Source organism: Vipera ursinii, assembly GCF_947247035.1.
Source record: "Vipera ursinii genome assembly, chromosome: 2".
NCBI lineage: Eukaryota > Metazoa > Chordata > Lepidosauria > Squamata > Viperidae > Vipera > Vipera ursinii.
In genome coordinates this window covers 19307144-19435161 of record NC_139513.1, presented here as the reverse complement: position 1 = coordinate 19435161, position 128018 = coordinate 19307144, and the positions used below count along the sequence as shown (strand labels likewise).

Below are 128018 nucleotides of genomic sequence, written 5' to 3'. Positions count from 1 at the left end.
AGCAGGCGTCTTTTAATTTCTTGGCTACAGTCCCCATCTGCAGTGATCTTGGAGCCCAGGAAAATAAAATCTGTCACTACCTCCATTTCTTCCCCATCTATTTGCCAGGAATTGAGAGGGCCAGATGCCATGATCTTGGTTTTCTTAATGTTAAGTTTCAACCCAAGTTTTGCACTCTCCTTCACCCGCAACAAGAGGCTCTTTAGTTCCTCTTCACTTTCTGCCATTATCACATGGTGTAGTAAAAAATAAATAAACCTTTATTGTCAAAGTACAACATGTGTGCATTGAGATTAGCTGAGCCTCCCCCCCCCCCGTGCTCTCTCCCCCCAACACACAGTGACAACAAACCCTCCATCCCACCACACCATGTGAACCAACTACACCACACACCGGCCTCCCAAGTCAATTCTGCATAAGTTCACAGAGATTATGTCCCATTTAAAAGCCTAACAGCCCACGGATAAAAGCTATTTTTCAGCCTGTTGGTACGGCTGTCTATATTCCTATAATCTCCTACCGGATGGTAGGAGAGTAAAGAGATACTGTCCAGGGTGTGAGTCATCCCTGAGAATCTTCCTCACTCTTCCAAGGCAACGAGCCCTGGCGATGTCATCCAGTGGTGTCAGGGAACAGCCCACAATGTCTTTTTTTAATTGAAAAGTTTTTCAATACATTTTATCTTTAACAAAACAAACCCCCTCCCAACCCACCCACCCCTTCCCAACCCAGCCCAACCCTCCCTCCCTCCCATTCCCCCCTCCCCAACTTCCCAGAGCTAAATACAAGGTGTAAAAGTAAAAACAATCGTAATCTACCATATGCTAACAATAATAAGTTATTAAGTCTATCGCACTTTAACTCTCGTAAAATGACTACAAGCTATATAAATATCATCAATACTTATTCAAATGCTAAATGAAACTTTTTAGTCCCATATTTATTCTGGATGTAATCAATCCATTTTTTCCACTCCACAATATATCTCTGTTGCGAATGGTCTTTCAAATACGCCGAGATCTTTGCCATTTCCGCCAGGTTGGAAACTTTTAAAGTCCATTCTTCTATAGTCGGCAGTTCTTCCTTCTTCCAGTATTGCCCTACTAAAAGTCTTGCTGCCATAATGTCTTGTGCTGTGCTCACCACCCTCTGTAATACTTTCCTATCCGCGGCTGTCAGACCAGCATACCAAACCACAATACCATACGAGAGGACGCTCTCTATAGCAGACTGGTAAAAGAGGGTCATTAGCCGTTGTTCTACCCTGTTCTTCCGCAAGACCCTAAGAAAGTGAAGCCTCTGTTGGGCCTTTCTAGCCACCTGGGTTGTGTTAACTTTCCAGGTCAGATCTTCGCAGAGGAAGAGGAAACTCTCTCTACACAGTCCTCCCCGATGTAAAGTGGGGCAGTGTGTTTGGGGGCGGGGGGGGCAGGGGAGCACAAAGGGAGGCTCTGCCAATCTCAATGTGCACGTAGTTGCACTTTGACAATAAAGGTTCATTTCAAATCATTTCAGAACACAGGGGGTCCCTCCGCTTACCACGGTTCGTTTAGTGACCGTGCAAAGTTACAAACGGCACGGAAACGTGTGACCGACGACCGCTGCTTTTCACACTTACTGCCTTTGCTGCGTCCCCGTGGTCGCGGGATCAAAGTTCAGAAGCTGCTGCTGTGCGCCGAGGTCACGTGATCCTCATTTGCAACCTTCTGACAAGCAAAGTGTGTGTGTGTGTGTGTGTGTGTGTGTGTGTGTGTGTGTGTGTGTGTGAAAAGCCAGCTGTGTTATTAGCTTATCGACCGCAGTGATTCACTTAAGAGCCATGGCAAGAAAGATCGTATGATGCAGCAAAATTCACTTAGCAAATGTCTCACTTAACAGCAGAAATTTTAGGCGCAGTTATGCTCGCAAGTTGAGGACTGCCTATATCAGAGGTGAAAGGGACCTTGGAGGTCTTCTAGCCGAACCCCCTGCTCAAGCAAGAAACCCTATACCAATTCAGACAAATGGTTGTCCAATCTCTTTAAAAACTCCAGTGTTGCAACAGTCACAACTTCTGGAAGCAAATCTTTCACTAATTAATTGTGTCAGGAAATTTCTCCTTAGTTCTAGTTTGCTTCTCTCCTTGAACAGTTGTCATCCATTGCTTCTTCTTTTACCTTCAAGTGCTCTGGAGAATAACTTGACTCCCCCATTATGACAACCTCTTAGATCAGGGCTTTTCAACCTTTTCACCCATTGTACCACTTTTAGGATATGGCAACATCCGAGTACCACCAGTCGCCTAGCAAGGTGTCAAAAATTGATGACCAAAAAAAAAGAAAAAAGTGATGAAGTACACGTAGTCCTCCATTTACAACAATTTGTTTAGTGACTGTTCGAAGTTACAATGGATGGCACTGAAAAAAATGCCCCCCAAGCCACAGCCGAGCAAGACACCTGCCTGCCCGCCCAGCAGCGCTCTTTCTCCTGTCTGAGGTTTTCATTGTTGTGAGCATTTTTGTTGAGGATTGGCAGTGGTGGGTGGGTGGGTGGAGGTTTGGTTTTTATCCCCCCCGTCTGCTGGGTGGTTGCAGCATGACCCTGGGACACTGTGACCGTCATAAATATGAATCAGTTGCCAAGCATCTGAATGTAAATCACAAGACCCTGGAGATACTGCAGCATTCCAGCTGATCGGCGCTTCTTCTGGGTTCAGAAGCGCCAGGATCAGTGCCGAGCTCCAGCTGGAGCCTGTTGCTGATCCTGGTGCTTCCGCTGAGCCCTGACAGCCCTGTAGCTCCAGCCATCTCTCGCTCAGGCTTGTGCGGTGCTGCTAGCGGTTCAGCTCATTGCCTTCCCCCTCTACCTCTTTTCTTGGATGGTCGCGTACCACCTGCCAGGTGCCAATGTACCACAGGTGGTACCCGTACCACTGGTTGAAAAGCCCTGTCTTAGATAATGGAACACTGCTATCATAAATGAATGGAGATAACTGAGTCTATAATCACCGGAAGGGCTTTGCCTCCAAAAATAGTGGGTGCTCCATCACTGGAGGTTTTTAAGAAGAGATTGGACAACCATTTGTCTAAATTGGTATGGGGTTTTACGCCTGAGCAGGGGGGTTGGACTAGAAAACCTCCAAAGTCCCTTGTTCCAAAGATGCTTTTTCATGAGGCAATTGGGCTTTTGTGTTTTTCTTTGAAGACGTTTCGCTTCTTGTCCAAGAAGCAAAACGTTTTCAAAGGACAATAACGAAGTCCAGTTGTCTCATGAAAAAGCATCTTTGGGACAAGGGACTTTGGAGGTTTTCTAGTCCAACCCCCCTAACCCTAACCCCCTAACCCTAACCCCCTAACCCTCTAACCCCCTAACCCCAACCCTAACCCTAACTGAGAATGGACTCCAAGATTCCTTCCAACTGTTATTCTGTTATAGTCATTTAAGTTTTGTCGTAGCTAAAACATGACTTTGTTTTTTGTTTTTTAATTTGTTTGTGAAATCCCAAAGGAAATTCTTGTTAGTTGTGTAGTCAGGGTGGTGGTAGTTATATTCTCAAAGATTTCAAAGAATCTTTCTTTTAGTCTTCCTGTTTGCCTCCTTGAGGATATAGCTAATAATTAATAACAGTCTGATTAGGCAACAAACATACAGTATATCTCATTTGGGATTACGCTAACAAGTACCCAATAGCATTCTTCTCTCCCAACACTTGAGTACAAGAAAATCCACAAACACACACAGATGAAAGCAAAAAAAGAGACTCATTTGTTAAGCACTATAGCAAATGTCAAATCGAGCCACAACTATTTGTTTTATTTATTTATTTTATTTATAAACTTCTATGCCACCTATCTCACCGAGGCAACTCTGGGCGCCTTACAACAAAATGCCAGGAAAACACTTAAAACAATAAATAAAAACATAAATTTAAAATGTCATTGAAATTCAGTTAAGCAAAAGGGAAGGAGGGAGCAAAGGGCATATGGGGAGGAGGTGGAATCTGTCTCTAATCCATTAACCACCTCCAAGTTGTGGCTCCCCCATTTGGACCCCAAGCCAGCTGGCAGAGTCAGCTCTTTCAAGCCCTTTTAGAAGTCCCAGAAGGATCTCACTTAGAGAGAGGCATGATGTTCCAGAGGGTGGGTGTCAAGGCAGAAAATACCTGTCCCCTGGACCGCACTAGCTGAAATTCCTTGAACAATGGGGTCTACAGCATGCCTCTTCTGGCCTGGGTGGGGCAGGCTAATCCCAGTGGGATGAGATGGTTTGTTGTGATTCAGGGTCAGCCTGTGGGTTCGGCAGTTGGGTCGGATGACTCAGAGGAGGAGGGGGGTGTTGAAGACCTTGCTGAGGGGGTTGAAGATCTTGCTGATGAGAGCCCTCAGCCAGGCCCCTCCCACTTGGTCACCACGGAGACCCAGCTGTGTGAGCCTGACAGCGTGGATGAAGATGACCCACAGCTGGCCCTGTTCAAGGACGCCCGACGCAGGAGGCAGCCAATTAGGAGTAAACAGAGGAAGGCAATGGGGCTTCTCAGAAGGAGGCAGAGAGCAGCCACGCCCTGAACTCTATATAAGGGGAATGTGTGGGGAGGGCTGGTTTGCTGAAGGCAACCGCTCGGATAGTTCATGTTTCTTAAAGCTCCTGTTTCTTGGTTTGTCTTGTTCCGTTTGTTTTTGTTGCAATAAATTTGGCAGGCGTAATTCCAGCCTCTTGCCTTTTTGAAAAAGGGGTTGTCCCTGCCTTTTCTGCAGGGCCAGTAGCAGGCTGGTACAGAACATGGTTTCTCAAATAATGCCATGCTATCAAGTGCTTCAGAATTGATCAACAAAACTGTGAATTGAACCTGGAAGCAAACTGGCAACCAGTGCAGCTCACGGAGCAGAGCAGAATAACAGAGTTGGAAAGGGACCTTGGAGGTCTTCTAGTCTAACTCTCTGCTCAGGGACCATTTCAGACAAATGGTTGTCCAATCTCTACTTAAAAACTTCCAGTGTTGGAGCATTCACAACTTCGGGAGGCAAGTTGTTCCACTGATTCATTGTTCTGTCAGGAAATTTCTCCTTAGTTCTAGGTTGCTTCTCTCCTTGATTAGTTTCCATCCATTGCATGCGGAATGGCAGTGTAACATGGGCCACCATCGGGGCCTCAGGAATTGCCCACACGGCTGTGTTCTGTACCAGCTGAAGCTTCTGGATAATTCTACAAGGGTAGCCCTGTGCAGAACACATTGCAGTAGTCCAACTGGAGATGACCAGGACTTGAATGAATGAGGTCAGGGACTCCTGATCCAGGAAAGAGCACAACGTGGCACACAACACAAAATTGCACAAAGGCTCTCCTAGCCATTCATTGAGCAGGAGTCACAGGTCCAGACACCCTATTCCACCCCAAGTTGCATACCTGATCCATCTGGGGTAGTGCACTCCCATTCATCACTAAAGATGTTAAAAGTCCTGAAACCTGGAGCTCCACATACCCAAAATATGCTCGGTGGCCCCAAAATAAAACATTAAAATATATGGCAGGAACCTCCTACTATTTAAGATTTAGAGACCTGTGTGATTTTGGTCAACTATACTGCAAAGGCGGTTTGGTGAGCTCCATTTAGGTGTTTTGAAATGTCTGTAGTCCTGCAGATTGTGCGATACTGAATCCCTATTAGTTAATATGATTAATATGATTCCCTTGGTATTGTTTGTATACCTGGAGTTAGATAATTTTCTAAGTCAATAGGCTGACCCCTGCAGCATTAAAAAGAACTTGCAAGGAAAATAATAATTAACAAAAGGACTTTTTTGGCTGTCAATACTAAAAGTTAGGGACGCGGTGGCTCAGTGGTTTAGGATGCTGAGCTTGTCGATCAGAAGGTCGGCAGTTTGGCGGGTCGAATCCTGAGTGCCGCGTAACAGAGTCAGCGCCTGTTACTCGTCCCAGCTTCTGCCAACCTAGCAGTTCGAAAGCACGTAAAAATGCAAGTGGAAAAATAGGGACCACGACGGTGGGAAGGTAACAGCATTCTGTGCGCCTTTGGCGTCCAGTCATGCCGGCCACATGACCACGGAGAGGTCCTCGGACAAGCACTGGCTCTTCGGCTTTGAAACGGAGATGAGCACCGGCCCCTAGAGTTGGAAACGGCTAGCACACACGTGCGGGGGAACCTTTACCTTTTTTACCTTACTAAAAGTTAGGTGGAGGAAGGGGTGGTTCAGCTATTTGGAGAAGGTGGCATGACGGTTATACATGGGCCGAAGGCAGATCCTCTTTTGTGATATTAATATCCTCTTTTGAGAAACACAGATATGTTTGATCAGCATGCAGATTCAAGATAAATTATCTGACTTATGTACGGGGGGATATATTATTATTATTATTATTAATTTTATTTGTATACCGCCCTTCTCCCGAAGGACTCAGGGCGGTGAACAGGGCAATACATGTTAAAAAGACAGAATACAAAAATTAAAAAGATTAAACAAGTGCCCAGAACTCTTAAATAGATTAAAACGCATTTAAAAGTAATAAAAACCCAACCCCTTCCCATCAGGCCAGGCCAGCTTATTCAAAAAGATACGTCTTTAGATCGCGCCGGAAGGAGCGAAGGTCGGGCGTCATCCGGAGCTCAACTGGAAGACGGTTCCATAAATCCGGCGCGCCCACAGAGAACGCCCTCCCCCTTTGGGCCACCAGTCGGCATTCTTTGACTGGTGGCACCCTGAGGAGACCCTCTCTGTGGGAGCGTATTGGGCGGAGGGAAGTTGATGCCGGCCGCAATAATGAAACTTAGCAGTCCAGCGTCTTTATAGACAAAGGTTCCCCCTTATAGTTCACTGAGATTAAAGAGTAAACAATAACACAGCATTAAATAGCAGCTTTTAAAGAGTCCTTCCCAAAGGTCTTTCTAAAAAGTGTCATTTTCTAACTATTTCATAAAAACACGGGCTAGGAATGAGCAAAGAGGGTTAAATTTCTAGACTGTAGTAAATCGCTGAGGGTGGGGACAGCTTAAAAACGGCAAAGATTGTTCAAAATGATCTCTCCAGATGGGAAAAGAATGAACATCAACATAATACATGTGACTCAGTGGAAGCACCCATGAAGTGATGTAACAAATGACCACCAGTAATAACGGTAATTCTTAATTTGGCGCTGATAAAAAGAGAAGAACAAGCATTTACTCTTTAGTGTCTAATATAAGGCAGTTTCCTGTATCACAAAGGGCAAATAAGTGCTTAGATCCTTTTAGAAAGGGAGAATAATCATACTAGAATGGAATGGAATGGAATAGAAGCAGGAAGGGACCTTGGAGGTCTTCTAGTCCAGCCCCCTGCTCAAGCAGGAGAACCTATACCATCTCAAACAAGTAATTGTCCAGTCTCTTCTTGAAAATCACCGGGGATGGAGCGCCCACAATTTCTGGAGGCAAGCTGTTCCACTGGTTAATTGTCCTCACTGTTAGGAAGTTATTATTTATTATTATTTATTATTTATTATTTAAATTTATATACCAACCTATTCCCGTAGGACTCAGGGCGGTTTACAGGGAGAATTAAAATACATAGCATACAAAAATTAAAACAGTTAAAAACTATGATTAAATTACAGTCCCTGAAGTTAACTAAACCCCAATTAAATTAAATTAGTTGAAACTAATTAGTTAAATTAGTTTCTCCTTAAGAAGCAGAGGGATAGAATCAAGATCACGTGAATTATTAATACCACTTTATAATGTCTTGGTAAGGCCACACTTGGAATGCTGCAACTAGTTTTGGTCACCACGATGTAAAAAAGATGTTGAGACTCTAGAAAGGGTACAGAGAAGAGCAACAAAGATGATTGGGGGACTGGAGGCTAAAACATATAGGGAACGTTTGCTGGAATTGGGTACAGTATGTGTAGTTTAATGAAGAGAAGGGTGAGGGGTGACATGATAGCAGTGTTCCAATATCTCAGGGGCTGCCACAAAGAAGAGGGAGTCAAGCTATTCTCCAAAGCACCTGAAAGCAGGACAAGAAGCAACGGATGGAAACTAGTCAAGGAGAGAAGCAACCTAGAACTAAGAAGAAACTTCCTGACAGTTAGAACAATTAACCAGTGAAACAACCTGCCTCCAGAGGTGGTGAATGCTCCAACACTGGAGGTTTTTAAGAAAAGACTGGCCAGCCATTTGTCTGAAATGGTATAAGGTTTCCTGCCTGAGCAGGGGGTTGGACTAGATGACCTCCAAGGTCCCTTCCAACTTTACTATTATGATTATGATTATTATTATGATTATAAGCTAGAACCAAAGTGCACAGGTAATGCTCGACTTACGACTACAACTGAACCCCAAATTTTTAGTGAGATAGTTGTTCAGTGAATTTTGCCCCATTTTACGACTTTCCTTGCAACAGTTGTTAAGTGAATCACTGCAGTTGTTAAGTTAGTGAATCTGGCTTCCCCATTAACTTTGCTCATCGGGAGGTCACACAAGGGGATCACATGTCCTTGGCACACGGCAATGATCATAAATACAATCTGTTTGCCAGGCATCCAAATTTTGACTACGTGACCATGGGGATGTTGCAATGGTCGTGAAGTCACTTTTTTTTCAGCGATGTTGCAACTTTGAACGGTCACGAAATGAGCAGTTGTAAGTCGACGATTACCTGTAATCTGAAATGCATCTCTGAATTGGGAAAAAACACCCCCTCCATAAAAATAATCATCCTAAAAAATGAGCGTGAAGGGAACAAAGGACAAGCACGCACTTTGGGGTTTTAATTCCATTGAAATACACTTTCCAAATTTATTTTTCTATTATTATTATTTTTTGCAACAAGTAACAAAATTCATACCTAGTGCAATTCTCAAGGTATACAGAATAAATACGTGGCACCGTACTCAAGGAATGAATCGACTAGGGCAGAGGTGGGGAACCTTGGCTCTTTTATGACTCGTGGACTTCAACTCCCAGAATTCCTGAGCTAACATGGCTCAGCTGGGAAACCTCTCCCTTTCCCCTCAGCCTGGCTGGCTCAGGAATTCTGGGAGTTGAAGTCCACAAGTCATAAAAGAGCCGAGGTTCCCCACCCCTGGAATAGGGAGCATATCTAGTTATGAGTATTTTCAGCTTTTACTTCAGCCTCTGCAATTTATGGACAAAGACTGTGTCATTTTATTTTACTCTCAGCTCAGTCCCACGCTGGGGACCATTAATTTGGGTATTCCAGATCCATCCGAGATGGTTCTCTACAAGGAGCTCCTACATTAAGTGCAATTTCTAGATCAATTAAGGTTATTTTGCTAGGCAAAAGTTTCTTCTGGTCCCATGAATGTTGGTGTCTCAGGCAGAAGACCCTCAGTCCCAAGGTGAGAAAAAAACCAAGGCAGATTTTGGTCTATTTAGTCTATTTTGGGCACAGTTCTCTTCTTGATGGTGAAATGGAACATTTTTAGTCATCTGCTAGTCGCAGGAGGATCCCGGACGTTGTTGGCACGCTAGAGAGAACAAGAAAGAGCTCATCAAAATTAAAAGCGGGGGGGAAAAAAAACATAGCCAAGCTGCATGAAACGGTATGAAAAGAAATGCTGGTAGTCCTCGACTTACGACCACAAAAATGTACGTTGCCAAGTGAGAAATTTGTTAAGTGAGTTTTGCTCTATTTTACGACCTTTTTTCCCCACAGATGGTGAGGGAATCACTGCAGTCAGTAAGTTAAGCGAATCTGGCTTCTCCATGGACTCTTGCTTGTCAGAAGGTTGCGAAAAGTGATCACGTGACCCCGGGGCACTGCAACTGTCATAAATATGAACCATTTGCCAAGCATCCGAATGTACGTCATGTGACCATGGGGATGCTGCACCGGTTGTTGTGTGTGAAAAATGGTCATTAGCCACTTTTTTTCCAGTGCCGTTGTAACTTGGAACACTCACTAAACGAACCGTTGCAAGTTAACACTTCTGCATACATATTTTCTGCTTCTCAGTATCTAACATTCACCAGGGCTAACCCACAGGCAAGACTTTGGCCTTCGATGGAACAAGGCAATTATTTAATCTTTAAAGCTCTATGGCAGGGGTAGGCAACCTTGGCTCTTTGATGACTCATGGACTTCAACTCCCAGAATTCCTGAGCCAGCATAGCTCAGCATGGAAACCTCTCCCTTTCTCCTCAGCACAGCTGACTCAGGAATTCTGGGAGTTGAAGTCCATGAGTCATAAAAGAGCCAAGGTTGCCTACCCCTGCTCTATGGTATAATAAGTAGTATAATTCCTCTTCCACTCACCCCCACCCCCCACCCCCAGTACAGTCAGGAAACTGAGGAGTGGTTTGCAACAATGCTCTTCCGTACATAGCAAAGCAACATTTGAAAAGTGAGGCTTCCTAGCTGAAATCTCCACACTTAGGTTACACTGCAACTCTCTAGAACTGAGCTAATTCAACTCTCAGAATTTCTCCATGAGATGCTATTTCAAAATTGGTGGAAGACACAGGATATTTAAAGTGAACCTGGTAGGCCAACATCTAGGAGTAATCTTAAGGGCCCAAGGACAGATTAGAAATCAGAAGCTGAGGCTTCTGAATTTCACAGCTTTATCTGTAAAGACATTCTCAAATTCTTGGAAAAGACTTTTCAAGAGGAATGTAGAGTAACAATGGTAGAGAGACACGTGAGTGGGCTTTTGAGACTCTGGAATGTTTAAGCCATTGATCCTCTTGTTAAAACGTGCAGATATCTCTAAACCAGTATTTCTCAGCCTTGGCAACTTTCAACATATAAGGCTGCTGGAATTGAGTATGCCTAGTTTAACGAAAAGAAGGACTAAGGGGGGACATGATAGCAGTGGTCCAGTATCTCACGGGCTGCCAGAAAGAAGAGGGAGTCAAGCTATTCTCCAAAGCGCTTGAGGGCAGGAGAAGAAGCAACGGATGGAAACTAATCAAGGAGAGAAGGAACCTAGAACTAAGGAGAAACTTCCTGACAGTGAGAACAATTAATCATTGGAACAACCTGCCTCCAGAAGCTGTGAATGCTCCAGCACTGGAAGTTTTTAAGAAGACACTGGACAGCCATTTGTCTGAAATGGGGGTTGGACTAGATGACCTCCAAGGTCACTTCCAACATCATCATCATTATCTAGACAGCACACTAAAAAGCAGAGACATCACCCTGTGAACAAAAGTGCGTACAGTCAAGGCTGTGGTCTTCCCAGTTGCAATGTATGGATGTGAAAGCTGGACCGTAAGAAAGGCCGAGCGCCAAAGAATTGAGGCCTTTGAACTATGGTGCTGGAGAAGACTCCTGCGAGTCCCTTGGACTGCAAGGCGATCAAACCGGTCAGTCCTAGAGGAGATCAACCCTGACTGCTCTTTAGAAGGCCAGATCCTGAAGCTGAAACTCAAAATACTTTGGCCACCTAATGAGAAGGAAGAAGTCACTGGAGAAGAGCCTAATGCTGGGAAAGGTTGAGGGCAAGAGAAGAAGGGGACGACAGAGAATGAGGTGGCTGGATGGAGTCACTGAAGCAGTAGGCTTCAATGGACTCCAGAAGATGGTAGAGGACAGGAAGGCCTGGAGGAACATTGTCCATGGGGTCGCAATGGGTCGGACACGACTTCGCAGCTAACAACAACAACATGTAGATTTCAACTCCCAGCATGCTGCCTGGGGAATTCTGGGAGCTGAAATCCACACCTCTGAACAAGACCGAGAACACCGTTATACTGGATCAGTATTCTCATTTGGGGTCTTTGGAAGGGAAAGAAGAAACCATTTTAACTGGTTTCTGGGAAGATCAAAAATCCAAAGTGTGTATGTTCCTGGAAGCAGTACAGGTAGTCAATTTACAACAGTTCATTTAGTGACTGTTCAAAGTTATGACGGCACTGGACAAAAGTGACTTCTGATTGTTTTTCACACTTACGGCTTTGCAGCATCCCCTGGCCTGGTCAATTCAGACGCTTGGCAAACTGACTCATCTTGATGACGGTGGCAGTGTCCTAGGGTCATGCGATCCCCCCTTTTGCAACCTACTGACAAGAAAAGTCAATGGGGAAGGCGGTTTCACTTAACAACCGTGCTATTAACTAAACAGCTGCACTGATTCACTTAAGCAACCGGGGCAAGAAAGGTGGTAACATGAGGCAAATGTCTTGAGACTTAACAAATGTCTCACTTTAACAATACCAATTTTGGGCTCAGTGGTGGTCGCAAGTCGAGGACCACCTGTACACATCGGGGAATGGAGACAAGAGAAGAAACAGGGATCTTACCAGTCAACCAGCTGGGCTCCGATGATATCATGAATATGGTAGGGAAGGCCCAGTTTCACAGCACTGGGGGCTTGACGGCTCTGCAAATCGGACAGTAGCACTTCCTTGTATTTGGATTTCTGGATCATACCCAAGACAGCTTTCCTTCCTGGGAAGAAAAGAAAGCTCTTTTTTAGAAACACTCCAGTGTGAAGGTTGGAATTTAGCACTGGACATTCTGCACTGCACAAGATGGTGGAGAACAAGGTTTTGGGTTTTGTTTTTCGTGGCAGAGTTCATTCCGTTTGCAAAACCTGACCCCGAAATGAAAGAGGTACTCTAAATTATAATGGTCCCAAGAGTTTAAAAGTAAACAGAAGTCTCTAGTACCCAAGAAACTGATATGTATATAATAATAATTAATAATAATAATAATAATAATAATAATAATAATAATAATAATAATAATAATAATAATAATAATAATAATGTTGGAAGGGACATTGGAGGTCATCTAGTCCAACCCCCTGCTCAGGCAGGAAACCCTATACCATTTGAGTCCTTTGGGAATAGGGCAGTATATAAACCGAATAAATAAATAAATAAATTTCAGACAAGTGGCTGGCCAGTCTCTTCTTAAAAACTTCCAGTGTTGGAGCATTCACCACTTCTGGAGGCAGGTTGTCCCACTGGTTAATTGTTCTAACTGTCAGGAAGTTTCTCCTTAGTTCTAGGTTGCTTCTCTCCTTGACTAGTTTCCATCCGTTGCTTCTTGTCCTGCCTTCAGGTGCTTTGGAGAACGGCTTGACTCCTTCTTCTCTGTGGCAGGCCCTGAGATATTGGAACACTGCTATCATGTCACCCCTCACTCTTCTCTTCGTTAAAGTAGACATACCCAATTCCAGCAACCATTCCCTATATGTTTTAGCCTCCAGTCCCCTAATCATCTTTGTTGCTCTTCTCTGTACCCTTTCTAGAGTCTCGACATCTTTTTTACATCGTGGTGACCAAAACTGGATGCAGTATTCCAGGTGTGGTATATGTATGTATGTGTGTCTTGAGTGTTTTGAGCACCTCGCCGCCGCAAATATGGGCGAAATCTTTTGCCTGTATCAGCCCAAACTAGGGCCATCCACAGGCGGCAGTTGCAACTGCGACAATTGTTTGTATTAAATAAATCTGGATTGCTGACAAAGAATTAAAGGGAGACTGATATAGCTATTTCAAGCTTCTTTGCTCTCATCAGTCAGCCACACCCTTCTGAGATTCGAACCTGGGCTGCTAGTTTGGGCTGATACAGGCAAACGATTTCGCCCATATTTGGGGCGACGAGGTGCTCAAAACACTCAAGACATATCTCCTCCCCTCGTCTCTTCCCTCCCTAATGCAGCTGACAAAGTGAGAAAGAGCCTGTGGCCTAGAGGTTAAAACAACTGGCTAACATGCAAAGCAGCCCAGGTTCGAATCTCAGAAGGGTGTGGCTGACTGATGAGAGCAAAGAAGCTTGAAATAGCTATATCAGTCTCCCTTTAATTCTTTGTCAGCAATCCAAATTTATTTAGTGTGTGTGTGTGCACGCGCACGCACACACACACACACACACACACGCATGAAAGGCTGAGCACCAAAGAATTGAAGCCTTTGAACTATGGTGCTGGAGAAGATTCCTGTGAGTCTTCTGCAAGGTGATCAAACCGGTCAGTCCTAGAGGAGATCAACCCTGACTGCTCTTTAGAAGGCCAGATCCTGAAGTTGAAACTCAAATACTTTGGCCACCTAATGAGAAGGAAGGACTCACTGGAGAAGAGCCTAATGCTGGGAAAGGTTGAGGGCAAGAGAAGAAGGGGACGACAGAGAAGGAGGTGGCTGGATGGAGACACTGAAGCAGTAGGCGTGAGCTTAAATGGACTCTGGAAGATGGTAGAGGACAGGAAGGCCTGGAGGAATGTTGTCCATGGGGTCGTGATGGGTCGGACATGACTTCGCAGCTAACAACAACAACAACAACATATATACATAATTGCTTGGGACTGGGGATGCAAATTATGGATAGCAATAGCACACAGACTTATATGCCGCCTCACAATGTTTTACAGCCCTCTCTAAGCATTTGACAGCAGGGGTCTTCAAACTTGGCCCTTTTATGACTTGTGGACTTCAACTCCCAGAATTCCTCAGCCAGCGTGCTGGGCTGAGGGATTCTGGGAGTTGAAGTCCACAAATCATAAAAGGGCCAAGTTTGAAGACCCCCTGGTTTACAGAGTCAGCATGCTGCACCCCTGACAATCTGGGTCCCAAATTAAGAATTCGCTTAATCTAGTGAAATCCTGCAGGTTTCAAGAGACACAGGCTCGGAGTGATAATGTGATTGATTCATTTGCCTCTGAGCATCACGTCGGAGTCTACCTAACACGCTACGACTATAGCTTAGCACAATCTGTGAATTGCAACGCACCTTTGATGAAACATTTGATGAAGCGGCCTGCTCCAGGCACGGCCAGCCACCAGCTCCCGGCATCACGAACAGTCAAGACTCCGGCATTCACCAGCTGCCTGGAGAAAAGGAAAAAGGAAAGGCCCATTGGGATTTAACCCATTCCATACAGCTGATTTGTGGACTTAAAAGCTTTCTGTTTTTTCCAGACAAGCAAAGTCAAGGAGGGGGGAGATGGGGGGGGGGGAGAAAGCCAGGTTCACTTAGCAACCCTGTCACTAACTTAACAATGCAGCCATCCACTTAACAACTGTAGCAAGAAAGGTTGTAAAATGGGGCAAAACTCAACAATTTAGTAACTTGTCTGCCTTAGTGTTAGAAATTCTGGCTCAGTTGTGGCCATTAAATCAAGTCGCTGTGCAGAAGATTACTGTCCTTGTTTGAGTTGTCAACGGGCATCCCAAGGTGTCTAGTGGGAAACAGGACGCTGAATGAGACAAGACTATGACCTGACGATGATGATGATAACTTTATTGTCACTTTGAATGTACACCAATCGGCATACATCAAAATGAAATTTCGTTGCATACAGCTCTCAATGGGTCACCACCTCCGATATATACTCCTTGTTCGGGGCCCGCTCAAATTTCACATTGTCCATTTTAGTCTCTAGGGAGTGAACGAAGGCAAACAGGACAGATGGAAATGGGGCTCCATGTGGATTAGCCCTCAAATTCGCTTGTATTCCGACAACCTCGCCTTCTTTCCTGACTCTTCCACCCTTTCCTTAAAGAGGCCTTGCTTCTTTTCACCCCTGGAGCACGCTGCCGCCGCCACCAACTCCTCCAAAAGCCTCTCTCTCTTCCTCTGGGCCTGCCGACACCCTCATCCAGTTCCTTCGCTCCATGATCCCGGGAGATTTACGTTCTTTCAGAGGGTGCCCGTTGTAGCACGTGCGTGCATTCTCAGAAAGCAGGGAGGCTTTACCTGTCTTTAAATCACAAGCAAAACCCAGGTATAGCCGCGTTTCTTAACCTGGGGAACTTTTAAGATGTGTGGACTTCAACTCCCAAAACTCCCCAGCCAACGAACACACAATTAATGAGTGAGCTTAATTGGGAGAGAAAGCCGGCAGAGCAGACAGTGAAAGGAGGAGGAAGGAAGGAAAAAAAAATAGTTATGGGCCAGCAGGCAAACCGGCAGCCCCGGGGACTCCTTGTCCGCTTACGTGATTTCTGTGTCACTGAAGCCAAAGTCTCTCAACATCTTCTTCTTGTCAAAACTGATGTCAGGGCAGGTGGTAAGGACCAAATCTAAAAACTTCCTCACTGTCCTGGCGAAATCCTTCCCCGTTATAAACTGCTGCACCTGAGACAACAAAAATAAATAAATAAATAAATGCTGGCCCTTCTGTTCCTTTGCTCGGTCCACACATCTCTTTGGCGGAAGCCAACCTTAGATATGTAGCTGTCCATAAACGCCACCACAAAAAAATCCGCCTCAAAGCTGTGCTGAAACATTCGGATCCGGCCTTCATTTTTCAGCTGGCTCTAGAGACAGAGAGAGAGAGAGAGAGAGAGAGAGAAGTGTTTCTTCAATTCATTTCCAGAAGCAGATACGGCGTGTAAATTTTGAGGAAGAGGCAAAACGGAACGTCAAACATGTTTTTACAAGAACCCCCTGCGTCGGCTAGCATGGCAGGGAGAAATAGCCATGATTTATATAGTCATCAAAAAGGGACGCGGTGGCTCAGTGGGTTAGGACGCTGAGCTTGTCGATCAGAAGGTCGGCGGTTTGGTGGGTCAAATCCTGAGTGCTGCGTAACAGAGCGAGCGCCTGTTACTCGTCCCAGCTTCTGCCAACCTAGCAGTTCGAAAGCACGTAAAAAATGCAAGTAGAAAAATAGGGACCACTACGGTGGGAAGGTAACAGCGTCCCGTGCGCCTTTGGCATCTAATCATGCCGGCCACATGACCATGGAGACATCCTCGGACAAGCGCTGGCTCTTCGGCTTTGAAACGGAGATGAGCACCGGCCCCTAGAGTCGGAAACGACTAGCACGCACGTGCGGGGGAACCTTTACCTTTTACCTTTATATAGTCATCAGAAACTAAATCAAACTAAACCTGTCTTCTAGGGGAGTTCACACAACAAACATGTTGGCTACCATGACAGACAGACAGACAGACAGACAGACAGACAGACAGAGAGATATACACACACACACACGCACACACACACACACACACACACGTATAAAACCTTAAGGAAAGTTAAAACTAAGCAAACCTAGAATATGCTGCAGTTGTGGTTCCTGGTTTTTTAACTGACCTGGTTTAGTGTGAAATCCACTACTGTAGACATGTCAAACACAAGGCCTGGAGGCTGGATCCGGCCCGCGAAGTGGTTTCATGTGGCCCGCGAAGCCATCCTGGAAACAGTGAGGGAACGGCCCCCACTGCCTTGGCCCTGGCCCAGAGACCCTCCTCCTGACAGAGACCCTCAGATCTGTCCCACTCCTGCCCAGGCCCTCATAGGAACCCTTTATGCCAACGATGTAGAGCTGGCCACGCCCACCCAGTAGGCCATACGCACTCTAGCCATGCCCACCCAGTAGGCCACGCCCACCCAGGCCATACCCACCCGGCCCCCTGAGGGCAACCGCAATGCTGATGCGGCCCTCAATGAAATTGAGTTTGACACCCTTGCACTACTGTGATAGAAATAGTTTGTGTATCTTTCCTTTTCCTGGAAGAAATAGGCCCCTTCTTGAAGACGAATATCTTCAAAGCTTTATTTCACTGGGATACTGAAAGTGAGTGAGGGAAAGGGCAACTGTCAATTAAAATTAATTTTCCTTCACTATACTAGAAAGCTAAGAACTGCTTATATATATTCAGCCCTGGCTACCCTTTCGATGTAAGTGACCCCCAGATCTTGCAATCAGATATAGCTGAATGAATATTATGACACTGAAACTGAATCTGGATAAGGATTTACTCATTGCAAGGGACAATGGTCAGGACTTTTTTTCCTCAAAGAACGCTCAGAACGGAGTTCCGGCACCTTTTTTGGATGGAACCTTATAGGCTAAGCAAGGCAGGTTGTATAACATGTGTGAGTTCCGGCACCTTTTTCTTTTACAAAAAAAGCACTGACAATGGTAATTCCAGAATTGCCTATCTCGAATGAGATTACACTCTTACAAACGTTTACGTGCAATTTGGATGTAAATCTCTCTGGTTTTATCAGGCTCCCAGTATCAGAACAGACATATTGAGATTTTTCCAAGAAGATCTTTTTATTGTTCCTCACCTAAAGATAAAATATTTCAAAACTAAAATGGGCTACTACCCCCATAAAGTCTGGAAACTACAGGTAGTCCCTGATTTACGACCACAACTGAGCTCCAAAAATTTCTGTGGGTAAGCAAGACAGTTGTTAAGTAAGCCGTGCTCCATTTTACGACCTTTCTTGCTGTGGTTGTCAAGTGAATCACTGCAGCTGTTAAGATGATGATGATGATACAGTTGGAAGGGACCTTGGAGGACTTCTAGTCCAACCCCCTGCTCAGGCAGGAAACCCTATACCATTTCAGACAAATGGCTGTCCAGTCTCTTCTTAAAAAGTGTTATGAGCATTCACAATTTCTGGAGGCAGGTTGCTCTACTGATTAACTGTTCTAACTGTCAGGAAGTTTCTCCTTAGTTCTAAGGTTGCTTCTCTCCTTGACTAGTTTTCATCCGTTGCTTCTTGTCCTGCTTTCAGGTGCTGTGGAGAATAGCTTGGCTCCCTCTTCCTTGAGGCAGCCCCTGAGATATTGGAACACGGCTATCATGTCCCCCCTCGTCCTTCTCTTCATTAAACTGGACATTCTCAATTCCAGCAACCGTTCCTTGTATGTTTTAACCTTTAGTCCCCCAATCAACTTTGTTGCTCTTCTCTGTGCTCTTTTCAGAGTCTCAACATATTTTTTACATCGTGGCGACCAAAACTGGATGCAGTATTCCAAGTGTGGCCTTACGAAGGCTTTGTAAAGTGGTATTAACACTTCATGTGATCTTGATTCTGTCCCTCTGTTAATGCAGCCTAGCACTGTCTTGGCTTTTTTTGGCAGCTGCAGCACACAGCTGGCTCACATTGAAGTGATTGTCCACTGGGATTCCGAGATCCCTCTCACAGTTCCTAGTTAACAGTTACATAGTAACATGGTAGTTAAGTGAAATCTGGCTTCTCCATTGACTTTGCTTATTAAAAGAGCGCAAACCTTTTGACCCCGGGAAACTCCAACTGTCCTAAATATGAACCACTTGCCAAACATTGAATTTTGATCATGGGGGGGGGGGGGGAGAAACGCAACAGTGGCAAGTGTGAAAAATGGTAAGTCACTTTTTTCAACTTGGAATGGTCATTAAAACGAATGGCTGTAAGTCGAGGACTGCCTATTAGGGAGGAGCCGTCTTCACCCTCTTTCTCTCACACCAACTATCTGAACTGTGTTGTCTCTTGCTTCTTTGGAATGCACTCCCTCCCTCCCTCCCTCCCTCCCTCTTGGGATTCCAGACCACATTCCATCACAGATTTCCCCTTACTGAGGTAACTTCTAGAAGCAGGACCACTCAATAACTTTTTAACCGTTTCTATGACTATGGAGGGTTGGAACTGCAGCTGCAGCTAGGCCGAAGTGCTTCCCGCCCCCACTTCCCTCATGCATTCATACACTCGGTCGCACCTTTACTCACAAGCGTCCAAACCGGTGTTGCAGCTGCCTTTGCTAATTGAGCCACGCCTTGGTATTTTTTTTTTTAATCCCATTTATATCCTGCCCTTCTCTGAAGACTCAGGGCGGCTTACAATCTAAGAAGCACAAATCAACGTGCTTAGCAATAGCCTTCATTCTATATATGTGCCTGCTTATTAGGGCTTCCCCCCCCCCCCAAGCGCCATCATTACAAAGTCAGCTTATTGCCCCCAACAATCTGGGTCCTCATTTTACCTACCTCGGAAGGATGGAAGGCTGAGTCAACCTTGAACCTGGTGGGATGCGAACCTGCACTAATTGCAGGCAGCTGGTGTTACTTAAGGAGGCATTAGCCCACTGCTCCACCAAGGCTCCACCAAGTTGCAGCAATGCAATCAAAATCTCATCACTTTTGTACGTGCATGTGATAGCTACCGTCTGCTGATGTTGCTGTATCCCAGAAGGGGACAAGTTTACTTACCAGATACCTGTCCACAACCGTACGATCTTTGACAAGACTGTAGATCTGATGCTTCAGAATTAAAGGCGGCAGGGAATCTTCAAATACCTTTCGAGGGAAGAGAGATGCCAAATTCTGAAGAGCGGTTTCGACTGCCGCAGGGCCCTCTGTAAGAAAAGGAACCGCAGATAAGAACGGAGAAATCCCACCGCTTAGCCCAAAGATGCTTTTTTTCCACGAGGCAACTGGACTTTCTTGTTTTTCTTTGACGAGGTTTCGCTTCTCATCCAAGAAGCTTCGTCAGCTCTGATTGGGTGGTGGGGAAGGGAAAGATTTATATTCCTGCAGACAGCTGTTTCATTTGCATTCTTTTAGCGAGCTGTTAAAGCTACCTGGAGGCTTATCTGTGTCTCCAGGGTCACCTGAGTAGTGCAAACGGATGTGGAGCCATCTTGGAACCGTTGAAATCCAGTCAGAGCTGAAGAAGCTTCTTGGATGAGAAGCGAAACCTCTTCAAAGAAAAACAAGAAAGTCCAGTGGCCTCGTGGAAAAAAAAGCATCTTTGGGATAACTATGACCTGGATGACTGAGAATCCCTACAGACGGGATCCCGCTGCTTAGCATTTCCATAAAGACTCCCTCTGACTCCATTGAGAAACTCCACCCTTTTTCATTAACCTGCCCCATCAGGTATTTTGTGCAAAGCATTTCACTCTTTCTCACCCTGTTCTGAAGACTCGGATCCGAGAGCCAGCCGTCGCTTCTTGGCCTTGAAAGTATCAGAGAGGAGCTGGTGCTTCCGCTTCATAGGGCTGGAGAGAAAGGATGGAGGCTGTATAAGGCTTAAGGTCGAGGACGTATATAACCGCTCTATTGGCTTTTGCTCATTGAGCTAAACCAGACATGTCAAACACAAGGCCCGGGGGCTGGATGCGGCCCGCGAAGTGGTTTCATGCGGCCCGCGAAGCCATCCTGGAAACAGTGAGGGAACGGCCCCCACTGCCTTGGCCCTGGCCCAGAGACCCTCCTCCTGCCAGAGACCCTCAGATCTGTCCCACTCCTGCCCAGGCCCCCATAGGCACCCTTGATGCGAAGGATGTAGAGCTGGCCACGCCCACCCGGTAGGCCATACACACTCTAGCCACGCCCACCCAGTAGGCCACGCCCACCCTGGCCATACCCACCCGGCCCCCTGAGGGCAACCGCAATGCTGATGCGGCCCTCAGTGAAATTGAGTTTGACACCCCTGAGCTAGACTTACAACAGTTTGTTTAGTGACTGTCCAAAGTTACAATGGCACTTGCAGCATCCCCATGCTCACGTGTTCAAAATCCAGATGCTTGGCAACTGACTCATATTTATGATGGTTGCAGTGCCCGGGATCATGTGATCACTCTTTGCAACCTTCTGACGAGCAAAGTTAGTGGGGAAGCCGGATTCACTTAACAACCAGGTTATTACCTTAACTGCAGCGGTTCACTTAACAAGTGTGGCAAGAAAGGGAAGTGGGGGGGGGATGGGGGGTAGTTTGGGGTGGGTGGGTTTTGGGGATATGTATTGTAAAAAATTTTTAAAAAACTCTTTAATGAAAAAAAAGTATCACAGCTGCACTTCTACTAATTCAGCAGCCTGTTTACATGTAAAGCAAAGCAAACTCTAAACTTAGAACAAAAGCAATATCCTGATGAAGGGAATGGAATTTTCCTCCACACCTTCCTTTCTGAATGTATAGAAACAAGCAAATGTATACAGGTAGTCCTCGACTTACGACCACAATTGAGCCCAAAATTTCTGTTGCTAAGTGAAACATTTTAAAGTGAATTTTGCCCCATTTTATGACCTTTCTAGCCACAGTTATTAAGTGAAACACTGCGGTTACTAAATTAGTAACATGGTTATTAAATGAATCTGGCTTCCCCATTGACTTTGTCAGGTCACAAAAAGTGATCCCATGACCCCAGGACACTGCCACTGTCACACATATGAACTAGATGCCAGACATCTGAATTTTGAACATGTGACCATGGGGATGCTGCAATGGTTGTAAATGTGAAAAACAGTCATAGGTCACTTTTTCAGTGCCGTTGTAGCTTTGGTCACTAAATAAACTCTGGTAAGTCAACAACTACCTGTAGAAGGAAATCAGGCAAGGGAAGATTTGCCCCTCTCTCCTCTTAAGATTTTACCCCACCTCCTTTGAAGCAATGCAGCAAAACATCACACCATGACTTATTCAAACTGATGATACCAACTCCTCACGAGTAAGCCGCCCTGAGTCTTCGAAGAAGGGCGGGATATAAATGGAATTAAAAAAAAATAAAATAAATAATACATTTTACTTCTTTCAGACTCTCCCCAGCTCCCTCATGTGACTCAGCTCCAAAAGGGTTTCTCCAGCAAAAGCTTTTACAGGTAAAATCAGGAATCCTCTCTCTCTCTCTTTTTCTTCCTGGCTGCTACCTGCATTTATTTATTTATTTATTTATTTATTTATTTATTTATTTATTTTTATTTTATTTATTTAATCCCATTTATATCCCGCCCTTCTCCGAAGACTCAGGGCGGCTTACAATTTAAAGCACAAATCAATGTGCTTAGCAATAGCCTTCATTCTATGTATATGCCTGCTTGTTAGGGCTTTCACACACACCCCAAGCGGCATTATTACAAAGTCAGCTTAATTGCCCCGAACAATCTGGGTCCTCATTTTATCTACCTCGGAAGGATGGAAGGCTGAGTCAACCTTATCCACCTTTCACCTCCGAGCTCCTTTCCGTCCTCTACTTACACATTTTTCCTCCCTGAATAATAACCTTCAGATACCCAGAGACGACCCCCCCCTTCCCTCCCCTCCCCCAATCGATTTCGCTTCGAATTGAGACTTCATTACGCCTTTCCTACCCCTCTCAGTCCTCACTCGCGTCGTCTCGCTTGCTGGTCGTCGGCAAAGGATGACGACACGTCGTTTGAAGTTCGTGCGGAGGGCCGCCCTTCGTCTTTAGAGTAGGCGGGAGAAAGGTAGCTTGACTGGCAGTAGGGAAGGCCAATGGCTTCCTTGTGCGGCTAAGCGGCCCTCTTTAATGGAAGACAGGTGGTCTTGGCCGTTATCTAGACCAGCGTTTCCCAACCTTAGGAACTTGAAGATGCGTGGACTTCAACTCCCAGAATTCCCCAGCCAGCTATGCTGGCTGGGGAATTCTGGGAGTTGAAGTCCACGCATCTTCAAGTTCCTAAGGTTGGGAAACGCTTATCTAGACCAGTGTTTCTTGAACGTTTGACTCTCAGAGCCCGAATTTATAATTTTTAAAAATGATGGAAGAACCCCCCCCCCCAAAGACTTTCTGATTATATGGGTTATGTTTATTGATATTTGCCGCATTAAAATCTGTATTTATTGAATCATGTAAAATAGCGTCATTAAACCTATTTGATATTAATATACCTATTTTCCATGAAAACTCCCCTATGATTTTCAGCAGATAGAAATAACGAGTGAGACTGTTTGAAATTTTTGCAAATGTCTTCCAATATCTGGCAAATATTTTGAATTTTGCAAACCCCTGAGAGACTCCTAAGGTCCTTGGAAAAGACTTTAAGAGACACCAATTTAGATCAGGGTTTTTCAACCTTGGCAACTTTAAGCTACTGGTTCAGGAATTCTGGGAGTTGAAGTCCATCCATTTTAAAGTTGTCAAGGTTGAAAAAAAAATAATTTTAGACTAGGGGAAAGACAGACTCTGCTCTGGAAAGATATGGATGGCCCCGAGGTGGGGGCCACGTTTGCTCCCTTGTGGAAGTCACGCAGATTTCTGAAGTCCAAATCTGGTATATGTAATAATTCCCTGGTGATTAGGGTTGTTTTTTTCATGACCAGAGTTGTTTGGATGATAGTAACATCTCACTGATGTTGGAACAAGTCTTAAACAGAAAATGTACACTATGTGCACATTGACCTTTTCGTTTGGTAAAAATAATTTTCTAGCTGATTTATGTTTCTGAATTGTTAGATTACACCTTCTTTCTATTTCCTTGGTCTTGAAATGTCTAGCCAGTAAAGAAGTGGTTTTGTTTTCCCCTGATACTTCACTTTTGCTTTCCACCCTAGAGAGACCTCAATGCTACGCAACGCTGCTTAAATAGGTTTCCAGTGGCAGCAGCCTAATGCTGCCTAGTATCAGCAGATGACTTCTTCTGTGCAGCCTTGACCAACAATCTTGCAGGCTGGAGGTGACAACATCTGAAATGGGAGAAAGTTGTTTTTTTCTATTCCACAAGTGCCTGACTTTGAAAAGCACAGACAGCCACCGCTTTCTTCTATTTTGATGCATATCTGTTTTTGACCAAAACATTCATGTGAAGTCTAGGTTTATTGTGTATTAAAAACCCAGCTAGTTCAGATTGATTTCTTTCAGGTAGCCTTCAATTTACAATATTTTGTTTAGCAACCATTCGAAGTTACACCACCACTGAAAAAAGTGACTTATGATCATTTTTTCCACACTTACGACCGTTGCATCATCATCATAGACATATGATCAAAATTCAGATGCTTGACAACTGGCTCATATTTATCACAGCTGTAGTGTCTTGTGGTCATGTGATCCCCTTTAGCGACCTTTTGACTGGCAAAGTCAATGGGGAAGCCAGATTCATGTTACTAACAATTACAGTGATTCATTTAACAACTGTGGCAAGAAATATAAATGGGGCAAGACTCAGTTAACAATTGTCTCACTTAGCGACAGAAATTTGAGGTTCAATTGTGACCATAAATTGAGGACTACCTGTATTGTATTCATTGCTATAATGAGAACTTGTTAAATAAATACAAGGGAAACTCATTCTGGTCCTCCTTAACACTGTAATTCTACTCAAAGTCCAGTTTTATTTAATTCAATATGTCCTATATTCAGGAACCTGGGGAATACTGGATCCCAAGCTAAATGTAATGAACAGTTTTAGAAGGGAACTTTAGAAGGGTATACACAGACAACTTTGGTTCATTCCTTTAAAATATTCTTAAATACAGACTTAGAGAAAAATATGTATATCATGTTTAGAATATACAGAAAAGACGCTTCAATTCTAATGGATTAGGCCAGTCTAGAAACCAAGAAACTAAGTTCGGGTCCTGTTTTCGGCATAAAAGCTGGCTGGATAACTTTGGGCCAGTCACTCTCTCTCAGCCTAACCCACCTCAGAATGTTGCTCTGGTGGGGAAAACAGGAGGAAAAACATTTTATTGTTCTTAACATTTGTATTTATTGTTTTTTACCTTGGACATTATGTTTAATTCCTTTTAACTTTTGTATTTTTTGTATTTTATACATTTGCCCTGTTCACCGCCCTGAGTCCTTCGGGAGAAGGGCGGTATATAAATAAAATTATTATTATTATTTATTATTATTATTATTATTATTATTATTATTATTATTATTATTATTATTATTATTATTATTATGTATATTTGACACCCTGATAAAAGAGAAATAAAGAAGAAATTTCCTAACAGTGAGAGCAATCAACCATTGGAATAGGTTGTCTTCAGATGTTGTTGTGGGTGCTCCACAATACCTTCCCTGTGTCCTCCAAAGGTCTCACACTACAATTCCCATTAGGCTGGAACTGCAAAATCCACCAAATTAGGAAGGTCTTAACTAGTGTTTTTCAACCTTGTCCCCCTAAAGAGGTGTAAACTACAACTCTCAGAATTCAACTCCCCACGACTGGGAAATTCTGGGTGTTCCACACATCTTAAAGGGGCCGAGGTTTAAAAAAAAAACAACACTGCTTAACATAAAGCCGCCAAAAGAAGGCTTCGACTGCTATCTAGTGGCTATAAATTTAAATTACACGACCCTGAAAGGAAAACGCAGGGCTTCCTCTGCTAACTGGCGTGCTTTGATGATGCAACTTAGAGCAAAGAAACGAAACTGGGCTTTGTTTTGATCAGAAAACCAACCGCTCCGACTCGGCTTGGATGGTGGTGTAACGTTAGGCGTGCGACCCCTACGAGGCTGCAGGTATTCCCGGCAGTGAAGTCACGGCAGGTAAGCATGGAATTCGGAAGAGGGAACAGGGAAGGTTCTTTAGGAACTTCATTAGTGGGGGAAAGTGGCAAGAAGGTGACAAGCAATAGGGAGAAAGCAGAACTACTTAACTCGTTTTTTGCATCTGTCTTTACACAAAGGGAAAAAACAGTCCAACCTACCAAAACCAGTGCCATAAAAAACAGAATAGAAACACAAGTTAAGATAGGCAAAAAATGGTAAGTGAGCACCTGTCCAGCCTAGACGAGTTCAAATCACCAGGACCAGATGTATTACATCCCAAAGTTCTCAAGGAACTGGCAGACATGATCTCAGAACCACTGAACTATATTTTTCATAGATCCTGGAGCACTGGGGAACTACAGAGGACTGGAAGAGAGCTGATGTAGTTCCCATCTTCAAAAAAGGGAAAAAAATAGATCCCGGAAACTACAGACCTATCAGCCTGACCTCAATACCTGGGAAGATTCTGGAAAAGATAATCAAACAACAAATCAGCGAACACCTTGATGCAAACAAAGTCATCACTAAAAGTCAACATGGGTTTGTCAAAAACAGATCATGCCAGACAAATCTTATTACATTCTTTGACCAAGTGACAAAATTAGTGGACCAGAGGAATGCTGTAGATATAATTTATTTGGACTTCAGTAAGGCATTTGATAAAGTAGATCACAACCTACTACTTGATAAGATAGAAAAATGTGGGTTAGACAGCATCACCACCAGATGGATTCGTAGCTGGCTGACAAGCCATATTCAGCGTGTGGTCCTCAATGGAACTGCATCTACATGGAAGGAAGTGTGTAGTGGGGTGCCCCAGGGCTCTGTTCTGGGCCCAGTGCTCTTCAATATCTTCATTAACGACTTGGATGAGGGGATAGATGGCAAACTCATCAAATTTGCAGACGACACCAAGCTGGCAGGAATAGCCAATACTCCAGAAGATAGGCTTAAGATACAGAAGGATCTGGACAGACTCGAACACTGGGCACTATCTAACAAAATGAAATTCAATGGTGAAAAAAGTAAGGTTCTACATTTAGGCAGGAAAAATCAAAGGCACAGGTATAGTATAGGTGGTACCTTGCTCGATAGTAGTAACTGTGAGAGGGATCTTGGAGTCCTAGTAGACAATCACTTAAATATGAGGCAGCAGTGTGCTGCAGCTGCCAAAAAAGCCAACACAGTGCTAGGCTGCATTAACAGGGATAGAATCAAGATCAAGTGAAGTACTAATACCACCTTACAATGCTTTGGTAAGGCCACACCTGGAATACTGCATCCAGTTTTGGTCAACACGATGTAAAAAAGATGTCGAGACTCTAGAAAGGGAACAGAGAAGAGCAACAAAGATGATTAGGGGGCTGGAGGCCAAAACATATAGGGAACGGTTGCTGGAATTGGGTATGTGTAGTTTAACGAAGAGAAGAGTGAGGGGTGACATGATAGCAGTGTTCCAATATCTCAGGGGCTACCACAAAGAAGAGGGAGTCAAGCTATTCTCCAAAGCACCTGAAAGCAGGACAAGAAGCAACGGATGGAAACTAGTCAAGGAGAGAAGCAACCTAGAGCTAAGGAGAAACTTCCTGACAGAACAATTAACCAGTGGAACAACCTGCCTCCAGAGGTGGTGAATGCTCCAACACTGGAGGTTTTTAAGAAGAGACTGGACAGCCATTTGACTGAAATGGTATAAGGTTTCCTGCCTGAGCAGGGGGTTGGACTAGATGACCCCCAAGATCCCTTCCAACTTCTTCTTCTTCTTCTTCTTCTTCTTCTTCTTCTTCTTCTTCTTCTTCTTCTTCTTCTTCTTCTTCTTCTTCTTCTTCTTCTTCTTATTATTATTATTATTATTATTATTATTTTATTATTCTCTGTCTCTGATGATCGTTATAGGAATCCAAGGCCAGGTCAGAGGGCAAAGGGCAGAGGTCAGCCCCTAAGCTGTCCCGGGGAATTCGGAGCCAGGAGTTTGGGGGTTCTTTGTTTTATACAGATGGAAAAAGAAATCAAATCACCGTCTAATTTAGTACTAGACAGAGAATGGGGAAACAAAGGAGAGTAAATATTTATAGCGGTAGCAAACCATGCTTAGTTCCCACGTCATGCTAAGCCATAATGTAGATTAGTACTCCTATAACTTGCTAAACATGGCAGTGAAAGTTGGACCATAAGAAAGGCTGACCGCCAAAGAATTGAAGCCTTTGAACTCTGGTGCTGCAGAAGACTCCTGCGAGTCCCTTGGACTGCAAGGCGATCAAACCGGTCAGTCCTAGAGGAGATCAACCCTGACTGCTCTTTAGAAGGCCAGATCCTGAAGATGAAACTCAAATACTTTGGCCACCTATTGAGAAGGAAGGACTCACTGGAGAAGAGCCAAATGCTGGGAAAGGCTGAGGGCAAGAGAAGAAGGGGACGACAGAGAATGAGGCCGCTGGATGGAGTCACTGAAGCAGTAGGCGTGAGCTTAAATGGACTCCAGAAGATGGTAGAGGATAGGAAGGCCTGGAGGAACGTTGTCCATAGGGTCGCGACTTCGCAGCTAACAACAACAACTTGCTAAACGAATTGCTTCAGTATCCAATTGTGCTGAACCAAAACTCAGCTATGTTGGGTGAATATCAAAGTGTTGGGCTAAAGTGAGATTGTATCTCAGCAAATGTATTGGGGGACTAATATTGTGAGATTTGATGTTAGTAATTCTGTTTTATGTTTTATAACGGTTGCTGTGAAGCACCCAGGGTTATTTGGGGATAAGATGGGCAATGGATGGATGGAAGGAAGGAAGGAGAGTTTCATAGAGAAAGTGACTGTTGAGAGGGAAAGAATTCAATTATTGTGCTTACTGCTGATTAAAAGGGTCTGCTCCTAATTTAATACTGAAGATATTTGAAGAAAGAATGAGCCTGAATGGAAAAGGACAGGCTGGACAGAGACTGTTATTTGATTTGTACCCAGCTATGTTTGCTTCTGTATTGATTCGATTTATATAGTCACCTATCTCACATACAGGACTCCGGGGGAGGGATTACAGAATTAAAATACAAAAAAAAATTATTTAAAATTACCAAAATCATAACAACAACAAAACCATTCAAACAATAAAAACTGTTACAAAGCCACACACAAAAAAACACCCATAATCTGCAAGAGACTTTAAGGATAAGCAACAAGAATTAGCCAAGAATTGTGGACCAGTGACAAAGCGGCTATATTCACATTATGCTCATAAACTGGCTATCTATACTATACTCTAGCTTGTTCAATATACCAAACAAGAAGGTAACTAAATGATCTGTTTTAATCTAATATACTAAGCCACAAAAATCTAACCAAGCGAATGCTAACCAAGGTCAGGAAGTTGTGTTAGTGTATATACTGGGTCTTTTATCTAACTTGTTTAAGTGTCATGTGAATACAGCCAGGGTGTCCTTTGGGGGACACTTAATCCCCAAAATTAGCAAATCAGGCTGAGAAGAGCCTCTGTTAAAAACCCCAAGGAACTGTTTGGTCTTTAGGAACTGTGCTGCTTAGGTTGACTTAAGAGTCTAATTCATATTTTAGACACCACATGGAGGTTACTGTGAAAGGACAGCTATCCTGGTACAAAACTTGGCTGACCAAATGATCCTCACTTTCTAATTAAAGACTGGCCCTTGAAAACACCCCAATCTTAGACTCATGTTAATAACTAATAAAGTAGCTGAAAATGAATTTGATCCTGGGGATTTGGATGTCCAGATGATAATTCTTTGTCTTGTCTCTTTGCCTATAATGTAAGACCAGCAATACTGGTCAATCTTACAGAATTGTCAGAAGGTTGACACAGAGAAAACGCATGAAGCACAGAGCAAAACAATGAACTTTGTAAATTGGATACTAAAGGTTCTTGTATTATTATCAATAATACAGATAGTCCTCAACCTACGAGCACAATTGAGCCCAGTGTTTCTGAGATATTTGTTAAGTGAGTTTTGCCCCATTTTATGAGCTTTCTCGCCATGTTTTTTTTAAGTGAACTACTGCAGTTAAGTGAGTAACATGGTTGCTAAATGAGTCTGGCTTTCCCATTGACTTTACTTGTCAGATTGTGACAAAAGGTGACCCTGGAACACTGCAACCATCTTATTTATTTATTTAATTTATTTTTATTTTAATCCCATTTATATCCCGCCCTTCTCCGAAGACTCAGGGCGGCTTACAATCGACGTGCTTAGCAATAGCCTTCATTCTATGTATCTGCCTGCTTATTAGGGCTTTCGCCCCCCCCCCAGCGGCATTTTACAAAGTCAGCTTATTGCCCCCAACAATCTGGGTCCTCATTTTACCTACCTCGGAAGGATGGAAGGCTGAGCCAACCTTGAGCCTGGTGGGACTCGAACCTGCACTTAATTGCAGGGAGCTGGTGTTACTTAAGGAGGCATTAGCCCACTGCGCCACCAAGGCTCTGAGTTAGGAATCAGTTGCCAAGCGCCTGAATTTTGATGACATGACCATGGGGATGCCACAGTGGTGAAAGCGGTCGTGTCACTTTTTCCAGTGCCATTGTAATTTTGAACGGTCACTAAATGAACCGTTATAAGTTGAGGACTGCTTGTAATGTCAGATTTTGGATTGGACTGAGCCTTAAAGGTTCCTTTTGACCTTTGCCTCAGACCCAGAGGAGCACTGAGTGAGAACAGTTTCTCAGGTGCCTATTCTGAGGGCAGACGTTTCACGCTCATTCTTTTTGTTATTAGACACAAACACTTATGAAGCCCACAGCCAGTTCCAAGTCTTTCAGCCATGAGGATCATGAGGATGAATGCAAAGCCAAGCAACCGAGGAAGGATTTCAAGGCACCCCTTACTTTGCCGGTTACTCCCCTTCTGTACGATGCCCCTTTTCCCTTTTACCGGCGGCCAGCTGAAGTGGGATGCTTTTCCCTAGATGCCAAGCGGTGCTTCCATGGAGATGCTCGTCAGCTGCGCTACTACGCCCCACCCCCTTCCGAAGGCCCCTCCCCTGGATTTGACTTGCGTGATGGCTACCGTGACCGCTACGTGCGGCGGGATGACAGCATCCGTGAAGGCCTGGAGCACCTGCTGAAATGGATTGTGGAGAACCGGAAGCAGTTACAGACGGAGGAGAAAGGGTGAGAAAGAGTTAGAGCAGGGGTCCCCAATCTGTGGGCCGCTGCCCGGTAGTGGCAAACTGGCCAATGCATGTGTGTGTGCACGCACGCCCCCTCACTTGCGCTAGCGCCATGGCTGCGGGGCACAAAAACAGGACGCTGCACCACGGGGCGCAAAAACGGGCTGCCGCTGAGTTTTGCATGAAAATGGGACAATACCATGCCCCGAGGTGTGAAAACGGGATGCCACCGCCGTGCCGCTGGATTCTAACACAATAGCAACAGCACTTAGACTTATATACCGCTTCACAGTGCTTTACATCCCTCTCTAAGAGGTTTACAGAGTTGGCATATTGCCTCCAACAATCGTCCTCATTTTACTGACCTTGGACGAATGGAACATTGAGTCAACTTTGAGCCAGTCAGGATCAAACTGCTGGTAGTTGGCAAAATTAGCCTGCAATACTGCATTCTGTGCCACCATGACTCGTACCCATGTTTCCCCGCAAATAAGACCGGGTCTTATATTAATTTTTTTCTCCAAAAGACGCAATAGAGCTTATTTTCTCATTAGGTCTTATTTTTGGAGAAGTAAGGTAATAAAAAAACCTTACTTCTCCAAAAAAAAAAACCAGCGTTCCGTGCGCCTTTGGCGTCTAGTCATGCCGGCCACATGACCACGGAGACGTCCTCGGATAAGCGCTGGCTCTTCGGTTTTGAAACGGAGATGAACACCGGCCCCTAGAGTCGGAAACGACTAGCACACATGTGCGGGGGAACCTTTACCTTTACCTTAAGGTAATAAATGCATCCGTCTGGCTAACAATCTTAACTGGGGCTTATTTTGGGGGTGGGGCTTATATTATGAGCATCCTGAAAAATCATGCTTGGGCTTATTTTCTGGTTAGGTCTTATTTTCGGGGACACAGGATGTTAGACATCTGGCAATGACATTGCTGGTTGTCAGGTGTCTGCTGCCCATCTGTTCTAATGGTTAAGGTAAGGTAAAGGTTCCCCCGCACATGCGTGCTAGTCGTTTCCGACTCTAGGGGCTGGTGCTCATCTCCGTTTCAAAGCCGAAGAGCCAGCGCTTGTCCGAGGACGTCTCCGTGGTCATGTGGCCGGCGTGACTAGACACCAACGACGCACGGAACGCTGTTACCTTCCCACCGTAGTGCTCCCTATTTTTCTACTTGCATTTTTATGTGCTTTCGAACTGCTAGGTTGGCAGAAGCTGGGACACGTAACAGGTGCTCACTCTGTTACGCGGCACTCAGGATTCGACCCGCCAAACTGCCGAACTTCTGATCGACAAGCTCAGCATCCTAACCCACTGAGCCACCGCATCCCTTATGGTTAAGGTACCAGGCTGGAAACCAGGAAACTCGGAGTTCTAGTCTTCCTTTAGGCATGAAGCCAGCTAAATCGCCTTGGGCCAGTCCTCTCTCTCTCTCTGTCCTAGGAAGAAGAAGGAAGCAAGGGCAACCTACTTTTAAAATCTTGCCAAGAAAATTGTAGAGACTAGTCTTAAAGCAATCACTAGAGGTGAACACTGACTCGAATGCATACTCCAAAATAGTCCCCTTGCCTTGGCTCTACTGGGATTTAGACAGACCTAGTTTCTTATCTTAAAATGGTTGGTTATTCATTTTTTCTCTCTTTTTCTTCCTTTCTCTCTCCCCTTTCTCTCTTTCTCTCTCTCTCCCTCTCCCCCCCTCACAGAAAGCTCCTGAATGCTGACTTTGTCACTTGGCGGGGGCATCTCACCAAAGTGCTGACCACCCCATACGAGACCCGAGACGGATGGTTGCTGGCTGTCACTCTCTTCCAAGGGACTTTGTACATTAGCGAGTTTGAAACAGAGGCTGCCCGCAAGGAGCGGGAGCAGCGCTCAGAAATGCTGAAAGAGCTCACGTACATGGGATATAAATTTGAGCAATATATGTGTGCTGGTAAGGTTTCTGGAGAGCTCCCAGCTCTTGATTTGAAAGCCAGGTCTTAGGGGCAATGCTCTTTTTTTTTCCTTTTTCCTTCCCCCCCCCTTCCCTAAGTTCCTGAACTGAAGCTGGTGGCTGCTCTCTTTTTCAGAGTGTTTGAATGATTAGGAATGATGCAGACAAAGTAGAAGGAGAGGGTTCTGTTCCAGCCTACCACCGGCCCTGCAGAAAAGCCAGGGACAACCCCTTTACAAAAGGGAACAGGCTGGAAGTACGCCCGCCAAATTTATTTACACAAAACAGATCCAAAACTGAGCAAACTGAGCAAAACAAAATACGAACCGCTAAAACAGAAGCTGCTCAAACGGTTACCTTCAGCAACCAGCCCTCCCACACATTCCCCTTTTAAACAGTTCAAGGCGTGGCTTCTCTCTGCCTCCTTCCGAGGTTCCCCATTGCCTTCCTCTGTTAACTCCTGATTGACTGCCTCCTGCGTCGGGCGTCCTTGAACAGGGCCAGCTGTGGGTCATCTTCATCCACGCTGTCAGGCTCACACAGCTGGGTCTGAGTAGTAACCAGATGGGAGGGGCCTGGCTGAGAGCTCTGCGAAGCCTCAGAACTGTCCTCTGCAGGCTCTCCAAACCCCTTCTTCTTCTGCTCCTCCTCCTCCTCCTCTGAATTGTCCAACCCAACTGCCGAACCCACAGGCTGACCCTGAATCACAACAGAGAGCCGTGTTTGTCTGTGGTAGCCAAAATCACAAAATCAGAAAAAATCTGGAAGAACCAGTGAGACACTTTTGGGGAAATGGATATTAATCAGTTAGTCCAGCTAATGGTTGACTGGCTGCAATGCTACTTTTATTTTTGTTGACACTACAGGTAGTCCTTGATTCATGTGTCGGACAGATGAGTTCTTCAAATGACTCTGAGGCATTGTTTACCTTCAAAGTCTTTTATTAGAGCCCTAAAACATCGGCAATCCTTGCTAGGAGAAGCTGGAATCTGAATTCCCCTCCCTTTAGCACAATATGTTAAACACAATTCTCCTCCTTTTCATTGCTGTCATAAATCACATTCTCCAATTAGTTTGAAGGGTCAGTTTTCCCTTCTGTTAGACAACCCGCCAAATTCTTATTTTCTCTTATTTCGAGACAGCCTTGAGACACGTTCTTCCTCCCCCCTCCCCCAGCAGTAACTGGTTATAGCTCTTAAAGTAACACATAAGTTTAAATATGAAATAGCTGCTTCTTCATCTTTTGTCAAAGCAAGAACATTCGATGTTAGCAGCGTTGACAACCTGACCTTTAATTTAGTGACTGTTCAAAATTAAATCACTGCTGGAAAAAAATCCGGTCCTCGCACTTATAATTGGTCCTTGCACTTACGGCTGTCCTACTAACCCCATGTTCACATGATTTCAATTTGGGCGTCTGGCCTCCGGCTCACATTTATGGCTGAATGTGATGTCTTGTGGTGGTGGTGATCCTGATTTGCAACTTTTTTTGCAAATTTCCAGCCAAAAATATCCGAAAGAATAGGTTTGCAGTTATGACTGTGGGATTCATTTCATGACCATGGTAATTCGCTTAACAACCATCATAAAAATGGTTCTAAAATCATGTCTGATTCATGACAGAAATTCCAGGCCCAATTGTGGTAGTAAGTTGAAGACTGTCTATACCAGGGGTAGGCAACCTTGGCTCTTTTATCACTCGTGGATTTCAACTCCCAGAATTCCTGAGCCAGCATGTTTCAGCTTGGAAACCTCTCCCTTTCCCCTCAGCATGGCTGGCTCAGGAATTCTGGGAGTTGAAGTCCATGAGTCACAGAAGAGCCAAGGTTGCCTACCCTTGGTCTATATAGTTACTTGAACTTCCAGGAAGTGCCCAAATTTCTCATTCTTCTCCAGATGCTCCAGATGGGATTCCTGATCCAACTGGAGTAGTGAACACAAATGAAGCTTTCTGCACCGTGATTCGGTCCCGCCTGGGAAGTCACTCCCTTCTCTTCTCCGGAGAGGTAGATTGCACTGATCCCCGAAGCCCTTCTCCGCAGCCCCCTACTTGCTACGTGGAGCTGAAGACTAGCAAAGTCATGCACAGCCCTGCTCAGAGGAGAAGTTTTTACAGGTGAGGAAGGAGCAGTCGAAATTGTGTTGGCACTGGCTGAGGAATTCTGGGAGTTGAAGTCCACAAATCTTGAAGTTGCCAGGTTTGAAGACCCCTGTCCTAAAGAAACAAAGCACTTTCCAGCTTACCGGGTGGGGTTTCCTTAAATGCAGGTTTGCATTCGTTACAGTCATCTGCCTTTTTTCTTTTCAGGCACAAGCTGATCAAGTGGTGGGCCCAGTCTTTTCTTCCAGGGGTATCCCGGATTGTGGCAGGGTATCGGGGGCTGGATGGCTCAGTTGTAGGGCTGGAAACTTTTGAGACTATGAAAATATTCAAACTCATTCGGGTAAGTTTAACTATGGGAAAAGGCCGGGCCCTTTAGCGTCGCGTCAGGGAACATCCTCGACAGGATCCAAAATGCCAAAATGGCGGCTGCAGCCGCACAGTTGAAACCTGGCCACTTTTTTAAAATATGTCTTGCACAACCCTGAATTGCAAGTTGCCTGATGCAAAGCTTACACAGGTAGTCCTCGACTTACCACTGTTCATTTAGTGACTGTTCGAAGTTACAATAGCACTGAAAAAAGTGACCGATGATCTTTTTTCACACTTATGACCGTTGCAGCATCCCCACGGTCACGTGGTTTCCGGTTGGTCGCTTGGCAACTGGTTCATATTTATGACTGTTGCAGTGTCCCAGGGTCATGTGATCCCCTTTTGCGACCTTCTGATAGGCAAAGTTTAGTGGGGAAGCCAGTTTTACTTAACAGCTGTGTTACTGATTTAACAACTGCAGCGATTCACTTAACAAAGGTGGCAAGGAAGGTGGTCAAATGGGGTAAAACTGACTTAACAAATATCTCACTCAGCAACATAAATTCTGGGCTCAATTGTGGGCGTAATTCGAGGACTACCTGTAGGCTTCTCTGATGGCAGCTGACATCGATTCTGCTAAACATCTTTGGGGTTTTGCCGTGTTGTGTTCTTATCGGATATTGTTCCTTCTCATTCCTTTTCCCCCTTGTTGATTTATTATTATTGTTAAATTTATTTGCTGCCTTCTTTGCCCTGGGGCTACTCTATGCGGCTTACAATAATAAAAAGGAAGAAAAATGAAAAGGCGCGTGAAAAGAAGCGACATATTAGAACAATAAATTAAGCAATGACAAAGGAACACAACAAGAATAAATACAGGATAACCAAAAAGATGGAAAGATGGAAAGCAGAGAGCAAAGGAGAAGAAGGAGGGGGAGTCTGTTATAAATCTAGCAATGACCTCCAGTGTGGAATTCCCCCATTTGGTCCATTTTATATAATAATAATAATAATAATAATAATAATAATAATAATAATAATAATAATAATAATAATAATAATAATAATAATAATAATAATAATAATAATTTTATTTATATACCGCCCTTCTCCCGAAGGACTCAGGGCGGTGAACAGGGCAGATATATAAAAAATACAAAAATACAAAAGTTAAAAGAAAATTAAACATATGCCCAACTAAAAACAGTAAATACATATATTAAAATGACAATAAAAACCCGACCCATCCCCCATCAGGCCAGGCCGGCTTGTTCAAATAAGAGTGTCTTCAGATCGCGACGGAAGGAGCGAAGGTCGGGCGCCATCCGGAGCTCAATCGGCAACCGATTCCATAGCTCCGGAGCGCCCACAGAGAAGGATCTCCCCCTGGGGGCCACCAATCGACATTCTCTGATCGGTGGCACCCTGAGGAGGCCCTCTCTGTGGGAGCGCACAGGGCGGAGGGAAGTTGATGCCGGCAGCAGGTGCTCCCTAAGGTACTCCGGACCCATGCCATGTAGGGCCTTAAACACCATTACCAGTACCTTTATTCATGTCCCATCTTTATTTTTTTTTATAAATAACGTTTCTTCCTCCAATTTTCCCCATAACAACAACCCTGTGAGGTGGGTTGGGCTGAGGAGAGAGAGGGACTGACCCACATTCCCACAGCCAGCTTTTATACCTAAGGCAGGACGATAACTTAGGGTTTCTTCAATACTTATCCTTTGAGGCTGTCCTTTTCATTCTCCAATTTTATCCACAGATCTAAGAGTTGGCGTGTCTCTCTTTCTTATGAAATAGATTACTTGAAACGTCCTTGATGGTCTAAGCCAGTTTTTCTCAATCTTGGCGACTTTAAAATGTGTGGACTTTCAACTCCCAGAATTCCCTAGCTAACCACGACACAAGACAGTTATAAGCTAGAGTAGGACAAGAAAATCCTGCTGGTGATGTTACCTAGTTTGGTAACGAAACATTCAGAAATGATATTGAAACAAGCTTAGAGAGCAAACCACAGTTAAAAGAGAGACCCTCTTTAACTCTTAGATCTACGGATCTTTCAGAGAAACGCTGGTCTAAACAGAAACTATCATTGCTCTCCTGACCAAGGAAAGATCATTAATTCATAGAACAGATGAATCTTGGATACCAGCAAGACTATTTCTTTTAAGGGCTGGAAATGAAAAGATATATACTGTACTTGGTTGTGTATATACCTCAAAACAGAAGCCCCGGCTGGATTTATTTCTAAGTTACAATTTCTTCACTACTCCGACAGGATGATCCAGGCTGTTGGAAGCCAGCGGTGTGTATGAATTTCTGTGCTGCTTTTCTAGCCTTTTTGAAGACAGTGGTGACGGAAGACAATCCAAAGTGAGTAGTTGTAATTTTGACACACCTGGCAGAAAGCCATGATCATTCAATAGGTGACTAGACCAAGACATGAAGCCTGAGGATCTCTGGAAGTTGCTAAATGGTAACTCCTAAGCAGCCATAGCTGGTGTGGCCAACAACTAGAAATGCTAGAAGTTGGACTTCAGCAACATCTGGAAGGTGAAAGGTTCTCCATCCTTGCACGGCTTAGGAGAGAGATGTCTCCTCTTCGGTTCCCAAGCATTGGCAACAGTGAAGTGTCACAAGCTAATCATTAAAAGAGACACAGACCAGCAATCCTAGGTTCTGCAATGATGGTGATGGACAATTGGAATTATTTCTGAGGAAACTGAACATTTGCTGCCCTGATCTCAAACGTTCACTTTCATTTGTCTGAAATGGTACAGGGTTTCCTGCCTGAGCAGGGGGTTGGAATAGATGACCTCCAAGGTCCCTTCCATCATCATCACCATCATTATCATTATTACTATTACTACTGTTACTATTATTAAATGTAAAAAAGATGTTGAGACTCTAGAAAGAGTACAGAGAAGAGCAACAAAGATGATCAGGGGACTGGAGGCTAAAACTTATAAGGGTCAGTTGCTGGAATTGGGTACGCCTAGTTTAATGAAGAGAAGGGCGAGGGGTGACATGATGGCAGTGTTCAGGGTTTGCCACAAAGAAGAGGGAGTCAAGCTATTCTCCAAAGCGCCTGAAGGCAGGACAAGAAGCAACGGATGGAAACTAATCAAGGAGAGAAGCAGCCTAGAACTAAGGAGAAACTTCCTGACAGTTACGATTAATGAGTGGAACAATTTGCCTTCAAAAGTAGTGAGTGCTCTAACACTGGAAGTTTTTAAGAAGAGACTGGACAGCCATTTGTCTGAAATGGTATAGGGATTCCTGCCTGAGCAGGGGGTTGGACTAGATGACCTCCAAGGTCCCTTCCCATTATTATTATTATTGTTGTTGTTGTTATTGATCATTGCAGTCAGCCAGATGTTCAGACTGGATTTGGCATTCTTGTCTACCTGTTGAGTCCTTACCAAGGAGCTGGGATAGGCAGATGTGGATGTTTGATGGTATTATAGATATTGTCACAGGATACTATAATTATTATATTATTATTATTATTTCTTCTTTCCTCTCTTCCAGATTGGTTCATCTCTTTGCCTGGAACCCAAGGCACCCGGTTTCCTTCACAGTGCATCAGGATTCTGAATACCGTTTCCTGCCTGACTGGTATGTGGAGGCTCTGAGTGCGGAGAAGCCCCCCACATCATGACTCTCAGATTGGTGCACTGGAAGTCGAGCTGGTTTTGGGTCGAGGAGCTGCTGGGTGGTGGAGAGAAACAGGCACCAAGAAGTCAGTTACCTGCTACTTGGAGAACGGGAAGTCGGCACGATGGCACTGCTGTGACAACAGAGGAAGGTGAAACCAACTGCCAGTGCAATCATCTTCTGTTGGTGCTTCTGCAGCATGTTCTTTCTCATGTCATCTCTGGTTTGCAAACAATAAAGGAGGGAGCAAAAGTATAACGATGAACGAAAAGTGTCTTCTTGTTGATTGAAACCTAGTTGAAGTCAAGTAAGATGGTTTGAGCTCTGCATGTGTCTCAGCCAGTTGTGGGTAATTTGGGACACACATTATCTTTAGCGTAATATCCATAATTGGAACATATTTTTATTTTTTATTTATTTTTTATTTTAATCCCATTTATATCCCGCCCTTCTCTGAAGACTCAGGGTGGCTTACAATTTAAAGCACAAACCAATGTGCTTAGCAATAGCCTTCATTCTATGTATATGCCTGCTTATTAGGGCTTTCACACACACCCCAAGCGGCATTATTACAAAGTCAGCTTCTTGCCCCCAACAATCTGGGTCCTCATTTTACCTACCTGGGAAGGATGGAAGGCTGAGTCAACCTTGAGCCTGGTGGGATGCGAACATGCACTAATTGCAGGCAGCTGGTGTTACTTAAGGAGGTATTATTTATTTATTTATTTATTTAATTATATTTGTATACCGCCCTTCTCCCGAAGGACTCAGGGCGGAGAACAGGGCAATACATGTTAAAAAACATTAGCCCACTGCTCCACCAAGGCTCCATATTTAATATGATGTATCAATTGGATCAGCCTTCAACAGACACACAGACATAAACTACATTTACGTCCATTCAAAAGAGAGAACAAAAAGCTGAGAAGGAAACAAAAAGACCAGAACACATCCTCTCTAGCAGTCAATACAAAGATAAGCATGATGGGGTGAGCTCCTGTTTTTGCTCCACCTAGCAGTTTGAAAGCGTGCAAATGTGAGCAGAAAACTCTTTGGACAATGCTGGCTCCCTCAGCTAAGAAACAGAGATGAGTATTGTCCCCTAGAGGCGATACTGGACAGGGGAAACCTTATAATAATAAAGTTGGAAGGGACCTTGGAGGTCATCTAGTCCAACCCCCTGCTCAGGCAGGAAACCCTATACCAGGGGTGTCAAACTCAATTTCATTGAGGGCCGCATCAGCATTGGGGCTGCCCTCAAGGGGCCGGGTGGGTATGGCCAGGGTGGGCGTGGCCTACTGGGTGGGCGTGGCTAGAGTGCGTATGGCCTACTGGGTGGGCATGGCCAGCTCTACATCGTTCGCATCAAGGGTGCCTATGGGGGCCTGGCCAGGAGTGGGACAGATCTGAGGGTCTCAGGCAGAAGGAGGGTCTCTGGGCCAGGGCCAAGGCAGTGGGGGCCGTTCCCTCACTGTTTCCAGGATGGCTTTGCGGGCCACATGAAACCACTTCACGGGCCGGATCTGGCCCCCGGGCCTTGTGTTTGACATGTCTGCTCTATTGGAAGAAGCCTGGGTATAAATTGGGAAGATCGCCTTAATAGTTATATTAAGTCATAAGTCGTAAACCTGTTTTAGTTGCCAGTTCAGAGGTCCAGTCTGGAAAATTAAAACGTTACTTAGTAGCTAAACACCCTTATTATTATTATTTTTAAAAACAACAACAATAATCCACATATGAATAATATGGTAGCTAATCTGTTTTAATTGCACAATTGTTTTATGTTATATGGGTCAAATCCTGGGCATATATTGGGGAGAGAACAAGTGGGTTTAATTAGGCTTCCTGAGTGGATTCTGTTAATCACGTGGTCCAGGATATCCTATTGGATTACATCTGAATGGGGAGGCATGTGGTGTGATTTTGGTTACATAAACTATTTCCCTTCCAGTCTGAACATATCAAATTGATTTCTGGAGAGCAAATGAAGCATAAAAATGTCAACAACAACAAAAGGCATAGATAGAGCTGAAACACCAATGCCAAAGCCTTGGCTTGAGAGGAGACAGTCCCTTAATATATACTGCTCAAAAAAATAAAGGGAACACAAAATAAGACATCCTACTATTAAATACAGTACATTGTGTTGTTTAAGTGTTCCCTTTATTTTTTTGAGCAGTATATTACATGGGTGTCCCATGTCCCACCAAGAGGCACGGCCCAAGATGGCTGGATGGTTGTTTCTCCATTCTACCAAATGAGAGGAAATTCTTGTGGCTGTGGCTTATCTTCCTTCACTCGACACTACTTCATAATAATAATAATAATAAGTTGGAAGGGACCTTGGAGGTCATCTAGTCCAACCCCCTGCTCAGGCAGGAAACCCTATACCATTTCAGGCAAATGGCTGTCCAATCTCTTCTTAAAAGCTTCCAGTGTTGGAGAATTCACAGCTTCTGGAGGCAGGTTGTTCCACTGGTTAATTGTTCTAACTGTCAGGAAGTTTCTCCTTAGTTGTAGGTTGCTTCTCTCCTTGACTAGTTTCCATCCGTTGCTTCTTGTCCTGCCTTCTGGTCCTTTGGAGAATAGCTTGGCTCCCTCTTCTTTGTGGCAGCCCCTGAGATATTGGAACACTGGTATCAATACCTTGACTTTTTGCTGTAAGCTGGCTGGGGAATTCTGGGAGTCGAAGTCCACATGTCTTAAAAGTTGCTAAGTTTGAGAAATATTGGATTAGATCAGGGGTCCCCAACCTATGGGCTGTGACCCACTACTGCACTGTGGCCTACTGGCCACCGGGCCATTGGACATCCTGGCTGATAACGTGCACTCACCCGCACTCACGCTAGCACCTGCGGACCCATTTGCGCCTGCGGGCGGAGCTAGTGGTGGCTAGCACCTGCGCGCCAACACAAATGGGGCCACTAGCGCACCCAGGTTGCACAGCCCGTTTGCACATGTGCACGGGCTAGCAGGGGTGGGGGCTAGAGCCTGTGTGCATGTGCAAACGGGGGCCGTTAGCCCCATGCGGATTTTGCGGCCCATTTGCGCATGCACACGGGGGCTAGCAGCAGCGGTTAGCCCCTGCACACCTACGCAAATGGGGCCGCTAGCACCGTGTTGGTGCGCACAGCTGTTTGCGCACACGCGCGTGTGCGCGCGCAAGTTTCCCAGCTGCTCCCTTTCCCTCCAGGCCGCCAGCATGAAAAGGTTGGTGACTTCTGGATTAGACGATCTTCAGATCATTCTGGGACTCCAGTGAATCTCAATTTAAGCCAGTATTAGAATGCTTGGTTAAATCCTCAGATTGGTTCTGAAGGAGATTGTGGGAAGGGGGCAATAAATTAAAAGCCCCCTACCCAAATACAACTTCTCGGGGGGGAAAACATCAATTCTGCTATATGGTGTCAGATTGGGCTGATAATTACAAAAATGCTTTCTAGCAAGAGAAATTAGAGGACTGCCAGAGTTGGTCCTCCAGACTAACCACTGCAGCGCATTTTCAAAAGTTCAGAAACACTCAGCAATTTAGGCTTAAGTCTTAGAATACGGAATTCTTTTAATACATTTCTGAACTCTTATTAGCTTTGTTTTCTGCTCTTTGGCAGCAATAAAGTTAGCTCACGGTCTGCCTGGGATCATCTAAAATTTCGGTCCCTTCTTGCAGGTATTCCTGCTTCCCCCCTTCTATAGTTGTGCATGTGATGTTTTGTCTCGGTGCAGAACTATGGGATGTTTTTGGCCCTGTTGCTATGGAAGAAAAAAACAAACCCCAGCAAAGTAGCAGCTTTGGGCCAAACACAGAATCCCAACGCGATCGGCAAAAAGAGGCCAGCAAATTGGAGAGAAGATGGAATATCTTTCCTACCAACGAAGGAGGTGTCAACCTGTTTGGGCCACATCCTTTACTACATGAAGACAGCCCCCCCCCCCCGGTTTGGCACAAGGATGCAATTTTTATTGTTTTACATCTGCAGATGCATTGCAGAACCTCTCAGAGGTCAGAGTAAGGGAGGGAGCAACTTCCCAGGGCGGCAAAAAGGGTCCCGTCCAGCTAGCGTCTCCCCTCACTGGGTGTAGAGGCTGGCGGCAAAGACAATGTCTCTCTTGATCATGTTGGAGGCGGCTTCCATCTTTGCGTGCAGGGTCGGCTCGCCCGTCACCCGGGCAGCGTTGCGCATCTCGCGACAGGTTTCATCCAGGCGCTGAATGCAGCGGACGATGATGCCTTCCTGCACGTCTGTCAGGTGGGCGATCTCGGCGAAGGGCTAGAGGAGGACAAGAGAGGAAAATGGAAGACCTTGGATCTCGGGACTGAAGCGCACCTTATTTGTCAGAACGGCCCGCCTCACACCTTGACTAGTTTCCAACCGTTGGCTTCTTGCCCCGCCTTCAGGCGCTTTGGAGAATAGCTTGGCTTGTGGTAAGTCGAGGGCTACCTGTATTAAGCACACCCCCCAACTTAAACCCCCAGATGTATTCGATTACAATGCCCATCGCTCCCCAGCAGCAAGATTTAGGCTGCCTGGAAAACACAGGCTCGGAAATTGACGACAATTTTTGGTTCTGTTTGAGTAAAAAGGTAAAGGTAAAGGTTCCCCCGCACATGCGTGCTAGTCGTTTCCGACTCTAGGGGCCGGTGCTCATCTCCGTTTCAAAGCCAAAGAGCCAGCGCTTGTCCGAGGACGTCTCCGTGGTCATGTGGCCGGCATGACTGGACGCCAAAGGCGCACGGAACGCTGTTACCTTCCCACCGTAGTGGTCCCTATTTTTCTACTTGCATTTTTACGTGCTTTCGAACTGCTATGTTGGCAGAAGCTGGGACGCGTAACAGGGGCTCACTCTGCTACGCGGCACTCGGGATTTGACCCGCCAAACTGCCGACCTTCTGATCGACAAGCTCAGCATCCTAACCCACTGAGCCACCGCGTCCCTTTCTGTTTGAGTAACGGAAGCACAATTCGAATGTAGCTGTTCAGTTTGCTGTTTTCGTGGCCGGGGTCTATTTTAACAGGTTAGGATAAAATGGAGCTGGTCTGTGACCCAAATGAGTAAGTAGATCCCAGCCCTCTGGGTGACTTTAGTAGACCATGACTGTTCAACCATGACAACCCACTGGAGGCTTCTAAAAAGTCACTGGACAGCCACTTGTCTGAAATGGTATAGGGTCTCCTGCTTGAGCAGGGGGTTGGACTAGAAGACCTCCAAGGTCCCTTCTGACTCTGTCATTCTATTGTTCTGTTAAATAAATCAAGGGCTAATGGGCTGTGCAAACCCAGTTTGCAAGTTAGATCATTGCTGCCCGCAGTGTGCAACCAAGGAGAGCAAAGTCTGAGTGACAGGTCTTGCTTAATGACTTTGTAGGGAAGGGACCTATCAACCACCACTTTCTGATCTTCAGGAAAGCGAATTGGGAAGGGAAGGGGTGGAGCCTTCATCCTTACCATGCCACGGGCCCACTCGTAAACCACCTCCACCAGCCCGAATTTGTACTGCTCCACAAAATCCTCGACCGATTCTTGCAGGCCGCACTTGCGTTGCAGCAGGGCGATCTGTTCGGCTACGGAACGGATGTGCTCTATGCCCTGAAAGATGAAGAGGGAGAGAAGCTGGGGGGGGGATCCATTGTTCTGTTCCAGCCTACAACCGGTCCTGTTTGTGTGTCAGGGACAACCCCTTTTTACAGTCAATAAGCTGGAAAAACCCAACCCAAATTTATTTACAGTTCAGTCAAACAAGCAACAGAATATTTCCTTCAATAAATGAATCAAAATATCAAACGAGTCAACAAACAAGAGTTAAACAGAAGTAGCAAGAACAGACCAGGATTCCCTTAGAATGTCTCCAAACGGTTGCCTTCAGCAAACAGCTCCGCCCACACCTTCCCCTTTTATTATCAGTCCCAAGGCGTGGCTTCACACTGCCTTCTCCTCCTCTCACTGAGTTGCCTCATTGATTTTCTCTGCTTTGCTCTGCTGGATTGCCTTCTGCTTCTAGCATCTCTGAACAGATTCAGTTGTGACTCTTCTCAGTCCAGCACCTCGTACACACAAAGCTGAGCCTCATGAGGAACATGACTGGAGGGGCCAGGCTGAGAGTCCTGCAGAGTATCAGAGCCTCCCTCTGACACCAAAGGCTCTCCAAACCCCTCCTCCTCCTCAGATTCATCAGACTCAACTGCTGGGAGCACAGGCTGAATCACAACATCCATCGAGGAGACACTGACCTAAATGGCAGCTCAAGTCCACCCCTATGTCCCACTTCCCTCCCATCTTCTACTACCTACTCACCTTTTTAAGAACAGAGGGCAGCTGGGGCTCCACCTGGGTGCGGACCTGGCACACCGTGCAGCTCAGCAAGGCCACAATCTCCTCAGGTCGCAGGTCAGTCAGGGCATTGTCCAGAAGCAGCTGCGTCAGGAGCAGCTCATGGTTGCTGATCTGACGGGCCACGCTGCCCTTGAGCTCCACGGCTCCTCCTTCGTTGATGTAGCCCAGGGAACGCAAGACCTGAGGTGACCAGAAGTGGAGACTAAAAAAAAAAAGCCCGACCAGCTCTACCTCTGGCCAGGGAACAAAGGAGAACATTCTCCCTTGGATGATTCCATGAAATTGACAAGACTTCACCCTAGGGACATGCTGTAGTAGAAATAGCACTAACACTCAAGATTTATATACCGCTCCACAGCCCTCTCTAAGCGGTTTTACAGAGTAAGTATATTGCCCCCCCACCCGCCCAACAATCTGGGTCCTCATTTTACCAATGTCGGAAGGATGAAAAGCCGAGTCAACCTTAAGCCGGTCAGGATCGAACTAGTGGAAGTCGGCAGAGTTAGCCTGCAATGCTGCATTCCAACCACCACACCGCCACTGCTCGACTTCAACTTCTAAGCTGAAGATGAAGTTGAATGCTGTACTAGCATCAATAGCCATTTCCGCTTCTCATTAGGTCCCTGGCCATCGGACCGCTCCAACCGCAGAGTGGCACTCACTTCGACCCGCTGGTGATACTCGGGCAGTAAGAGAAGGGACTGGTCCGACAGCAGGAAACGCAGCTGCTCCAGTTCGTCCAACACCCTTTGGCGCTCTCGGAAGCGTACAAACTAGACAGGGAGGAAGGAGATCCGGAAGGTGAGAGAAAGGATGCAAGTAAATCGGAAAGCCTCTTGGGAAGGAAGGGACCACATCCCCCAGCGACCACGGGGTGGAGGAAGGAATGCTTTTCAACGCAACCAAAAGAGGCTAGGCTGGGCAAGCCTGTCTGAATATTTGTTAAATCTTTCTGGAAAAGAGAGTCATCTCTTAAGTTCTACGGCTGCGACTCCTCATTCAAAGGAAACCGGAACCGAGCTGCTGCTTGTTAAAGAACATGATGAATGAAAAGGACGTGATGTGATAGCAGTGTTCCAATATCTCAGGGGCTGCCCCAAAGAAGAGGGAGTCAAGCTATTCTCCAAAGCGCCCGAAGGCAGGACAAGAAGCAACGGATGGAAAACTAACCAAGGAGAGAAGCAACCTTGAACTAAGGAGAAACTTCCTGACAGTTAGAACAATTAACCAGTGGAACAACCTGCCTCCAGAAGCGGTGAATGCTCCAACGCTGGAAGTTTTTAAGAAGAGACTGGACAACCATTTGTCTGAAATGGTGTAGGGTTTCCTGCTTCAGCAGGGGTTGGAGTAGAACAGGGGGCCCCAACCCCCCCGGCCCGTCGACCAGTACCGGGCCGCAGCATGCCAGCAAACGGGCCGCACAAACAAGCAAAGCCCCATCCGTGGGATGCAGGCAGCAAACAAAACCACGCACCCTCCGATCCGCGGAAAAATCTTTCTCCATGCAACTGGTCCTTGGTGCCCAAAGGTTTGGGGACCTCTGGACTAGAAGACCTCCAAGGTCTCTTCCAACTCTTGTTATTCTGACTCTTGTTTCCAACTTTTGCCTCGGAGATCACCCAAGCTTCTGGGATAGGAGGGGGAAAGACCAGCTGAATCAGAGAATAATAGGGTTGGCAGGGACCTTGGAGGTCTTCTAGTCCAATCCCCTGGCCAAGGCAGGAATCCTTATACCATCCTGAAGAAATGGTTGTCCAATCTTTTCTTGAAAACACTCAAGAATTCTGCAATTGGCCTACTGCGACTATTCTACAGAAAAAAAATTGAGATAGACAGAGCTAGAGCCAGCCAGCCAGGCAGACAGAATTAAAATTGAAATTAATATGCGTGAGCGCGTCGTCTTTGTATTTGCTAGATGTGAGAAGTGAAAATGCGGACAACGTGCTACCTGCCTTCCACCAAATCCTCAATTTATTTCTACCCTGCCGTTCAGAGGTCGGAACAGCTGACAAGGCCAAAAAAAACCCAAAAACCCAATACATCAACCATCCCAACAGGATCAACGGGGCTTGAAAAAAAGAACAAAAAAAGAACAAAAACAAACTGAAAACAAGAAAGAGGCAAACTTAAAGGCTGGAATAGCTGCTAACTAATAATTTCCTGGTAGGTGCGGTTTCCTGATGTTTTTTTTTTTAAAGAGATGGCGAGGAAGGGAAGGCAACATCAGGAGAGAGTTCGGTGGAGGCAGGCAATTGTAACGAACTCTGGATCAGTTGACACTCCTCGCTCCCGTTCCTTCCGAACTGTACCAAGGGGGTTGGACTAGAGCAGACATGTCAAACACAAGGCCCGGGGGCCGGATCTGGCCCACAAAGTGGTTTCATGCGGCCCGTGAAGCCATCCTGGAAACAGTGAGGGAACGGCCCCCACTGCCTTGGCCCTGCCCCAGAGACCCTCCTTCTGCCAGAGACCCTCAGATCTGTCCCACTCCTGCCCAGGCCCCCCATAGGCCCCCTTGATGGGAACGATGTAGAGCTGGCCACGCCCACCCAGTAGGCCATACGCACTCTAGCCACACCCACCCAGTAGGCCACGCCCACCCTGGCCATACCCACCCGGCCCCCTGAGGGCAACCGCAATGCTGATGCGGCCCTCAATGAAATTGAGCTTGACACCCCTGGACTAGAGGATCTCCCAGGTCCCTTCAACTCTGTTGTTATTCTGAAGGTGGTCCCCTCTTGTCCTGCCTCCTTACCAAACCTGGGCCACAAAAGGTCAGCCCTTAACTGACCTCTATGTGGAAGAGGGGGCTGTGCACACACTGGAACTCTGGCAAACGTTCCTCCAGATTACGAGCCCGGATCATGTTCTCGACGGCTTCCAGATCCTTCAGCTGAAGGTCGTTTACGGGATCCAGAAGGGGGAGGCCTTCCGGAGAGCCTTCAGCTAAACGCAGCAACTCCTGGGTTGCGGTGGCCGCTGATGGTCCAGGCGGGTCATTCCTGAAGAGGGTGAGAGAGGGAAATAAGGAGGCCACAGTAGGTTTTTAATGCCCGACCCTTGAAAATCAGTGTCCCCAGTAACTGGGTGCCCTCAATCCTTTCAAAACCTCCCTTGTGTTGCAAGTCACCTTAAGTTAAGGGATCATGAGCCTGGTGCCTCTCAAACAGAAAAGGTAGATACATCTTTTTTTTTTTAATTGAAAAGTTTTACAAAATTTTTTACAAAACATCCCCAAAACCCCCCCACCCCAACCCCCCCTCCCCCCCACTTCCCAGAGCTGAATACAGGGTCATAAATATAATAATCATATTCTAACTAAAATTATCCATTATAAAATTAACCAAATTCATAATGTGCTTTAACTCCCCTTTAACACTGATACATTCAAATTATTAAAAACATAATAATAACTTAAACAAAAATATAATCAATACTAATATAATAATAACTTAAACAGAAATATAATCAATACTAATACTAAAGTTAATAAAAATCTAAAATCTACTCATAAGCTAAATGGAACTTTTTAGTCCCATATTTATTCTGAATATAATCTATCCATCTCCTCCAAACTGAAATATATCTTTCTTGCGAATGATCCTTCAAATAAGCAGAAATCTTAGACATTTCTGCAAGATTCGATACCTTAATTACCCATTCTTCTATAGAAGGCAAACTATCCTTCTTCCAATATTGTCCCACCAGTAACCGTGCTGCTGTTATCAAGTTCAATATCAGATTAGTTTCTTTAGTATCACAATCTACAATAATACCCAGTAAAAACAATTGTGGAGAAAGGTAGATAAATCTTTAAGCCAGGTCTAAATTACTGAGAGACCGCCAACTTTCACGTAGTTTTACAGGCAGTCCTCAACTTACGATTGTCACTGACCCCAGGGCTACAGCTGTTAAGTTGTGGTGCTAATTAAGCAGGCCGCCACAGGACCGCACTCAATTTGGCGAGCTTTTCTTGTGGTGCTTAACGCCACAGTCGTTAAACAAATGCCTCAGCAATCAAGAAAAATGTTTTCCCCAATGGACGTTTTTCCCCCACCAGAAACTGGAAGTAAACACTGGAAACCAGCAAAAACCAGTGACCCTGCAAAAGGCCATAAATTTAGGCCCGTTGCCAAGCACCAAAATGCAATCATATCACTATTCAGGGGTGAGTGTTGGTGTTAGTGTGGCCATCCAAAGTTTGAAATCAGTTCATAAATAGCTCTGGGAGTGTGGGGGGGGGGGTGTTTCCATCACAACTTTGAACGGTCGCTAAGTCAGGATTACCTGGACGAGCCTTCCCTGATACAAATTTCAAGATTTTGACTCTTTAAAAAGAAGCTTGGGCATAATGGGGCCTGTTTTCCTACGTTACTAGGTTGAGAGAAGACCCATAGGAAAGAGAGGATCGACTCCAAACATCCGGCAACCAGCTTCAAAGAAGAAATTGGCAAAAACCGAGAGAAATTGAGAGGAGAAAAAAAACAACACACAAAACCTACGGATGTGTGCTTGCCCAATTGACTAGTTAGCACTTAAAATAAAATAAATAAAAAAATTGCAGGAACTCAGCTCCAGATTGCTGGAATACAAAAGCGAGGAATGCTGGGCTTACACGTAAACATCATTTCCCAGGCAGGTTTATTTATTTATTTGACTCATAAGGCCACCCCATCTCAAATGAATCATTCCGGGCAATTAAACAATGCCGCTAAAGGAATCTGACGCGTGGCCCCTCTCCCCGGATCGGAGGGAGGGGGAGGAGGAGTAGAAACGGCAAGTTTCTCTTCTCCGGCTCACCTGAACCTGGGCATTTGTCGTTTCTTGAAATCCTCCAGGATACGCTCGGCATTGACGCGGAGGGTTTTCGTCGTGACGCCCAGAATATCTGCTGGGCCCAGCTTCTTTATGGTGTGCCCACAGGGGCCTGTGAGGGAGAGGAGAAAGAGTCTGGGTGTCAATGAATTCTGCCCCCCCCAACCTTTATCTTTATCTTTATTAGACGTATATACCGCCCTTCTCCCGTAGGACTCAGGGCGGTTCACAAGGTTTTTTAAAATAACAATACAACAATTACAAAAATTAAGAACAGTTAAAAGAATTACATTTAAACCTTGAATCAATATAAAACCCCAATTAAAATCCAATTTAAAACCCCAGTTAATAGTCTCAGTCCAGGCCAGAAAGCTCAAAGAGCCAAGTCTTCAGGTCCCGGCGGAATGAGCGAAGGTCAGGGGCAGTCCTAAGCTCTACGGGCAGCTGGTTCCAAAGGGCAGGCACACCCACAGAGAAGGCCCTCCCCCTGGGTATTATCCACCGGCAATCTTTTACCGGCGGTACCCTGAGAAGACCCTCCCTGTGGGAGCGCACAGGACGAAGGGAGCTTGATGCCGGCAGCAGGTGTTCCCTCAGATATCCCGGACCCAAGCCATTTAGGGCTTTATAGGTCATCACCAGCACCTTGAATCTCACCCGGAGGGCAACCGGAAGCCAATGCAGCTCGCGGAGCAGAGGTGTTACGTGGGAGTATCGGGAAACCCCCATCACAACCCGCGCGGCTGCATTCTGCACCAGCTGAAGCCTCCGAGTGGTCCTCAAGGGCAGCCCCATGTAGAGAGCGTTGCAGTAGTCCAATCGGGAGGTCACGAGCGCATGAGTGACTGTGCGCAGGGCAACCTCCTGCCCACCCACCCCCTCCGCCCCCAAACGACTCCTCTTGAGTCCCCATCGTTTTACCTTCGGGAAGGAAAAGCTTCGTGTGCAGAAGATCCTCAGGCAGAGGCACTTCAGCGGAGGGAGTGGGATTCCGTTCTTGGCCCTCGGTCAAGCCTCGCTCCACAGAGCTCTTCTCACACATCACTAAAGTGCTGAAGGCCCGACTGGCTGAGTCTGAAGAAACCTGGAGGACGGGGTGTGTGGCGTGTCAAGATCTTCGTTTTCAAAATGGCACCCGGGAGCCACCAGGCCCAACTTTCACATGAAGAAAACTAGTTTTCCACCCTCGAGCCCAATTATGGGAGGGAGACAACTGCGTCACAAGATTGGGGTGCTGCGAGCTACAAGACCGAGAACTGTGGATCATTATTTAATATCATCTCAATTTTGGCTATCTCATAGATACAGTGTGTGTGTGTGTGTGGGGGGGATTATTTGATTCCCCTGCTGGTTTTGTACGTTTGCCCACTGACAAAGAAATGATCAGTCTGGATTTTTTTTGTTACTCTGTCTCTCACTGTTAAAATAAACCTACTATTAAAATTATAGACTGATCATCTCTTTTTCAGTGGGCAAACGTACAAAATAGATAGACAGACAGACAGACAGACAGACAGATAGATAGATAGAGCGAGCGAGCTAGATATAGACAGACAAATGATGATAAAATAGATAGATAGATAGATAGATAGATAGATAGATAGATAGATAGATAGATAGATAGATATAGACAGACAGACAGACAGACAGACTGACCGATCAGGGATCAGGGGGTCTTCAAGCTTGGCCCTTTTATGACTTGTGCCTGGCTGAGGAATTCTGGGAGTTGAAGTACACAAATCATAAAAGGGCCAAGTTTGAAGACCCCTGAGATAGATAGATAGATATAGATATAGATATAGATACAGACTAGATAAAGGTAAAGGTAAAGGTTCCCCCGCACATGCGTGCTAGTCGTTTCCGACTCGACAGACTAGATAGATAGATAGATAGATAGATAGATAGATAGATAGATAGATAGATAGATAGATAGATAGATATAAGTAAATACCACTCTGGCCTGATTAGTATTTGGATGAGAGACTTGAGAATCCTGGCATTACAGGCTAATTGGGATAACTCTCAGCTTTCCTTTGCTTTACAGATCTGCAAAGAAGATCGTAAATGAGAGGATTGGTCACAAAGTTATTTTTTCGCCACCATTGTAACAACGAATGGTCGTTAAATGATGTAATTGTTAAATCAGCACTCCTTACTGAATAAGGCCTTTTGAAAAGCATGGCTGGCTCAGGAATTCTGGGAGTTGAAGTCCGCAGGTTGTAAAGAAGGCATATTTGCCCAACCTTGGCACAAATAGTTCCATTCCATTTGTAAAGCACCAGTCTGGGGCAGTGCGGAAACAATGGGACCTACTGTCAACCATACCATTTGGCACATCCAAAAAAAAAAGAAAAAAAAAAGAAAAGAAACTCTCGGCAGATAGGAACTACCAAGAGTTAATCTTTACTGAAAGATCCACTTAGGCACAGCAAAAGCAAAGTCAGCTCTGAGGTTTTCCCCGCAAAAACCCACATAGGTTAAAAAAACCAACAACCCTTTTCACCCCTGGGCTGCCCACAGTTCGTTATCCACCAATTACACTCAGTACTTTTGTTTTGGGAAAACATTCTGCGCTGGCTGGTAGCTCCGAGAACTTAGCCTTGGTGGGTAACTCCTCTCGGGGGGGGGGGGGGCAGAAGAGTCTCATACCTTCCATAGCCTCCCCCCCCGCCCTAGGATTTTACCATCCCACCCCTACCACCTGTTTGTGTTTGGCAAAACTGCGAGCTGGGAGCTGATGCAGGCAACGAAGAAAGCAGAAAGCGAAAGCAAGCGAATCAGCTTTTGACACCTACTTGCAAGATGACTCCCAGGGCATTCTTGTGCTCTTGGTTGTTCACCACGATCACTCGTCCCACAGAAAGGGCTTTCAATCCATTCACAGATTCCATTACTCGCCTCTGAAAGGGAGAAACCCATAGGGCAGGGGTAGGCAACCTCGGCTCTTTTCTGACTCGTGGACTTCAACTCCCAGAATTCCTGACTCAGGAATTCTGGGAGTTCAAGTCCACGAGTCATAAAAGAGCCAGGGTTGCCTACCCCTGCCATAGGGCAAGGCAACAGATGCACCTTCCCACCCATAAGTGGACTTCAAAGAAGAAAGATTCATCGTTCCAGTTTCGATCTTTCTTTTGGCCTTGATCTTTCCAAGCAGATTTCACCAGAAGGTCCCCAACCTCTGGGCCGTGGCCGCTTGGGCAGTACACACACGCACGTGCATGCTCACCCCAATCCTCATGCCACCATTGCTGCAATGGACACACCATAGTGGCATTGCCATGAACTTTGTGCAGGTAGCGGCAGTGCTGCAAGTGGCAGGTGGGCCGCAGCACAAGCCTCACACGGGGGGTGTGGGGGGGTGTGGCCCGATCCTCGCGCCAGCGGTAGCATTGCTGTGAACCTGGCGGCAGTGCCGCCACAAGCCTCACACATGCTCGCAGCCCGCACATTCACGCTTGCGCATGTGCGGGTAAGGCACCTGCCCCTCCCTCTCCCACCGGGCCGCCAACCCCAAAAGGGGTTGGGGACCCCAGGATTAAACCACAATTCTCCTCAATCCCAAAGAGCAGGGTTAATGGAGATGGTGGTTGAATACGACTTAAATTCGAAAGGACGAGATTGGAGAAAACTGGAATGGAACGTTCCTTTCCATCCCATCTGAGTAAGAGGGATGATTGATCTGTGCAAGATGGGACGCATCCCGACAGCGGTGTCTTAAGGGGAAGGAAATTTTGCGAGACCTACTCAGAGTTGCCTCCTCCCCTTGAAATAAGGGCGGACATCTTGGCTCGGGGGTCACACCTCTCACGTGCCAAAGCTGAATCCGAGGCAAGGTACTTTAGCCAGACTCACCCAAAAATGCCTTCTAAAGGCATCTTCCTCAACTTGTATTAGGAGCACGACTCCTACAACAAGTAGCTCCGCAGCCCCAATTCAATAGCAGGATACCAGACTCGGGGGTGGAAGACTATCTTAGATTGATGCTTGTCTGGGATCTGAGGTACGACAGTACCATGAAGTGAAAAAGAACCTTTTGCCCCAGTTCTTCCGGTCACTACCTGAACGTGCTCCCGGATCTCTTGCAGTTCTCTGACTACTGAATAATACTCTTGTAAGTCACCAAGCTGCCTTGAGGTGTCTGGGATTTCCATGTTGGCTAACATACTGCTCAGCTGGGCGATTCTGTGTTCATAGACCTGGAGAGGAGACACAGATGGTGAAGCAGTGCCATACAGCGCCCAACTCCTTGCCTTCCCCTTCCCACCCAGTTCCAACCGTTTTAAGATAAAGAAGCTGAGTTCACAAGACAGTCTAGGTCAGGGTTAGGGCACCTTGGCTCTTTTATGACTTGTGGACTTCAACTCCCAGAATTCCTCAGTCGGCATGTCTGGTTCAGGAATTCTGGGTATTGAAGTCCATAAGGCATAAAAGAGCCAAGGATCCCTAATAATGACCTAGCCTGTTTTGTGAACTCAGCTTCTTCATGTGAAATGATTCCAAGTTCCAAATTCAGTCCTTGATACCAAATGAGAACAAGTCTTTACTATATCAGAATCAGCTGGAAGGGACCTTGGAGGTCGTCTAGTCCAGCCCCCTGCTCAAGCAGGAGTTCCTATACATTTCAAATACCATATCTTTTATATATACATATACATATACATATACGTATACGTGTGTGTATGTGTGTGTGTGTGTGTGTGTGTGTAAATTTTTAGATTGCTAACAAAGAATTAAAGGGAGACTGATATGCATTTCAAACTTATTTGTTTTCATCAGTCAGCCATACCCTTCTGAGATTCGAACCTGGGCTGATTGCACATTAGGCAGTTGTTTTAACCTCTAGGCCACAAGCTCTATCTCACTTTGTTAGCTGAGAAGCAAGGGAGATATGTGTTAAATGCTTGTTAACTATTTAGATTACCTTGCTAGGCCCCAAACATGGGACAAATCTTTATTTCCTGTTTCAGCCTAACTGATGAAAACAAATAAGTTTGAAATGCATATCAAGTCTCCCTTTAATTCTTTGTTAGCAATCTAAAAATTTACACAAATATGAGCTGTCACTGTTGTGACTACTGCCTGTCGATGGCCTTCGGTTAGGCTGAAACAGGAAATAAAGATTTGTCCTATGTTTGGGGCCTAGCAAGGTAATCTAAATAGTTAACAAGCATTTAACATATATATATATATATATATATATATATATATATATATATATATATATATATATATATATATATATATATATATATATATATATTTTTTTTTTTTTCGTAGATTCTCGCGGGTGTCTGTATGTGTAGATCTAGAGTCTCGGGTTTCTTCCCGCGTTCCTTTCATCTTCAGAAAGTTGTGGCGACGTTTCGACGAAATCCCATCCGTCATCATCAGGCCGGAGTGTTCCTCCTGCTGCTTCCAGGAGCAATGCGTGGTCTGGCTGTTCCTTTCCTTCCAACTGCCGGTGGGGCTGTGAAACGTCGCCACAGCTTTCTGGGGATGGGGGGAGCGCGGGAGGAGGCCCGGGACTCTGGATCTGCACGTGCAGACACCCGCGAGAGTCTACGAGAACAGATATATATATATATATATATATATATATATATATATATATATATATATATATATATATATATATATATATATATATATATATATATGTGTTTTCGTGGATTCTCGCGGGTGTCTGTGTGTGTGGATCTGGAGTCTCGGGTTTCTTCCCGCGTTCCTTTCATCTTCGGAGGGTTGTGGCGACGTTTCGACGTTTCACAGCCCCACCGGCAGTTGGAAGGAAAGGAACAGCCAGACCACGCATTGCTCCTGGAAGCAGCAGGAGGAACACTCCGGCCTGATGATGACGGATGGGATTTCGTCGAAACGTCGCCACAACTTTCTGAAGATGAAAGGAACGCGGGAAGAAACCCGAGACTCTAGATCTACATATATATATATATATATATATATATATATATATATATATATATATATGTGTGTGTGTGTGTGTGTGTGTGTGTGTGTGTGTGTGTGTGTGTGTGTGTGACACATACACACAGGGCTTTTTTTCTCATAGAACGCTCAGAACGGAGTTCCAGCACCTTTTTTGGATGGAACCTTGTAGGGTAGGCAAGGCAGGTTGTATGACGTGTGAGTTCCAGCACCTTTTTCTTTTACAAAAAAAGCACTGCATACAAACATATATATATATATATATATATATATATATATATATATATATATATATATATATATATATATATACACACACACATACACACACGTATACATACACACACACACACACACACACACACACACATATATATATATATATATATATATATATATATATATATATATATATATATATATGCACACACACACACACACACACACACACACACAGAAATAAATATGCGAGGGCAATTTGGAAATAAACCTCCATTTGAGCATGCGCGAGGAATAGGTGGGGATAGTGACACCCGTCCTATGGCACCTTGCGCAGCAGTTCAGTAGGTAGTGAGGAGTGGAAGGAGACGGTTGCGTTGCAGTTGACTCGTCCGCCAGATCAATTGAAAATGAACCAGTTCTTTAAATGAAACAGTGGGTTGCGTCGCACCGCTTCGACGATGACAATGTGCTTCACGATGCTGTTATAGGGTGCCTTCAATAACAGGCGGGAGATTTTTTTTTGCAGAAGGAATTTCAGACCTTGTAAGACGTTATGACAAGTGCCTCAATTTGAATGGCGATTATGTCGAAAAGTAATGTAACGTTGTAGTTTTCTAATGTGTATAATACGAGTTCTGTATCTGCGAGTGTCCGTCACTGAAAACCCAAAGGTTTATTTCCAAATTGCCCTCGTAGATACCATATCTATATTCCAAGGATATACGACAGGGGTCTTCAAACTTGGCCCTTTTATGAATTGTGGACTTCAACTCCCAGAATTCCTCAGCCAGGCATGCTGGCTGAGGAATTCTGGGAGCTGAAGTCCACAAGTTATAAAAGGGCCAAGTTTGAAGACCCCTGATATACTATATCCTTGGAAAACCACTGCTAGCTGGAGGGACTCAATCATCTATAGCAGCTTAGGCTTCATCTTCTTGACCAAGGTTCTCCAAACTCGGCAACTTTAAGTCTTGTGGACTTCCAACTCCCAAAATTCCCCAACCAGCATGGTTGGCTGGGGAATTCTGGCAGCTGAAGTCCCCAATTTTTAAAGTTGTCAAGTTTGGAGACTGTTGTTCTTGACTTGAAGAGATGGACTTCCAACCAACAGTTATCTACATTTCCTGATCTATATCTCCTTACGCAGCCTCCATTTTCTTCCAGGCCTCCTCCTGTCTTAAAAAGGAGAGTCCTTCTAATGCATGTTATCCTACCCCCATGTCAAACTGTTGTATCCCAGAAAACTTTAGGATGCTGCTCTGGATTCCTCCGGAGCATCTTTGAGTCTTTCCAGGAGCTATTTCAACTTCCCCCCCAACCCATCCATCACACCTTGCTGTCTTTCCGGGTGTGGAACTCGGAGAAGCTTCTCCTCATCATGTCTTCCACTCGGAGTGCCTCCACTCTCAACAGGTTTAGGATCATGGTGTAAGTCAGGCGGAATTGGGACTGCAAGCGAGTGGGTTTACCCTAAAGAGAAGAGCAACAAAGATGATTGGGGGACTGGAGGCTAAAACATATAGGGAACGGTTGCTGGAACTGGATATGTCTAATGAAGAGAAGGACGAGGGGTGACATGATAGCAGTGTTCCAATATCTCAGGGGCTGCCACAAAGGAGTCAAACTATTCTCCAAAGCACCTGAAAGCAGGACAAGAAGCAACGGATGGAAACTAATGAAGGAGAGAAGCAACCTAGAACTAAGGAGAAACTTCCTGATAATTAGAACAATTAACCAGTGGAACAATTAACCAGTGGAACAACCTGCCTCCAGAAGCGGTGAATGCTCCAACACTGGAAGTTTTTAAGAAGAGACTGGACAGCCATTTGCCTGAAATGGTATAGGGTTTCCTGCCTGAGCAGGGGGTTGGACTAGATGACCTCCAAGGTCCCTTCCAACTTTTTATTATTATTAAAGGAAACAGCCTAAGGTTAGACAAGGAGAGGGCGAAGCAGATTTTCCTAGAAGGCGCTACAAGAGATGATGAGCTGGCAGTTCAATAGGCCAGGATACACGTGGGCTTGAATCCTTTGGAAAAAGAACAATGGTCCCCGGATTTAACTTCCTAAGATCTTGAAACCAACCGGGTTTCTACTCCCTTATATCCATGGAAAAAGGTTTACATGTGTAGTGTCATTCTTCTAAAACCGCCCAGGGATTGTTACATAGTACAGGCAGTCCTCACTACCACAAATGGAGCCCAAAATTTCTGTTGTTAAGTGAGACACTTGTTAAGTGAGTTTTGCCCCATTTTTAGGAACCTTTCTTGCCACAGCTAGTAAGTTAATCCCTGCAGCTGACAAGTTAGTAATCCGGTTGTTTAAGTGAATCTGGGTTCCTGTTGTGATTCAGGGTCAGCCTAGTGTTGTGATTCAGGGTCAGCCTGTTGGGTCGGACGACGACTCAGAGGAGGAGGGGGGTGTTGAAGATCTTGCTGATGAGAGCCCTCAGGCAGGCCCCTCCCACTTGGTCACCATGGAGACCCAGCTGTGTGAGCCTGACAGTGTGGATGAAGATGACCCACAGCTGGCCCTGTTCAAGGACGCCCGACGCAGGAGGCAGTCAAGTAGGAGCAAACAGAGGAAGGCTGTGGGGCTTCTCGGAAGGAGGCAGAGAGAGGCCACGCCCTGAACTCTTTATAAAGGGAATGTTTGGGGAGGGCTGGTTTGCTGAAAGCAACAGCTCAGATAGTGTTTCAAAGCTCCTGTATCTTGGTACGTGTCTTGTTTGTTTTTTGTAGTAATAAATTTGGCAGACGTCATTCCAGCCTCTTGCCGTTTATAAAGGGGTTGCCTTTCTGCAGGGCCGGTAGCAGGCTGGTACAGAACAGTTCCCCATTGACTTTGCTTGTCAGAAGTTCGCAAAAGGGGATCACATGACCCCCCCCCCCGATGCTGCAACGGTCATAAACTATGACCCAGTTGCCAAGCGTCTGGATTTTGATCACCTGATCTCCATCGGGGTGCTGCAAAGGTTGTAACTGTGAAAAGCAGTCCTAAGTCACATATATTTCAATGCCATTGTAACTTTGAACGGTCGCCAAATGAACTGTTGTAAGTCGAGGACTACCTGTAAAAGTGGCAGCCTGGTACTTAACAGCGTTGAATCTCGTCATATTTGGTACGCCACGCATTTTGACGTGAAAATTTTGTCCCGGTCGACTCGTTGTTCATTTGGTACTCCATGGCCAAGCTAGAACTTGTTAGTGTCGGCTGCCTTGTGACTCGTTACATTATTCCTTATGGGAAAAAAAAATTGTTTGGTACTCATCGTTTCTGACACTCATCGCACCTCCCAAAATCAATTAACGATGAGTACCAAGGTACCACTGTACAGGCAGTCCTCGACTTACAGCTGTTATTTTAGGGACCATTTCAAGTTACAACAGAACTGTAAAAAGTGACTATGACCATTACAGCATTCTCGTGGTCACATGATCAAAGTTCAGATGCTTGATGACTGACATTATTTATGACGGTTGCAGTGTCCTGAGGTCATGTGATCAGCTTTGTTGCTAACTCAACAACCACTTAAGAACCAGGTTACCAGCTCAACAACTGCAGTGTGTCAATGTAAACATCCGATGACACAGTGATTGACTCAACAACCATGGCCGGAAAGGTTGTACAATGGGGCAAAACTCATTTGACTATGGTCTTGCTTAGGAACAGAGATGTGGGGCTCAATTGTGGTCGTAAGTCGAGGTCTACCTGTACTTCCAATGCAGTAGGTGTATACCTTTGGAGCCTCTTAGAGCCCCGTGCTTCACTTCATAGCCACCCAACCATACTAAACCAAGAAATTTAAAAGATCAGCCAAATTTATTTAATATTCAGACAAGCTCTTATCTAAAGAATTAGATCAAAACATCCATTGATCAGCTAAGTCAGGGCTTTTCAACCTTTTCACCCATTGTGCCACTTTTAGGATATGGCAACATCCAAGTACCACCAGTCACCTAGCAAGGTGTCAAAAACTTGACCAAAAAAAAAAAAAGTGATGAAGTACAGGTAGTCCTCAACTTACAAGAGTTTGCTTAGTGACTGTTCGAAGTTACAATGGCCCTGAAAAAAGTGTCCCCCCAAGCCACAGCCGAGCAAGACACCTGCCTGCATGCCCAGCGGCATGCTCATTGTTGTGAGCATTTCTGTTGAGGATTGGCAGTGGGGGTGGGGTGGGGTATTTGGTTTTTATTTCCCCCCTCTCTGCTGGGTGGTTGAAGCAGGCTTTGGTCACTTCACATGACCCTGGGACACTGTGACCGTCATAAATATGAATCAGTTGCCAAGCATCTGAATGTAAATCACAAGACCCTGGAGATGCTGCAGCATTCCAGCTGATCGGTGCTTCTTCTGGGCTCAGAAGCGCCAGGATCAGCGCCGAGCTCCAGCTGGAGCCTGGCGCTGATCCTGGCGCTTCCGCTGAGCTGTGACAGCCCTGCAGCATCAACCGTCTCTCGTTCAGGCTTGTGCGGTGCTGCCACCAGTTCAGCTCATTCCCCTCCCCTGCTACCACTTCTCTAGGATGGCCGCGTACCACCTGCCAGGTGCCAATGTACCAGAGGTAGTACCCGTACCACTAGTTGAAAAGCCCTGAGGTTATTCCATCTTTAACCATGGGGGGTGAGGTATTACCCCCCGTAGATAGGGCTCGCAACTTGGGTGTCCTCCTGGATTCACAGCTCTCCTTGGAAGATCATATTGGAGCTGTGACCAGGGGGGCCTTTGCCCAGGTTCACCTGGTGCGCCAGTTGCGACCCTATCTGGACCGGGATGCTTTGCGTACAGTCACTCATGCGCTCGTGACCTCTCGTTTAGACTACTGCAATGCTCTGTACATGGAGCTGCCCTTGAGGACCACTCAGAGGCTTCAGCTGGTGCAGAATGCAGCTGCGCGAGTTGTTTTGGGGGTCTCCCGATACTCCCATGTAACACCTCTACTCCGTGAGCTGCATTGGCTTCCAGTTGCCCTCCAGGTAAGATTCAAGGTGCTGGTGATGACCTATAAAGCCCTAAATGGCATGTGTCCAGATTACTTACGGGAGCACCTGCTGCCGGCGTCAACTTCCCTTCGTCCAGTGCGCTCCCACAGAGAGGGCCTCCTCAGGGTGCCGTCGGTCAGAGAGTGTCGGCCGGCGGCCCCCAGGGGGAGGGCGTTCTCTGTGGGTGCGCCAGGCCTTTGGAATCATTTACCGGTTGAGCTCCGGATGGCTCCTGACCTTCGCTCTTTCCGCCGTGACCTGAAAACTCACCTATTTGAACAAGCCGGCCTGGCCTGATGGGTTTGGGGTATTTTAATTGTAATTTGAATTAACTTTTTATTGTAATTGAGCTTTTCTATTTAATTCTCATTTTAACTTTTATATATTGTATTTTTATTGCATCTTATTGCCCTGTACACCGCCCTGTGTTCTTCGGGAGAAGGGTGGTATATAAATCAAATTAATAAATCAAATAAATAAATAATAAATAAATCATACAGGAAGTCCTCGACTTACGACCTGTCACCTAGCAACCATTTGAAGTTAGTACATACCTCTCCAGCGTTACTTACGATCCAGTTTCGAAGTTCCAGTGACTGTTCCCTCACAGTTGCTTGACCATGATTTATGTTTTTTGCCAGAAACCAATGTTTACTCCCAGTTTCTGGCAAAAATCACCCACTGATTTGCTTAACAACTGCTACATTACCTTAATGACTGCAGTATTTGCTTAACAACTACAGCAAAAAGAACATAAAATTGAGGACAGTCACATGGCAATCTGTTTAATGACCACCACAACTTATGACTGTAATTCTGGGTTCAATTATTACTCAGTTATCTGGTTCAAAAACAACTAGACACAAGGACAATTCCTCCAGCCCCTACCCCAGGCCATCACTCTGCTAAACACCTAATTCCCACAACGTTGTCTTATGCCCCTGGGACGTCAAACCACCTAGTAGGGACATATTACTATTATCCTTCTCAACTTTCCAATGATCTATTTCCCTAGCTTCTTAGGACTATCACTTTGTTGTTTGTATCCTAGAATTTATGTTGATTGCTTTTATTTATTATGACTTATGTTGATTATTTAGTTTCCCATGACTATCACTGAGTGTTGTATCTTATGACTTATGACGATTGTGTTTTGTGATTGTGATCATGATTTATCACTTGTATGTACGTACAGTGAGAGCTTATGTGACAAGAGACAAATTCCTTGGGTGTCCAATCGCACTTGGCCAAAAAAAAAAGAAAAAGAAAAAAGAATTCTATTCTATTTTATAAGTCAAGGATTAGGTATAAGGGCAAAAAATTCCTGGGAGTCTACCTCTGCGAAGATCTGACCTGGAAAGTTAACACAACCCAGGTGGCTAGAAAGGCCCAAAAGAGGCTTCACTTTCTTAGGGTCTTGCAGAAGAACAGGGTAGAACAACGGCTAATGACCTTCTTTTACCGGTCTACTATAGAGAGCGTCCTCTCGTATGGTATTGTGGTTTGGTATGCTGGTCTGACAGCCACGGACAGGAAAGCATTACAGAGGGTAGTGAGCACAGCACAAGACATTGTGGGCTGTCCCCTGACACCGCTGGATGACATCGCCAGGGCTCGTTGCCTTGGAAGAGTGAGGAAGATTCTCAGGGATGACTCACACCCTGGACGGTATCTCTTTACTCTCCTACCATCCAGTAGGAGATATAGGAATATAGCCAGCCGTACCAACAGGCTGAAAAATAGCTTTTATCCGTGGGCTGCTAGGCTTTTAAATGGGACATAATCTCTGTGAACTTATGCACAATTGACTTGGGAGGCCGGTGTGTGGTGTAGTTGGCTCACATGGTGTGGTAGAATGGAGGGTTTGTTGTCACTGTGTGTTGGGGGGAGAGAGCATGGGGGGGGGAGGCTCAGCTAATCTCAATGTACACATGTTGTACTTTGACAATAAAGGTTTATTATTATTATTAAATGTCTAAGCGGAAGCCTGCAAGCATCTGATTTTTGGACCCAGAAGGGGTTTTGGTTATCCTTTGTTCTTATTGAGGTTTCCAATAAACTTTAATCCTCAGCCAGGAGGAGGATATTCATTACTGGCTGTAATTTCAACCCAAATATCTCAAGGTGCGTTCTTTTACAGCTTAAGCAACTGCAGTTGCGTCATTTGCAGCTTAAGCCAGACAAGCACACAACAATCGCTCACCAGCATCATCCGATGAAGGTCGGCCATTTCAGGCACTTGATTTTTGCACAGGATAATCACCATCCCGGTGGTGTCGAGACCTCGACGCCCAGCCCGGCCGGCCATCTGGATGTATTCGGCTATTAGGATGTGGAAGAAAGAAAGATAATCCTACGTGGTGTGGTGTGTGGCTGGTATAACCGTTGTTGCCATCGAGCGAGAGAGGGAAGAAGGAACAACAACACAAGCTTCACTCTTGCCTCAGCCAGACTGAGAAATGGAAACTCATCTCTCTATATAGGTAGTCCTCAACTTATGACAGTTCAGTTAGTGACTATTCAAAGTTAAAACAGCACTGAAAAAACTGAGTTATGACCATTTTTCTTACTTACGACTGTGGCAGCCTCCGCGTGGTCATGTGATCAAAATTTAGGCGCTTGGCAGCTGACTCTTATTTAGGACGGATGCAGCGTCCCAGAGAGTCATATGAGCCCCTTTTGCGACCTGCTGACAAGCAGAGTCAGTGGGGAAGCCAGATTCACACTTAACAACCGTGTCTCTAACTTAACACCTGCAGTGATTCACTTAACAACTGTGGCAAGAAAGGTCGTAAGATGGGACAAAATTCACTTAACAAATGTCTCGCTTAGCCACACAGATTTGGGGCTCCGTTATGGTGTTAAGTTGAGGACTACCTGTACTTTAACGCTGTTACCTTCCCACCGTAGGGGTCCCTATTTTTCTACTTGCATTTTTACGTGCTTTTGAACTGCTAGGTTAGCAGAAGCTGGGACGAGTAACAGGCACTCACTCTGTTACGCGGCACTCGGGATTTGACCCGCCAAACTGCCGACCATTTGATCGAAAAGCTCAGCGTCCTAACCCACTGAGCCACCGTTCCGTGCGCCTTTGGCATGTGCGGGGGAACCTTTACCTTTACCTTACCTGTACTTTGTTAGAATTTTATCCTTTCAGCCCAGTATTTCTCATCCTTGACCACTTTAAGATGCTCAGACGTTAACTGCCAGAATTTTGGCATGCTGGCTAGGGAATTATGGGAGTTGAAGTCCAGGCATCTTAAAGTGGTCAAGGCTGAGAAACACTGCTTTAGCCTCTTGACGTACAGGGGTCCACAGATTTAAAAAAGGCTATTTTTGTTTTCCTTTGGGGAAGAAACCAGCATAACTCTGCTGTGGTCGCTCTATATATGTTCCCAGTCTCAAAGTGATCCCAGAATACCCTAAACAGTTGAGATAAATTGGCTTGCTGGCTTTTGGCCTACAAAAAAAAATCCCAATAGCTCTAAGGGTACGTCTCTGGGATGTGCCATCTTTAAAGGTTTCGGGGCAGCCAGCCGGAACAGTGACAAGAGGAACAGCTAGCAAAGAGAAAAAGCTGAAGGTAGGAAGTGGGAGATGATGTGCAAGAGAAGGGCAGGCAAATGTGTTGGTCTGTGTGGAACATCTGGCCATTCTACTTATAAACACACACACACAAACACTCATAAAAAAGGGCACCATGAAACGTATTCCTCTGCTCCTACCTGGTACCAAGTCCCGGAAATTTGCGCCGTCATGTTTACGAACTGAATTGAAAACCACAGTCCTTGCTGGCATGTTCACCCCCATGGCGAAAGTCTCTGTGGCAAAGAGGATCTAAAACCAAAAAGGGAAGGAGAAAGAATGAATGAACCCTTATTGTCAAAGTACAACCGTGTATACATTGAGATTCCACCTCTTTTTCTTGGCCAAAAACCCAGAATGGCTTTTAGCAGCTTTCCTCCGCCTGATGCTTTCCAGAGAATTACATTTCATCACCTATAGCAGTGATGGCAAACCTTTTAGAGACCGAGTGCCCGAATTGCAACCCAAACCCCACTTATGTATCGTCGGGTGCCAAGTGGGCGTGGCCCATTGGGTGGGTGTAACTGCGGTGGTAATGGCAGACTGGGGGGGGGGGGCTAAAAAGTTCAATCCATCAATTCCAACTTTGCGAGATCATTTTTTTCCCCATGAGAAATTGAAATTGATTGATTGAACCTTTTTTTTTGCACACGGTAAGGTAAAGGTAAAGGTAAAGGTTCCCCCACACATCCGTGCTAGTCGTTTCCGACTCTAGGGGCCGGTGCTCATCTCTGTTTCAAAGCTGAAGAGCCAGCGCTTGTCCGAGGAGGTCTCCGTGGTCATGTGGCCGGCATGACTAGACGCCAAAGGCACACGGAACGCTGTTACCTTCCCACCATAGTGGCCCCTATTTTTCTACTTGCATTTTGATGTGCTTTCGAACTGCTAGGTTGGCAGAAGCTGCGACGAGTAACAGGCGCTCACTCTGTTACTCGGCACTCGGGATTCGACCCGCCAAACTGCCGACCTTCTGATCGACAAGCTCAGCGTCCTAACCCACTGAGCCACCGCGTCCCTTTGCACACGGTAGCAGAGGCCTAAAGCGAAAAGATTTTCTAAAACCCAACTGAAGACCTAGGACTGGGGCGACGGTCTGCATGCCCACAGAGAGGGCTCTGTGTGCCACCTGTGGCCCGCGTGCCACAGGTTCGCCACCATGGACCTATCGCCCTCCAGCCCAATGACTGGGGGTGGCGGGGGTGGGGGCTGGGGTTCTAGAACATCTCACCACAGTCCACTCGCCACAGGACAATTCACCAAGGCCAACTTGCTTCAGGACAAAAATTACATAATATTGAAGAAATAGTGCAACAGAACCATTAAAGAAAGGATGCTAGTGGAGGGACAGAGTGAAATGTGGATGACCAGAATTATGCAATTTTTTTTAATTTGTTTGAAATCATGAAATAAAATTGTCGAACTGTCCTGCAGCGAGTTTCCCTTTAGCTAATTGGCTGAGGCAGTGGTGAGTTGGCTGCGGCAAATTGGACGTTTCGAGTTATGACATTCCAGACCAGGGGATGATGGGAGGCATCCAACCATCTGGAGGCACAAGATTGGAGAAGTCTGGTCCATGGGACATTCTGTCAGCTGCAAGAAATCGGGAGCCAGGATGGGGTTCAAAAAGTATTACAAGTTTATTCCATGCTACCTGTACAGATAGTCCTCAACTTCCAACAGTTCGTTTAGGGACAGTTTGAAGTCACAAGAGCCCTGAAAAGAGCGACTTATCACTGTTTTTCACACTGAGGACCACTGCAGCACCCCCATGGTCACGTGATCAAAATTCAGACACTTAGCAACTGACTCATAGTTATGACGGTTGCAGCGTCCAGGGGTGATCGCCTTTTGAATCCTCTGACAGACAAAGTCAATAGGGAAGACAGAGTCACTTAACCATGTTACTAACTTAACAACTGTAGCAATTCACTTAACAAATGGGGCAAAACTCTCTGAACAAGTATCTCACTTAGCAATAGAAATTTTGGGCTCAATTGCGGTTGAAAGTCGAGGACTACCTGTACACAAGAATCTGATCTACTAACTGTCAAAGATAAAGAGTCCAGAGACTTCAAGGGGGAGCCAGACTTAAGCCTCTTATGGGGGCACAGAGACTCCAAACTCATGATGCATTTGACCCCACCCCCACCCTTAGGCTCACCCTGGCCATCTCTTACACATACCTTGACAAGGCCTTTGCTGAAAAGCATCTCCACAACCTCCTTGAGGATGGGCAGAATGCCACTGTGGTGCACCCCAATTCCACGTTTCAAAAGGTCGACCATGTGAAGAACCTGAGAGAAAAAAAATCCCATAGGCTAATTTTTTAAGTAACCAAATCATCCAACTTCCAATTTAATTAAATTTAATTTTATGTTGAAATCCAGGACTAGAGAAGATTTCATACATTTTCCATTAGTCTGTATCTATATCTATATCTATATCTATATCTATATCTATATCTATATCTATACCTATATCTATATAAAGGTAAAGGCTCCCCCGCACATGCGTGCTAGTCGTTTCCAACTCTAGGGGCCGGTGCTCATCTCCATTTCAAAGCCGAAGAGCCAGCGCTTGTCCGAGGACGTCTCTGTGGTCATGTGGCCGGCATGACTAGACACCAAAGGCGCACGGAATGCTGTTACCTTCCCACCGGAGTGGTCCCTATTTTTCTACTTGCATTTTTTTTTTACGTGCTTTCGAACTGCTAGGTTGGCAGAAGCTGGGACGAGTAACAGGCGCTCACTCTGTTACGTGGCACTCGGGATTCGAACCTCCAAACTGCCGTCCTTCTGATCGACAAGCTCAGCGTCCTACCCCACTGAGCCACCGCGTCCCTCATCTATATCTATATCTATATATCTATATCTATGTTGTTGTTGTTAGTTGCGAAGTCGTGTCCGACCCATCGCGACCCCACGGACAACGTTCCTCCAGGCCTTCCTGTCCTCTACCATCTTCTGGAGTCCATTTAGGCTCACACCTACTGCTTCAGTGACTGCACCCAGCCACCTATATAGATATAGGTGGCTATATCTATTTTTATATCTCCGGGTTCTTCAAACTTGGCCCTTTTATGATTTGTGGACTTCAACTCCCAGAATTCCTCAGCCAGCGTGCCTGGTAGTTGAAGTCCACAAGTCATAAAAGTACCAAACTTGAAGACCCCTGATCTATCTATCTATCTTCCATGTCTATATCTCTATCAATCATCTAATATCTATCTATCATCTATCTATCTATCTATCTATCTATCTATCTATCTATCTATCTATCTATCTATCTATCTATCTATCTATCATCTATCTATCTATCTATCTATCTATCATCTATCTATCTATCTATCTATCTATCTATCTATCTATCTATCTATCTATCTATCTATCTATCTATCTATATAATTTTTTTTGACACTTATCTCACTGCAAGGCAACTCTGGGCAGCTTACAAGGTTAAAATCCATAAAACTACACATACACACATATTCTAGTACCAAAAATACGGATGATTAAAATTATGGTAAAAAATGCTCTAAAGGTGAGGGAGGGAGGAAACAGGATGCGTAGTGGGTGAGGTTGCTCCCTCCACACCTCCAGTGTGCTACTCCACGGTTTGGAGCCCTTAACTTCCATTCCTCTTCCTCTTGGCAACCATGGCTACAGAGATGACCTTCTAGTCATCCGTTCGTTGTCTCTCACCTGAGGCAGCTGCCTATCGGCGCCCTTCAGTCGGGAGATGCACTTCTGGAAGAAGACATGGATCTCGCTTTTCTCGGTCGTTGTGGTCAGATCGATGGTGGTCAGCATGGAGGCGTTTTCGTCGCAGCGGTTGCGAGAGAAGGTGAAGGCCACCACCGGCAGTTGGTCCTTCTTGCGTAGCATGTCAATGAGGGAGAGCCAGATGTTCTTGTCCTGTGGAAATTCCAGATGTTTGCTCCAGGACTAGATCCTCCCACCGACCTTCTTCTCTTTCGATGTAATGCTCCCTTCTTTCCTCCCCACAAAGGAGAGCATCCAAACATCTGGATACATCTCATGGGGTGTTATTTTAACTGATGGGGTTTTTTTTTTAGCGCAGGGAAAGGGAAAGATTAACACATTTACTCATATTTTGTCCACACACACAAAGCCCTACTCAAAGCTAACGTAATTCAGCCCACCTGGCCTGGCCCAGCTCCTGCATGCATTGGCTGCTTGGCCCCAAAGGTCTGGGAGTGCTTGCTAGCTCGCTCCTTTTTGGCTTCTACAGCGTCGTAATACCTGAAAGGATATCAGAGGAAGACAACACGTTAAAGGGATGTTATTACATTATAAGACAAGAGCGCCCGGGTGGCATATGTTTTCCTAGGCTGCCAAAAAATATATTTTTTAAAAAAAATATCTTGGCCCGATGACCTTGAATTCCTCGCGGCCGATTCAACCAGATGTAAAAAAGGATCCAACCTGGGTCGGTCACTGGGACCCGAGGTTTCATTTCCCAAGCTTCCATTTTCATGCTGGAGCCCATCCTCAGGGAACTTCTTTCTCACCAGAATGTGAGCTATGGACTATTCTATGCCTAGTATTTATGTGGTGCCTGTTTGTGTGTGTGTGTGTGTGTGTGTGTATTTAGTTGCTGATTGAGGTGTTGGTGGCTAGTTATTAAGCCACTGACTGTTGGAAGGGCTCCAGCACAAGTCCAAAAAGCTCCGGAGATTAAACCTCTGGTCCCAGTGACCAACCTAGGTTGAATCCTGCAACATTATTATCCTGGGATGTGCACATTTGTCTTCATTCACGAGATTATAAAGAGTCCAAAAAGCTCCGAAGATTAAACCTCTGGACCCAGTGACCAACCCAGGTTGAATCCTGCAACATTATTATCCTGGGATGTGCATATTTGCCTTCATTCACGAGATTAGAAAGAGATTCCGGGGCTATTACCTGCTGTGGGAAAGGATGAACAGAAGCACTGTTTGAGGCAGGTTGTTATAAACCTATGATTAAAACTCAGCAAGGTTTTAACCATTTCGCCGTGGCATTTTTAAAAAATTCATTAACGAAGATAGCTTTAATTCTGGTGGAAGTAGGGAAGGAGCAGTTGGCCTGGAAGGTATTGTTATTATTATAAGGGATCATCTGTCGATCTTGAGCAGGGGTCTTCAAACCTGGCAACTTTAAGACTTGTGGACTTCAACTCCCAGAATTCCTCAGCCAACTGAGCTTACCCCTTTGTAAGGAACGTCCCGCGGGCGTCCACTAGGAGGAAGAGCTCGTTCTGCGTCTTCTGGCTATTTCCCGTGTACAGATAATGCTCCAGCGGAACAGGGCGCTTCAGGGTGCTGATCACATAAATCTTCTTCCGCTTGATTCTCCTGTCAGAAGCAGGAATCCCATAAAACGGGGTTATTTGGGGGAGTTCTTCCCTCCCCTCCCCAAAGCTTTGCTTTTTCGGAGAGCATACGGGTAGTTCTCAACTTAGGACCACCACGGAGCCCCAAATTTCTGCTGCTAAGCGAGACAGTTGTAAAAGTGAGTTTTGCCCCATTTTACGACCGTCCTGGCCTCAGTGGTTCAGTGAATCACTGCAGTTGTTAAGGCAGGAACACAGCTGTCAAGTGAATCTGGCTTCCCCCATTGACTTTGTCGGGGGAGGGGGGTCGCAAAAGGAGATCACGTGACCCTGGGTCACGGCAACCGTCCTAAATATGAACCAGTGGCCAGGCATCTGAATTTTGATCACGTAATCACAGGGAGGCTGCAAAAGTCGTAACTGTGAAAAACGGACATAAATCACTTTTTTTCAGTGGCCTTGTAATTTCGAACGGTCCCTAAATGAACTGTTGTAGGTCAAGGACCACCTGTATATTGCTGTTCTGTACCAGCCTGCTACCGGCCCTGCAGAAAAGGCAGGGACAACCCCTTTTACAAGAAGGCAAGAGGCTGGAATTACGCCTGTCAAATTTATTACCACAAAAACAAACAGAACAAGACAAACCAAGAAACAGGAGCTTTAAGAAACATGAACTATCCGAGTGGTTGCCTTCAGCAAACCAGCCCCCCCCACACATTCCCCTTATATAGAGTTCAGGGCGTGGCTTCTCTCTGCCTCCTTCCGAGAAGCCCCATTGCCTTCCTCTGTTTACTCCTAATTGACTGCCTCCTGTGTCGGGCGTCCTTGAACAGGGCCAGCTGTGGGTCATCTTCATCCACGCTGTCAGGCTCACACAGCTGGGTCTCCGTGGTGACCAAGTGGGAGGGGCCTGGCTGAGGGCTCTCATCAGCAAGATCTTCAACCCCCTCAGCAAGGTCTTCAACACCCCCCTCCTCCTCCTCTGAGTCGTCCGACCCAACTGCCGAACCCACAGGCTGACCCTGAATCACAACAATTGCCAATCTCTGGCTCAGTTGCCTTCTAAAGGGGACTAGACAACTGCTAGAGCACTGATGGCAAACCTTGTAGAGACCCGAATGTCCAAACTGCAACCCAAAACCCACTTATTTACCGCAAAGTGCCAGGGCTGCATCAGCATTGTGGTGCCCTCAGGCGGGGCAGGGAGGCACCTCTGAGTGTTGCCTCTGGCATGCAAAAACTGGGGGCGCAAAAATGGGCCACCATGTTGCAAGGCGCAAAAACGGCCGCCGCCGCCCCGCTGCGGGGTGCAGATACAAGGCACTGCACCATGCAAGAACGGGGCAGGGCTAGTGAGTATCACGCAGGCACTAGCCCCGCCCCATTTGCAGCGTGTGTGTGCTCGCGGCCCCGTGCGCGTATGCACGCATGTAAAATCCTTCCCCCTCCCTTTTCTTCCAATTCACCAATCGACAATGGTTGTGGAATCTCTGCTCTACCACCTCTACTCGAGCTTGCTAATCGGCCACTTCGCCTCCTTTGTGCTGGGCGGGGCTCCTGCTCCAGGCGGCGGTGGCAGCCTGATGGATCTGCTGCTGGCGGCAGTGGCGCGCGTGCCAACAGAGAGGGCTCTGGTCTGGCACGCCTGTGCCATAGGTTCGCCATCACGGTGCTAGAGCAAAGGCCACCGGGAGCTACATTATTGCTTCTAGATGTTCTCATTCCATAATCAAAAACTATAGGAGAGGAAGGTCGGCCTGGGCATCACAGGAACATCGGAAAAACATGTCTGGGGCTTTAGATGAGCTGCCAGACCCTCGAGAGTAACTTTCTGCTCACCCGATCCAGTCAGCAAACTCCAGGGTGTTGGGGACGGTGGCACTCAGCAAAATTATGTTTACGTGGTCTGGCAACATGATGAGAACCTCTTCCCAAACCACACCACGCTGAGGAGAAAAAAAAAGACAAGAACAGAGGCTTCACTTTCTTAGGGTCTTGCGGAAGAACAGGGTAGAACAATGGCTAATGACCCTCTTTTACCGGTCTACTATAGAGAGCATCCTCTCGTATGATATTGTGGTTTGGTATGCTGGTCTGACAGCCGCAGATAGGAAAGCATTACAGACGGTAGTGAGCACAGCACAAGACATTGTAGGCTGTCCCCTGACACCACTGGATGACCTCGCCAGGGCTCGCTGCCTTGGAAGAGTGAGCAAAATTCTCAGGGATGACTCACACCCTGGACGGTATCTCTTTACTCTCCTACCATCGGGTAGGAGATATAGGAATATAGTCAGCCGCACCAACAGGCTGAAGAACAGCTTTTATCCATGGGCTGTCAGGCTCCTGAATGGGAAACACCTTTATGTATGATTGACTTGCGAGGCCGGTGCGTTGTGCAATTAGTTCACATGGTGTAATAAGATGGAGGGTTTGTGTCACTGTGAGTTGGGGGTGGGGGCACTGACTTTCCACTGTGATCCAATAAAAGGAAGGAAGGGACAATGCAAAGTCCTGACCAAGGAGCACTTAGACACTGTCCTTCCTTAAATAAGGGAATTGGCTTTTGACCCATACATTCTCTTCTCACTTTTATGACAGAGCAATGAAGGACCCAAGTATTTCCCCTCTTATACTGAGAAACAAGCAGAGACATCACCCTGCCAACAAAAGTGCGTATAGTCAAGGCTGTGGTCTTCCCAGTTGCAATGTATGGCTGTGAAAGTTGGACCATAAGAAAGGCTGAGCGCCAAAGAATTGAGGCCTTTGAACTATGGTGCTGGAGAAGACTCCTGCGAGTCCCTTGGACTGCAAGGCGATCAAACCGGTCAGTCCTAGAGGAGATCAACCCTGACAGCTCTTTAGAAGGCCAGATCCTGAAGCTGAAACTCAAATACTTTGGCCACCTAATGAGAAGGAAGGACTCACTGGAGAAGAGCCTAACGCTGGGAAAGGTTGAGGGCAAGAGAAGAAGGGGACGACAGAGAATGAGGTGGCTGGATGGAGTCACTGAAGCAGTAGGTGTGAGCCTAAATGGACTCCAGAAGATGGTAGAGGACAGGAAGGCCTGGAGGAACGTTGTCCATAGGGTCGTGATGGGTCGGACACGACTTCGCAGCTAACAACAACTGAGAAACAGGAAGAAGGTGCTCGGTTGAAGACCATCTCCAGAACATTCAAGAAGCCAATGAGTTTCCCCCAATCCAAACGAAATATCCCTGATTTGCTCAGGTCCCAATTTCTTTTCCGTGTTTTCGTCCTTGGTTCTCTTCTTACCTCGGAGTCATTAATGTAATGTACTTCATCAAAGATCACCCACTCTAGGTCTCTGAGGACATCGGAGCCGTTATACAGCATAGACCTTTGGAAAGAATTAAAAAGAAAATGTCATTCTAGGACAGCACTTTTTTTTCTAAGCAAAACAAACAAGCAGACAACTTAACAGATTTGGGCTATCAGTTTGGCCCGGCTTAATTATTAAAGTAGGGACGCGGTGGCTCAGTAGGTTAGGACGCTGAGCTTGTCGATCAGAAGGTTGGCAGTTTGGCGGGTCGAATCCCAAGTGCCGCGTAACAGAGTGAGCGCATGTTACTCGTCTCAGCTTCTGTCAACCTAGCAGTTCGAAAGCACGTAAAAATGCAAGTAGAAAAATAGGGACCACTACGGTGGGAAGGTAACAGCGTTCCATGCATCTTTGGCGTCTAGTCATGCCGGTCACATGACCACGGAGACGTCCTCGGACAAGCGCTGGCTCTTCGGCTTTGAAACGGAGATGAGCACTGGCCCCTAGAGTTGGAAACGACTAGCACGCATGTGCAGGGGAACCTTTACCTTTACCTAATTATTAAAGTATGAAGGAATTTCAAGTTGAGAAAGGAGTCTGAATCGGAAAAGGTCAGTTCTTGACTGATACATGCATTGCCTTCAAAGGAAAAAAAGGCATGTATGCAAAACCAGCAGTTACAGATGGTGTACATTTCGTATTTTGTATGTATATGTGTATTTATATTTTTGTGGCATTCTACTGATACACAGATAGTCCTCGAGGTACGACCACGACTGAGCCCAAAATTAAGTGAGGCAGTTGTTAAGTAAAATTTGTCCCATTTTACAACTTTTCTTGCCTCAGTTGTTAAGTGAATCACTGCACTTGGTAAGATAGTAACCCGGTGGTTAAATGATTCTGGCTTCCCCATTGACTTCGCTTGTCCGAGGGTCCCAAAAGGGGACCACGTGATCTTGGGACACAGCAGCAATCCTATACATGAACCAGTGGCCAAGCACCTGAATTACGTTCACAGGATCATGGGGATGCTGGAAAAGTCGTAACTGTGAAAAATGTTCATAAGTCACTTATTTTCAGTGCCGTTGTTAAGTCGAGGACTACCTGTAGTTTTATCTTTCAATATTGTAAGCTGTCCAGAGTTACCCTGTGGTAAGATGGGTGACCAATAAATTAAATGCATACATACACGCAGGCATGCATACATACATGTGATGAAACAGATGCTGGATTAGAACATATTTTCTGGAGCTCTCCTACTGCATGAGTCTATTACTCTGGAATTTCACTGGTAACTGATTTAATATTCAGAACTTGATGCAGACACATCTGCAGGGCAGAGCCTTTGATCAAGGCTCCTGAAACATCTTATAAGATACAGTTACAAGAAAAAGTATGTGAACCCTTTGGGATTACGTGGAGTTTTGCATGAATTGGCCATAAAATGCGCTCTAAACGTCATGTCACAACAATACAAAAACACAGTCTGCTTAAAATAATACTACACAAACATTAGCTGTTGTCATGTTTTAATTGAACATAAGATGGAAACATTCACAGTGCAGGGTGGAAAAAGTATGTGAACCTTTGGACTTAATAACTGGTTGACCCTCCTTTGGCAGCAATAACCTCAACCAAACGTTTCCTGTAGTTGCAGATCAGACCTGCACAACGATCTGGAGTAATTTTGGACCATTCCTCTTCACAAAACTGTTTCAGTGTAGCAATATTCTTGGGATGTCTGGTGTGAATCGCTCTCTTAAGGTCATGCCACAGCATTTCAATCTGGTTGAGGTCAGGACTCTGACTGGGCCACTCCAGAAGGCGTATTCTGTTCTGTTGAAGCCATTGTTTTGTTGAATTACTTGTATGCTTTGGGTCATTGTCCTGTTCCATCACCCATCCTCTGCGGAGCTTCAGTTGGTGGACAGATGGTCATACGTTTTCCTGCAAAATGTCCTGATAAACTCTGGAATTCATTTTCCCATCAATGACAACAATCCGTCCAGGCCCTGAGGCAGCAAAGCAGCCCCAAACCATGACGCTCCCTCCACCATGTTTTACAGTGGGGATGAGGTTTTGATGTTGGTGTGCTGTGCCTTTTTTTCTCCACACATAGTGTTGTGTGTTTTCCCAAACAACTCAATTTTGGTTTCATCTGTCCACAGTATATTTTGCCAGTAGTGCTGTGGAACATCCAGGTGCTCTTTTGCAAACTTCAAACGTGCTGCAATATTTTTTTTGGACAGCAATGGCTTCCTCCGTGGTGTCCTCCCATGTACTCCATTCTTGTTTAATGTTTTCCTTATTGTAGATGTGTCAACAAAAATGTTAGCATGTGCCAGAGATTTCTGTAGGTCTTTAGCTGACACTCTAGGATTCTTCTTTACCTCATTAAGCATTATGCGCTGTGCTCTTGCAGTCATTTTTACAGGACGACCACGCCTAGGGAGAGTAGCAACAGTGCTAAACTTTCTCCATTTGTAGACAGTCTGTCTTACCGTGGACACATGAACATCAAGGCTTTTGGAGATACTTTTGTAACCTTTTCCAGCTTCATGCAAGTCAACAATTCTTGATCGTAGGTCTTCTGAGAGCTCTTTTCTGCGAGGCATGGTTCACATCAGACAATGCTTCTTGAGACCAGTAAACCCAAAACAGGTGTGTGTTTTTAAAGGGCAGGACAGCTGTCAGCAACACATGCAATATCATCACACTGATTGGAGTCAAGGTTGGCTCACTCCTGGCTCCAATTAGCTCTTGGAGAAGTCATTAGGCTAGGGGTTCACATACTTTTTCCACCCTGCACTGTGAATGTTTACGTTATGTTCAATTAAAACATGACAACAGCTAATGTTTGTGTAGTATTATTTTAAGCAGACTGTGTTTTTCTATTGTTGTGACTTAAATCACGTTTAGAGCGCATTTTATGGCCAATTCATGCAAAACTCCACGTAATCCCAAAGGGTTCACATACTTTTTCTTGCAACTGTAACCCTAATTTTCACTTTTCTGCATACACAACAGCACACATGAAATATATTTTTATTTTGTCATGTGCTCTTGTTATTTATTTTGTTCCTAAGTGCTCATATGGTATTTTATTGTGGTTACATTCAAATTAATTGCTGGACAAGCCGCAGTAGCCTAAAACCACACGCAATGCTGAGCCCTCAAGGATAAGCTAACACTCACTGTGTAAGGGGCAGTGTTTGCACATTACATTAAGCCCAAATCAAATAATCCTGAAGGACCCTGAATCTCATCCCAGAATTCTCAGCCTCTGAACTGTCATTAAACAAACTGTCGTTAAGTCAAGGACTATCTGTATTCAGCTTTTACTAACCTTCAGATGTATTGAACAGCTATAGAAATACACGTTCACTGAGGATTGGGAGAATCCCATCCCAGCTTCTGAATCTTCACCATACCGATTCTGACACTTGGAATCGTAAGTGTAGAACCCTGCTTTCTTAAAATATCTGAATCTACTTAGACGAGACATCTGAAACTCACAAATTCACTCAGACCTCATCGTGCCTTCCGGCCATTCCACCCCACCACTTTGCCTGAGAGAGACAGCCTTCTCTCTTCCACCTAGCCCTCACCTAAGGATCTCGGTTGTCATGATGAGGCAGGAGGCATCCGGATGCAGCTGCACATCTCCTGTCAACAAGCCAACGTCGCCAAAGGTGTTCTTGAAATCCCGAAACTTCTGGTTGGAAAGCGCTTTGATTGGGGAGGTGTAGATGGTGCTGCAAAAGGAGACAAGAGGGGAAAGAATTGAGATTTATTTCGAAGGTCGTGACCTTCTGAAGAGCCGTCTAATCTGAAGAGCCGTCTCCTTTTTTTTTTTTTAATGAGGACAGTGTTTCTCAACCTTGGCAACTTGAAGACAAATGGACTTCAACTCCCAGAATTCTCGGAGATGAACTCCACACATCTTCAGGTTGGTAAGGTTGAGAAACACTGCATTAGGAACATTTATAGTATATGCAGGAGGGATAGGTAGATAGGTAGACAGGAAGATAGGTAGACAGACAAGACTGAATAACTTTATTGTCCCTCTTTAGATGTACGCTAACCAGCGTACTTTAAAATGAAATTTTGTTGCATTCAGCTCTCAAAGGGTAACCATCCCCGATATACACGACATAAATGAGACCAAAAAAAAACCCCCTATGCATAAACGTATACGACACAGAGAAACAACACAGTCTGGTTCGGAGGTACACATATATGTGGCGAGAAAAAAGAATCCTGCGAATTTACAAGACGGATGGCATAAGGAACAAAGCTCTTGCAGAATCTAGCAGTCTTGCTAGAAATACTTCGGAACCAGAGGGGAGCGACCGAAACAGACCGTGAATCTTCTAAGTACAGATACTTCTCGACTTATGACTGTCTTTGAGGCAGGAATTATGGTCTTGTTACTTGGGAAGTGGGTTACCACCTGACCACAGCTGATTTTATGAGCCTTTGTGTGGCGGTTGTTAAGTGCCTCTAGTCGTTAAGCAAACCTATTTTCTTTTTTTTTTATTGAAAAGTTTTAAAAATACAGTTTTCCTTTAAAAAACCCCCTTCCCCCTCCCTCCTCCCCTCCCTACCTCCCCCCTTCCCCCCCTCCCCCCTCCCTCCTCCCCCCCCTCCCCCCAACCCCCCTCCCCCCCCCCCGGACTTCCCAGAGCTAAATACAAGGTATATATATATAAAAAAGCAATCATAAACAACCATATACTAACAACTATAAATTCTAAAATCCATCACTCTCTAACTTATATAGGATCAAACAAAACTTAGCATTATTAAATATATATAGAAGACAAAATAAAAAAAGAAAAAAGAAAACGAAAGAAGACTTATTCAAATGCTAGATAAAACTTCTTGACCCTATACTTATTCTGGATAAACTCAATCCATTTTCTCCATTCCATAATATAATGTTCTTGCGAGTAATCTTTCAAATAGGCCGAAATCTTCGCCATCTCTGCCAAGTCGGAAACCTTTAAAATCCACTCTTGTATAGTCGGCAGTTCCTCTTTCTTCCAATATTGACCTATCAAAAGTCTTGCTGCCGTAACTAAATTCAACATCAACTTAGAGTCCACAACTGTAGCGTCAACAATTATTCCCAACAAAAAAAATTGCGGACAAAACTTTATCCTCCGTTTAAAAATCTTCTGCATATTCCACCAGACTTTTATCCAAAAAGCCTTGACCTTTTTACATGTCCACCATATGTGAAAATATGTTGCCTCTTCATCACCACACCTCCAACATTTAGGCTGATAATTCGGATACATACTTGCAAGCTTTTTAGGATCTAGATGCCATCTATAAAACATTTTGTAAAAGTTCTCTCTTAGACTTTGAGCTTGAGTGAATTTTACATTCCTCACCCAGATCTTTTCCCACGTGTCCATTGTAATAACTTCCTGAATGTTTTGGGCCCATTTTATCATACAATCCTTAACAAGCTCTGTTTCTGAATCGATCTCTATCAATGCAAGATATATCCGTTTAATATGTGCTGGTCCTTGATTTCTAATTTGCTTTATCAAATTTTCATCAGTCGTTGCAAATCCATTTTTTTGGTCTTCTTTCCACCTGGCCTGTAACTGAATATATTGAAACCAAGTCTGAACAACCTTCTCTTCTCGCAAGAAACTATATGATTTCAAGCACCAAATATTCCTTTCCAAACTTAAAATTTCCTTGTAAGTAGTCTCATCATGTTTGAAACCAGCATGTATATTTTCTATTGCGTGTTTTGGGATTGCCCACAATGGTATCTTGCTGCTTAACTTATGTCTATACTTCTTCCAAACTCTCAGCAATGCCTGTCTTAAAATATGCATCCTAAACACAGTATCTACCTTCTTATCATACAACAAATATGCATGCCAGCCAAACAACAGATCATGGCCCTCAAGATTTAATAACCTCGATTGTGTCAAATTAATCCAATCACTTATTCCTACTAGTGCAGCAGCTTCATAATATAATTTAAAATTAGGCATTTTAAGGCCACCTCTCTCACGAGTATCCTGCATAATCTTAAGTTTAACTCGTGGCTTTTTCCCTGCCCACACAAATTTATTGATACCACGCTGCCATTCCTCCAAGTTAGAGTCTTTCTTAAGAATCGGTATCATTTGAAATAAGAATAAAAATTTGGGCAGGACATTCATTTTCACTGCTGCAATCCGTCCCAACAAAGACAATTGCAATTTTTCCCAACTCTCCAGTTCTTTTTGAATTTTCCCCCATAACTTTTCATAATTATTTTTATATAGCTTTGTATTAGAGGGCGACAAAATCACCCCCAAATATTTAACCCTTTTAACAATCTCAAATCCAGTTAATCCTTCTAGGAGAGCCTTCTGCGAAACTGTCATATTTCTAGCCAAAATTTTAGTTTTCTGTATATTTACTTTAAATCCAGAAACCTTCCCATATTGTGTTATTATCTCCATCAGGTCCACAACAGAGTTCTCTGGCTGGGTCACTGTAACAACCAGATCATCTGCAAATGCTCTCAATCTGTAATCCTGATCTCCAACTTGTATCCCCTTAATTTTTTCCGAATTCCGAATCTTAACCAATAATATCTCTAATGTTAATACAAATAACAAGGGCGATAGCGGACACCCTTGCCTTGTGCCCTTCTCAATATTACATACTGTTGTCAAACTATTGTTAACTATAATTCGGGCAGTTTGTTTTTGGTTAAGCAAACCTATTTTCACCAGTGGATGTTTTCAGCCCCAAACTGGAATTAAATGATGTGGAAAGTGGCCAAGACCCAGGGATAGGGCCTTCTCAGTGGGTGCGCCCGCCCTTTGAAACCAGCTGCCAGTGGAGCTTAGGACTGCCCCCCACCTCCGTTCATTCCGCCGGGACCTGAAGACCTGGCTCTTCGAGCTCTCTGGCCCAGGCTGAGAATTTTAATTTTAACTGGGGTTTTATTTGTTCAGGGATGGATATAATTTTTTTTAACTGTTTTTAACTTTTGTATTTTTTGTTTTAATCACCCTGTAAACCGCCCTGAGTCCTTCGGGAAAGGGCGGTATATAAATATAATAAAATAAATTAAATAAATAAATAAAAACAACTGAAAATTGGGGTCATTTGACTGTGGGGCGCTGCAAACAGCTGTCAAGGTGAGCTGATTGCCAAGTGTTCAAAATGTGATCATGTGACTTGGGGGGGCGGGTTTTCCGATTGTTGGAACTTTGGAATTGGGTGGTAAATAGTACTGGGAAGGTCTATCCTAATGCTGAACGGTTGCTAAGCAACCAGTTGTTAAGGAAGGATTACCTGTACAGGTAGTCCTCGACTTACAACAGTTCATTTAGGGACCGTTCAAAGTTACAATGGCGCTGAAAATAAGTGAGCTGTGACCATTTTTCTTACTTATGACCATTCACAGTTCCAAGCTTTGGAGCAACCCCAGGATCACGTGATCAAAATTCAGACCCTTGGCAACTGGTTCACAATTATGACCGTTGCTGGGTCCCAAGGTCATGTGATCCCCTTTTGCCACCTTTTGACAAGCAAAGCCAATGGGGAAGCCAGATTCAGTTAACAACCGGGTTACTAACTTATCAGCTTCAGGGATTCACTTAACAACGGTGGCAAGAAAAGTCATAAAATGGGGTAAAAACTCACTTAAGAAATTGTTCACTCGGCAACATAAACTTCAGGCTCAGCTGTGGTCGTAAGTTGAGGACTACTTGTATAAGGACTAATGGGAACGTTGCAAATTTACAAATGTAAGCTGCCAGTGTCTTAAGTATCAAGTGAAGAGTAACGTAACCTTCTTCCAATAGCAATTAACAACAAAGATAAAAGAAAAAAAAATCTGACTCTGAGGTAATGCTTGTAAAAGCAATAACAGTACCAAAACAATATAAATCACCTACAAAAAGAATGCAGTTAAAGCTCATTAGGATGAGGGGGGAAAAATCGATCCTTTGCACCCATCATGTGCATTTGGATCAAGGTATCTAAGAGTCAATTTGGTTTATTTATTTATTTATTTATTGATGGGATTTATATCCCGCCCTATCTCCCGAAGGACTCAGGGCGGCTAACAACAAAACATATAATAAGTACAGAAATCAAGATAAAAATAAAATTGAGAACATCTGTGCAATAAATTAAAATTGGAGAATTTAAAAAATAAATTAAAAATACTAAATATAAATTAATTAAAATGCCTGTCAGTCTAGGTCAGCCTGGTGGAACAGGAGTGTTTTGAGGCCGCGGCGAAAGGATTGGAGGTTTTGGGCCATCCGAAGCTCAGGGGGGAGCTGATTCCATAGGGCTGGCGCTCCCACAGAGAAGGCCCTCCCCCTGGGGGTCGCCAGCCGACATTGCCTAGCTGACGGTACCCTGAGGAGGCCTTCTCTGTGTGAGCGTACTGGACGATGGGAATTTGTTCCCGGCAGCAGATGGTCCTGCAAGTATCCCAGACCTAAGCCATGTAGGGCTTTAAAGGTAAGTACCAGCACCTTAAATCTCACCCGGAGGGCAACTGGTAGCCAATGCAGCTCACGCAGGAGGGGTGTAATATGGGAGTATCGGGGAGCTCCCATCACAACCCGTGCAGCTGCATTCTGCACCAGCTGAAGCCTCCGGGTGGTCTTCAAAGGCAGCCCCATGTAGAGAGCATTACAGTAATCAATACGGGAGGTAACGAGTGCGTGGGTGACTGTACGTAGGGCATCTCGGTCCAAAAAGGGGCGCAATTGGTATATAAGACGAATCTGTGCAAATGCCCCCCTAGCCACGGCTCCAATATGATCTTCAAAACTGAGTCATGAATCTAGGAGGACGCCCAGATTGCGTGCTCTATCAATGGGAGGTAACATCTCTCCTCCCATTGTTTAGTGATTAAGGCACCAGGTGCCTGTGAGTTCTAGTCCCACCTTGGGCACGAAAGCAGGCTGGGTGAGTTTGGGCCAATTAGTACCTCCTAGCCCAGGGGTAGGCAACCTCAGCTCTTTTATGACTGGTGGACTTCAACTCCCAGAATTCCTGAGTCAGCATAGCTGACTCAGGAATTCTGGGAGTTGAAGTCCACCAGTCATAAAAGAGCCGAGGTTGCCTACCCCTGTCCTAGCCCATGACGTCAGTGACAAACTGGTTAGTCAACTCCTATTGCAACCAAATGGACCAAGCTTGGTTGACCTGAAAAAAAAATGGAGCCTAGCTTGTGGGCCAACTGCTAAGACCAAAAAAACAAAAAAACAAAAAAAGACAAGTGTATTTGGATCTAGAAGATGATGAGAAAGCATAACACAAAACCCACCCAGGAAACAAGGACATTCTCACCGTGTCATGTGTTTCTGCGACAGAGCAATGGCGTACTCGGCCACGACAGTCTTTCCTGCAGAGGTGTGGGCGGCGACAAAGACGGAATCATGTTTCTCCAAGTGGAGAATTGCCTGTTTCTGGAAAACATCGGGCTCAAAAGGCCACTGGAAATGGGAGGGAGGGAGGGAGGGGAAAGTGGGAATTTAGTTTATCGACAGCCAGCTTTCCACTCCAGGCAGCCCAACAGAACTGGTGTCGAAGCCGATTCGGATTCCATCCCTGCCTGCCAATTTTGCTCCCAGCTTGACAACAGAAACGGAAGAGAGGGGGTGCGTGTTTGAAATCCTGGGGGGGGGGCTGAGGAATCAAGCGAGCCAGCTGGGCCCCGTGAAAGTCCCTTCACTTCAAGGACACGTTATGGGAACTCTTTGAAATAGAGTAGAATGGAATAAGCGTTGGAAGGGACCTTGGAGGCCATCTAGTCCAACCCCCTGCTCAGGCAGGAAGCCCTATACCATTTCAGACAAATGGTCGTCCAATTGCTTCTTAAAAACTTCCAGAGTTGGAGCACCCACAACTTCTGGAGGAAAGTTGTTCCACTGATTAATTGTTTGAACTGTCAGGACATTTTCTCCTTAGTTCTAGGTTGCTTCTAGGTTGGATTAGTTTCCATCTGTTGCTTCTTGTCCTGCCTTCAGGTGCTTTGGAGAATAGCTTGACTCCCCCTTCTTTGGGACATCCCCTGAGATATTGGAACACTGCTATCATGTCCCCCCCCTCACCCTTCTCTTCATTAAACTAGACATTCCCAATTCCAGCAACCGTTCCCTATATGTTTTAGCCTCCAATCCTTTGATCATCTTTGTTGCTCTTCTCTGCACTTTTTCTAGAGCCTCAATATCGTTTTTACCTCGTGGCGACCAGAACTGGATGCACTAATCAAGACATGTCAAACTCGCGACGTCACGTGATGTCGCGCAACGTCTCGGGACGATTTTGCCATTGCCAGCAACGGGGTGGTTGCGGCTTCCAGATGACGCGTCCGGCCCACGGGCCGGCAGTTTGACACCCCTGCACTAGTCCAAGTGTGGCCTTACCAAGGAATTATAAAATGGAACTAATACTTCATGTACATCTTGATTCTATCCCTCTGTTAATGCAGCCTTGAACTGTGTTGGCTGTTTTGGCAGGTGCAGCTCACGGCTGGCTCATATTTAAGTGATTGTCATAGGCACAAACTGTTTTCCAAAACAGAAATGGCAGACAATGGACAGTGGGAGTTTTAAAGGGGAAAAGGGGAACTTGACCTATGGAACTCACTGTGGCGACCTTTAGAATTGGCTTTCCTTCATCTGTACCTATATGGATCGATCAGTAAAGTTATAAAAGGTAAAGGTAAAGGTTCCCCTGCACATGCGTGCTAGTTGTTTCCAACTCTAGGGGCCGGTGCTCATCTCCGTTTCAAAGCCGAAGAGCCAGCGCTTGTCCGAGGACATCTCTGTGGTCATGTGGCCGGCATGACTAGACGCCAAAGGAGCATGGAACGCTGTTACCTTCCCACCGTAGTGGTCCCTATTTTTCTACTTGCATTTTTACGTGCTTTCGAACTGCTAGGTTGGCAGAAGCTGGGACAAGTAACAGGCGCTCACTCTGCTACGCGGCACTCGGGATTCGACCCGCCAAACTGCCGACCATCTGATCGACAAGCTCAGCGTCCTAACCCACTGAGCCACCGCGTCTCTTTTATCAGTAAAGTTATACTCTTGGTAAAATTATGTCCCAGGAGGTATTTTTCCCCCCTGCATATGCTAATAGGACAGTTGGCAAATGGTAGTTTACCTTGAAGGCTGGATCAGGAATTAGCTTGTAGAAATCGTCCACAGGGGAGCTTACATCAACCAGGATAGCCCACTGTTCTTTAGGAGGCACTGCAGAAGAGGCAGGCGCAGGCGGAGCCTCTGGGGCTGATTTGGGGACCGATGTCACCTCCTGAGAACAAGGCAGACAGACCAAGGACAGGCAAAAACAGTTAATATGGAATCCTCCCAAGCTGCTTTCTAGAGCGAACACACAGCGTTTCCCAAGCTATGTAGGTTTATAGCAAAGTTCAAAAAATGGAAAAAATTTTAAATGCCTTGTCTTTGCTTCTACCCATCAAACGTTTCCTAGCTCATACAGCTAGCTTGTTTCCGAAGAATTTCAAGACAAACTGGAACCATAATTAGTAATTAGTTATGAGATATGGGCCACAGACTAAAGTCCAGGCAGAATAAAACCGCATAAATAAAATAATCTCCTCACAACTGAGAGGCTGGGCAGAGGAGAAGTAAGAGAAAAGGCACCGTCTCTTCATAACGGCAATGATTTATCTTGATATTTGAAGACAACCGATAAATCTCCAACCACTGGCTGCAATAGTTTTACTTCTGAGCAACGCCTCCTTTCTTGGCCATCCCAGTCCAGAAAAACTAACCGGTCCCAACACCCACGATCCCAGTTTCACTTTTCCCATTTCTCTAGAATAGAATCTCCAAACATGACGACTTTTAAGACTTGTGGACTTCAACTCCCAGAATTCCTCAGCCAGCGTGCCTGGCTGAGGAATTCTGGGAGTTGAAGTCCACCAGTCATAAATGTCCAAGTTTGAAGACCCCTGCTCTAGAGCAGACATGTCAAACCTGTGACGTTACTCAAACTTCCGGTGGCGGCGCGGCGCCGAAGATAGCCGTTTCGGGCTGTCCGCTTCACAGCTGAGTTTTTCCACCTAAAACAGCGCCGATCAGCTGTTTAGGTGGATTTGAAGCCCCCTCCTCGGGAGAAGAGGAGGGGGTGAGGCCCCAGGTAGGGGTTGAGTTCTCCGGGGCCGCCTGAGCTGAAAGCTTGGGCGGCTGAAGGATTGAACTCCCCCGTAGCCTGGGTTGCTCCCAGCTGTTTAGTGTCTCTGCTCCGGGATTTTTGGAGCGGAGCCAGGCGTTTGCGACCACCCCTGCCAGAAGGAAAGACTATGGAATAAAAGGAGCAGGCAGAGCGGTACAGGAGGCTTAGGTGAAGAGGACTTTTATTCTTACTCTTTAGCTTGATGGACTTTATAAATTTAAAGTGAAAGTGCGCAACAAGTGAAAGTGAAGAAAGATGGCGGCTAAATCTTCCTCTAAAGTTCTTCGGAGTGCGGGAACTTCCCCGGTGCAACAGACATCGTTGCAAGCTCTGCTTCCTCCTGCACCTCCTGTGGCACTGACGCTTAAGGATTTACAAGACGCCTTTGCAAGGCAATCCCAGGTAATTTCAGAAATGCTGGATGATAAGGTGGCAAAGTTGGAGGAGAGGATGGAAGAGAAGCTTAACGAGAAGTTTAGTGCAATGAGGGTAGACATCTTGTCTACAGTGGAAAGCGTGGCTGAATGTGTGCAATGTTTGGAAGAAAAAATGGAGGATCTTAGTCAAAAGAATACTATATTAGAAGTAAAGGTACTGGAGAATGAAAATTTAAGGGACAAAATGGACGGAGAATTGAGTCCTGTCCAGTATCATCAGATGCAGTATGCTATAAGAATCAGGGGCTTAAAAGAGAACCCTAAAGAAGACCTAAAGCAGCTGATTTCTGAGGCTTTGGAAGCAGTATTGGGCCAGCCAGCATCTGAAATAGAGGGATGTATGGATAAAGCTTTTCGTGTAAACTCATGGATTGCAAGGCAGAGGAAGCTACCTAGAGATGTGGTGGTCTATTTTACAAAGAGAGCAACTAGAGATGAAGTTATTCAAGCTGCTTATGATACTAAAGTTGTGGTTGCTGAGCAAGAAGTCTTGGTTCTAAAAGAAATTCCTCCAAAGATTTTAAGGAGAAGGAAGGATTTTGCATTCCTCGTACAGGAACTTAAGCAACGTGATATTAAGTTTAGATGGGAGATTCCAGTTGGACTGGTGGTGATGTACGAAGGTAAAAGATATCGTCTGGTTACTGTGATTCAGGCGTGTGATTTTTACAACAATGTTTTAAAAGCAACCCCACTATCACTCCTGGAAGCAGCAAAGGGATCTGGAGAGGGGAAACCTCAAGAGGCTGATGATGGACAGACAGAGGAGAATGGTGCTGGAGAGGATCAAACTACAGCTTCATTGGTGGCTGCTGGAGAGCAGAGGTTGACGCGCGCCGCTGTAAAATGAGCAAGACAAGTACAAGAGCAAGACCAGCAGAAGTTTATGGAATTCTCAAAGCGTACCTATAGTGAAGCTGTGGGAGGAGCGCGGCCCAAAGAAAATATAGGGGCTATTAAAGATGTGCTTCAAAAGCTTCGGGATGCCACGCATGGCGACTAAATTCCTAACCTGGAATGTCAATGGATTAAATTCACCACAGAAGAGAAAGAAAGTTTTTCAATATTTAAAACAATTTAAGATTGATGTTATATGTTTGCAAGAAACGCATATTAGGGTTATGGACCAAAAGTATTTATCGAACTCAAGATTGGGCACGCAATTTGTTGCTTCTGCGATGAATAAGAAAAATGGAGTGGTTGTCTACGTTAAAGGTACTCTAACAGCGGAATTAATTGAAGCAGATACGCAAGGAAGATATGTTATGATAGATTTGTTGTTAGAAGGTAAAAAACGCTTTTAGTTGGACTGTATGCTCCTAATCAACAACAAGCGGATTTTTTTAGTTCACTTCATACAAAGCTCACTCAATTGGATTATAAATCGTTTATTTTTATGGGGGACTGGAATGGTGTATTGGATGTACAGATGGACAAGGCGGGTTCTTTTAAGCGTGCTCCGAGTCATGCCAGATTGCCTAAATCTTTTTTTGAAATGAAGGACGACTTGGAATTGAGAGATATCTGGCGTGACATACACCTATGTGAAAAGGATTATACTTTTTTTTCTGACAGACATCAATCTTTTTCTAGGATTGATTTTATTTTGTTGACTAATGTTTTTTTTCTAGGATTAAGAAGGTAAAGATTTGTGCAAGGACTATTTCGGATCACAGTCCAGTTTGGTTAGAGATCAATAAGGACAATAGGGATAGGCGCTCGTGGCGCGTAAATGAGAATTTGTTTAGAAATCAGAAAAATGTGGAAGAATGCAAGCAGCGGATGAAGGATTTTTTTGAAATTAATATGAATAAGGATACTTCTATGGACATGGTTTGGGATGCTAGCAAGGCCTACATGAGAGGGGTGTTGATATATATGAATAATAAATACAGACGTACTTTGGAAGCCAGAAGGAAAGAACTGGAGAATGAAATTAGGGAAAAAGAAAAGGTCTTAATTTCGAATCCATCGGATGTAAAGCCTAAGGAAGTTATTAAGCTATTAAGAGGACAATTCGATAAATTGATGGCTGATCAAGTGGCAACCAACTTGCGGTTTGCTAGGCATAATACCTTTTGCAATGCTAATAAGCCAGGTAGATGGCTAGCTTATAGACTAAGGAAAAAGCAAAGGGCTTCTAATATAGATAAAATTGAACATAAGGGAAAGGTTGTGTTTCAACAGGATCTTATTAAGGAAGCCTTTGTGGATTTTTATTCTAAATTATATGCTAAGGAAAAGATTAATGAAAAAGACATTGATGTATATTTGGAGAATGCTAGCATCCCGGTTCTTACGCAAGTACAAAAAGAGGAGATTAACCAGTTGATAACAGAAGAAGAAATTCTTATAGCAATTAAGGAATTGAAGTTGGACAAAGCGCCAGGTACGGATGGTTTGACTGCGGTTTACTATAAAAATTTACAAATGGAGTTGATAAAGCCGTTAAAGGAACTGTTTCAGTCAATTCAGAGAGGGGGAAAGGTGCCTCCGTCTTGGAGAACTGCTTTTATCTCTTTGATTCCGAAGGAAGATCAAGATGCTACTCAAGTTAAAAATTATAGACCGATATCACTTCTAAATACAGATTATAAAATATTTGCTAAGGTGTTGGCTAACAGATTGATGAGGGTTCTGCAACAGGTGATTCATGGGGATCAAACTGGGTTTATTAGTGGTAGGCAAATGAAAAATAATGTGAGGCATATAGTTGATGTGTTAGAGTTTTTGGAAAGGAAGAACCAGATCCCTGCGTCGCTAATTTTCTTAGATGCTGAAAAAGCTTTTGATCAATTGAATTGGCAATTTTTGATGAAAGTTTTAGATAAAATGAATTTTGGGGATAAATTTTTGCAACCAATTAGGGCATTATATCAAAAACAAACGGCCCGAATAATAGTTAACAATAGTTTGACTGAAGCATGTAATATTGAGAAGGGCACAAGACAAGGGTGTCCGTTATCACCTTTATTATTTGGTTTAACATTGGAGATATTATTGATAAAAATTCGGAACTCCGGAAAAATTAAGGGTATTCAAATTAGAGATCAGGATTATAGATTGAGGGCGTTCGCAGACGATCTGGTTGTTACAGTGACCCAGCCAGAAAATTCTGTTGTGGACCTGATGGAGATAATAAGGCAATATGGGAGGGTTTCTGGATTTAAAGTTAATGCACAAAAAACTAAAATTCTGGCCAAAAATATGACAGTATCGCAAAAGGCTCTTTTAGAAGGATTAACTGGATTTGAGATTGCTAAAAGGGTCAAATATTTGGGGGTGTTTTTGTCACCCTCTAATACAAAGTTATATAAAAATAACTATGAAAAACTATGGGGTAAAATTCAAAAAGAAATGGAGAGTTGGGAAAAATTGCAATTGTCTTTGTTGGGAAGAATCGCAGCAGTGAAAATGAATGTCCTGCCTAAATTTTTATTCTTATTTCAAATGATACCGGTTCTTAAGAAAGATTCTAATTTGGAAGAATGGCAACGGGGTATCAATAAATTTGTTTGGGCAGGGAAAAGGCCACGAGTTAAACTTAAGATTATGCAGGATACTCGTGAAAGAGGTGGTCTTAAAATGCCCAATCTTAAATTATATTATGAAGCTGCTGCGTTAGCAGGGATAAGTGATTGGATTAATTTGACACAAGAGAGATTATTAAATCTTGAGGGCCACGACTTGTTATTTGGCTGGCATGCGTATTTGTTGTATGATAAGAAGGTAGATAATGTGTTTAAAATGCATATTTTAAGACAGGCATTGTTGAGAGTTTGGAAAAAGTATAGATACAAGTTAGACTGCAAGATACCATTGTGGGCTATTCCAAAACACGCAATAGAAAACATAAATGTTGGCTTCAAACATGATGTGACTACGTATAAGGAGATCTTAAGCTTGGAAAGGAACGTCTGGTGTTTGAAGCCGTACAATCTCTTGCGAGATGAGAAGATCCTTCAAACTTGGTTTCAATATACTCAATTACGGGCCAGGTGGAAAGAAGATCAGAAAACTGGTTTTGCAATGACTGATGAAAACTTGATAAAGAAAATTAGAAATCAGGGTCCAGCACATATCAAACGGATATATCTTGCATTGATAGAAATTGATTCAGAAACAGAACTGGTTAAAGACTGTATGATAAAATGGGCCCAGAACATCCAAGAAGTTATTACAATGGATACGTGGGAAAAGATCTGGGTGAGGAACGTAAAATTTACACAAGCTCAAAACTTAAGAGAGAACTTTTATAAAATGTTTTATAGATGGCATTTAGATCCTAAAAAGCTTGCAAGTATGTATCCGAATTATCAGCCAAAATGCTGGAGGTGTGGTGGTGAAGATGCAACATATTTTCACATATGGTGGACTTGTAAAAAGGTCAAGGCTTTTTGGATAAAGATTTGGTGGAATATGCAGAAGATCTTCAAGCAAAAGATAAAGTTTTGTCCGCAATTTTTTTTGTTGGGTATAATTACAGGTGCTACTGTTGTGGACACCAAGCTGATGTTAAATTTAGTTACAGCAGCAAGACTTTTAATAGGTCAGTATTGGAAGAAGGAGGAGCTGCCGACTATAGAAGAATGGACTTTAAAGGTTTCTGACCTGGCAGAAATGGCAAAGATTTCGGCTTATTTGAAAGATCATTCGCAAGAACGTTATATTATGGAATGGGAAAAATGGATTGAATATATTCAGAAGAAATATGGGACTAAAAAGTTTCACTTAGCATTTGAATAAGTCTTCCTTTCTCTTTTTCTTTTTTCTTTCTTTTTATATGTAATATTAATATTGCTTGTAGTTATTTTATACGAGCTAGAGAGTGATAGATTTAAGAATTTATTGTTGGTAGCATATGGATGTTTATGATTGTTCTTTGTTTTTATACCCTGTACTTAGCTCTGGGAAGTCGGGGGGGGGGGGAGGGGGGAAAGGGGGGGAGGGGTAGGGAGGGATAGGGTGGGGAGGGGGAGGGGGGATTGTTAAAGTTAAAATGTATTTTAAAACTTTTCAATAAAAAAAAACCTGTGACGTTACGCAACGTATCGGGACGGTTTTGCCATTGCCGGCAAATGGGGTGCGTGGGGCTTCCGCACGACGCGTCTGGCCCGCAGGTCGGCAATTTGACACCCCTGCTCTAGAGCTTTCCAGATCTTGCTGGAGCAAAGCTGGAGGATGCTGGGAGCTGCAGGTCACCTATATCTGAGCCCCAGTTTCTCTATTCTGTAGCTTGATATAACCTACCTTTGTTTCCTGCTTGCTTCTGAAATTGGGCTCCTACTTCTCGTATCACCATGCACACACCAGGACAAGCCTGAATGCAGATACAGCCTTACCTTAAGCACCAGTTCCTCCAAACTGTTCACTCTGTGCAGTGGTGCTGGTTCTGCTGGAGGGATCTCTTCTTCCTTTGCTCCCTTATTCTTCCCTTTCTTCCTCCTCTTCTCCACTTCCTCTGTCTTCTCTTTGCCTTCTTCATCGCTGGAGGCCTCCAGCTCAAAGGTGTCCAGTGCACCCAGCAAATTGGTCAAGTTCAGCAATCCTGGGGAGGCCATGATCTCTGAAGAAGCAAAAGGAACAAAATCTGAACCCTTTTTTAAAAAAAAAATCTAGGAGGGGAAACTTCTTTAGGTAGGTAAAAGGTAAAGGTTCCCCGGCACGTGCGTGCTAGTCGTTTCCGACTCTAGGGGCCGGTGCTCATCTCCGTTTCAAAGCCAAAGAGCCAGCGCTTGTCCAAGGACGTCTCCGTGGTCATGTGGCCAGCATGACTAGACGCCAAAGGCTCACGGAACACTGTTACCTTCCCACCATAGTGGTCCCTATTTTTCTACTTGCATATTTTTTTTACGTGCTTTCGAACTGCTAGGTTGGCAGAAGCTGGGACGTGTAACAGGCGCTCACTCTGCTACGCGGCACTCGGGATTCGACCCGCCAAACTGCCGACCTTCTGATCGACAAGCTCAGCGTCCTAACCCACTGAGCCACCGCGTCCCTTTAGGTAGGACCTACTTATAAATTCCAAGTTGCTTTTGCCCTGATGTATGCTATATGAGCTAAATGTATTTTTCCAGCTAAAAGGTCCCTAATACTTTTGGGTTGGTCACACTTGTAATAATACTGGGGGGGGGGAAATGTTATGAATATGACATTCTGATGTGATCAGAAGCACTCTGTGCTTGAAACCGATCCAATGGTGAAATGAAGATCAAGTCAAAAAGTATCAAGAACACTTCTGGCAAAAAAAATAATCTTTCAGCTTTGAGATGGTTTGCCCTCTCTTTGTTGTAGCACTCATCATTTTCATTTTACCACTGACACTTTGATTTTGCCATACCTTGTTTGGTGAATTCCACCCCTTTCTTCCATCCAGGTGGCACTGTCAGCAAATCTGAGGGGCCAAGAGAGAAACATGAAGCAGCTGCCAAGAAGACACCATGTCTTCAACATCAAACTTGCAGTCAATGATCGTCTAGTTTATTAATGGATCTAAGCCAGTGTTTCCCAAACTTCACGGTTGGCAGATGTGTAAACTTCAAATCCCAGAATTCCACAGCCAGCATAGCTAATGTTGGAATTCTAGGAACAATAGCACTAATGATGTTACCTAGTTTGGGTAATGAAACATCTGCAAGAAAACATCCAAGCTCAGAGAGCACCAAGGATGCCACAGTTTAACCCTGAGCTACAAATATTCTATCAGTATTCTGGGAACTGTAGTCCATATACCTGAAGGTTGGGGAACACTGATCTAAACCATTCCAGGAATCTTTCAGATGGATTACAATGCTATCAATAAAACTACCATGAAACGCGCTTTATTCTTTCACACATTAGTTTTACCAGTGTGATTTGAAGGGCTATCAAAAAAGAGTCTCTAGCCAATTATTTCAGTTTTATTTCCATCTGAGTCTTGCCCATATCATTCTTTGTCAATAAAATCATAAAGTATGCAGGTAACAGAGAACGCAAATAAATCCCATGGCACAGCTCTTCTGTGCCAGACCCCAGAGTACCGGAGTACCTTAGGGAGTACCGGAGTACCTTAGGGAACATCTGCTGCCGGCATCAAGCTCCCTGCGCCCTGTGCGTTCCCACAGAGAGGGCCCCCTCAGGGTGCCACCGATCAGAGAATGTCGATTGGTGGCGCCCAGGGGGAGATCCTTCTCTGTGGGCGCTCCGGAGCTGTGGAATCAGTTGCCGGTAGAGCTCCGGATGGCGCCCGATCTTCGCTCCTTTCGTCGCGATCTCAAGACGTTTTTGTTTGTACATGCCGGCCTAGCCTGATGGGGATTGGTGGGGTTTTTATTTTTTTGTATTCTTAATTTTATTTTTGGGGTTTTATTATTGTATTAATTGTTTTAACTTGGGCAATTATTTAATCTCTTTTTAATGTTTGTACTTTGTATTTGACTTTTGCCCTGTGAACCGCCCTGAGTCCTCAGGGAGAAGGGCGGTATATAAATATTATTAAATTAAATTAAATTAAATTTTCCTATCGTCCCTGTCTCTGAGTACCGTAAATAGAATAAACAACATTTTTTGAATCTTGTCAAACAGAGGGCAGAAGGCATTTAAAAAGGGAAGTCAGGATTTAAACAAAGGCATATTAATAGAGCCGTCGGCTGGAATACGCTTCCATTACCTTTCTCAAAATCAATGTCCTCTTCCATCTCTTCTTGAGCCTGAATCAGTTCTAAGCTAGGCTCATCTATCCCACCTGGGGAGATTGTGTTACAAGAGAAGATTATTAGAGATTAGTGATCAGGAGATTTAGTTACCCAAAGGGCAAAATTCTGCAAAAGGAAGATGCACATTCTATAACCAAATCAGACACACAGGGGAAGAACAGAAAAGCCCATTAATTGTGAAAGCAATATAAAAATAAGTGATCGACAAGAGGGGTCCCCAACCCCAGGGCCGCACTCATTATCAGGACACGGCCTATTCAGAACCGGGCCGCACAAGCGGCGGCAGGCTGGTCTGCACGCAGCTTGACTTGCCTGAGCTGGTGCATTTGCACATGCACGCACAGCTCGACTTGTGCGAGTCAAGCTGTGTGTGAACGCGTGGCCCGGTTCCCCTCTCTTCCCCCCCCGCCCCGACGGGCCGCTAAGCCACAAAAGTTCAGGGCTGCTGATCTACAACCCATAAAAAGCTTCCGGAGGCCAACGCTGGATGAAACACTCTTCTTTGATCTGAAATTTGTTCCCGCTTGTGGCTCTGCATTCGAAGTTATAAACTGGTGACTCGGTTAACAGAAACGGGAGACCCACACCTGGCCAGAAGGGGTAGTTGGTGGCACTGCCTCGCAGAGACTCAGATGGAGGACCAGGTGCTCGCTGGAAGGAAAGAGAATTCTTGGCTGATAATCCCATGTTGTCCACAAGTGCCTAGAATTGAAGTCAAAAGAGGGAGAGTTTGACCTCTCTTTTTACACAGGCACACAGAGAGAACACTACTCTCTTCTGATAGCCGGCATCAGGGCTTTTTTTCTCATTGAACGCTCAGAACCGAGTTCCGGCACCTTTTTTGGATGGAACCTTGTAGGGTAGGCAAGGCGGGTTGTATGACATGTGTGAGTTCTAGCACCTTTTTCTTTTACAAAAAAAGCACTGGCCGGCATTATTGTGAAGTAACTAATATAGGTATTTGATAGATATGCCCGGACTATAAGTTAGTGGCCTGGGATCTTGGGTGCTATACAGATAGTCCTTGACTTACCAATGGTTGCTTAGCAACTGTAGGAAGTTATGATGGACCTCCCTGTTATAGTCCCCCCCCACCTGCAGTCGGGTGAGATTCAAGGTGCTGGTGATGACCTATAAAGCCCGAAATGGCTTGGGTCCGGGATATCTGAGGGAACACCTGCTGCCGGCATCAAGCTCCCTTCGTCCTGTGTGCTCCCACGGGGAGGGTCTTCTCAGGGTGCCGGCGGTGAAAGATTGCCGGCGGACAATACCCAGGGGGAGGGCCTTCTCTGTGGGTGCACCGGCCCTTTGGAACCAGCTGCCTGCAGAGCTTAGGACTGCCCCTGACCTCTGCTCATTCCGCCGGGACCTGAAGACCTGGCTCTTCGAGCTTTCTGGCCTGGACTGAGAGTATTAACCAGGGTTTTAATTGTATTTTAATTGTAATTGGGGTTTTTAGTTCAAGGTTAGTGTAATCATTTTAATTGTTTTTAATTTTTGTAATTTGTTGTATTGTTTTTAAAAAAACCTTGTGAACCGCCCTGAGTCCTACGGGAGAAGGGCGGTATATAAGTCTAATAAAATAAAATAAAATAAAATAAAATAAAATAAAATAAAATAAAATAAAATAAAATAAAATAAAATAAAATAAAATAAAATAATAAAATAAAATAAAATAAAATAAAATAAAATAAAATAAAATAAAATAAATGTGACTGCATTTCAAGCACTTGACAACTGACCCGCATTCATGGCCGTTTCCAATATCCAGTGGACACACGACAGCATTTTTGCTAAAAACTGGCAACTTCGGGTTTTTGGCAAAACTGGCCCATACTGACTCATCGGTTAGTAACACGGTTAAGGGAAATCTGGCTCCCCCGTTCACTCTGCTTGTCAGAAGGTCGCAAAAGGGAATCCTGGTACGGCAGCCAGACTTTTAGTAGGGCAATACTGGAAGAAGGAAGAACTGCCGACTATAGAAGAATGGATTCTAAAAGTTTCCAACCTGGCGGAAATGGCAACGATCTCGGCGTATTTGAAAGACCATTCGCAACAGCGATATATTGTGGAGTGGAAAAAATGGATTGATTACATCCAGAATAAATATGGGACTAAAACGTTTCATTTAGCATTTGAATAAGTATCGATGTGACATTTATATTGCTTGTAGTCATTTTATAAGAGCTAAAGTGCGATAGACCTAATAGCTTATTGTTGCTTGCATATGGTAGATTATGATTGTTTTTACTTTTATACCTTGTATTTAGCTCTGGGAAGTCAGGGAGGGGGGAAGGAGAGGGAGGGAGGTGTTGGGGTGGGTTGGGAAGAGGGGAGGGGGTTGGGAGGGGTTTGTTTTGTTAAAGATAAAATGTACTGAAAAACTTTTCAATTAAAAAAAAAGGGAATCCTGGGACATTGCAACTGTCATGCATATGAGCCATGCCAGGAAACTGCGCATCCAGTGTCCAAACGGAGTCAGAAACGCTGACACGAAACAGTTTTATATAAATATGTCTACAGCAAATAAGAGAGGCCAACAGGAGCATGCTCGGGCAAATCAACGCAGCAGGAACTCATTACTCAAAGGGTTATTTGGGGCTGCAGGAGAAGAAAGCATCTCTCACCTCTTTAAAACCCATCAGCTCCCCAGTGGTGGGATTGCGCTGGGCCCGGAGAGTGGAGTGTACAGGCGTGACCTCTAGTGCGAAGAGTGACTGGATGTCTCTCTCTCGGGGCCAGAACCTGTCTCAGGATAAGAGGTGGAGTTAAACTATTTTGACTTCATGACCCTCCTTCTGCTACAGATGATCCCATTACTCACCTTACCCAGAGCTGAATGGAATGGAATGGAGTGGAGTGGAGTGGAGTAGGAGTAGGAGTAAGAGTAGAGTGGAGTGGAATGCAACAGAATAAAATGGAATGGAACGGAATAAAGTGGAATTGAAAATCGAATAGAAGACAGAATAAAAGAGAATAGAATAGAATGGATAATAGAAGTGAAAATAGAACAGAAGATAGAATAGAATAGAATAGAATAGAATAGAATAGAATAGAATAGAATAGAATAGAATGGAATGGAATGGAATGGAATGGAATGGAATGGAATGGAATGGAATGGAATGGAATAGAACAGAATGTAATGAAATGGAATGGATTTGAAAATAGAATTGAAAATAGAACAGAAGATAGAATCAAATAGAATAGAATATAACAGAATACAATAAAATGGAATGGATTTGAAAATAGAATTGAAAATAGAACAGAAGATAATAGAATAGAATAGAACAGAATAGAACAGAACAGAGTAGAAGATATAAAATAAAATAGAACAGAATAGAATGAAATGGAATGGAATTGAAAATAGAATAGATAGAAGATAGAATAGAGAATAGAACAGAACAGAATGAAATGGATTTGAAAATAGAAGATAGAATAGAGAATAGAGGATAAAAGATGAATAGAATAGAATAGAATAGAATAGAATAGAATAGAATAGAATAGAATAGAATAGAAGATATAAAACAGAATACAACAGAACAGAATAGAATGAAATGGAACAGAATAAAAAAATAGAAGATGATAGATTAGAATAGAATAGAATGGAATAGAATAGAAAATAGAACAGAATAGAATGAAATGGAATAGAAAGAAAAGACGATAAAAGATAGAAAATATAAAATAATAGAATAGAATGGAATAGAAAATAGAATAGATTTATAGTCACTTTAAGTGTACATTAATCAGCATACATTAAAATGAGATTTTGATGCATACAGCTCTCAAAGGGTAACCACCTCCAATATACACTGCATAAACATGACAAAAAAATAATTATGCATATGCCTACATACACAAACATATATGACCCAGAGAAACAACACAGTCTGGTTCAGATGTGTACATATACATGCCGAGAAAAACAAATCTTGCGAGTTTACCAGACGGATGGCATAGGGAAAAAAGCTGTTACAGAATCTGGTAGTCCTGCTAGAAATACATTGAAACCTCCTCCCAGAGGGAAGCAACAGAAACACACCCATGAAGTGTGTGTGTGGGGATGTGTGTGTGTCTCCAACAATGCTTTTTCTCACTCCTTTCGCATCTTGCAAGCAACCACGCCAGCTACCAGGGACTCACCTGTGAGACCTTTCAAAGTCATGGATGGGAAGCCATTCCGGGCTGTTGAGATAATGCTGCTCCAATTCCGAGGACAGATCCTCAGCGTACGGGGGCAGCCCATGTGGCAACTGAGAAGGTAGGCAAAAATGAGGGAAGATGTATCATTTCTTATTAACACCATCCGCAAATCGTATTTACTACAGCTCAGAAACTAAGCAGAAACTAAGAAGTCTTCAGTAAGAGACTACCAGAGATTTCCAGAGCTATAGGTTTCACTGGGAAGCTGAAAAATATTCGGGGGGGGGGGGGGGGAAACAGGGGCTGTACTTCTGTACTGTTGCCAAAGAAACATCATTAGATTTGTTAGAATAACAACTTAATCTCTAGGGACTCAAGTTAGCACAGGCTGCACACTTTCCTCCTAAGTCTTCCCACATCCACCATTTGAGATAGCAAATGTGGTGGAGAATGACTGATCCCAACCTTCCAGAGAGTCTCCATGGTTCAGGGTGGACTAGAACTGAGAATTTGTATTTTTAGAGTGTTTTGTTCTTATTTTATATATGTTTTTGTACTGTTTTATTCTTTTTGAATAAAAGGGACGCGGTGGCTCAGTGGTTTAGGACGCTGAGCTTGTCGATCAGAAGGTCGGCAGTTTGGCGGGTCGAATCCCGAGTGCCGCGTAACAGAGTGAGCGCCTGTTACTCGTCCCAGCTTCTGCCAACCTAGCAGTTCGAAAGCACGTAAAAATGCAAGTAGAAAAATAGGGACCACTGCGGTGGGAAGGTAACAGTGTTACGTGTGCCTTTGGCGTCTAGTCATGCCGGCCACATGACCACAGAGACATCCTCAGACAAGCGCTGGCTCTTCGGCTTTGAAACGGAGATGAGCCCCTAGAGTTGGAAACGACTAGCACGCATGTGCGGGGGAACCTTTAACTTTACCTTATTCTTTTTGACATTGTAAGCTGCCCAGGGTTATCTTATGGGTGACATGGGTGTGTGAATAAATTCAATAAATTTAATAAAGTTAATTGGGGTTTCCCCATTCATAACCCAGCACTTTTTCCATTACAGGTGGTCCTCGACTTGTGGCCACAACTGAGCCTAATATTTCTGTTGCTCAGCAAGACATTTGTTAAGTGAATTGTGCCCCATTTTACAACTTTTCTTTCCACAGTTGTTAAGGGAATCACTGCAGTTGTTAAGTGAATGACATGCATGTTAAGCAAATCTGGCTTCCTTATTGATTTTGCTGGTCAGAAACTCGCAAAAAGGTGATCACACGACCCCGAGACCCTGCAACCATCATAAATATGAATCCGTTGCCAAGCGTCTGAATTTTGATCATGTGACCATGGGGATGCTTTGCAAAGGTGGAAAATGGTCCTAAGTCACTTTTTGCAGTGCCGTTGTAACTTTCAACAGTCGTTAAATGAACTGCTGTAAGGCGAAGTGTTGTTTAAAATATAAAGTATCGCAGCCTTTTTCTTTCTTCTTTGTGTGATAACACAGGAGCATAAACATCTGACAGCGGTTTGTTAAAAGAATTGTGGTTTAATATACAATATGAAACAACAACATTCAAGGAGCATACAGAATACAAGGTAGTGAGTTACATTCAAAGGGTTCAAGTGAGATAAAGGTTCCAATTGCCATTCTCCTCAGGCACAGTCTCTTAAAGAGATACTACCCCAAAATACTCTGCTGACTCATTCTCTATATATCATTTCCACCGGTCAGCTACTAAATTATAATTACCTTGACACGAGGACTGTCTATACCAGGGGCTTTTCAACCTTTTCACCCATTGTACCACTTTTAGGATATGGCAACATCTGAGTACCACCAGTCGCCTAGCAAGGTGTCAAAAACTTGATGACAAAAAAAAAGGGAAAAAAGTGATAAAGTGCAGGTAGTCCTCGACTTACAACAGTTCGCTTAGTGACTGTTTGAAGTTACAATGGCACTGAAAAAAGTGCCCCTGAAGCCACAGCCGAGCAAGAAACCTGCCTGCCCGGTCGGCCAGCAGCGCTCTTCCTCCTGTCCGAGGTTTTCATTGTTGTGAGCATTTCTGTTGAGGATTGGCAGCGGGGGTGGGTGTTTGGTTTTTATTTCCCCCCCCCTCTGCTGGGTGGTTGCAGCAGGTTTTGGTCACTTCACATGACCCTGGGACACTGTGACCATCATAAATATGAAGCAGTTGCCAAGCATCTGAATGTAAATCACAAGACCCTGGAGATGCTGCAGCATTCCAGCTGATCGGCACTTCTTCTGGGCTTAGCAGAAGCACCAGGATCAGCACCAAGCTCCAGCTGGAGCCTGGCACTGATCCTGGCGCTTCCATTGAGCCCTGACAGCCCTGAAGAAGCGCCGATCAGCTGGAAAGCGGCACTGATCCTGGCGCTTCCGCTGAGCCCTGACAGCCCTGCAGCTCCAGCCATCTCCCGCTCAGGCTTGTGCGGTGCTGCCACCGGTTCAGCTCATTCCCCTCCCCCGCTACCACTTCTCTAGGATGGTCGCGTACCACCTGCCAGGTGCCAATGTACCACAGGTGGTACCCGTAACACTGGTTGAAAAGCCCTGGTCTATACTTCACACTGGCTGTCGGCATAGAGAAAGGGACTGGCCCCAAATCCCACAGAGAGCTTCTGTGGCTGATGGAGGACGAGAACAGGAGTCTCTCCAAGCTTAACTCAAAGTCTTTTTATCTGGCTAAAAAAAGATTATTATTTTAGGTTGCCTACGGATTACCAATTGCAGTGGCTGACTTTGCACAACCTCCTAAGTCAAAATCCAAATGAGCCACATTGTGGTTTTGCCTCTCCTTTCAGGACAGGAAGGGTTACTGGACTCACTGTGGTCAGTGGAAATCCTTCTTTGGTGGGTTCCTCTTGGGTGATGAGCTCAAAACGACCAGCACATCCAACCTCCAAAATGGAGAGAGGCAACTCTAAAGGTCCTCGGGGAGGGAGGACTCAAAGAAGACAATGAAGCAAAGATAGGTTAAGACAATCTATCGTTACCCTTCAGTCAGAACTCTGCACCCGTTGCTTTAAAATAATACACTCTGAGACTACTGTGTGAGACAACAGGTGAGGATCAACATTTGCAAAATGGCAATATCTGTGAAGGAAGGGGTTAAGGCCATGATCATGCTGATTTTTATGCCTCCTCTCCCTATGGATACTCCTGATTATGGAACTGGAACAGACAATTTAAATGACTGAACCCAATTTTTACTCAGGACAAGAATTCACAACTGAACCATTGTCAAGATCTCCTATAACCAAGAAAACACAGCACAGCACAAAACGTTGTGGGCTGTCCCCTGACACTGCTGAATGACCTCGCCAGGGCCCGCTGCCTTGGAAGAGTGAAGAAAATTCTCAGGGACGCCTCACACCCTGGTCGGTTCCTCTTCACTCTCCTACCATCGAGTAGGAGATACAGGAGTATAGCCAGCCGCACCAACAGGCTGAAGAACAGCTTCTATCCGTGGGCTGTCAGGCTCCTGAACCAGAAATAACTCTGTGTATGATTGACTTACGAGGCTGGTGTGTTGTGCAATTAGCTCACATGGTGTAACAAGATGGTGGGTTTGTTGTCACTGTGAGTTGTGGAGGGGGGGCACGAAGGGAGGCTCAGCCAATCTCACTGTTATACAAGTACTTTGTGTTGTGACTCAGGGCCAGCCTGTGGGTCCGACAGCCGGCTCCGACGTATCGGAGGACTCAGATGAGGGGGAGGAGGGAGACGAACCGGCTGATGATGGTTTGGAGGCTTTGCAGAGTCCTCAGCCGGGGACCTCTTCTCAGCTGCGTGAGCCCGAGAGTGCGGAGGATGATGACCCACAGCTGGCCCTGTTCAAGGACGCCCTACGCAGGAGGCAGTCGAGCAGGAACAAACAAAGAAAGGCTATGGGACTCCTCGGGAGGAGGCACAGGGAGACCACGCCCTGAGCTCTCTATAAAAGGAGTGTTTGGGGAGGGGCTGGTTACTGAAAGCAACTTTTCCGCTTGAGAAGACAAGCTCTAGTGTTTTTGTTAACTGCGTAATTAAATCTTGGCAGTAGCCTTTTAGCCTTGGACGCTCTCCAGTCTCTTCTTTCTGATAAGGGGTTTGTTAGAAGAGGGCTGGTTCAGAACACTTTGATAATAAAGGTTCATTCATTCACACATGGTCTATCAAAAAAAAAAAAATCTCGATTCCATCTTAAATGTAAGAGATCACCCAGCTGCTCTCCCAAGATTTCTTGTTTCTCCACCTATACAACTCTCTGAATTTTGCTTCACTTCATGTGCCCTCAGAAGTACATGGCCTTGGAAGAAATTTGATGTTTAATTTTGACTCATGCTGAAGCTCTTCAAAAAAAAAAAAAGGAAAAAAAGATGCGTATATACCAGCATAACTACAAGAACTGAAACATCCAAAAGATTTTTTAAAAAAAATCGTAACACATTCCTAGCTGAAATAAACCATCTCTCCCACACAGAAGCCCCTATCTTTACAGGACTCAGTGGGGAATTCAACTGTGAGAGAAGGACAAGTCCTTTGGTAAATTAAAACAGGTTTTTCAAAGTTTTTCGGGCCATGAATCTGTAAAAAAAATAAATAAATCAATCCTGGAACTTCTACTTAAGAAGCAAAGCTCTACTGGCCAAAAGTCGGTTGTGTTGGAGTTAACTCTTTCCCCATCCCCAGTTTCTATTGGAACTTTATGAACATTTCACGGAACCCTAGGGTTTGGCGGAATACAGTCTGAACCGCCTGATTTAAACATATTGATTACAATATGAGATTCAAGGTGCTGGTGATGACCTATAAAGCCCTAAATGGCTTGGGTCCGGATTATCTGAGGGAGCATCTGCTGCCGGCATCCACTTCCCATCGTCCTGTGCGCTCCCACAGGGAGGGCCTTCTTAGGGTACCACCGGTGAAAGATTGCCAGCGGGTGACTCCCAGAGAGAGGGCCGCCTCTGTGGGTGCCTTCTCTGCCCTTTGGAACCAACTTCCGATGGAACTTAGGACCGCCTCCGACCTCCACTCATTCCGCCGGGACCTGAAAACTTGGCTCTTTGAGCTGTCGGGCCTAGACTGAGGGGTTTAAAATGTTTTAATTTTTAAACTTTGGGCTTTAAATTTACTTAATTGTTTTAATTTTTTTTAAAACTTTTGTACGGTATGATTTTAATTGCCCTGTAAACTGCCCTGAGTCCTACGGGAATAGGGAGGTATATAAGTCGAAAAAATAAACAAATAAATAAATACAGCATCAGAGTCTATAGGCAAGAATTATGTTCGTTAGACACATCGTAAGAGAAGGAATCCCTCCTCAAAGCCCACATAGCTTCTACTTCAGGAAAGGTTTTAAGACATGGCTCTTTCATCAGGTCTAGAGGCAACGGGCTTTGTGATCTTGGGGTTCACTGCTCGGTTCTTGGCGTTTTCTTCCTCAAAACTGCAAAATAACTTTTTTTGTGGCTCTTGTCATTTTACAGCAGGGGTGTCAAACTCAATTTCATTGAGGGCCGCATCTGCATTGTGGTTGCCCTCAGGGGGCCGGGTGGGTATGGCCAGGGTGGGCATGGCCTACTGGGTGGGCATGGCCAGCTCGACATCGTTCGCATCAAGGGTGCCTATGGCGGCCTGGGCAGGAGAGGGACAGATCTGAGGGTCTCTGGGCCAGGATGGCTTCGCGGGCCACATGAAACCACTTCGCGGGCCGGATCTGGCCCCCGGGCCTTGTGTTTGACATGTCTGTTTTACAGTAATAAATTACTATTGATGCAGTGTTTGCAACTTTCAGATGAGTAGACTTCAGTTCCCCGAATTTCCTGCCCAGCATGTATACTGGCTGAGGAATTCTGGAAGTTTAAGTCCACTCATCTTAAAAAGTTTTCAAGGTTGAGGATCACAATATTTGTATTTTCACATCTTGTACTACACCTACCTTTGCTTGGACGACTGAGATTACTTAAACATTTAGCAAAGAAACAAGTAGCATGTAAATAAAACTATTACTTATTTATTTGCTAGACAATTGATTTCTCTAACCTTCTGCAGATTCAATTATCCTCTCATTGCATTCATGAAAAAAAAAGCTGCACTGCTAACATTTTTACCTCTGTTTAGAATACAAAATAATACAGAATGATAGAAATTGGAAGGGAACTTGGAGGTCTTCTAGTCCAATCTGCTGCTCAGGCAGGAAAAAACTATACCATTTCAGACAAATCCCTTCTTAAAATCCTCGTTTTTTGGAGCAACCACAACTTCTTATAGGCAAGCCATATCACTGATTAATTGTTCTCACTTTCAGGACAGTTCTCCTTAGTTCTAGGTAGGATTTTTTCTTGATTAGTTTCAATCCATGCTTTGGAGAATGGGTTGATCTTCCTCTTTGTGGCAGCCCCTCAAATATTGGAACACTGCTATCATGTCTCCCCTAGTCTCCCCTTCTTTTCACTAGAGTATACTCAATTCCTGCAACCTCCAACCCCCTAATCATCTTTGTGGCTCTTCTCTGCATTTTTTCTAGAGTCCCAACATCTTGCACATGCAGAAGCTGTGAATGCGCCAACCCTGGAAGTTTTTAAGAAGAGACTGGACAGCCATTTTTCTGAAATGGTATATAGGGCAGGGGTAGGCAACCTCGACTCTTTTATGACTCATGGACTTCAACTCCCAGAATTCCTGAGCCAGCTATGCTGACTCAGGAATTCTAGGAATTGAAGTCCATGAGTCATAAAAGAGCCAGGTTGCCTACCCCTGGTCTATATAGTTACTTGAACTTCCAGGAAGTGCCCAAATTTCTCATTCTTCTCCAGATGCTCCGGATGGGATTCCTGATCCAACTGGAGTAGGGTTTCCTGCCTGAGCAGGGGGTTGGACTAGATGGTCTCCAAGTTCCCTTCCAACTTATTATAGATTTTAAAAGGCTCCATTATATTAGTTCAGTCAGACGCAGGAGGGTGTCTAGCCCGTCCTCACCTATCCTCTCCAGATCCATCTCAGCTGCCACGGTTCGCTCAAGGACTGACCCGGAAACTCTCCCTCCGGGCTGTCATACTGAGGGCGGAACCTTCCATCTTCAAAAAGGGCAGTTGAAGGTACACCCGGTCAATCCCCGTTTCTCAAGGTGGCGGTAAAGATTGTCGTCACACGTCAGTAAGCGGAAGTGAAACGGGCTTGGTCAATCGAAGGAAGGGCGGAAGTCTGGTTGGAAAAAAAAATGACTTTCGCTTCGAAGGAAGGACGGATTGGCTAAACGAGCAACAGCAGCTGCCCAATGGCGGGGCGGTATGCAAATCGAAGGCGCTTTGTTCCGCCCAAACCCCAAAGCCAGCCAATGAGCGGTTGGATATTCAAATCGTGTTCAAAAACTGTTTGGTTTCGGATCATCCCGTGCTTCGAACGTCATCGCTGTACGTGGTTCAAGCCAATGAGAGCGTAGTATGCAAATCGAGAAGGCCCTCTCTGTTTTCCTGGCCTATTTTTCCGCTCTCGTGCCTCCAGAAGAGGCGGGCTCCCCTATTCTCCAGCCAATAGCTTTCGCGTCTCTCGGCGGTTTACGCAAGTCCCGCCTCCTCCCTCCTCTTCTTCCTCCTCCTGCTCCTCCTCCTCCTTCTCCTCCATCTTGGGAAGGATTCTAGACTGAAAGGCAAACCATAAAAAAAAAGAAACAAGCGGTGAGTGGGGGGCGGGGGGGTGGGAAAATCAAAGCAAGGATGCCGAACCGTCGTTACGCTCTGCGTTGTCCTGAGCCGCAATGCATCTTGGGACGGCTCGGCGCCAGTTTTGCAGGGAAAGCTGGGGTGGTGGTGGGGGGGGGCGCGGGCTGGCTCCCGGTGCATTGTGGGAGGGTCCGGTGTGGAAACGTTACGTTGCTCCGGAGGTTCCTAGGCGGCGGCCAGATCGAGTTTGCGGCTTCCCTCCCCCCAATTTGGAGCCTTTGCAGGTAAGAAGTCCCTGACACGCCCACAAATCCACTATTGCGGGATCTCCCCAGCTGGGTCGGAGGGAAAGCCCTGCGATTAGACGGAGTCTGAAACTGCAGCCCAATCCAGAGAGATCGTACGGGTAGTCCTCGACTTACGACGGTTTCGTTTACTGACCGTTTGAAGTTACAGCACTGGGGGGGAAAGGAACAGGGGAGGAACGGGCTTCGGCTCAACCCTGATAAGACTGAGTGGCTGTTCGTGCCGGCATCCCGGGAAATTCCGATTATCCCATCTTTGGCCATGGGGGGTGAGCTATTACCCCCCTGTAGATAGGTCGCGCAACTTGGGGGTCCTTCTAGACCAGGGGTAGGCAACCTCGGCTCTTTTATGACTCATGGACTTCAACTCCCAGAATTCCTGAGCCAGCTTGGCTGGCTCAGGAATTCTGGGAGTTGAAGTCCATGAGTCATAAAAGAGCCGAGGTTGCCTACCCCTGCTCTATACGGTGTTGACTGCAGCAAGGGAGCAGCTGTATTCAACTATTGTAACTTCTGGATTGACTTCAAGAGCAGCCCTCAGCAGAACATGGCTGGCTCAAGAATTCTGGGAGTTGAAGTCCATGAGTCATAAAAGAGCCGAGGTTGCCTACCCCTGGTCTAGACTCACAGCTCTCTTTAGAAGAGCATATTGGAGCTGTGACTAGGGGGGGGGGCTTTGCCCAGGTTCGCCTGGTGCGCCAGTTGCGACCCTATCTGGACCGGGATGCCTTGCGTACAGTCACTCATGCGCTCGTGACCTCTCGTCTAGACTACTGTAATGCTCTCTACGTGGGGCTGCCCTTGAAGTCCACTCGGAGGCTCACAACTGGTGCAGAATGCAGCCGCGCGACTTGTGCTGGGAGTTTCCCCGATACTCCCATGTTACACCTTTGCTCCGCGAGCTGCATTGGCTGCCGGTTGTCCTCTGGGTGAGATTCAAGGTGTTGGTAATGACTTACAAAGCCCTACATGGCATGGGTCCGGATTACCTACGGCAGCACCTGCGGCCGGCGTCAACCTCCCTCCGTCCAGTGCGCTCCCACAGAGAGGGCCTCCTCAGGGTGCCTCCGATCAAAGAATGTCGATTGGTGGCCCCCAGGGGGAGGGCGTTCTCTGTGGGCGCGCCAGACCTTTGGAACCGCTTGCCGGTTGAGCTCCGGATGGCCCCCGACCTTCACTCCTTCCGGCGCGATCTAAAAACGTATTTATTTGAGCAATCTGACCTGGTTTGATGGGTTAGGGTTGGGGTTTTAATATGTTTTAATTACTGTTTTAAATTTGGGCATTATATTTAATCGTTTTTTAACTTTTGTATTCTGTTTTTATATTTATTGCCCTGTACACCACCCTGAGTCCTTCGGGAGAAGGGCGGTATAAAAATATAATAAATAAATAAATTTTTAAAAAAGTGACCAATGACCGTTTTTCACACTTACGACGGTTGCAGCACCCCCCCCCCCATGGTCATGCGATCAGAATTCAGATGCGTGGCAACTGTCTCATATTTAACAACCATTGCAGCGTCCCCCCAGGCGTCCTGCCATCCCCTTCCGACGAGCAAAGTCAAGGGGGAAAACCCAGATTCACTTAACCACCTTGTTGCTAAACAACTGCAGCGTGAGTCACTTGACGGCTGTGGCAAGAAATGTAAAAAAAGGGGTCGGAACTGACTTAATGACTCAAAACTCTCATTTAGCAACATAAAGGTTGTGCTCGGTGGTGGTCGTAAGTCGAGTACCTGTAATAGGTTTGCTTTAATAAAGAAAAAAAAAACTGAAACTGCAGTGCTGTACAGTAGTGGCCAAAAATTGTGGAAACCTTTTGGGAAAAGGGTACAGTAGAAATCCCACCTTTGTGTTAAGTTACCACAAGGTAAGATCTAGAAAAAAGATCTGAACTGTGTTCAGTCAGATTCGGACCGACTGGACCTCCAAATGCTCTCTAGGACCCTCCTCCGGCGCTTCATCTCCCGCAGGTCCACGGAAAACCAAGGGGCCAACCGGGACCTCCGCCGGGTCAGAGGCCGCAAAGGCACAACGCGGTCGAGAGCCTCCGAAGCAGCCCGTTGCCAGGCGTCAATTAAGGTCTCGACCGGGCTGTGGGAAAGGGAGGCAGGAATCAGTCTAAGCGCCGTCTGGAACCTATCCGGGTCCATCAGGCGCATGGGGCGGAACCACCTGGTCGGTTCTGCCTCCCAGCAGCGGGAGGTGGCATAACGGCGGCCCAGCCGCAGGAGATTATGGTCTGTCCATGAAAGGGGTTGAGAGATTGGAGAAACCCCACCCAGACCATTAAGCCACTGCCCAGAGATAAAAATAAGGTCGGGCGTGTTTCCCCCCTCGTGAGTCGGACCCTGAATAATCTGGGTCAGGTCCATGGCCGTCATGGAAGCCATGAACTCTCGGGCCACCCCCGACGCACCCCCCCCAGGGAGGGCAGGTTAAAATCCCCCCGAACCATAAGTCTGGGAAACTCAATCGCCAGCCCCGAGAGAGCGTCGAGCAGCTCGGGCAGGGCCGTTGCCACGCAGCTGGGAGAAAGATACGCAAGCAACAGGCCCAACTGACCCCCAGGGCCCCACCTCAGGAGGAGGGACTCACATCCGCCTATCTGAGGGGCAGTGGCCTCCCGCGGACATAAGGCCTCCTTAATAACAACTGCCACCCCACCGCCCTTACCCTGAGCCCGAGGCTGGTGAAGCACACGGAAACCTGGTGGGCATAACTCAATCAAAGGGACTCCTCCCTCTGGACCCAACCAAGTTTCCGTAATGCATGCCGGGTCTGCGCCTTCCTCCTCGATCAGATCACAGACCTGGCATTCAAATAGACCAGCCTGAGCTCAGGTACCTGTCCTCCCCCACCTCCGGAAAAGCAGGATGAAACCAGAGGGTCGGAGCAGGCCACCGCTGGAAGACAGCGGGGGTGCGATCCCAGATTTCGATATGGCCCTCTGCTCATTCGTCTGCCGCCATTCCCAATCACCGTGGGGATCGCTGTCCCCACCCCATCCCCTCGGGCCCCAAGACCCCCCTATCCCGCCCCTCCCGTCGCCGCTACCGTCTACCAACCTGGACTGAGGAATGTCCGGCAAAATCCCCCCATCTTTCTGCCAGGCCTTACGTCCCTCCCCCCTCCCTAACCCATTAAAAAGTTTAAGAAGAAAACCTTTAAGCCTTTTTGTGCCATGCGCTCACTTCGCTGCCCTCATTGCGTCCGCAGATAACCGCCCGGCTGCCCTGTTTAGGGTGACCCATTCCTTTTTAAATCAGGGGACGGGGGAGGACCCCTTACGGGGACGGGCCGAGGAGTTGAGTCAGCATCTGCTGGATAAAATCGCTCAGATTCGGGCTGGTCTGGACTCTTGACTGGGCAGTATCTGACGAGGGGGAAGCGATGGGTTTGGCCGATAATATTTGGGAAGAATTTGATCCTGTGACTCCGGATGAAGTGGACAGGATCATGGGGAGATTAAGTGCCGCCACGTGTTTGTTGGACCCGTGTCCCTCCTGGCTGGTTTATGCAGCTCGGGAGGTGACACGAGGCTGGCTCCTGGCAGTTATTAATGCTTCCTTGAGTGAGGGGTGCTTCCCTGCCACCTTGAAGGAGGCGGTGGTGAGGCCCTTCCTCAAGAAACCTGCCTTGGATCCTGCTATTTTAAATAACTTTCGTCCTGTCTCCAACCTTCGCTTTCTTGCGAAGGTCGTTGAGAGCATGGTGGCACGGCAGCTCCCTTTGGTCCTGGAGGAAACTGAGTATCTGGATCCGTACCAATCGGGTTTCAGGCCCAGGTACAGCACGGAGACAGCATTGGTCGCCCTGGTGGATGGTTTCTGGCGGGCCCGGGATAGGGGTTATTCCTCTGTCCCTGTCCTATTAGATCTCTTAGCGGCTTTTGATACCATCGACCATGGTATCTTGCTGTGACGTCTTGGGGGCTTGGGAGTGGGAGGCACCGTTTTACGGTGGTTCTCCTCCTACCTCGGGCCGTTCGCAGATGGTGTTGACAGGAGGGCAGAGGTCAACCCCGAGGCCCCTTAGTTGTGGCGTGCCCCAGGGGTCGGTCCTCTCTCCCCTCCTGTTCAACATCTATATGAAGCCACTGGGTGAGATCATCCATGGTTTCGGGGTGAGGTATCATCAATATGCTGATGATACCCAGCTTTTCATCTCCACCCCGAACCGATCTAGTGATGCCCTCGACGTGATGTCCCGTTGCCTGGAAGCGGTGCGAAGCTGGATGGAGAAGAACAGGCTGCAGCTCAACCCGGCCAAGACTGAGTGGCTCTACGTACCGGCATCTCGTTTAGTCCAAGAGGTTCCGTCTTTGGTTATGGGAGGAGAGGTGTTACCTCCCGTTGATAGGGCGCGCAACTTAGGCGTCCTCCTGGATACACGACTCAGTTTTGAAGATCATATAGGAGTTGTGGCCAGGAGGGCATTCGCCCAGGTTCACTTGGTGTGCCAGTTGCGCCCCTATCTGGACTGAGATGCTGTACGTACGGTCACTCATGCACTCGTTACCTCCCGTATAGATTCCTGCAATGCTCTCTACATGGGGCTGCCCTTGACCACCCGGAGGCTCCAGCTGGTGCAGAATGCGGCCGCGCGGGTTGTGATGGGAGCATGCCGATACTCCCATATTACACCCCTCCTGCATGAGCTGCATTGGTTACCGGTTGTCCTCCGGGTGAGATTTAAGGTGCTGGTTCTTACCTATAAAGCCCTACATGGCCTAGGCCAGGGATATTTGCAGGACCATCTGCTGCCAGGAACGACTTCCCATCGCCCAGTCCGCTCACACAGGGAGGGCCTCCTCAGGATGCCGTGGGCTAGACAATGTCGGCTGGCGACCCCTGGGGGGAGGGCCTTCTCTGTGGGAGCGCCAGCCCTGTGAAACCAACTTCCCCTTGAGCTCCGCATGGCCCCAGATCTCCGGTCCTTTCGTCGTGGCCTTAAAACATTTCTCTTCCATCAGGCTGACCTGAACTGACGACAGGGATTTTTAAATAGAATATTTTTAATTTTAGCATTGGGGCTTGTTAGTTTAATCTTTTTTAACATTTGTATTATTGTCTTTTATTGTTGTTAGCCGCCCTGAGTCCTTCGGGAGATAGGGCGGCATACAAGTCCGAAAAATAAAATAAATAATAATAGGTTTCCACCAATTTTTCTTCTGATTTCTTTATAACTGTAGCCTTGTTCACTTAATACTACTATTTTGCATCACTTTCTGGGCAACCAGTCAACTCTTTGCACCATTTCTTTAATTTTATTACGTTTCACAAGCTCACTAAATGAAAGAACACAAAAAAACCCAAGCAACTTGACAGCGATCACATAACACACTGACAAATATCCTCCTTTCAGCTTCAATACAGGACATCAATAACTGAATCCTACTGTGATCTGATTGGCTCGTTGCCAAAACGAGATGACACCTGATTGGCTCTCTAAACCTTCATGCTCATTGGCTACAATCAGATGAGGGAAAGCTACCTGATACCAATCTAAGCAAGTTGTGCTTCCTTTTTCTGGTTATTTGGCTACAACTTTTCATAGAATGCAATAATAATAATAATAATAATAATAATAATAATAATAATAATAATAATAATAATAATAATAATAAGAAGAAGAAGAAGAAGAAGAAGAAGAAGAAGAAGAAGAAGAAGAAGAAGAAGAAGAAGAAGAAGAAGAAGAAGTAGTAGTTGGAAGGGACCTTGGAGGTCATCTAGTCCAACCCCCTGCTAAGGCAGGAAACCCTATACCATTTCAGACAAATGGCTGTCCAGTCTCTTCTTAAAAACTTCCAGTGTTGGAGCATTCACAGCTTCTGGAGGCAGGTTGTTCCACTGGTTAATTGTTCTAACTGTCAGGAAGTTTCTCCTTAGTTCTTGGTTGCTTCTCTCCTTGATTAGTTTCCATCTGTTGCTTCTTGTCCTGCCTTCAGGTGCTTTGGAGAATAGCTTGGCTCCCTCTTCTTTGGGGCAGCCCCTGAGATATTGGAACACTGCTATCATGTCACCCCTCGCCCTTCTCTTCGTTAAACTAAACATACCCAGTTCCAGCAACCGTTCCCTATATATACAGATACTGTAATTGAATAAACTTTGTTGCATTACATTCTTCATTAAATTATCTTGCCATTGATATATAATTTTATGGTACTACTAAATTTTATGGTTATTAGCCATCACACCTCAAAAATACACTTTTCCCCCAAAATACACTTTCCACAATTTTGGCCACTACTGTACATTCTGAGAAAAATGCATCAATAAAATACATGAATATTAAATGAAAAGTAAAATATATCAATGTGTATTTGCCAATTCTGAGGGTGCCCCGCCTGCATCAGTAATCGAACACCAAGCTTTACCTGACTGATTCCTTCCTTGGCTTCCAATTCTAGCCAGCACTGTACTGTTCCATCATGATTGTTTTGCCACCTGGGTTGACAGAAGATGAGGAAGCGCTGCAGAAGAAATTTGCCAAACTCAAGAAAAAGGTCAGCTTGTTCAGCTTGACGGTGAAATTATTCTTACAAGCAAAGGTAGTCTTTGACTTGGCAACTGACTCGTATTTACGACAGTTGCAGTGTCTCGGGATCGTGTGATCACCTTTTGTGACCTGACAAAGTCACTGGGGATACCAGATTCACTTAACCGTGTTACTAACTAAACAACTAAACAAGAGCCTTGGTGGAGCAGTGCCTCCTTAAGTAACACCAGCTGCCTGCAATTAGTGCAGGTTCGAGTCCCACCAGGCTCAAGGTTGACTCAGCCTTCCATCCTTCCGAGGTAGGTAAAATGAGGACCCAGATTGTTGGGGGAAATTAAGCTGACTTTGTAATAATGCCGCTTGGGGAGGGGGGCAAAAGCCCTAATAAAGCAGGCATATACATAGAATGAAGGCTATTGCTAAGCACATTTGATTTGTGCTTTAAATTGTAAGCCACCCTGAGTGTTCGAAGAAGGGCGGGATACAAATGGGATTTTAAAAAAACCTGTAGTGATTCATTTAACAACTGTGGCCAGAAAGGTTGTAAAATGGATCAAAACTCACTTAACAGCTGTCTCAGTGACATAAATTTTGAGCTCAATTGTGGCTGTAGGTCAAGGATGTAAACGTCAGCCAGATGTTTTCATACAATAGGAAATAACGAGACTAGTTCTTTTTTGGGAAGGGAGGGAAGTTAGACTGTGTGTATCTTGTACTGACTTTATTTTTCCCTTCTTCTTCCCATCCAGAAAAAGGCCCTCATGGCCTTAAAAAAACAACAGGGTTCAACCAGTCAGGCTGTCCAGGGAGGAATTAAGCGATGTAAGTCGGACTTTTGTGAAAACATGGGCTGCTATGAGTGAAGTGCTCTCTTGCCAATGTTGGCCATTTGGGGACAGCAGTTTTTTCCTTTCTTCCCTGTTTCCAGCCATCTCAGATCAGCCGGTAGTCGACACCGCCACAGCCACAGAACAAGCCAAAATGCTGGTGAAGACGGGGGCCATCAGTGCTATAAAAGTTGAGAACAAGAACTCGGGATTCAAACGCTCTTGGACTCGGAAGGTGAAGCCGAAAGTAAGCTGGGTTAATGCAAGGAGGTGCCGAAGAAATATTCTATTGCTGGAGTGTCCAAACTTGGCAACTTTGAAGACCTGTGGGCTTCCATTCCCAGAATCCCCTAGCCAGGATGGCTGGCTAGGGAAATTCTGGGAATGGAAGTCCACAGGTCTTTAAAAGTTGTCAAGGTTGGACAGCCCTGGTCTAGTGGGTTGGGGTTGCTTTGAGCTTGCTTTTAATGCCTGTCTGTCTTTTAGGAGACCAAGAAGGGATCTGCCCCAACTTACCAGCCCTTTCAGCGCAGTGTCTCAGCAGATGATGATTCCCGAGAGGTAACTAAGATAACAATTCCCCAATCAGGGTGGGAAATTGGTTAGGTCAGTGGTTGCGTGGTTCTCCCTTCAGCGGTTCCAAATAGACGTTCAACAGTACAGAATATCCGTTCAGTCACTCATGTTCTGGTCATCTCCCGTTTGGACTACTGCAGTGTGCCCTGGGGCTACTCTTGAAAACTATCCGGAAGCTTCACCTGGTTCATAGTTCGGCCATATGAGTTATACTGGGTGCCCAAAGGAAAGACACATGTAAGAGCTCTGCTCCGCAAAGTGCATTGGGTGCCAGTTTGCTTCTGTGTCCAATTGAAGATGTTAGTTAATATTTATAAAGCCCTACATGGCATAGGGCAGGGGTAGGCAACCTCGGGTCTTTTATGACTTGTGGACTTCAACTCCCAGAATTCCTGAGTCAGCTGACTCAGGAATTCTGGGAGTTGAAGTCCACGAGTCATAAAAGACCCGAGGTTGCCTACCCCTGGCATAGGGCCAGGTTACTTTTGAAAGTGGCTACAACCCATCAAGCAGGCAGGGAAGATAGGTTGCTCACTTTGCCTTTGTCAACCATATTTTACAAGGTTAATTATTCTTGCCTCCTTAAAAAAAACTTATAATTTTAAACATTTTTTTAATTGAACATACACACACACACACATATGTATGTATATGTGTGTGTGTGTGTGTGTGTATAATATGTATGTATGTAAGGGACACGGTGGCTCAGTAGGTTAGGATGCTGAGCCTGTCGATCAGAAGGTCGGCAGTTTGGCGGGTCAAATCCTGAGTGCCGCGTAGCAGAGTGAGCGCCTGCTACACGTCCCAGCTTCTGCCAACCTAACAGTTCGAAAGCACGTAAAAATGCAAGTAGAAAAATAGAGACCACTACGGTGGGAAGGTAACAGTGTTCCGTGCGCCTTTGGCGTCTAGTCATGCCGGCCACATGACCACGGAGACGTCCTCGGACAAATGCTGGCTCTTCGGCTTTGAAACGGAGATGAGCACCGGCCCCCTAGAGTCGGAAACGACTAGCACGCATGTGCGGGGGAACCTTTACCTTACTATATGTATGTATTTATGTACGTATGTAAAGTGAAATATAAAAGATTAGCAGATGTGGCATATAGAACATAAAGTACCAAATGTGACCCTTCGATGGATCCCTGCAATCTTTCATAGCAGTAGCACTTATATACCGCTTCACAGTGCTTTACAGCCCTCTGTAAGTGGTTGTACAGAGTCAGCATATTGCCCCCAACAATCTGGCTCCTCCTTTTACCCACCTCAGAAGGATGGGAGAGTGAGTCAACCTTGAGGTTTATTAAATTAAGGTTTATTAAATTTATATGCCGCCCTTCTCCCTGAGGACTCAGAGCCCAGACAGGATTGAACTCCTGGCTGTGAGCAGTGAGTTAGCCTGCAGTACTGCATTCTAACCACTGCGCCTCCAGGGCTCGTGAAGAACTAACAATGTTGGTTCACCTTGTGAGGGATCTGTGAGAGCTTTTAGTCATTTCACCAATTCTTTATCCTGGGATAGATTAGTAGGGTGGTAATAGCGTGGAATGCATTGTGAGAAGCAACCAAAAGTAAAAAAAACCACTCCTCAGTTTTCACCTGGCCACAATTCCTCCATCCCCTTCCTCATATTTAGATCTCATGGTGACTTTTCTCACAGCCCAAAGCTATTAGGATTTTTTAAATTAGATTTACATTCGGCTTTGCTTTAAACCAGGGCTCTCCAACCTTTCTGGGTTGGCAACCTGGTGGAAAAGGGAGGGGTAGGTGCCTTACATGCGCAAACGCAAATATGGCCACACGTGCGTGCATGCACACAAACAGGCTGCAAGCTTGTGCCTCATGCAAACGGCTGCGAGCATGCGAGCGAGGCTCTCAGCGACATCGTTACCTGTGTGAGGTTTATGGTGCCGCCGCCAGGTTTGCAGTGATGCTACCACCAGCACGACGATCATACCGCCGCCCCCGCATGAGGTTTGTGCTGCAGCCTGCTTGCGGTGCTGCTGCCACCCACACAAGGTTCGTGACACCACCCCTGCACGATACTAGCGGCAACCTTTGCACAATGGTGGCACGAGGGGGAGTGAGCACACGCATATGCACGTGTGCACTGCCCAATTACTCATGCAGCCCGGCCGCAGCCCATAGATTGGGGACCTCTGCTTTAAACAACTCAAAGCAGTGCATCTACAGGTGCAGGTAGTCCTCGGCTTACAACGCTTCATTTAATGACCGAAGTTACAACAGCACTGAAAAATGTGACATGACCCTTTTTCACACTTATGACTGTTGCCATGGTCACGTGAGCAAAAGTCACACTTGGCAACTGGCTCATATTTATGGTGGTTGCAGTGTCCCTGGGGTCATGCGATCACCCTTTGCGACCGTCCGACAGGCAAAGTTGATGGGGAAGCCAGATTCACTTAACAGCCATGTTAGTAACTGAACAACTGCAGCGATTCACTTGACACCTGTGGCAAGAAAGGCCATACAATGGGGTAAAACTGACTTTATTGTCCCACTTAGCAACAGAGATTTTGGGCTCCATGGTGGTCATAAGTTGAGGACTATCTGCATTCCTCAATTGCAAATCGTGATCGGTACCATCATGGTTGGTAAGGTACCAAGTCTTTTGCTAAGCGCTGTGGTCACTTAGTGAAAAATCACATGACTGCACCAGACTTTACAATGTTAACTTGTAATTTCACACTTAATAAGCCTTTTTTTTAATATTTCATTTTAGCCCCGGCGCCCCCAAAGGAAGTATCTGTATGAGAGGTTGGTTGCATTCATTCATGCCATCATTTATTTTTTATTCTTTTATTTATGAAATAAATTTATATGTCACCCATCTTATGGTAACTATCAGGATAATTTCCCCCCACCCACACACACACACATTGATGCCAGCTTTGGCAAGCAGAATCAGTTCAGTCATTGGAGAAATCCAAATGATAATGGATTACCGTATTTTTCGGACCATAAGACGCACCGGACCATAAGACGCACCCAGTTTTTAGAGCAGGAAAACAAGAAAACAAATTCTTTCTCCTTCTCTCTCTCTCTCCCTCTCTTTCTCTCTCTCTCTCTTTCTCTCCCTCCCTCTCCCATTGTCCCTTCCTTCCTTCCTTCCTTCCTTCCTTCCTTCCTTCCTTCCTTCCTTCCTTCCTTCCTTCCTTCCTTCCCTCTTTGTCCTTCCCTCTGCATTAGAGCAGTACCCGCGGAGGCGGCCCTGCGGCCCGGCTTTCTCTTTCAGAAAGCAGGCTGAAATGGAGCAAGGGAGATTGCCAGAAATGCGAATCGGCTGATCTCGCGCTCCTGCAAACTCCCTCGCTCGGTTTCAGCTTCCCTTGCTACAAGAGAAAGCAGGCTGAAACGAGGCAGATTGCAGCAGCGCGAGATCAGCCGATTCGCATTCCTGGCAATCTCCCTCACTCCGTTTCAGCCTGCTTTCTCTTGTAGCAAGGGAAGCTGAAACCGAGCGAGGGAGAGTGCAGGAGTGTGAGATCGGCGTTTCTCAGCACGTGCCGATTTGTGCTCCTGGCAATCTCCCTTGCTTTCCACTTGCAGAGGTTGGGGCTGGCCATACGGATCACCTTCGGACCATAAGACGCACCCTCGTTTTCCCCCCCACTTTTGGGGGAAAAAAGTGCGTCTTATGGTCCGAAAAATACGGTAAGTGTTTTTGCCCTGAGGCACCACTGTTGCTGTTTAGTGTAACTTTCTCATTTTGTTGGATTTAGTTCGAACTAAATAAATTGTCAGGTTCCTTGATGTGAAAAAAAAAAATGCACCTAGAATTAAGGAATGGGGAGCCTAAGAATTGATTCTGAAAATGAGAATTTGTTATTTTTTTTTGTACTTGTAACACTAATTTTGGAAGAAGAGAATTCTTTTATTGACGCTCTTTGCTAATAACCCAAGATTCAGATTTCGTTCAGACCATTCAGGAGTCAACAGATCAGGATATTTGCTGGGCTGTAGTTCAGAAGTGCAAAGTATCATTGTGTGTGTGTAGGTGAAGAACTGCCCTATAATTATTATTTTACAAATGACAGTCCTTGAAAACAGTGGTCTCCAACTTTTCTGGCTCTGCGGGGTGTTGGAGGCGGTGGCGGCGGGGTGGTGGTGGAAGGGATGGTCGCGCAAGCACACCGCTTTCATAAATGCAGCTGTGTCTACACACTCGCCCACCACTACTTCCGTGGCCCGGCTCCAAATGGGCTATGGCCTGGCACCAGGCCACGGACGGAGGTTGGGAACCCCTGCTTTTAAAAAAAAGAGCCCCAGTAGAATCTTGGAAGACTGTGGGGGGTATCATGTTTATTATGGCAAATAGGGTTATCCCGAGGGATGGAGAGAGATCAGACAGAGGTCATTTGCGAAGCGTTTGGGGAAATGATAACGTAGGCATTAAAAACTGAAAACTAAAAATTGGCCTGTAAGTAAAATGAGAAGAAAGAAAAAGGCAAGGGATACGATACTCGCAGACTGAAAGCAAGCCACGAACGCAAGTGTGTCAGGGTTGATTGTTCTTTCGCCTGCGAGGGTGTGTCAGGGTTGATTGTTCTTTCGCCTGCGAGGCCAGGTGTTCTGTTTCGTGCCAGTTATCTCCTCCTGTGCCCTGTGCTTCCGATTTGAGGAACTAAGCCCCGAGTGGCCTGCAACCTCTGGTGAATCAATTTTCTCCTTTTCATGCTCTCTCCTAGCTTTGTGAGCCCCAGCGATTGCCTGCGAGACCCAGAGAAAGAGCCAGAGGAAGGCAGAGATCCAGACAAAGAATCTGACCAGAGTGAAAGTCTGCATGGATATGAGAGGGACGACGAGCGGGATCGTAGCCGGGACAGGAGCAGGGACAGGGACCGGGACCGAGATCGAGACAGAGACAGAGACTGGGACCGAGATCGAGGGCGTGAACGAGAACGGGACAGAGAAGGCTTCCGCCGTAAGGAATACTTGGTCCTTTGGGAGGGCAAAGTTGTTGGGCTGAGTTACTTCAGAAGCAATTTCCTAGCTTCTCCGCTACAGTCAGAAATCTTATAAGACTACAGGAAACTACTTGCCTCATTAAAGATATACAGATAGTCCTCGATTTAAAACCACAGTTGAGCTCAAAATTTCCGTTGCTAAGCAAGACAGTTGTTAGGTGCCAAATTGTACAGTATTGCCACGGTTGTTAAGTGAGTCACTGTAGTTGTTAAAGTAACAGGGTTGTTTAAAGTGGCTTTCCCCGTTGACTTTGCTTGTCGGAAGGTCGCAAAAGGTGATTACATGACCTCGGGACACTGCAACCGTCGTAAATAGGAACCGTTTAACGTATAAGACAGTTTCAGGTGCCAGGATACACCCCAGAAATTGGGTTTGGCTTATCTATGAGTAAATAACCCAAAACGAACGCATGATCCATAGATTAGCCTATTGTGAAATTTAAAGCAGGGCTTTTCAACCAGTGGTACGGGTACTAACTGTGGTACATTGGCACCTGGCAGGTGGTACGCGACCATCCTAGAAAAGTGGTAGCGGGGTAGGGGAATGAGCTGAACCGGTGGCAGCACCGCAGAAGCCTAAGCGAGAGATGGCTGGAGCTAGGCGACGGGTGGTACTCAGATGTTGCCATATCCTAAAAGTGGTACAATGAATGAAAAGGTTGAAAAGCCCTGATTTAAAGCATACAGGAATGTCAAGGGTCAGCTTGTCCATGGGTGGCCCATTTTTTCAGAGTATTTGGTTAAAAACTGAAGCATTGGCTTATCCACAGATGGGTTTATACACAAGTATATATGGAATAAAGGGACACGGTGGGTCAGTGGGTTAGGACGCTGAGCTTGTCGATCAGAAGGTCGGCAGTTTGGCGGGTCGAATCCCGAGTGCTGTGTAGCAGAGTGAGCGCCTGTTACTCGTCCCAGCTTCTGCCAACCTAGCAGTTAGAAAGCACATAAAAAGGCAAGTAAAAAAATAGGGACCACTACGGTGGGAAGGTAACGCCTTTGGCGTCCAGTCATGCCGGCCACATGACCACGGAGACATCCTCGGACAAGCGCTGGCTCTTTGGCTTTGAAATGGAGATGAGCACCGTCCCCTAGGGTTGGAAACGACTAGCACACATGTGCGGGGGAACCTTTACCTTTTTTATATATGGAATATTGATTCTGCAGGAGAAAAGAGAAGAAATTATGTGTGGTTTGCAAGACTTTGGCAGAACCAAAAGCCACAAATTGTTTCTCAACTGTTTTTTTCCCCTCTCCCTCCCTCTCCCCCTCCCTCCCTCCCTTTGTTATCCAGGATCAGATTCTAACCCTGAGTGGCGTCTCCCCCCGAAAGGGAACACGGTGTATGTGCGTGGGGCAAATATGAACGAAGCCATGTTGACTACGGCTTTTTCGGCCTTCGGGAAGATCATTGACCTCTCTGTAGACAGCGTCCGGAAGTGAGTGGCGGGAGGAACCTGGGAATTGATATTTCTCTCTTCACCGTTCCCCTTCCCCCGCCAATATGCTGGCTGGGAAATTTTGGGGAGTTGATGTCCACACATCTTAAAAGCTGTGGCTGAAAAACACTGCTATGTGCCAGCAGTTGCATACAATAGCACAAGTAATAGATAGGAATTTCGATTAAATTTTGAGTACACAAAACATCTTTTTTAAAAAAAGTGGGTGGAGGGTATAGGAATGATTACACATGTGCAAATAATCCTACCTTATGTGCTGAAAAATGTGAATTCCCAGGTTGTTAAGAGGCCAAAATTTCGGGAGGGTATATTTACCGATAAAAGGGACGAGGTGGCTCAGTGGGTTAGGACGCTGAGCTTGTCGATCAGAAGGTCGGCAGTTTGGCGGGTCGAATCCCGAGTGCCGCGTAACAGAGTGAGCGTCTGTTACTCGTCCCAGCTCCTGCCAACCTAGCAGTTCGAAATCACGTAAAAATGCAAGTAGAAAAATAGGGACCACTACGGTGAAAAGGTAACAGCGTTCTGTGCGCCTTTGGCGTCTAGTCATGCCGGCCACATGACCACAGAGATGTCCTCGGACAAGCGCTGGGTCTTCGGCTTTGAAACGGAGATGAGCACCAGCCCCTAGAGTCGGAAACGACTAGCACGCATGTGCGGAGGAACCTTTACCTTTACATTTACCGATGGCCCAAATCAGTGGTTGTTGCTAGAAGCAACCACAATGAGGTCAGAGATTCTTTTCCTTCCCCTTCCCTTCCTCTGCTTCTTTTTCCATTAAGGTTAGAGACACAGATTTGTAATTTTGACCCACATTGACCGTGGTTCCTCGGTAAATGGTGTCTTGTGCCACTAAGCAATTAGCCACCTGGGACCTTTTCCATCCCCTCCCCCCCACTAATTGCTCTTTTTTTTTCCCCACCCTCAGCTGTGCTTTTGTGACCTATGACAAACTCGAATCAGCAGATCAAGCTGTTGCTCAGGTATTGGAGAAGGGATTTTCTTATAGGTGGCGGAAGTAAAATGAGAGCCTTATCTGGTTTAAAGGAGCAGGAAGGCCTGGAGTAACATTGTCCATGGGGTCGCGATGGGTCGGACACGACTTCACAGCTAACAACAACAATGATCTAATGCGGTGGTGGCGAACCTATGGGACGCGTGCCAGAGGCGGCACTCAGAGCCCTTTGTGTGGGCACCATTTTTATTTTATTTTATTTTATTTTAATCCCATTTATATCCCGCCCTTCTCCGAAGACTCAGGGCGGCTTACAATCTAAAAAGCACAAATCAACGTGCTTAGCAATAGCCTTCATTCTATGTATATGCCTGCTTATTAGGGCTTTCGCCCCTCCCCCCAAGCGGCATTGTTACAAAGTCAGCTTATTGCCCCCAACAATCTGGGTCCTCATTTTACCTACCTGGGAAGGATGGAAGGCTGAGTCAACCTTGAGCCTGGTGGGACTCGAACCTGCACTAATTGCAGGCAGCTGGTGTTACCTAAGGAGGCATTAGCCCACTGCTCCACCAAGGCTCTACCATGCCCCGGAGATGGCAACTGTCCCTCTTCAACCAGCTGCCTGCTAACTCGCTGAGGCCCCATGTGGCTGGATGCATCCCGGCATGGCTGATTTCCTCCCCCCGTCCCATCCCTCCTGGCCGACCCAGCTGTTCAGCCGGCCATCCAGCTCAGAGGCGGCTTCTTTGAACTGCTGGCGGCAGGCTGCGCAGCCCCAGAGTGCGCCGGTCGAGGGGCCAGCAGGCTGTGGCTGCTGACGGACACCGTAGGCCCCCATGCGCTCGCTGGCCTCTGTGTGCGGGGGCCGATGGTGTCAGGCAGCAGCCGCCCCAGCCCTTGCCTTGCCCCATGGCAACGGCACCCCTGCCCTGCCTCACCTCACCCCACAGGAGGAGCCTCCTGCCTACTGCCCCACCTGCTAGAGACCCCCTGGATCTCCCCCAACTTTGCCCCCCCGGCGTTCCTTCCCACAAGCAACATTGAGGTGACCACACCCACCTTGGCCACACCCACCCCATCTGCCATGACCACCACAGCCACGCCCACCCGGCACCCGGTCTCTAAAAAGGTTCGCCATCACTGGTCTAATGGTTAAGGCACCGGCTAGAAAGCCGGAAACCATGAATTCAAGTCCCACCTTAGCCATTCAAAGTCAGCTTGGTGATCTTGGGCCAGTCATTCTCTCTCAATCCAACCCACCTCACAGGGTTGTTGTGAGGAAAATAGGAGGAGGACGGTGTGTTGGGTATGTTCGCTGCCTTAAGTTATTTGTAAAAATAAGAGAGGCAGTGAATGAATGATGGAGGTGGCCTGTGCTGGGAGTGTCTGAGAAGACCTCCACCCCCGTGTCTCCCTTCCTCTTGGTTTTTAGTCTTTATTTAATTTCTCTTCATTTTAACGGTTTCTAAGTCTTGATTTAACCTCCTTTAATTTTAATGGTTTTATATATATATTTTTAATCGCTTTGTAAGCCAGCCAGAGTTGCTTCAACAGTAAGATGAGTGCCATATACATTTAATCAATCAATCAGGAAGAATAGTGCTGGAGCACCAGTTCCCTCCATCATTTTCTATTCAGCAATTGTCTGGGCAGCCTGTATTATAGCTGGAACCAGCCCCCTTCCCCCCCTTTTTTTCCTCATGGATCAAGATAGGATGATGGATCTTGGCATGGTGAAGTCTTATTGGCCTTTACCAGACATGGAAGTTGCTTGCTTTCTCAAAGTTGGTCTGGGCTCTTGAGTGATTGGGTGTCTTGTTTCCTCCCAGCTCAACGGTACCGTCGTAGAAGATGTGAAGTTGACGGTCAGCATCGCTCGCAAGCAGCCCATGCTGGATGTGGCCATTGGCAATTCCTTGTGGGGAACTTTGGGTGAGGAGAGGGATGTAGACAGAAGCACGGGAGGGGTCAAGAATAGGGTGCAAAGCCTCTGAGGGCAGATGAGTTATGACCAAACAAGGTCCCCAGGCCATTTTTAATCTATCTGTTGAAAGCAGCCTAAATAATCTTTTCTGCTTGTGCAATTTTATTTATTTATTTATTTATTTTATTGGATTTATATACCGCCCTTTCCCGAAGGACTCAGGGCGGTTTACAGGGTATTTAAAACAAAGATCGATACAAAAGTTAAAAACAATTTAAAAAGATTAAATCAATCCCTGAAAAAAATTAAAACCCCAATTAAAATTAAAATTCTCAGCCTGGACCGGAGAGCTCGAAGAGCCAGGTCTTCAGGTCCCGGCGAAATGAACAAAGGTCGGGGGCAGTCCTAAGCTCCACGGGCAGCTGGTTCCAGAGGGCAGGCGCCCCCACTGAGAAGACCCTCCCCCTGGGTGTTATCTTCCGGCAATCTTTTACCGGCGGCACCCTGAGAAGACCCTCCCTGTGGGAGCGCACTGGACGAAGGGAACTTGATGCCGGCAGCAGGTGTTCCCTCAGATATCCCGGACCCAGGGTTCCATCTAAGTGCCATTTTACATTGTGCCTGCTTGTGCTTGACAATCTAAGATGAGAATGGACTAAATCAGACATGCCTAGGTCTCGTCAGTCACTAGGATTTGGCATCGGAGGTCACAAAATTTACCTGTGGAACTCCAGACTGCCCCCCGACCTACGCTCATTTCGCCGGGACCTGAAAACCTGGCTTTTCGATCTATTTGCCCTGGACTGAGGGGGTTTTTAGTTTCAAGTTTTTAACATTGTTTTATTGTTGGGCTATTAATTAATTTAATTCTTTTTAATTCTATTTTTTAATCTTAATTTTATATTGTCTTTTAAATATTGCCCTGTAAACCGCCCTGAGTCCTTCGGGAATAGGGCGGTATAGAAAACTAATTAAATAAATAATAAATAAATAAGATTTAAGTCCCTCCCAAAATATTTCTGCATCCCAAATTGGGGTGGGGGAAAGGGCCACAGGCTTTGTATGTTTTCTCTTTTGGGGAGGTAAAGCCAGAAGTGGGAGAAGCCAAAATCTATTTTATCTTTTGCTAGGAATCCTTATGTGTATCGTTTTCCTTTTTTCAGCTGTGAAAAACCCCACCAATGGTTCTCATCAGGACAAACGATCCCAGGTCATCTACAAAGAAGAGAACTTCTGAAGCAGCATAGGAACACCCCCCCTCCCCTTCCTCTCTTTGCCTTTTCACTTAAAAGATTCAAATAAATATTAGCTTTTAAAGACCGTTTGAACCACGCTAATTCCAGTTTAGGAGTGAGGCTTTGGAAAGTACTGTGTCCTTTTCGTTGTCTTTTAAACACAAGTTTGAATCTCAAGGCTTTTCCAACTTGGAAGACAGGTTGATTCTGTAAATATAAGGGGTGGGGTGAGGGTGGGATCCGAAAGAAAATATAGATGAAACGTAGATACTCAGATTTTTCTAAATGTGGTTTAGCCACAGAAAATGAAGTGATTGTTTTCATCAAGACGTTTTGCAACTGAGAAAGGAAAGTTGAGGCAACCAAGCTAAAAAGAACACTTAGTGTGATAACAAAAAGCAATGTATTAGCTCCAGAATTAGCCAAGCATCCAGCAAAGTTAATCTGGAAATAATACGATGAGCATCTGGATAGAAAAAACCAGTTTACTTGGATCCTGTGATTTAAGCTTAAGTCACAAGAGGAGTGCGAAAAGAGAAAGTAAAGAGTCCTGAATGAAAAGTAAACTCCCAACCAAATAAATGAGAAGTGGCTGTAAAAATGGATACAGTTAGTCCTGGACTTACAACCATTTGTTTAGTGACCGTTTGAAGTTACAAAAGCATAGAAAAAAAGTGACTTACGACTATTGCAGCATCACGTGTCCAAATTCAGACGTTTGGCAACCGACTCATATTTATGACAGTGTGTCCCGGGGCTGACGTGATCCCCTTTTGTGACTTTCTTGCAAGCAAAAAAACAGTGGGGAAGCCAGATTCACTTCACAACCCTGCCACTAACCTTTTTAACAACTGCAGTGATTCACTTAGCAACCGTGGCAAGAAAGGTCGTTAAAAGGGGCAAGACTCACTTAACCGTCTTAGCAGCCCTCTGAGCGGTTGCTTAGGAGTAGAAATTTGGGGCTCGGTTGTGATTGTAAGTCGAGGACTACCTACATAATTGGAATTTGCTTGGAACGGAGGCAGAAGCATTGTGCTACAGAAGGATGCAGAGGTGTATGGAGTTACGTGAATGGGAGTGCAGGAAAAGATGGCTCAGCGGAGGGACGAGATAGAACAGACTGAGGAGGAAACTTAAAAACAACATATCGAAAAGGGGAAACGAAACAAAGGTTAAATATGTTTACGCCGAAGAAAAATGGATGGAAAGGAAACAATAGGTCCTGTTAACGAAGGTCGAAAAGTGTTGCGGTGACGTAGCTGGAGAAATGTTATATGGATGCAATTTTTTGCTTGTGGGGGGGCTACAGGACCGCATGTGACGATGGGAAGAATCCTATTGTTCCCGAGACAAAGACAGTGGGCAATGAGAGAAAAGGGCAGAGGGCAGGGCCTTGAGTCTCTACCACTGTAAGGGATAGGAGGATCAGGAAATAAATGAGGAAAGGTCTCGGCCGAGCCCCTTGCAACTTCTCACGAAGGTAAAGGTGAGGGGAGAGGGAGGTACTTTCAGACTTGCAAGATTTTATTGGTTTAACACGTTTCAATAAACATTTCTTATCCTATGTGGTGGTTATTATTATTTTTTTTAGTTTGCTCTACCTTGTTGGGCTGACAGTTGCTGAGAAATTTCACGAACGTTACAAATATTTAGTTTGGCTTCTTGATAGGGAAAAAGTGCATTGGTAAAGCAAATACATGAGTTTATGGGAAGTTTCTGCAAACCCAGAAGTGACTGTTGAGTTGAAGTCCACCTTAGGCGTGAAAGCCAGCTGGCTAACCTTGGGCCAGTCACTCTCTCAGCCCAACTCACCTCACAGAGTTGTGGGGAAAATGGAAGGAGGAAGATGCATTAAATATGTTTGCCACCTTGAGTTATTTGTAAAAAGGCAAGAGATGAGCGAGAGAGAGAGAGATACCATGTTTTCTCAAAAATAAGATGGTCTTAGTTTTTGCTCCAAAAGACACATTAGGGATTATTGTTGTTATATTTTCCAGTTAGGACTTATATTCGGGGAAATATGGTACTAAATGCATCTGTGGATGAAGATCTTAACTGCAGCTTATTTTGGGGGTGGGTCTTATTTTGGGGGAAACACGGTAGATATAGATGAGAGAGAGAGGTAAATGTTGATTGCAATAAGACCAGAATACAGTAAAAACAAATGTGTCTGAAGCAATTGAATGCTTAGAAAAAGGTTCAACACTGAACAGGAAGTGAGACAAATAAGTGTGATGTTCTTTGGTTGTTTAATGTACTTGTGGAAAAATAGGTAAGAAACGCTTGTGATCAGTAGATTTGTGTTGTTTGGGAACTTGAATGTGCAGTTATTATTCTGTGCTCAGAAGGAACATACTGGCTGAGAATTCCAATTCTAAATAGTCCTTGATTAATGACCGATCATTCAGTGACCACTCAAATTGAACGGCACTGAATGAGTGGTATGTACAAGCAGTGCTTGTACTTGCGACCCATCTGGCATTCTCATGGCCATGTGATTGTGATTTGGGCGTTCAGTGATTGGTCTGCATTCCAGCCCCTGCAGGGTCACACGGTCACATGATTGCCATTTATCAGTTTCTCACAAGCAAAGTCAATGGGGAAGGCAGCAGGAAGTCAAAAATCACAATTATTTATTTTTTATTATTTTTGGGACTTATATGCCGCCCTATCTCCCGAAGGACTCAGGGCGGCTAACAACAATAAAAGACAATAATACAAATGTTAAAAAAAGATTAAACTAACAAGCCCCAATGCTAAAATTAAAAAATATTCTATTTAAAAATCCCTATCGTCAGTTCATGTCAGCCTGATGGAAGAGAAATGTTTTAAGACCACGACGAAAGGACCAGAGATCCGGGGCCATCCAGAGCTCAAGGGGAAGTTGATTCCATAGGGCCGGCGCTCCCACAGAGAAGGCCCTCCCCCTGGGGGTCGCCAGCCGACATTGTCTAGCCCACGGCACCCTGAGGAGGCCCTCCCTGTGTGAGCGCACCAGGCGATGGGAAGTCGTTCCTGGCAGCAGATGGTCCTGCAAATATCCCGGGCCTAAGCCATTTAGGGCTTTATAGGTAAGAACCAGCACCTTAAATCTCACCCGGAGGACAACCGGTAACCAATGCAGCTCACGCAGGAGGGGTATAATATGGGAGTATCGGGATGCTCCCATCACAACCCGCGCGGCCGCATTCTGCACCAGCTGGAGCCTCCGGGTGGTCAAGGGCAGCCCCATGTAGAGAGCATTGCAGTAATCTATACGGGAGGTAATGAGTGCGTGAGTGACCGTACGTAGAGCATCTCAGTCCAGATAGGGGTGCAACTGGCACACCAGGCGAACCTGGGCGAATGTCCTCCTGGCCACAACTCCTATATGATCTTCAAAACTGAGTCGTGTATCCAGGAGGACGCCTAAGTTGCGTGCCCTATCAACGGGAGGTAACACCTCCCATAACCAAAGCCAGAACCTCTTGGACTAAACGAGATGCCGGTACGTAGAGCCACTCAGTCTTGGCCGGGTTGAGCTGGAGCCTGTTCTTCCCCATCCAGATTCGTACCGCTTCCAGGCAACGGGACATCACGTCGAGGGCATC

General features: G+C 45.5%; 4 protein-coding genes across 10 annotated transcripts; 2 read left to right on the top strand and 2 right to left on the bottom strand.

Annotated features, from left to right (window-relative positions):
- Positions 1-8737: 8737 nt before the first annotated feature.
- Positions 8738-22879, bottom strand: WHR1 (winged helix repair factor 1). Of its 2 annotated transcripts, none has more exons than XM_083352034.1 (8): positions 22751-22879; positions 20573-20661; positions 19871-20016; positions 16103-16198; positions 15877-16016; positions 14670-14767; positions 12236-12383; positions 8738-9459 (listed from the first exon to the last, which is right to left on the bottom strand). In XM_083352034.1, the coding sequence occupies exons 2-8, from the start codon at positions 20655-20657 to the stop codon at positions 9414-9416; spliced, it is 759 nt and encodes a 252-aa protein (XP_083208160.1). In that variant the 5' UTR covers positions 20658-20661; positions 22751-22879; the 3' UTR covers positions 8738-9413. The 2 variants fall into 2 exon arrangements, with proteins under 2 accessions (XP_083208160.1, XP_083208161.1); XM_083352035.1 differs by having other exon boundaries at positions 22740-22782.
- Positions 22880-25733: 2854 nt separating this feature from the next.
- Positions 25734-39757, top strand: DXO (decapping exoribonuclease). Of its 2 annotated transcripts, XM_083352634.1 has the most exons (7): positions 25734-25899; positions 30642-31036; positions 32738-32967; positions 34864-35083; positions 35276-35411; positions 37662-37756; positions 38915-39683. In XM_083352634.1, the coding sequence occupies exons 2-7, from the start codon at positions 30654-30656 to the stop codon at positions 39042-39044; spliced, it is 1194 nt and encodes a 397-aa protein (XP_083208760.1). In that variant the 5' UTR covers positions 25734-25899; positions 30642-30653; the 3' UTR covers positions 39045-39683. The 2 variants fall into 2 exon arrangements, with proteins under 2 accessions (XP_083208760.1, XP_083208761.1); XM_083352635.1 differs by lacking the exon at positions 37662-37756 and having other exon boundaries at positions 38915-39757.
- A 1453-nt stretch (positions 39758-41210) lies between these two features.
- Positions 41211-105080, bottom strand: SKIC2 (SKI2 subunit of superkiller complex). Of its 2 annotated transcripts, XM_083352621.1 has the most exons (29): positions 104976-105020; positions 100841-100959; positions 98002-98111; positions 96489-96606; positions 94449-94563; positions 93816-93890; positions 92508-92561; positions 91510-91733; positions 84693-84842; positions 82872-83017; positions 77141-77287; positions 73526-73610; positions 72089-72195; positions 70125-70271; positions 69078-69177; positions 68617-68829; positions 67099-67209; positions 65056-65167; positions 63534-63652; positions 57682-57819; positions 54243-54380; positions 52980-53084; positions 51106-51268; positions 50170-50296; positions 48161-48371; positions 46032-46142; positions 45331-45549; positions 44485-44625; positions 41211-43308 (listed from the first exon to the last, which is right to left on the bottom strand). In XM_083352621.1, the coding sequence occupies exons 1-29, from the start codon at positions 104992-104994 to the stop codon at positions 43108-43110; spliced, it is 3825 nt and encodes a 1274-aa protein (XP_083208747.1). In that variant the 5' UTR covers positions 104995-105020; the 3' UTR covers positions 41211-43107. The 2 variants fall into 2 exon arrangements, with proteins under 2 accessions (XP_083208747.1, XP_083208748.1); XM_083352622.1 differs by lacking the exon at positions 41211-43308 and having other exon boundaries at positions 44624-44734; positions 104976-105080.
- Positions 105081-105585: 505 nt separating this feature from the next.
- Positions 105586-124630, top strand: NELFE (negative elongation factor complex member E). Of its 4 annotated transcripts, none has more exons than XM_083352636.1 (11): positions 105586-105673; positions 112378-112473; positions 113216-113288; positions 113395-113540; positions 113780-113854; positions 116613-116647; positions 118579-118814; positions 120152-120296; positions 121243-121297; positions 123099-123201; positions 124357-124629. In XM_083352636.1, exons 2-11 carry the CDS (start codon positions 112399-112401, stop codon positions 124428-124430), a joined length of 1017 nt encoding a protein of 338 aa, XP_083208762.1. In that variant the 5' UTR covers positions 105586-105673; positions 112378-112398; the 3' UTR covers positions 124431-124629. The 4 variants fall into 4 exon arrangements, with proteins under 4 accessions (XP_083208762.1, XP_083208763.1, XP_083208764.1 ...); XM_083352637.1 differs by lacking the exon at positions 105586-105673 and adding an exon at positions 105836-105942; XM_083352638.1 differs by lacking the exon at positions 105586-105673 and adding an exon at positions 106046-106064 and having other exon boundaries at positions 124357-124630.
- Positions 124631-128018: the final 3388 nt, after the last annotated feature.

Bases quoted from the DNA above. Each gene is read 5' to 3' on its own strand.
- WHR1 (XM_083352034.1), bottom strand. From the start codon at position 20,657: ATGAAGCGGAAGCACCAGCTCCTCTCTGATACTTTCAAGGCCAAGAAG. The intron at 12,384-14,669 runs GTGCGTTGCAAT...TTTTCTTCCCAG, and splicing joins CATCAAATGTTTCATCAAAG to GAAGGAAAGCTGTCTTGGGT. The intron at 9,460-12,235 runs GTAAGATCCCTG...TGTTCTCTCTAG, and splicing joins GGAGCCCAGCTGGTTGACTG to CGTGCCAACAACGTCCGGGA.
- DXO (XM_083352634.1), top strand. From the start codon at position 30,654: ATGAAGCCCACAGCCAGTTCCAAGTCTTTCAGCCATGAGGATCATGAG. The intron at 35,084-35,275 runs GTGAGGAAGGAG...TTTTCTTTTCAG, and splicing joins CAGAGGAGAAGTTTTTACAG to GCACAAGCTGATCAAGTGGT. The intron at 37,757-38,914 runs GTGAGTAGTTGT...CCTCTCTTCCAG, and splicing joins GTGACGGAAGACAATCCAAA to ATTGGTTCATCTCTTTGCCT.
- SKIC2 (XM_083352621.1), bottom strand. The intron at 69,178-70,124 runs GTAAGCTCAGTT...ATATCCTTTCAG, and splicing joins GGGACGTTCCTTACAAAGGG to GTATTACGACGCTGTAGAAG. The intron at 48,372-50,169 runs GTGAGCCGGAGA...CACCCTCTTCAG, and splicing joins CGACAAATGCCCAGGTTCAG to GAATGACCCGCCTGGACCAT.
- NELFE (XM_083352638.1), top strand. From the start codon at position 112,399: ATGATTGTTTTGCCACCTGGGTTGACAGAAGATGAGGAAGCGCTGCAG. The intron at 113,541-113,779 runs GTAAGCTGGGTT...TCTGTCTTTTAG, and splicing joins CTCGGAAGGTGAAGCCGAAA to GAGACCAAGAAGGGATCTGC. The intron at 118,815-120,151 runs GTAAGGAATACT...TTTGTTATCCAG, and splicing joins GGACAGAGAAGGCTTCCGCC to GATCAGATTCTAACCCTGAG.